Source organism: Tiliqua scincoides, chromosome 8 (genome assembly GCF_035046505.1).
Source record: "Tiliqua scincoides isolate rTilSci1 chromosome 8, rTilSci1.hap2, whole genome shotgun sequence".
NCBI classification, from domain to species: Eukaryota; Metazoa; Chordata; class Lepidosauria; order Squamata; family Scincidae; genus Tiliqua; species Tiliqua scincoides.
Window position 1 is genome coordinate 33,425,759 of NC_089828.1, and position 109,663 is coordinate 33,535,421.

At 45.2% G+C, this 109,663-nt stretch overlaps 3 protein-coding genes across 7 annotated transcripts in view; 1 reads left to right on the forward strand and 2 right to left on the reverse strand.

Moving 5' to 3' along the window:
* Positions 1 to 7,515, forward strand: part of BTBD2 (BTB domain containing 2) — a 21,516-nt gene extending 14,001 nt beyond the window's left edge. Inside the window, exons 6-9 of the mRNA XM_066636537.1 lie at positions 1,049 to 1,241; positions 2,785 to 2,872; positions 3,582 to 3,728; positions 4,222 to 7,515. Coding sequence (XP_066492634.1) covers positions 1,049 to 1,241; positions 2,785 to 2,872; positions 3,582 to 3,728; positions 4,222 to 4,383 — 590 coding nt within the window. The 3' untranslated portion in view covers positions 4,384 to 7,515. The remainder of the gene's footprint in view (positions 1 to 1,048; positions 1,242 to 2,784; positions 2,873 to 3,581; positions 3,729 to 4,221) is intronic.
* A 2,936-nt stretch (positions 7,516 to 10,451) lies between these two features.
* CSNK1G2 (casein kinase 1 gamma 2) lies at positions 10,452 to 71,684 on the reverse strand. Of its 5 annotated transcripts, none has more exons than XM_066636623.1 (13): positions 71,459 to 71,684; positions 34,970 to 35,517; positions 29,447 to 29,487; positions 28,567 to 28,636; positions 26,413 to 26,558; positions 24,660 to 24,894; positions 23,235 to 23,320; positions 22,652 to 22,736; positions 21,516 to 21,664; positions 20,851 to 20,934; positions 19,494 to 19,601; positions 15,220 to 15,326; positions 10,452 to 13,389 (listed from the first exon to the last, which is right to left on the reverse strand). In XM_066636623.1, exons 2-13 carry the CDS (start codon positions 35,154 to 35,156, stop codon positions 13,335 to 13,337), a joined length of 1,353 nt encoding a protein of 450 aa, XP_066492720.1. In that variant the 5' UTR covers positions 35,157 to 35,517; positions 71,459 to 71,684; the 3' UTR covers positions 10,452 to 13,334. The 5 variants fall into 5 exon arrangements, with proteins under 5 accessions (XP_066492720.1, XP_066492718.1, XP_066492719.1 ...); XM_066636621.1 differs by having other exon boundaries at positions 26,413 to 26,561; XM_066636622.1 differs by lacking the exon at positions 71,459 to 71,684 and adding an exon at positions 42,494 to 42,563 and having other exon boundaries at positions 26,413 to 26,561.
* An 11,618-nt stretch (positions 71,685 to 83,302) lies between these two features.
* On the reverse strand, positions 83,303 to 105,123 carry SCAMP4 (secretory carrier membrane protein 4). Its single transcript, XM_066636287.1, has 8 exons — positions 105,042 to 105,123; positions 101,742 to 101,811; positions 96,259 to 96,313; positions 95,030 to 95,158; positions 93,927 to 94,083; positions 91,755 to 91,856; positions 88,119 to 88,236; positions 83,303 to 87,079 (listed from the first exon to the last, which is right to left on the reverse strand). The coding sequence occupies exons 3-8, from the start codon at positions 96,263 to 96,265 to the stop codon at positions 86,921 to 86,923; spliced, it is 672 nt and encodes a 223-aa protein (XP_066492384.1). The 5' UTR covers positions 96,266 to 96,313; positions 101,742 to 101,811; positions 105,042 to 105,123; the 3' UTR covers positions 83,303 to 86,920.
* Between the last annotated feature and the right edge of the window lie 4,540 nt (positions 105,124 to 109,663).

The window sequence follows — 109,663 nt, forward strand, 5'->3', positions numbered from 1 at the left end:
TTTTGTAAGCACTTTCTCCAAGCAGAATAATCTATGTTGCAAATTCAAACTAGTTTGAACTGTTGTGGCTTGTCTCAAAGATGCCTAGGCACTGTTATACTCTGAGCTCTTCTGGGGACAAGGAGTGTCCATGAAGGAGTTTTCAACACACTTGGAAAGTAACAATTCAAAAATTTCCTGGATGGAGAGGGTTCAGGATGTTGAACTAACATCCTCATCCACCCCCCACCCCCGATGTAGCCACACCAAAAAGACTTGTGCTGCATCCTGTGGGGGAGGAGCAGTCCCGGAGGTCTCTTTTGGGTAAGGGAATATTCATTCCCTTACCTGGGGGAATTAAGGAATATTCATTCCCTTACCTTGAGATAAGCCTACTCAGATCCATGCCATTGAAACTGCTGGTGCAAGTCCACTTGGACCCATATCAGAGGATTGGGTCTGGGAAGGGGGTTTGGATTTGATGGATGTTGCTGCCTCCAAACCACCCACTTTGCAGACCTGAACAACCCCCATCCACCCCCTTAATTGCTTACCTCGGTCATTGGGGCTGCTGCACGTGGGGCTTAATGTGGAAGTGGTAAACAAACACTCACTCCACAAGCAGTTTAGCACAGTAGGATTGGGCTGTAAGTCTCTTCCATATGAGCAGTCAGGCCAACTTTGGAAACTGCAAAAGAGTTTGTTTCTGGCTGTTGATGTAGCTGGGTGACATGTTAAGGTTTTCAGGGATTAATTGCAAAACTGATTAAGGAAGTGTGAAAGTGGTCCACGTATTTCTGGTGTTGTACTCCTTTTCCTGTCTGTTAGAAATTGGAGCATAACACAGTGTGGAATTAGAGCAAGGGAGACCACCTGGATTCAAATCCTTTCTCAGCCAGGAGCTCTGTGGGTGATTCTGGGGCATTCATTCTAACCTATCTCACAGGATTGTTTTGAGATTAAAATGGGATGCAGGAGGAAACAACTATGTATGATGTCCTGAGTTAAATTCATAAATAAATGGAAAATAATGCTGAGAACTGCCACTGTCTTCTGCTGACTTCTCTAGGACCAGCTCAGTCAGGCATCCTCACTGACCGTGAAGTGGTCAGTCTGTTCCTTCACTTCACTGTCAACCCCAAGCCACGGGTGGAGTTCATTGACCGACCCCGCTGCTGCTTGCGAGGGAAGGAGTGCAGCATCAACCGCTTCCAACAAGTGGAGAGCCGCTGGGGGTACAGTGGGACCAGTGACCGGATCAGGTTGGCTTTCCAGTGTTGCTTCATCAACCTGTAGCTTTGAACTGGTTGAGAGGTGGCTGTGTTCTTGAACAGACAGTGGTCCACAATTTTGACTTGGTTTTTACTGCTCCCTGCCCTGCACAAAGAAACTTTGTGCTCTCTATTCAGAAAATTGTCTGTGATCATCCCCACCAAAATTAGTGATTACCAATTAATTAAATTAATAATCAACTCAAGCTTGAGTTGACTGATCTACTCATTAAACTCTTGCAGAACCATTTAACTAATCCCTTCCCCCCAAATGTTTGACTTCTTCATGAGGATGAGCATGTTTGGTCATATGTTGTTTGATTTTATTTTGAAATGGTGGCATGCAGCTTAGGATTTAACTGTGGAATGTAGTCATGAGCACTAGGTGTTCCGAGATTTGGGGCAGGTGCAGAAAGAGTGGTAAATTGGTTTAGAAAAAAGATGACTAAAAGAAGGGCATGGTAAACGTCTATAAGATGATGCTTGGTGCGAAGGAAGTGGATAGGGAGAGTTTTTCTCCATATTGTAATACTCCATGTTCTGGGTTACGCAGTGAAACAGACTGGCAAGAAATTCTGGACAAATAAAAGCAAGTCCTTGCCACAATGCATTATTAATTTATGGAAGTCGCTACTGTATGGTTGTGGCTGTGGGCTTAAATGGCTGTTAAAATGGATTACGCAAAAGAAAGGGTTCATCAACAACTGTTAATCATGATAATTAGGTGGAACCTTTTTGTTCAGTGGCTGTATGCCCTTCATCCCACTTGCTGGGACATAATCTTGGGAGATGACTGTTGCCTTCATATCCCGTACTGGCCAGGAAGCACCATTTCCTGGTTGGAAATGCAATGCTGAACTAGTTTCACTCTTTGGTCTGGTCCAGCAGTGCTGCTCTTCCATTTTTAGTTTCAGAGTCTGGATAGGACCAGTGGCAATCCTGGCCCAGGTAGCGCCCGGAGCCAAGACTGCAGGTTGCTGCCCCCTGCACCAGCAGGCTGCCACCCCCTGCCTCTTTTTCGGAGGCCTAGTGAGGCAGCGCACTGCCTCCTTGACCCTCTGGTAGTTTTCTAAATGCCTTGGAGCGTTAAAAAAAAAAACCCACTTCTGGTTTCACAGGAAACTGAAAGTAACGTTTTTAGGCCCTCTGAAGGCCAGGGAGGCTTCTCCAGCCCTCGGAATGCCTTCTAAGCCCATTTAAAGGTAACTTCTGGTTGCCTCCGTGAAATTGGAAGTGGGTTTTGAGGCTTTCCGAGGCCGTTAGAAGGCCTCTGGAGGGTCAGGGTGGCAGTGCACTGCCTCCCAGCCCTCAGAACACCTCTGGGCTTTTGCCCTGAGTGGTGTGAGGGAGGTGGGGCGGAAGTGTGGATGGCGGCACAGTGACACGGCGCCCAGGGCATTTGTTCCCGTGCCCCCTCAGGTGCACCACTGTCAATGAGGGAGGTTCTAGCCGATACAACTAGTGTGCTGTTTCTGCTGATGTTACCAGCTTGCCTTTCTGTTGAGTCTTTCTCTTAATGTGTCTCCTTTCCCAGGTTTTCTGTCAACAAGAGGATATTTATAGTTGGCTTTGGGTTGTATGGATCGATACATGGCCCAACGGATTATCAAGTAAATATCCAGGTAGAAAATTTTTGCAGACTTTCATTTATGAGCATGTGGGTAAGAATGACAAGAGGCATCAAGTGTAAAATATTCAAATACTTTCACTAAATCTAATTAACACAAAGAAACATGCCCATTTCTGTAAGTGTTTGGATAACATGTGTTATCCAACTGGATGACAATAGAAAACAACTGGAAGTGATTAAAAAGTAAGCAAAATCATGAGTGGTGTATGTGAATGGAAAAATGAACTCATCAGCTGAAGTCAATCATCAGCTGAATTCAGTTCATCAGCAGCTGAATCAGCTGCTGTATAGTCAGAAAACATACAAGAAAACGTAGCTGAAGGTGGAGCCAAGTGGCTGGCACTTGCTCAGCCCTTGACAGAGGCAAGTTGTCCCTTCTAGTCTTGCTTAGCCTAAAGATTAGGGTAGGGACATAGCTCAGTAGTAGAGCACTTGCTATGCATACACAAGGTCCCAGATTCAGTCCCCAGCATCTACAGTTACAATGATTTCAGTGCTCACAGGGCTCAGGAAGGTTCCTGTCTACCTGAGCCCTGGGAGACATGCCATTAGTCAGAGAAGGCTGTAGTGAACTAGATGGGCCGATGGTCGATGTGAGGCGGCTTCATGTGTTCATGTACAGGGGAGAGAAGAGCTGTACTTGCATTGATTCATGTTCTAAGCTTCTAGTTTGTGTTTTTTGAATTGGTTCCCCCTTTCAGATTATTCACACAGACAGCAATACAGTCTTGGGCCAGAATGACACTGGATTCAGCTGTGATGGATCCTCCAACACTTTCCGTGTTATGTTTAAGGAGCCTGTGGAGATCCTCCCCACTGTCAGCTACACAGCCTGTGCAACATTGAAGGTACTTGGGGGGGGGGATGTGCGTGTGCCTGTCTGCCTGTTCTCTTTGAATGCAACAGAGGAGTTAACCCTGAGGAAAGCAACTTTGCTTAAACCAATTTTTAGAGTACTGCTGGTGTACTTTGCATGGAGGGGGCAGCAGCAGGATGCTACTGAAATGAAGAAAGTTTGGGAGAAAACCTGGTGTGGACCTTAGTATGAAGGGATTATGAACTCAATTCTGGTACTTGCAACAAATTCTTGGGATGATTGTGTGATTGGTTCCATAAGTGTATTCTTGCAGATGCTGAGCCACTGTTTTGCACATGATTCCAGTTATTGGATTTTTGGGATTCTGGCAAAAAACCAAAATAAATCCAGCAAGCCTGAAGTCTGCCCAAAATGCACATGATGCCCTCTTGTGGTTTAGCTCAGACCTGAAAGGAGTCACAACCCTTTGTAATTTATTGGCTTGCAAAAATATATCCCTTTTCTTTGTTTGATTGCACATACAGGGCCCAGATTCCCACTATGGAACCAAAGGGCTGCGTAAAGTGATCCACGAGTCACCAACAACAGGTGCCAAGACCAGTTTCACTTTCTGCTATGCGGCTGGCAACAACAATGGTACCTCTGTGGAGGATGGACAGATCCCGGAGATCATCTTCTACACATAGGAATCATTGAAATCTGCCAGTGGATTGGCATGCGGCTTCTCCCTACCCCTCATGCGCCCTTCCAAGCTTAAGATCACTGGCTCCTGTCCCACCATGCCAAATGGGAGGTGTGCTAACCAGAGAGATTCATTTGGGTGGATGCTACAGTTTGCGCATACTATGTGTGGATGATACAGGAGGCCCACAGATGGAATGTTGACTGGCCTCACTTTGGCTGGGGCTAGCAATGCCTTTCATTTTGTCTTGGTAATCCAACTTGACGATTCCTTTATTGCAATGAATGTAGCTGCTTTTACATCTAGCCATTCTGGTGGCAGTGGTGAAATCGTTTGGCCAGGAGACAATCCCCACTGAAGAAATTCCCTCCTCACCTCTGCATGCTGTCAGGTTGGGGGGGGGGGAGAGAAAGTTCAGGTGGTGGTTAGGCAAGTATTGCCAGAGTGGCAAAGCTTTCTCACAGTGTACTTGCCACTTTCTATGTGACCAGGAAAGAATCTGGCCAAGACAAGTGGCTTTCTTTTGGAGTTGTTCTGTACACTACCTTGTGTTGAGCACAAATTTCTTGGATGACACAAGCAGCGTTTCAAGACAATCCTTGATGTTGAACTGATGTTGCAAACCATCTTGCATTTCTAGTCCGACTATGGGTGGAGTTAAGGGGGAAGCCAGTAGATCAACTTTTCAAGAGCCAAGAAATCAGTCCTTAAGGGTGCGCTTTTGCTGCCTTGCTTGTTTCATGTGGGTTGACTTGCTCAGAGAATACTGTACTCTGAAGGGATGAAGGCCAATCAATCAGCCTTCAAGAGCTAGTAAATCAGCCCTTAAGGTCTGTTTTTGCTACCTTGCTTGTCCCCTGTGGATATGTGGTAGATTTTTCTAAATGCTCTAAAGGGTGACTGTTTCCCCTGAAGAAGCCTTTACTAAGAGGCAAGTTACAGCCTTTTGAACTTGCGATAAGAGAAGCTTCCAAAGTCCCTGGACTCTGATCCTCAGTGTGTTTTCTGCTGCTGCTAATCTAGTGCAACTTAACAATGCATTTTACCCTCCAACTGTGTTTCCTCTCTCTGTGCATAACTTTAACAAGCTAGTGCTGTGTCTATGTGTGCAAATGGGAGTGGGGTGGACCTAATCTGGCTTTGCAGAACTCCCAACTCTTGCATGGAGGTTATGATATAATTTTGAAAACTTCTGTTTTTGTTTGTCCCTTTATAAATGGTCCCCTTTTGTTTGGAACTTCTCAAACTATAAATATGTATCTGTTTGTATAGACAGAAACGTATGCTGCCTTCAAGCTGCTATAGCAAGTGCCCAAGATGTTCTAACACACACTGGTGGTGCCATTTTTGGCACTGGGCAGATTCTCCCCTCTTCAAAGCCGGTTGCTTTTTCACCTTCACTAGTTATGCTTTGGCTCAGCATTAGTCTCAGTGCCTCATGGAACACAGCAGTGCATGCCAGAAGTTTTAGCTGCAGGGTGCCCCTCTTAAAGGGACGTAATTCCCAACTGTTGTTTGCCAAGTATAGCTTCTGTTCAAGAGAACCTTCTTATTCTTCTGCCCCTTCTCAGAGCAAGCTGCGAAACTTGCTGTTGGTTAATTCTATTTTTTCATGTTTGTCTTCCTTCAGCATTCACTGAGAATCATTAAACCTGGGAAGGACTGGAGGGTTTTGTTGAATGCCATTAATGCGGCAGTGTGCTATTTTGTTTATAATAAATAGAAAATTGTGGGTGGACCCACTTGGGTTGCTGCTGCCCGTTTAGAAGCAGAACTCACCCTGATTTTCCCATTCACACAACCACACTCTTATTATGCTGTGTGGTTGAAGTTCCCGTGCAGTGGTCTTGTGAACAGATTCCATACATGACCACTCCACCTCCATTGACACATGGCCTCTGCTCAAGATTGAGTACTAATGAGTATTCTGAAGATTGGATTCTATGCAGAAGAATTGAGGGCTTTTTCAAGAACAGTTCCCAGTCCCGATAACTGTGGAAATCATGTTTGCAGAAAAACAAACCTCTGTGTTTGGGCATGTTTGCAAGCTACCTACATGGGAAGGTCTCCCTGTGCTGCAATAGAAATGTTAAAAATATTCCCAAGTAGCTTTTTGCCACTCTGAGGCCATGTCTGTGTTCCAGCCAGTTTTGTACCTGTTTTAACTAGCACAGTGCCTGGCCCAGGAAATTTTCTGAAGGGATGGGAATTCTTTAACCATCTTCTCCCACAGTCCTGCTGGGGTAGAGGAAAAACAGTGCCCTATTTTCAGATTGGTTTAAATTTGTTGTGTGAATGAGCCCTCTAGGAAATGATTGCTTCAACCTAGTACTAATTGCTAATCACCCTCCAGTGGTCCTCCACCTTTGGAGCAAATGCCAGTGCTTTTGGATAATGCACCTCCATGTGAACATTGTGTGCCAGCCTGAGCCCAGGTACAAGTGTTGTTTGTGCACATGCTTGTGCGCAGTGCTATGGCCAGTAAAAATAGTAGGTCCATTTTTGTCTTATTGTGACCTCTTTTTCCTCCCCTTCCAAATCTGTACATGAAAACCTTTTATTCTTTGATACAAGGAGGTGCAGCACCCGTGCCCTTCCCTTGGAACAAGTGTTGCTTAACTTGTGTTCCATACAAAGGGCAACTCACCCTGCTCTCTGCTTTCTCCCTGCCAGGTATGTTTCCTAATCTGTGTACATAGTCCCTGTCTTCTGTATATAGGTTGAAAGATAATCACTGTATGGGTTCCAAACACATCTACAGGCTGTGTAGTAGCAGCAACAGGCTATTAAAAATCTCTGCTCCTGAAAAAGTATGGCCAAAACTCCTTATACAAGCCTCCTTTTGAAATCCAACCCCTTACTTAGACTTTGGGTGTATGTGTGACCACTAGAAGGGACATTTTCTGAATAATTCATGATCTTGGACCCTGGTGCAAATGCCAGTGCTCTTAACCTGCTGTTGACTGGGCCTGGCCTCAAATGTAGAATGTCACCCTTCTCTCCCAGCAAGTTTTCAGGAGCTAGTTTGTTCTCTGACAGATATAGTGAATGTATTCAATGCTGTTACACACACTCTTCTCTTTCTGCTTTTTGTTTTGTAAATAGGAAATCAATAAAGGCAGCTGGAGTGTCTTTATGCAATGAGTTTCTTGCTGTTTTGAGGGTCAGATAGATGTGACTGCAGTAGCACATGGCTTCAAACCGTGATGAAAATTGCTTTACATTCCATACAAGCAGGAGCTGGAAGGACTGGTTTCAGAGAATGAACAAGCTGGGGTCTGGGGAGAGTTCAGTCATTGATGATCACACAGGCCAACACCCATTTTGCTTCCTTAAATGTTACACCAATTCCTGGGTATATTTGGGGTGCCGATTCCAAAAATGGCATGTTTTGCCCTATCACATCTAGTTTTGGACACAGCATAGCCTCTTTAGTGAATGGTTCAAGCAGCTTCCTCATGAGGAAGCCTACACCATGACTTCCTCATGAGGAAGCTGCTTGACCCATTCAGTAATGAGGCTATACTGTATCTCCAAAACTAAACATAATAGGGCAAAATGGATGCCAATTTTGGAATTGGCACTCCAAATTCATATCAAACCACCATAAAGTTTGGGAAAAGCTTTTCTGACCCTCAATTTTGTAGGCCTGTGTAATTGCACAGGGGATAGGTGAAGAGGGGGAAATCTGGGCAGCCTTATAAGAAGTATTTGAATTGTGCTCTGAAAATTAGCTTCTGCAGTTCTTGCAGGATGCTGGAATTCTGCTGCAAGGAACAGCAGCTGTAGCAAGGCATGTGCCACCTCTGCACTGTGTACTTTGCCAGGAAGGGGATGTAATCCAGCTACCTGAAAGCTACGTAGGGCTGGGAAAAACCATCTGAAACTAAAAAGCTTAGCTGAATGGACCAAGGGGCCTGATTTACAGAGGACAGCTTATATGCCCAAGTGATGATACTAGCAATCTTTGAAATCCGACTGCTGTGCTCATGAGTTAGAATATCTGTATGTAATTTGGCACTTGCTTAGCCCATGCTAAGCTAGCCATTTTCAACCACTGTGTCATGACACATTCGTGTGCTCTGAATGGGCCACAGGAGTCTGGGGGAAGGTCATTTATTAGTAGGGCCAGCTGGGGATGTGAGCCCCCCCACTGGCAGTGAGCCCCACCCAAGGACATCATTGCTAGTTGCTTCTGTGGTGGGAGGCAACAAACACCACTAAGAGGCTCTGGGTGGATGGGAGGGCTTTTTCAAGAGTGGGAAAGCATGTTTAGAGTCTCTTACCACTGTTTGTTGTGTCACATTTCTGGTCTCACTGCTGGGTGACAGGTGTCCTGCAAGTACCACCAGACATCACCTCAAGTACCACTCACTGGTAGTACCTATACCCCTAGTTGAGAAACACTGTACTCGATCAGTGATTGTGAACCTTTTAAGCATGGCATGATCAAAAATCTGGAAAATGCCTAACTTGACTCTGCTGCTGTGTCATTGCCCCCACAATCACACAAGAGAAAATTCTTTACATTTTTTTTAATGTCTAATCAGGTGTAGACTACCTATGCCTAGGGAAGGAAAAGAGATGCAACCCAACCCCATTTTCCCTCTACTTACTTAAGCTCCCTACATAGCCTCTCTTCTTCCATCATGCCACTTCTCTGAAATGAACAGCAGGCACTGAGAAGCATGTGCTGCTCCTGTTCATTTCAAACAGAAACCCCAGGGAAGAGAGGCTATGCCTGGAGCTCTCCTAAGTAGATAGGCAAGCACCCCTCCCGCCTGTGAAGGGGGAAGGGGAACAGAGGCATCCCCACATCCCTTTCACTTTACTTAGTAGCACATCATATACAGCTTGTCCCCATCCTCTATGCCACTTCTTTATTCAGCAGGACAGGGAAGAGAAGAGGTGGGAAGTCCCTGGCAGATTGACGGCAGTAGCATTTTTTGGTCAGATCTACAAGTGTGCACATAGGCAAGAGTGAAGGTGAAAAACCAGGGAGATAGTCATGTCTGTTCATGCTAGACTTTTAAGAGTTTCCAAGGGTAGGAAAACATGCTCGAAGTGTCAGAGCAGCTCTTTGGTTGCCACCTTTTACATATATGTCATAGGTTCACCATCACTGTCCTAGATAGTAGTGTGATTTAGCAGGACTGAATGTGTCTTTCAGAACACCAAGTGCCAGGGGCTAAGGCTATTGCAAACAAAAGCTACAACCTGGATACCACTGCTCAGACCAAACACAATCATGCTTGGATCAGGTTTCAGGCAAGATCTAAAATGGAACCTCCATCTACAGTGGCAGTGTACCTCTCAAAATCAGAAGGTGATGACATATGCATCTTCAGGCTCTATTTGCGGGTTTCCCAGAGGGATCTGACCAGACAATGTTAGGGGTTGCTGGAGCTCCAGTCTGAACCAGCAAGAATGCTTTTCTTCCATTTTCCAAACAAGAGGTTACCTCTTGAAACTTGCTTCTAGTACTAAGTTGATCTTTTATCCTCTTATTGTCTGGCAACCCAGCTTCGCTGTTATCTTTTTCCCCCCTTACCCAAAGAAACATCCTTGCACCATTATTTTTAAAGTTTTTTTTTAATTTTTGGTTTTTCAGGGTTTTTTCTCCTTTTTGATTTTTTTTTAAAAAAGCCCCTAAATTCTATGGCTTCAAGGAAGCTTCAGAGAAACTTATACGCCATTACCTGTGTACACTGTTTTTGAAAGCAATAACTAAAACTCACAATGCAACACTCTCTCTTCTGCTTTGGAGCTACACCAGCACAAGTTTCATTTCTATTCAGACTCAGTTAACCTGGTTTTTTTTTGTTACACACAAATTTTTTTTTAAAAAAACAATTAAGTCTGCAAGACTCATTTTGATGCAAGCCAGACAATGTGGGCCAAAGCTTACATCTCATAAAGACCAGGGAACAAGGTGCGTGTTTCTTGTGTTTATCAAGGTTTCACCCACTGATGTACTTGGTTTCTTACTTAATTGTTCCTTAAAACTTTCCAAGTCATTAAAATAAAAATAGAACAACCCACATCGCAAGCGGTAGTCCAAGCACACTCATGCACCCTTACATAAACATTTTAATTTTTAAAAAAATTTTTGTTTTACACCTTCCTGGGACTGGAACATTTTTCCAGCACGACATTTAAGGCTGTTTAATCCCCCCCCCCATTTGCATCATTTGGGAAAACAAGCTCAAACATTGCAAATACCTAAGCAATCCTATTTTTGTGGAAGTCACTGGGATCAAGGCCATTCCCAGAAGGTTTCCGCCTTCCCCCTCCCAATCTTAGTTCTTTTTAGCAGGGCAGAGGCACCATTTTGAAGTTTGAAACTAAGACCAGTAACAGTAGATGCTACTCTGATAAGACACCCTCCCCACCTCGATAGAACATTCAGTCAGAGAACGGGGCGAGGGTTACAACCATATAAGAAGTTGCTCTTGTCCATCTTTAAAGCATAACATTCAACAAGTGCCAGCTACTTCAATATTGGGGGGGAGGGAGAGAAAGAAGAGAGAAATACCTTACATACAATACAAGCTTCATTCAATGCAACATCTGCAGGTGGGAAGGTGCCGCCCACAATCTTGAGAGGATGGGATTGTAAACCCACAGCAGCAGAGGTCTAGGTTCAAATTTAGCTCTATAAAGTGATCAAGATGATGGCAAGCATGAGTCTGGAGACTCATGGGAGCAGGGAAGAAGAGAGAAACTATCCCATGTGAATGTGAGGGACGCAGGAAGCCAAGCAGAAACAGTTTAGCACTGGTGGGGTGAGGTGCATTCCCAAAAAACAGGTACACACTTGTAGTCCAGTGCAGCTCCATTTCTCCACACACTCCCACAACACAGTGCTCTTTACTTCAGCTGAGACCAGAGTGCTCCCCTGAACACCCCATGCCCAGCACAGCTCTCTCCTAAACACAAGCTGGTCATTCCCAACATTACAAGTGCCATGATTACAACACAGGAAAAAAAAAAACCAAAGAACATGCTACTACTATGGAACTGAGCAGGTGGAGGCACCCTTCTCTCCCCCTCCCTTGTATAAAAATATATCTTTAAAGCAGCAACATGCTCCTTCCCATTTCTGCAGTTTAAATGCAAGCAACATCTGTAGCTTGCAGCCATCAGAGGGAAAACTGACCCAGGGGTTTGAATGGTGCTCAAACCCCAGCCAATGAATGGAGAAGGCCCAGGGAATTGAAGGAGCACAGTTGTACAAACTATGCATGTGCCAGATAGCTTATGCAGAACTGAGCCATAGCCTGTGGTGCCAAACACTGTACACCCTCTTGCACTGTTAACACTGAATGATTTCACCGACCTTCAAAGTTATTCTTGTAGCTCAGTACTTTTGGACTCAACATGAACGGCACAAAAATCTGACCTACCAGACATCAGAACATTTTTTGCAAATCTATGTTTCTCCCCCCACAGCAAAAGGATCCTATTCTCTTTTTCTTCCCCAAGCAAAAAAAACACATCTTATGTACATTTTGGTTTTTAACAAGATCTGCTGTCACAGGGAGCGAAACCTTCTGCTGGTTTCTATTGTATGTAATGCACAGAGGGCAGCTGCAATGTTCCCTTTGTGAGTTTAGAGCCCCACGATCTTAAACAGAGAAGAGGGTTTTTAAAAAAAATATGTCAAGAAGGGAATGGATTGTCTTCACATGAATGCACTCGGCCTTGGAGTTCATATAGAGTATTAACCACAATCTGTCGATTAATTTCAGTGACATTTACCTGGAGAAGAAGGTAACCATCATATTCGCCCAGGAGCCACCATCAGATCCCCAACACAAATAGTCTGCCTCTCTCAGCACCAGCTGTAAAATGAACTTATGTATTCCCAAGATCCACTTAGATCTTGCTTTGGTCATGGCAATTCATTCTCCCCGGCCAAAATTGTCTACTAATGGAAGGTGGGCAAGGGATCAGCTTTGGGGTCCTGCTTGACCACCAGCCATTCCTGAGATCCAAGACTTTCCCCTCATCCTCCCTTACCCAGGGGGGAGGGACTTAATTAAAAAAAGATTTCTAAAAACAGATAAACTTCAAGATGCAGATGCTGCTTGTATTGCTACGAAAAAGTGCATTGAGAAATGAAAAAGAAAACGTGTAAACAAGCCCCCCTCCCAATGTGCACGCACATCCCACTGTGTTCGCCTGCCATGCTCAAGGAGGCTAAACCTCCAAACAAGACACTGATGGGGGGGAGAGGAAGAGAGAAGAGTGGCGGAATTTAAGGGACACTGAAGCAGCAAGGAAATCAAGATCAGGAGATCCTTAAAAACAGCGGAAAAAAACCAAACAACTTGATGCACCGCTACAAAAAAAAGAGAGAGAATTTTCCCCCACAGCTCAGGCACCAAGACCGAGATGCATTTTTTTTAAATTAAGAGACAGACGCACACACAAGAGTGACAGGAAGGAAGGAAAAAAAAAACCAAAACCCAACAATATCCTTTGTGGCTGCTGTTCTCACAATCGTTGCTTCTAAGGTTATGTGTAGGATTGATCCCTGTTTTCTTCCAAAAAAACTATTCAATGAAACCAAAGGGGGAGGGAGGAGAAGAGAAAAAAAATCTACAAGTGTGGACTGCTGCATAAATAGTTAATGCTTTTCTGTGGACTGGACAACACAGACGACGCGGACACTTCAGCAGAAGGCCAGTGTGCTGTTCTTTTCTTTTAAACGTAAACGGCCCCTGTTTCGAGTCTCTCAGGAAGAAGAAAATGCAGGCCACCAGGGATGTCCTCCTGGGCACACCTCTGAGCCAAGTCACAAGTGGCTCATGCCCACCCACCCCTGAGCAAAACTGGAGTGGGGGTGAAGCCCGTTCCCTGTCTGAATCAAGATCCATTAATCCATGGCCAGGAAGTGAAAGGAAAAACACAGTCCAAACAATGGATCCTGGTATTTTCCCCATGGGTGCCTCACTTGTGGCGCTGAATGGTTTTCCTCTTCCTTCTCTTGAAGAAACAGCAGCACCTGCAAAGAGCAAGCATCCAAATGTGAATTTGAAGAAGGGAGGTTCCTTTAATTTTCAACAGAAAAAAACTATACACACACACACACCACATGTAATGAAACTGCAGGACTTGCAGAAGGGAAAACTCTGGTAAAGATTTGGTGATTCTTTTGCCCAAGGCATTAAAGCCATAGAAATAAGACTTGAGCTGCACTCAGACTGAGCTTCTGAACTCATGGTGAAAACTACTACTGACCACAAATCTCAGTGCAGTGTAGCGTCACTCCAGACCTTGCTTGTTCTATAGTGAAAGCCGGGGGATTTGAAATTAGAATGGCGAACTGGCTTGAGTACCAAAAGTCCACAAGGAAGCTGTGCCCCTGCTCTGTAGATGCAACACTGTAGGTGTAACATATAGCAAGTCCTCACTTTAAAGTCATTTTGTTTCAAAGTTGAGAAAAAAAATCAATTCCTGGCTGAGGCCACAGTCTGTGCGGAATTTGCACATTCTCCCTATGTCTATGTGAGTTTGCTCTGGCCTGGAAAGCTCACATTTATTTCAATGGTTAATAGGAGAAGTGTTTTAGGTCTTCATTTAGAAGTATGGTGATGTTTTTATGACCAGAAATATACTGTAGGAACTCTTGTTTACATACATCAAAATAGCCTATGGTAAAATTGGTTTTGTTATAAGTTGTTTTTCTTAAAGTTGCCGTTTCCAAGAACCTATCAACAACTTTAAGTGAGGACATACTGTACTGGCCAAAAGTGTGAGCTACAAGCAGACATATTTTGTACTTGAATTGTGCCTCTGTTGTAAATACACAGGGCAGACTTAGGTGACCCTCTCCTCAGCCGCAGATGTCACCATCATCCCATCAATATGGAAACAGTGATACTGCCCTACTTTGAATGTTGCACTGCATAAATGCTCAGAATTCCTAATACACAATGACATTTCTTCCCAGGAAAGAGAATCAGACTCCGCTACAACTCTCAGCTTTACTTCTAGAGGAGGGGTGCCCAAACTCTGCCCATGGGCCATCTGCAGGCCTCAGGGACTCCCCAATCTGGCCTACAGGGAACTCCCAGTCTCCAATGAGCCTCTGGTCTGCTGGACACTTGCTGGAGCCCACACTGGCCTGAAGCAACTGCTCTCAGTACAAGGGCCAATTGTTTGATGTCTCTCATGAGCTACGGGCCAAGGGCTCCCTCCACTGCCTGCTGTTTCATGTCTGTGAAGTGGCAGTGAAGAAAAGGCCGGCCCTGCTTTGCGCAAGGCCTTTTATAGGCCTTGAGCTAATGTGAGATCTTCAGTCATTCATACAAGTTCCATCTCTAATATATTCATTTATGTAAATTTTAAGTGTTAATTTTTTTTCCTAGCCCCTGACACAGTGTCAGAGAGATGACGTGGTCCTCCTGCCATTAAGTTTGGACACCGCTGTTCTAGAGGAAGGGCAGCTACAGTTGTTGTTCTTAACCCTCCTCCACAAGGAAGCTACAGCCAGAGGCTATTGGTGAAGGTGATGCCAGGGGGCACAACCTGCTTGGATTCTCTCTAGGAAACATTCAAAAAAAAAAAGAAAAAAAAAAGAATAGAGTCTTGTGGAACCTTAGTTTCATGAGGCTCTCCACTGCTCTAGCTGCTACAGATAAATATGACCACTCCTCTGGAAATTAATCAAAATGTCCTTACTTTTATTGGGATTGCTATACAACCACATCGTCTCTGGAGTGGGTTTTAGCCAGCATCTAGCTCCTAACTCCCTTAAAAACCTCCTTGGCAAGGCCATGGTACTACAGGCCAACATGTAACTAGCCAACACCTTGGGTAAGGGGCTACTCACTTTGTGTCATCTGCCACCTCGACCTCAGCAGGAGCAGTGATGGGGGCATTGGAGTGGCCGGCGGTTGGGTCATCTGTGTTCAACTCCCCATTGGTTGAGCTCATCACCTAAGATGGAACAAAAGCCAGGCAGGTGAGTGACCAAGTAAAATAGAAGATACCTGTGGGGGAGGGGGGGTCAAGAGAGTGCTCTGTCCATGCCTACCCAACATAGGGAGGAAGAGGGATGCTGGCTCAAGAGAAATGAAAGTTGCCTCATCTCTGCTAGAAAGGCTCAAAAGCACAGCATTCCCACCCCATACCAGCTCCAACCCTCAACAGTGGTTTGGAAGAAGGATGCAGAAAGAGACACCTGAGCCTCACAATGCAGGCATCTTCAGTTGATTTCATACCACAGAGAGGGAGTGACTACCACAGTCACTATCAGGCCACAGTAAAAAAAGGTATCCCCTTTGCAACGCTGCCCGTGCTTCTGGGTTTAATGCAAAACACACCAACATGACACAAAGGAAGATATGGCAGAGCTGCTTCTTATAAGGTGCTGGAAAAGGTGACAGGGCATTAGACTGGCTTTTCAAGTAGCAATACACATTTTGATGGGCATGGCTGTATAGAGCAATGCCCAAGTTCTAACAAACACATTCTGGGAGCAGGGGCCCAAGAGGCTGCCTGCTTCCACATTAACCTCCCCAGGTGCTATGATCATCATCATCACATATGCCACCCCTGTGGAAAGAGAGGGGTGAGACTACCCAGGGACAGGGCCTTTTTGGTAACGGCAGCACCTCAGTGATGCCTGGCACCAAATCTGACTCCTTTAGGACACTAGGCTACAATGTTATCTTCCCAGACTGTTCAGCCTCGGGATCAACTTGAAAGAGAGTGATTGCTCTCAGAAAATGTGTTTTATGTTATTCACTTTTTGCTTTAACTGTATGTTGAAAGCAGCCTGAAAACATTCAGTTCAGAGCTGGGGCATAAGTGCTTTGAAAGCACTTTGGGGTGCCATCCGCAGGCTGCAAAAGTGGGGTTGAGGGATTTTTTGTCAAGTAGATTTAATTTTCAGGGTTGCAAAGCCAAAACTCTGTGGCCTTTCTCCCTTCCCTTTTTGAATAGTGGCTGCCACTCTCCCACTGAACACTCCTCTATGTTATGATGTAGCATAGTTCTAGTACACTGAAATAAAAAAAATGGCTGACAGCTGAGACGGCCAAGTTTTGCCAGTACCCTAAACCAAATAGAGCAAAAGGAACAGTTGCTCACTTGCATTTGCCCCTTCGAAATCAAAAAGGGTGGAATGATTTTTACTTTTCCTTCTCTGAAGAAATCCACATTCTGAAAACCCTGCAGTATGCAATGCTGACTCCTTTTACCATCAGGAGCCAGTGAACTGCATTCTCTTCCAACCATGGTTTGCAAACCAACTCTTTGGTTTAGGAAGAAACATTAGGTGTGCATAAGGCGGTGCACATGCATCACTTGAAAAGTGGCATGCATTACAGCCTGGCCATGGTATGTATTATTTACAGATTATATTCCTCCTACCCCAATTCATGCATCAGGGTGAGAGTTCTACCAGAAACATGTTTATTCTTGAGATTTAGGCATCTGGCACTGTTGTAACATGCTGTAGAAGAGTATTTATGGAGACTTCCTGATTAAATGAATTGCTAGAAAGATCTGGATCTAAAAAAACCAGTTTCCAGGCTTCAAGGTGGAAACAAAGCCCTAAAAACAAGCTTCTAAATCACGATGAGACTGAGAAATACTTTCAGGATGTGAAAGGACTCCAGTACCCAACATATTGCCCATAGTTTGAGCGTGAGCCTCAAATCTTGTTTTGCCAGTCTGACATACACCATAGATACTCTCCTTTAAGGCAAAAATTTCTACTAATAAATCAAGCATAGATCAGCTCATCGTCTCATCTGCGGGTCACTCAGAAGTCAGGGCTGTTCAGGCATGTTGCAGCAACCAGGAGGAGCTTTAATAGTGCCTGCAGGGGGTCTGTGAAGTGTCTCAGGAACATTTTGAGGATTACAGACAGCTTACAAAAATGCAGCTTTGTTTACATTTATTGGAGGCTCCCTTTATAGTTTTCTGAGCACACTTGTTAACGCCAAGCCCAGAAGTGCCTCTTAAAGCGACAGTGAAAAGTTGTCTAGCAGCAATGGAAGCAGGGGTTGTGCTGAGGTCAGCTGTCTATGTTGTTTTGTATTGGTGCTACATTTGTTTTGGAAGGTTTTTAAAGTGCAAATGCTTTTCAAACCTGGATTTTTTAAATCATTTCAATGCAATGTTCAATTATGTTGCTTTAAGGAGTGAATGGCACACAATACTACATAAGCAACTTATTAATGTCTTCAAAAACAGTGGCATAACTCAAATTTTCACCCCTTTCAATCAGGCTCCCGGGCAAGCTGCAGTTCCTTCTCCTCCTCATAAACACCATTCCCTCAGTTTTACCCCTGACTTATCCAAGAGTCATGGAACATTCCATTATTTTGGCTGAAAACCTGCCCTCAACTTATCTGTGAGATCTTACAGGCGAGTATCTGCGGTAATCAAAATTAAAGCCACATTTTGTTGCCACAGCTATTTAAAAACAAACACAATGAAGAAAACCCCAAACTTTGCAAAAAGCAAAGCTTGTACAGTAAGCCTACAACCGAGATTCAAGGTGCCTCAGATTTTGTTAGCAAAACTTAAAATATCCAGGCCACAGAATTCCAGAGGCACCTGACTTTACACTCGTTTCTGAGCATGTGTCACGATCCTGTACAAGCACAGAAAACAAACATCATGACGCTTGCGAGGAAAACAACATTGCTTCTGCAAGAATTGTGATTTGCATTAAAGTAAAGATTTCTGGGTGGGAAGCTTTGGTCACTGGCATCGCTCTTTGTTCCCCATGAGTTGCAAAGTCAAAATGAAGCAAACAGAAAGAAGAACTGCTCATTTACCGATCCAGGTTGCTGAATCCAGAAGACCTGGATTACCCTTTTACAGAATTAAAATTCCTTTTCTGACACAGTCCAGCCTTAAGTAAATGGGCCACAGTAATGCCAGAAGGTGTGGGCAGGCATGCAAGAATGGACACCAGCCTTAACAGGAAGAGTTAGGATTGCCAGTTAGGATTGCAGTGACCACTCTCTGCAACCTCCCTGGAAGAGTAAGAGCTTGCAACTCTCCTGCACAGAAGCTAAGCGGCAACCACATCACAGAAGCTCACATAAACACGCACACACAGCAGAGGCAGTGGAGAGTATCTATGTTCAAGACACAGCTCAGTTCCTTCCAGAGGAAGGGCTCATCACTATCCCCCCTTTTCTGTATGCCACAGGGCAGAGGCTGGGATGGAGAGGAAAGAAAGCAGCTGGGGGGAGCTTGTGCCTTCTCCAAGAGTATGATGCTTGCAGAAGATACAACTTCCCTTGAGTTGAGTGACGAGAGGTAGTGTATGAAGAATAAAGCTCCACTCCCTTCTCCCTAAGTCAAGGATGCATTTGGGCTTCCAAGAGAAATCTGACTGATTAAATGTACACATTTTAGCTGATTAATCCACTGTTTACATTTCCATACAAGTTTAAAAAAACCCATTAGCTCTGAAGCAAGAACTAATGGCGATGCCTGCCTGCAATGTAGCAAGTGCCATTTTGGAAGAGGCATTCCTCCTCCTACTCTCTCTCTCTCTCTCTCTCTCTCTCACATGAGGGAATGCCTCATCCAAAGTGGTGCCTGCTACCATCTGTACAAGCACTCCCTCCTGTGTAGAGGAGATAAGAATATACCTCCTAAAATAGCACTATTCACCTACAGCTTTTCCAAGTACTTATCCTGACAATAAATAACATTTACAATAAATGACAAATGACAAGAAATAAAATTTTAAAATTGGGGTGCCTTTTGATTTGGTTAAACAGATTTTAACCAATGAAAAGGCCCTACTTAAAAAATATGGCAGTGGAATGAATTTTAAGTAGTCTGGTCTGAAACAGAGAGTGCTACTAAGGTAGGATTGTTGCTATTTTGACACCTCCTTCTGGAACAAGCAGGGAATGCAGGCTGCACTTACAATTGTGAGAAAGAAGGCTCCAAAAATATACAGTGTCCAAATGCCCAGGTGCTACCTCATGTGCCTGACCCAAACAAGATAAAAACAGGAATAAAAAGCAAGCCAAAGAAAGCGTGGCTAGAGACCACGGGAAAACTTAGAGGTTTGAACAGCAGCTCTGCAGTCCCTCCACCACCCCCAACCCTGTCCCCCTGATGTACCTGCACGGAACCCCCCAGCCTGCTGGTTGCCAGATGAGTTCCTAGAGGCTCCTCAGCAGGCTGCCGGCCAGCCTGGGGATCCCATAATTCCGTCCCCTCAGGTGACTGCTAATGACGGAGGCAGAAAACAAAGAAGAAGGAAAAAAGAAGAAAAGAAAAAAGAGAAGGAGGAGACAGAAAGGGATGGGGGTTGCAAGGGCAGAGGAAACCACAGGTCAAAGGGAAGAACAAGAGACATGCAAAAGCAAAAAGAATTTAAGACAGGCCTGACTGCAAATCTGCATGGCACCCCTGGAGTCAAACTGGCAGCACTGTGGAGGGAAAATGGATGACACTACACTGGGATACTGCTGGCATTCCCACCTGGATTCAGGATTCCTGCTGAACACATGCACAGAACTTCTTAACATGGGTCGCATTTGGATGCATTTCCTGTTCAAAACAAGCTGGGTGGAATTTCTCAAAGCCAAAGTGAGCTTTCCCACAGACACATTCTGAACCTGATTCGGGAAGGGCCGAAGCTCATTGACAGTGCAAGTGGTTTGCACGTGGAAGGTCCCAGCTTCAATTCCTGGTGACATCTCCCCAGGTAGGCTGGGAAAGATCCCAGCCTGAAACACTGAAGAGTTGCTAGCGGTCAGGGCAGGCAGTATCAGGCCAGATGGATCTACAGTCTGACTCAGCGCAAGGCTGCCATAAACAAGCTGCTTTGAATGCCCACGTGGGAGATAAAGCAGGATATAAATTTGTAAATAAATGTGTTTTCAAGTAAGATTCCTCAAGGGCAAGAGACTTAAAGGATGTTCATGTAATTGAAATGGGTGACAGTCTACCATTCTACCCCATAACAAAACAAAACAAAAAAAAGAAGCCAGTGTGGCAGAAATTCAAATGATGGATATTTGGGAATGAGCCAGAATTCAGCAATATGAGCACAGCCTTTGTGGAAAGAAAGTTCCATCTTCAAAGTCCTCCAGCATTCCCACTGAGAAAAGATCTTGGATAGCGGGGCTGGGAAAGACCTGTGCCCAAGAGCTCAGAGTGCTAATGTAGATGGTGCTCAGCTACTGGATCAATGCCTTGATGCCAGTGTAAGGCAACTTTACATCCAGCCCACACACTCTTCATGCACTCTCCCTGCTCAATAGTGCTTACTGGCTGCTGATCCCCATCTAAGACACCAAGTGGCTCCATTCACTCCACCTTCAACCCAAGGACCCTCTTCACTTCTCCACCCCTTTCTCCAAAACTTTGGTTGCCACATCCCCTGGGGTTTTCTTTTATAAGTTTGGCTACCTGGTGCTGACCCAGCTATACAACCCCACAGGAGCATCGTCTTCCCCCCCCCCCAACTTACTGGCTGTTTGATGTACGGCTGTGCTTTCTCCTTGCTTTGAGGCTGGACTTGTACGTCACTCTGGATTGTGCCGATGGGGGTTGGCTGCACAGACAGAAGAGAAGGGGGTGTGACTCTATTGACAGAGGCAGGTTTGCCTTGCTTGTGTCGGGATATCACTGGAATATTATCTGCCTATTTGGTCGAGGTATGGGGACCTTAAGATATATCACTGCTACAGCTTAAGTCACTCTAAAATCCTTTCTGATCCCAAGTGTGGCCCAATAAGATTTCTTGACAACTCCACATGATCCGGTCTTGATGGTCACTATTGCCCACCTTTGGTTTTGAACTGTTGGATGAGGTCATTTAAAGGAGCTGGAGATCTGTGAGGCCCTGGAAGAGGCCTAAGAGGCCGCAAGAAAGAAAGGAAAGTCTCTAGAAGGAGGTTGTCAGATGGTGGAGAGTGTACTGATGATTAAAAAAAACTTTAATGCACAGTTGATAATTATGTTTTGCTAATATCTCCCTGCCCAAAATAGAAGCTGAGGTTAGGTGGGGTATTCAGGTCACACTGGAAGACAGGTGACTGCAAAGTAAATATGGCACACCAATGGCAGAGAAGATGCAGCAGAAACAGGTAGTGGGTGTTATGATTGTGTCTGAAGTGTCAGAACATTACTTACTAAGGGTTTCCCGGCCCAGTCGTATTCATAGTCGAAGACATATCCATTCCGGTCAAACAAGTCGGTGAAGAGTTTCCGCAAGTAGTCGTAGTCTGGCTTCTCAAAGAAGTCCAGGCGCCGGACATAGCGGAGGTATGTGGCCATCTCCTCTGCAAAAGAGAAAGGAGTTACACTCAGGTCAACAGGCAGCCCTGCCAGCAAACAGACTGGGAGCAGCCAGGGCGAGGGGAGGGTGTCTTTTAAAGAAACAGAACGTAAAGACAGAGCAAAGGTTTTGGTATGTTGTGGATAGTTCTGGTCACTCCCATTTCAAAAAGGAAGTTATGGAAATGGCAGTCAACAAGGATGGGGAGGGAGTTAGATCACCTTTCCTACAATGAAAATCTAAAGTGTTTCGGACTTTGAGTTAAGACTATTAAAAGGGGAGGCTTGAAGGAGGTATATACAACGATGTGGAGAGAGAGAGAAACTCATACGGAACACTAGAACTCAATAAAAATTGTGTGACAGTCAATTCGGGACAGAAAAGAGAAGCCCTCCTTTGCATAATCAGAACTAATTTATGAAATTTATTACCACAGAATAGGATGATCAGATTGTCACAGGCTGTGGGGTCTGAACAGCTCCTCAGCCCCCCATGACTAAATTATGCAGAAAATTATGCAAAAACAGTTAACATTATGCAACGTTACAGGTTCTTTTTTCCGCACAGATTTGCTTACTTTATACAAGTTGCAGAATCCAGGTTTTCTTCTCACAGAAATATCCTGCATTTGTTTCTTTGCCTTCCTCTGAGGTAATTTCTAAACGGCAAACTGTTTGGGGCAGGGACCTGCCCTCTCATTCTTTGAAAAGTCCCTTTCACACGGATGGCACACAACATAGTTTCTCAGATACATCCCTATTCCCCCCCCTTTTTGCCTCAATTTGTCCTTGTGCTACTCTCAGTCAGACAATATCCTTAGAGGCTTGCTTAAAGTGTCTAGGAAAGAAAGGAGATTTGAATACAGGTCTCGGCACCTTTACAGATGAAGTGACAGCCAAGCCAACAGAACAGGAAAAGTTCATTCTGGATCAGGTTCTTTTTAGGCCATAGAAGCCAAACCCACAACAAACTCCCTGGGATAAATTCTTACCAGGGAAATTTTCACACAGCACTTCAACCGGCGTGGCTCTTTTGGTGTCACCAATCTTCTGATACCGCTCCTTCAGTGTATCTGCCTAGAAAACAGAAGAGAGAGATGTGGATCAACCTGAGGGACCCTGCGATGTTTGAGCTGTGGAATGTGTCAAGTGGAAAATAGCTAAAGGGAAGACAATCTGCTAGCCCCAACTGACATTTTTCTGAATTAACTTCTGGCAGTAAGGCCCTTTGTCAGCCACTGGCTAAACTACTGTGACATCACAGAAGGTTTGCCAATGTTCTACTTGCTGAGGGGTAATGGGCAGTCACAGAAGGTCTTTGCTCTGCAGTTACCTTGATGAGACACAACTTGCTAGCTGGTGTCACAATCAAATCAGGATCAGGTAGCCTGCAAGCAGCCAACAAACCTTCTGGAGCAATTGATGGTACTAAGCAGGTACAAGGAGGGCACAAGGAGGGCAACTTAAGCTAAAACCCTATGACAAGCAGATTGTGCGTGTGCGCACTTGCTTGCTTAAATTTGCATTCCATAGAATTCAGCATCTTGGCACTGATTTCACAGAGACAACACTCACCTTGAGGCCTTGCCAGGGCAGGCTTCCTCGCAGGAAGTACATGAACATGTGACCTAGAGCTTCCAGGTCATCTCTGCGGCTTTGTTCTGCAGACAGAAATAGGAAGCTCAAGTCTAGAAACTTTAAATGAGATGATGCAATTTGATCTTAAAAAGATTCTTAAAATTAACGTTACTCCTTTGACTTCAACAATGACCACACTGCATTTGTTGCTAAAATAATCTCTCATGTCATGTCTGAGTTCAAGCAAATCCAAGATGGTTTCACAAAATGGTAATTTTCGTTTTTTACAAGATCTTTGCTTTTTTGCGATATGAGGTAGAGATTCTAGTTTTTCAGATTTCTATTTTTATTTTTGGTTTGTTTGAAGAAAAACACAAGTTTCTCTTAACCACACAGTCTCCTCAGACAGTATATCTGATCTAACAATTAAGACAGTTAAACTCAAAAGAAATCACCACCCTGGTGAAAATGGTTGAGGGTTGGAAAAAAAACAATAAGTAATTTCCCAACAATTTGACATATATTTATTCAAGTGAGAAGACCATGATTGTGTCAAAGAATTCATGTTGTTAAAAAAGGTCAACGTTTCGTTCTATTTTTTCAGAACTTCATCAGAGAAAACGCACCTAGACAGGGTACATTGCTAGACAGCAAGCCAGAAATAAGTAATTTTGTCTGGAAGGGGAAGAAAGTCAGAATCACCTTTGATACCTTTCAAAGTCCAACTTAAAAAGAAAACGTCTTCATGCTCTAGACCAGGGGTCTCCAAACCCCGGACTAGGGACCAGATGCAGCTCGTGACAAGCCTCTATCCGGCCCACAGCAAACCTCTGGACCCCTGCAAGCCTCTGGCCCGTTCAACTGAATGTAAATAGAGCTGTGCTTCAATTGTGTCTGGGGGGTGTTCTGAGGGCTGGAGAGACCATGCACCTCCCCTCAGAATGCCTTCTAAAGGCCAAAAAAATCACTTCCTGGTTTTTCTGAAAAACCAGAAGTGATGTTTTTGAGCCGTCTGAAGGCCTTAGGCTTTATAATGTATTTATTTAAATTTTAAATATAAAATTTATTTATTTTTCTGGTCCTCGACACCATGCCAGATATTTGATGTGGGCCTCTGGCCTAAAAGTTTAGATACCCCTGCTCTAGACCCCACCCTATGCTACAATGATGTATAGTTGTGGCCCTCATCTGTCAACACACTTATCTGTGAAATCTTGAGCAATAAAATTATAGGCTTGTCTACTCAGAAGTAAGCCCTACTGAGCTCCATGAGACTTCCTCCCAAGTATATGTGCACAGGAATTCTGCTCAAGGGGTCAAAATCAGATCTTGTGTGAATCCTCCCATTATTCAATCCCCTTTCCCCATCTTCTCCTTACAATCCAAGAGACAACCCCCGCCCCCCGAATACCCCTTACCAACCTTTCCCTAGATGTGTGTTGATGCTCATGTACCGTGCCGTTCCTGTCAGGCTCTTGTGCTCTCGGTATGGGATGTGTTTTTTGGTCTCAGGGTCGATGTACTCTTTGGCCAGGCCGAAGTCAATGATGTGGATGGTGTGTTGACGCTTGCTGCCAGGCCGCCCCACCAGGAAGTTCTCCGGCTTGACATCTCTGTAGATCAGGCTTTTGGTGTGAACATACTCCATCCGTGTGATCTATGGCAGGAGATGAGGGGATAATAGATGGGGGGGGCATGATTATAAGGGCTATGCATGATCTTCTTAAAATGGCACCAAGAAAAGCCACATGTTGCAGTGGTACAATTTAGGTAAATGCATACTGCAAATTCTGTTTAAGGTGTACTGTGCTTTTGCTCACTGGTGGGGAGGGGCAAAGATACATGGAGGGCTTCTGCCCCGAACAGCGGAAGCCATATTCTGCCACTCCTCTGGATAGGCATTTCCCATAGGTTTTCAAGTAGCTTTTTCAACCATGGCAACTAGAAATATGATTTTAAAAAAGGAAAGCTGAAACTTCAGAGGACTGAAATGATGGTTGCAGAATTCGACATTTCTATCCCACCTCCTTGCTAAAACCTCAAACAAGATAAGAACAGAAACACAAAAAGACTATAAATGGTAGCAGATTAAAAAAAAACCAATCCTGGCTTAAGAACTTTAAAATAGGAAACAAACATTAAAACCAGAAAAAGAAGAGAAGATTAATCTAACACAAACGTTATCAAAATCAAGGGAGATGCTGTAGCCCAGTGACAGCACTTGCTTTGCAGGCAGAAAAGCTTTGGGTTCAATCCCTGGCAGCATCTCTGGCGGGGGGGGGGGTACATAAAGATGCTAGTGAGACTCTGGAGAGTTGCTGCCAGCCAGTGTGGACAACACAAATACAAAAAATGGACTCATAATCCGACTGTATTAGGCAGCTACATTAAAAGTCTGCAAAAGCGAGGCAGGTCTTATCCAGCGTCTCAAAGACACCAGTGAAAGTGCTCGAAAGACATGCTTAGGGATAGAGTTCCACAGTTTGGGAAACTTCACCACCAAGAAGGGCCTCCATATGAAGCTGCCGGAGTTACCACCAACCAAGCTCTAGAAGGCACTAAGAAGAACACAGTAATCTACTTCCTCATAACCATTAGTCATTTCAGTGGCGTAGCTGGAGGGGGGTGAAGCAGCCAGTCTGGTGGGCAGGCTCAGCATGGCGGGCAAGCGACCCCTCCCTTCGGAGCCATTCCCGGAAGGGGGAGCAAAACAGAGCTGTATCCATTTGGAAGGGCTCTGAAGGGAGGGGCCGCTTGCCAGCCACGCTGAGCCTCCCCGCCAGACTGGCTGCTCCGCCCCCCTCCGGCTACGCCACCGAGTCATTTGATTTTCTCTGTAAACCACTTTATGAACTTTTCATTGAAAAGCAGTGCATAAATACTGTTAAGAACAACTGCTCCAGACAAGTTAACAAATCAATCTTTAAAAACTCTATGCTGTTCAATTCTACGCATCATCTAGCACTGCTGCTATTCTCCATTTACTAGGGAATTTCGCAATTGCAGCTTTGTCATTTGCTGTCCACAGGTCTGCTAGTTTCTTGAAAGGGAGCCGAGAAAGCTTTCAATTAAATCAAATGTGAGGAACGAAGACACCCATCCAAGAAGGGCTCACCCAGCTTCTCTAAAATAAAGACAGTGGCCAAGTGCATGAATCCTTGAAAGAGCCACTCACCAGCTGGATGGCAATCATGAGGACAGTCTTGAGAGTGAATGTCCGGTCACACAAGTCAAAGAGGTCTTCCAGGCTGGGCCCCAACAGTTCCAAAACCATGGCATTATACTTTCCACAAGGGCCAAAGTAGTAGACCTGAGGGATTCCTTCTGGAACGGTTCAAGAAGAAGCAATCGGCAGTAAGACGGAAGCCTGGCTTCAGGTTGAAGGATGCTAAGAAAAGCCTTCCTAAATATAGATCCAAATGCCACCTTCACTCACATTCAACTTCAGATGGCACCCATATGATAGTGATGGGATGTCCAAATCAATTGAACAAGCCCCAGATCTAGCCCTAGATCCATGTAGCTCCAGATCTACTAGCCAGCTACCTCCAGAAAGCCCATAAGCCAGCAATGGCCCTTTCCCGTTTTTGTGGCTCCAGCATCTTTTATTTAGAGGCACACTGATTCTGAATATGCACAATTTAAAGTACCACACATAACAGCCATTGATAAAAATCTCCTTCTCCTCTTCCCATGATCTTATTTAATCCCAATTTAAAGTCAGAAAATACAGACTATCCCAGTGAAATGGAAAGGACACCGTGTAAGAACTGCCTTCCTGGACTGAACTTCAGCAGGCATCAACCTACCCATTCACCAGTGGAGGGTGCCCCTAGACCAGGGGTGTCAAACCTGAGGCCCGGGGGCCGGATGTGGCCTGTGAGAGCTTTTTATTACTGCTGTACGGGCAGCCCACATGAAAACTGGGCTCTCCCATATCTTGAATATGATCAAGATTTGAGTATTTTTTCTTCTGTCATTTGCAGCTAATGCGTTCCTAAGTGAGAAACAAGTGCTTATTTTTGGTTATGACCTGTTCAATGACATCACCCTGCCTAATGACATCATTTTTGGCCCTCAGCAGGCATCATGAATGCTGTTTGGCCCTCAGTATGAAACAAGTTTGACACCCCTGCCCTACACTGCTGCCGTGTAGGACACACAACACTATACAGATCCCCTTTGCAGAGGTCTCATTACCCCTGCTTTTTTTGAGAAGTGAACAAACAGGAGGCCCTTCTGAGCAGCCAGAGAGAGGCGCTCTGTCTCTCTCACTGGCCATATCTCCATGTAGATTAGGGCTCTTCAAACCCCAGCCTGTAGACCAGGCCCGGGGTTTGGAAAAAGCCCCTCCTCCTGTGAGCAGCACTTACCATTCTGCATCCCTGTGCCCAGAAACACGGAAATGAGGCAGAATGGTAAGCACCACTTGGGACAGGGAGGGCTTTTTCACAGCGGTTTCCAGTTTGGAGATGGCTGATGTAGATGAAAGAAGATTCAACCTCTCTCCCAAGCCCCTATGCATGCCGGAAGACTCTAGGGAAAAGAAGGAGCTGGTGGTGGCCATGAATAATTTCTGGCTTGTAAGCCAAGTCCACATTTGTGGGGCCGTCATCCCATTTCCCACAGTGGCTAGCCATGCGTTTCCAGGGAGTTCTCAAGTCGGGCACAGAGGGAACAGTTCTTTTCTTCCTAGTTTGCTGACTTTGTACATGGAGGTTCCATATAGCTGTAACCAAGAACCTAAAAAAAGCCTTCCTGGGTCAGACTTGAGCCTTTTATAGTCCAGCAGCAGCAGATTGGTGCCACATTTAGGGCATGAAGGCAGTTACCCTCTTCTGCTGTAACTTCCCTTCTCCCCTCTACCCCAGACCCTTGCTAAGCTACTGGACGTAGACCAAGTAGAAAGGTTGGGGCAGCAGAAGAGCTGGTAACAGTAATTCCAAATAGGATTAACAAAACATGCAAAAAACATTTCAGACATTGTTACTTATATTGCACCATCTGTGTGCCTGATGCTGTAGTCCTTACCAACTACCCTATAAAGGTAGAATACAGTATTGTCTATGTTGCAGATACTGGGGTGGGAACTGAGGCAGAGAGAAAGTGGCTTAAAAGTAATGCACAAGGGCCTTCCCAGACCATAGCTATCTCTCTTAATCATTTTGCTACACTAGTTGATTAGCAAGAGGGTACCCCTTCAAGCCAGGGGGTAAAAATCTCAGCTGCCATCTCCAAGCCATTTCTCAGAGACCATGAGAACCAGATTGTGACTAGCCTGGTCACAAACCCACTGGATGCATCCAGTCAGCCTGTTGTTCCCACTAACCTGCATTGCCAAGTTGTTTGTAAAACCGGTACTCCAAATGCAGCTGGGGGGCTCTCGATTTGATGGGCTCCTGGAGACAGAGATGGGGAAAAAAAATTACAGGATTCAGCTGTTGTTATTGCTAACTTATCACAAGAGTTTAAGTAAAGATGGGTTTATATTTAGGGGAGAGGCCTATAGCTCAGTGGTAGACCCTGGGTCAGCATGCAGAAAGTCCCAAGTTCAGCCCCTGGCATCTCCTGGTAGGCCTAGGGAAGACCTTGTCCAAAAGCATGGAGAGCCACTGACATTCAGAGCAGGCAATTTTGAGCCAATGCACAAGATTAATGCTTAAGCAAGAAAATTCTGCATGCAGGTAATCTAAATTTGGTGTCAAGAAAAACCCAAAGTGAGATCCGAAGGAAGAAGGGAGTTCCCCGCGTGAGCAGCAAGGGAGAAACACGTTTCTGGGATAACAGTACTCGGTGAGGTATGGTGGGGAGAGCGTCAAGGTTAGGACTGGAAACCTATGGGCTTCCTGGTGGTATCTAGTTGCCCACTGTTGTAAACTAGATTCTGGGCAAGGTTCATCCAGCAGGGCTCTTCTTATATCCATTAAGTCATGGTTCCCCTACATAGGCTACCTCACAGGATAACTGCAAGGATTTGCACAATGATTCATGAAAAGATATAAATGAGAGATACATTAAGAAAAGAGGAAGTGCTCTGCACACCAATGCCTTTGCGTTATTTCATTAGTTTATAAGACAAAAAGTGAACATGCACCAAACCCTTATAACTTAAATATGCAGGGTGTCATTTCTTTTTTGAAACTTGTAGCCAACTAGGTGATGGGAATGGAAGGATAGTTGGAGGAAAGGGGTGTTAGAACCAGGCTTACCAACTTGATCGCTACGTATTCGTTCGTGTAGAGATTCTTTCCTGGAAAAAAGGAAGAGGAGTGAACCAAAAATCACATATGTTTCCCCATTTTCCTATCATCCCCCCAGCTGCTTGTGTCAATATTCAGATTTTAACTCTCTATTATGCACACCCCTTCACACATTCCAAGAATTATAATTAAAATTATAATTAAAACAAAGGTACACACAGACACACACAAAACTATGTGTGTGGATTCACTTGCCTATTAAAAGATGCCACCATCTTCTCCAAGAACTTTTCTAACCCTCCTGAGTAGTCACAATCAGATCTTGTGGCAGGCTACCGTGTCCACCACTGTAGAGAAACTGCCCTATGTGTTTCTGTGCCAGTCAGAGCTCTGAGTTACTCAAGAGATGGCAAGGCCAGAGCAGCAACTCATACAGAGACAAATGGGCAACACTTCCTAGGTGTGGGCAATCCTGCAGAAATTTTGCGTCGGTGGATGCTGAACGGACAAACCCGATTCAAAAGCAGAGATGTGGCAGAATTATGTAGCCCTGAGCAAAAGGCGACTGAAAGGAAGCAAGCCCAGAGTAGAGACTCTCAGAGAGATCCAGCGCACTGACTGCTTTGGGTTCATAGCAGCCTGTTGCTGTTTTATTGCTTCAATTCTTGCAACACACCAACCATTCTTGTGTGGCTTGAGAACCACTGCCTGAACTGAACAGGAATGCATGAGGTCACTGTCCAAAAGCCCCCAATCTTCCCCCTCCACTGTCCCCTCCTGTTTAACCCTTCAATAATTTGTCCTTGCAAGCTCGGTACATGCAATGCTCCCCCCAGCACCTGCTTTCTCACATCAAACTGGCGTTCCCCATGACCTTTTATCTGAAAAGACTCTCAAGTATTTAATAAAAAAAAGAAGAAGGAAGAGAAGCAATTGGAGTATGGAAACTGAACTGGACTAAAGAGATTCTGTTCCCAGCTGATTGACACAAAACTTGGGTGTCCTTGAGTCACTGTTATGGTCACGGATTGCAGCACATGCAGTCCTCCAGAAGAAGACTCTGCACAGGGCTTCTAAACTCTCCCTGCTTCAGGAAAACCTTTCCACATGTGCTCAACAGCCAAGAAGCCCCACCACAGAACCCCTTTGTGTTGCAAAGGATTCCAGGAGCACGAAAAGACAGAAGTGCCCAACATGCCAAAAAGAGTCGGATTGCAGAGATCTATACTTACATAAAGTGTTCCTGTGTGTGAGGAACAACAGAACACACAGTGGTTAGAACTAGGGTGCTCTAGGTTCTCATCGCCATTCAGCTGTGAAGTCAGCGTGAGTCACTGTGTCTAGCCTAACCTACCTCACAGGGGCGTTTACTGATGAAATGGCATTGTGGATTGAAGAAAACCACAAACACCACCCTGACCACCTTAATAGAAAAGAAGAAAAGTCCTGAATAAGTAACATTTTTACAAATATTCTCAGTTTGCAAATTTGTTTAGCTTCCGCTAGTGATGGAGAGGTAACCCAACCCCACACCGCTCCCTAAAGATCTGGCTCGATTTTGGCATTTCAAAGGATTTCATTCCGCACTGTGTATAAGTAGATTCTCTGTTGAACCACATCCAGTACTGAATTTCTCACTTTTTCTGCATCTGTTTTAAGTTGCCTGCCTCAACTACATGGGAACCGGAGACTCTCCAAGCAAATTCCACCATGTGAGCCTGAAAGAGATATTGGGTGGGAGGTGCAGCAGGTGGCTGGGAGAAAAGAAATAATCCCTGGCATTTGTGAGGATCTAGGAGAAAGTGTAGTCTTAACAGGGTGTGATTGAGAAAGGCCGCTTCTCAGTTGGCATCAGCTGTGGCATCACCAGGCCCACGCTTGCCTCCCAGGAAACAGCCAGATGCTACCAGCAGCTGGAAACTACATGGCATATGCTCAGAGACTCTGGAACAGAGGCTCATCTCCCACAGGCGTCCGATAGTTTAAATGCTGAGAGCAACGTCAGCAATCCAGAGTGTGGGTTTCCAAAACATCCTATTACCAGGGAACTCTGTTGGGCAAAGAACTCCCTACCATCTGCCATGGAACCCCTGCCTATCTGCAAAAGAATTCTGGGGAAGATTCTTAAGTGACAGTTCTCTACAGAGTCAAGGGCTACATCTAATCATATACTGAAACAAGAGGCCCTGCTTCATTTTTTTAAACTGTAGGCACCTCCATCCTTTGAGGATAAAGAATATCAAGGATTTTCCTTTAAAAAGGAAAAGTTGAAGCCGTTTGGGACTTTTTAATTTAGGTGGGGGGGGGGGGAAAGTGGATATGGGGGAGAAACATTACAGAGGATTATAAAATGATGCTACGTTTTCTCTCTCTCAAAAATGGGGCCACTCAGTGAACTGATTGAAGGCTCCTGTTTTAGGACAGACATTGTATTTAGCTATTTCTGAATACAATGCATAATTAACATGCAGAAGTCACTGCCACAAAGTAGCAGCCACAAACTTAGAGGGTCTTATAGGGGGATTAACCCCATTCATGGAGGAAGAGGTTCATTAATGATTATTAGTCACAATACTTAAAAACAGAACCACCATGTTTAGAGGCAATCTACCTTGGAATATGAGAAACTAGCGACATACAGAGAAAGGTTATTGCCTTCAAGTCACTGCTGAGTTATTGCTTCAGCCTTCAAGTTATTGCTGAGCTTGGGAGCACCTGGTTGACCACCCTGGGAACCAGGGTGCAGGACTAGATGGACCTTTGGTCTGATTCAGCTCAGCAGAGCTCTTCTTGTATCCCATTTCTTTGCTGCTGCCGTGCCCTCTCCCCCGTGTCCGCACTTTAAGCTTTCACACCTCATACATCATCTAGCAAAGCTGTTGGGTGTTCATAGGTGTACTCTCCTCACACGTGGCACCAGGTTGGCAAACCTGGGGCACAGCACAGTCCCCAAGTGCATGTCAATGGCATCCTAGGATGCACCCAACACTCCCCTCTGACCATGGTGAAGATCAGTAGTTGCAGAGAGGCTGCCTTTCAGAGAAATTTATCTACTGTTAATGGATTATCTTTCTGGGGAACAGGGGTGAAAAGCCACTAGTCTTCAGCATCTGCATGAGCCTGGTGCATACCCTGCAGTGAGGAATTTGGGGTGCAGGTCATGGCTTAGATCAAGGAAGGTCAACAGGTTGACCCTGGGCAATGCTATCAGATTTTAAATCATCATAAAACAAGGTTAAATGTTTGGGCATTGTTGTCTAACATACAGCAAGAGAGTGTGATCAAAGAACACCAAACCTGCAGGGGTGGCATAATGAAGGTTAAGGTACAGAACGAGCTGAAGCTTTCAAGGAATGCAAAAAAGTGGGGTTGGCTATGCTCAAAACTACAGGAAGGTCAAGGAAGCAATAGGTCTGTTGCTCAGAGAAGATGCTGAAATGGTAATGTACAAACGGCAAAAAGGTAAAGCTGCTCCATTCCCTTCTCCCACAAAGGAAAGGCAGCCCAGCCTAACAGTTGTTAAAGGGGGGGCAGCATCATGGTTCAAGATAGATAGAGATGCAAGGGAACACCTAGTGACTTAAATTCACTTAAAAGTCTCCAGAGTGAGATGAACTACACCTCATGGTACTAAAGGAGGTGGTGGATGTGATCTCAGAATCCCCGACTGCAACCTCTGAACTCCAGGGGAATAGGAGAGTTGTCAGAAGACAGGAGATGAGCAAAGCTCCTTTTAAAAAAGGGAGGGGAGGAATCCAGGAAACTACAGACCAGCAGTGCCACACTGAGCTAGCAGTCAGAGTAGTGATTCTCAACCTTTTTCATCTTGCGGCACACTAGCAAGGCACTAAAATGGTCAAGGCACACCATCAGCTTTTTGACAATTGACAAGGTACACTGTGCTGTCAATGGGGGCTCACATCCCCTAGTGGTCCTATTGATAAATGACCCTCTCCCAAATTCATGCAGCACACCTGGGAACCATTTGCGGCATACCAGTGTGCCATGGTACAGTGGTTGAAAACGGCTGAGTTAGAGACCGCTGCAGGAAAAAAAAAAGCAAATGCAATGCTGGGCTACATGAATAGAAGCATATAGTCCAGATCACTAGAAGTAACTTCCACTGTATTCTGCACAAGTAAGAGCCTATTTGGAATACTGCCTCCATCTCTGGACATCATATTTTAAAGTTGTACATTTGATGGAATGGGTTCTGGGGAGGCAACAAAGATAGTAAGGGGTCTGGAAACCAAGTTCTATGAAGAATAGTTAAAATTGGCATGTTTAGACTGGAGACAAAAACAACTACTAAGGTAGCAGTTCCCAAACTGTGGGTCTGGGATCCACCAGCTGGTTCTGCCCCAATTTTTGATGGTTTGCAAAACTGACATAGCAAATTAGGCTGTGTGCATCAAGGGTTAAACAAGCTGCTACTTGGGGAGGGCGCACTGCTGCCCAGTCATCATCATAGCCGCACCGCTTGTCATTTATAAATCAGACAGCAACCTCTCAGGCCTCTAAAAAGCTGGGGGACCTCTGGATGAAGGAGAGAGAAGCAGAGAGGATATCCATCTTCAAGTAACTGTCATGCAGAAAGAGGGGAAGATTTGCTCTCTCTGGCTCCTGGGGGCAGCAGAACCTATAAGGAAGGAGATTTAGGCTAAACATGAGGAAGAATTTCCTAACTGCAGGGGCTGTCCAGCACCAAATACAGGCTTCCTTGTGAGGTTGTGGGCTTGCCCTCATTGGAGGTTTTCAAGTATAGGCTGGACAGCCACCTCTCAGGGGTGCCATAGCAGCTGCTTGCACCAACCATGGGGTTGAACTAGATGATCTCCAAGGACCCTTCCAACTCTAACATTCTAAGATTTCATGCTCCCAACGTTAGCAAATGCACAAATTCCAGGATGGGAGCTTATCAATTCAACAGGCTCCCAGATTAGAACAGTCTGCATTTAAACTGATAATACATAGGGGAAAAAAGAAGCTGTTTTATACCAAGTCAGAATTCTCGCACACGATTCAGTATTGTGAGAGCTGAATGGCAGCAGGCTCTCCAGGGTTTCAGACAGTCCTACTTGGAGATACTGCAAGAAACTGAACCTGGGATCTTCTGCATGTAACAGCAAGGACTCTGCCACTGAGTTACTGCCTCATCCCCTTCTCATTACAAGACACAATTTTAAACTGGTTTCTGCAGACAGACACAAAGGGTGGGAGCTCTCAGGCAACTGTGGAGTCCATGGGGGAAGTTAAAATGGATTATCCAAGCCTTACAGCAAAATGCTGGTTGCACAGCCTGGAATGTGCCCATTTTGTATGCCATCCTGAAGCTGCACTGAGAAGACAAGGCAGCCTCCAGAAATAACACCACAGGCCTGCTTTTGCTTCCTTTGAAATCAACTGGTGTTCCAGACAGACAAACGTGTTTAGCAACAGGTAAGGGGAGTGTACGCACCTGTGCTCAATACTGTCACGACACTGTACCCGCAAGATGGAAAATAAGAATGTCACACAGTGATGTTGACTCACCTAGCCGGAGTTCCCCAAAGTTACCGCAGCCAATCTTCTTCCCGACTCGGAAGTTCGGGCCCACCATTAAGACTCCAGAGTTGGTCCCTGCTGTTCGGCTCCCGTGAGTATTCCGGCTGCTGCCCGTTTTAGACATCCTTTTGCCTTCCTCGTTTTCCCCCTTCCCTCCTCTCTTATCAAAATCCATAAGTTTGTGATACCCTGGCCTCTCCACGGTTACGCCGCTGCCATACAAATCCCAACACGGCCGAAACGTAAGGGGGGGAGCTGGGGGGAACAGGGGGAGGGAGGAGGGGTGAAGGGGGAAGGGGAAAAAAGAAGGAAGAGGAGATCTCAAGTAGGATTCTTCTTGGTTAATAAACCATCACGGGTTGAGGAGGGGAGGGTGCGGGGGGTTGGTTGCCACCCGCATGCGCTGGGCTAGTGGAACGTTAGTCCTCTTGCCAGACTCGCAGGGACTCCAACCGGCGCCTCCGACTGGTCGCTCTTTGGAGAAGCCGACATTGTGGAAGATGGGGGATGTCCAGCGGTGATCCTTGGCTTCCGGGCTAGAGAACAGAAACAGTTCAGGTTACAACACAAAACAACAGGGTGGTGTAGAGGTTTGGGAGGTGACTTAGACCTGGAAGATCCAGGTTCAAATCCTCCCCCCCCCCCAGCAATGAAGCTTCCTGGATGACCTTGGGCCAGTCACTTTCTCTCAGCCTCACCTACCTCACAGGGTTGTTATGAGGAAAGAATGAGGGGAGCAGCTGTGTACACCACCCTTCCTTGGAGGAATGGTGGTATAAAAACGTGAAAAACAAACATATGGAAAATATGGGGGGGGGAACTCAAGCAAATGGGACTATATAAACATGAGCAGCAGCAAGACAAAACCTCACTTACATCCATGAGTAGGTCTAGTTAAAGACAGAATACATAGTTATTCAACTGAAAACCTTTTGATCCGTTTTAACATGTTTTTAGTGTTTCCCCGTTTTATTGCTTGAAAGCCATTCCGGGGATCTTTACTTGCATAAGGCAGCATAAAACATTTTAAAATACAGAATCCATAATTACATTGGCCTAACCTAACCTAGGGTTACAATCCTATGCACACTTTCCTGGGAATAACTCCTATGGTACTCATAGGGAGTAACATTATGGTACTCACTTCCAAGTAGACATGTATAGGATTGGGCTGTAAGGTTGCAAACTTCACCATAGAAGAAATTCTACTGAACACTATGGCACTTCTGCATAAACACATGCAGGCTTGTACCATGAAAAAACTATTTTGATAGACGGTAGGGTAGTCCCTCCACCAATTAGGCAGCAAAGTTATTTTTTCATTCGATAGCTTATAAGGGCAGATGGCAAATACCTTCTCAGAGGCAGCATTCCCTCCTGTATGAGACGAAGGGGAATGCCCCTTCTAAGGGAAAGGCCTCTAAGATGATCCCAACAGCAAGGTATGTACTTTATCAAGAAAAAAGGAATGCCAAAATTTTCATTAGAACTATTGGGTTTTCCTCATATGCAAATATAAATTTTCTGTGAGTTTTAGTTAACACTTTAAACAAGTGACAGCCCTAATTTTTTTTCATACGATGTGCACAGAATCAGCACTACTATTGGGCACCAGTTCAGAATAGGCATCCCCTTATCCCCCAGGCTGGAGGAAATGCCTCTTTTAAGATGGTGTCTGCTGAAACACATATATGCACCACTGAAGAGGCATTCTTCTCCCTTACTGAAAGGAATGCCTCTTCTAAGATGACACTTGCCCCCTGCATTTCACCCCCCCTCCCCCAATGCACACAGGATACCAAACTCACACCCCTGGTGATCTGAGCATTAAGAAATCAACCCTGTATCTACTTGCACCACTTCATCAGCACAGCTTGCATTGCTTGGTCGCATGGGAGTATGTCAGCACCTTAATCTCTGTCAAGAGACAGAGAAAGGGTACCAGAAAATTTGTCAAGGTTTGCTGTCCAAGAAAGCACAGCTGCTATACAGCACTGAGATTTCATCTTCTTAAATCCTTCCTCCCTCACAAAACTACCCCCCCCACCATGTTACAGCCTTTAATCCAAGTTTGAGTGTCTGCCCTCAAGCTTTTGAAATGAAGAAGAAAATCCCAGAAGAAAAAAACACTAAAATTCCTCTTTTAAAAAGGCACACTTCTGTTAATCTGGATTAGACAAGGCTTCCCTTGAAGAGCTAGAAGGAAAAGGCAGTCAATTCCCAGAGGATTACCACAAGGCGTGGGAGGAACAGCCTGCTCATCCTTCCGAATTAGAGAGAGAGAGAGAGAGAACGCAAAAGAACAAACAGTGTCTATGTGATTGAGGAGGAAGCAAGAGAAGAGATTAAGGGTTGAGATTTGGGGGGGGGGAGTGGTACAGCCTCCTCCTGAGACAATAAAGGTAGAGAACGCAAGGTGAGTGCATATGAGAGAAAGAGAAAAGTGTGACTTTAAATATAATATTAAAGCTTCCCTGCCAGTGAAAAGCTAGAATGCCACGGATAAGGGTGTTAATGGCAAAGTATTTTTCACCAGTTTGCTCATATTCTACTTGCAGAAAGTTCTGCTACTGGGGAGGTATATAATTCTTTCCACCTCACATCCCCTGCAGAAACTGCACCTGTGAGCCTTTTTGGATTGTATGTTGCACCGCATCCCAACTGACACCAATTCACAGATACAAGCCTGGGCATGTCCAGAGTTCACCCACCTTTTGATTACAAGATACCAGAAATTGCAGCCTTCAGAGAGCAGAGATTAAGGACCAATGCATCCTGAGAAAAACTCCCCGCTCCAAGTCCCAGCCTCAATCCAGGCCCACAACATACACATGATGCCAGATAAATGTAGTCAGCTATTAGCCACATCTTGGTTGTTGGGGTTGAAAGCACATTCCTAACAAGGAAAAGACTCAAGTGTTCTGAGGTTTTATCATTGAGGAAAATGAAGTGACTGAACAGAGGCTGGGAGCCTACACTGATGTTCACAGGCACTGCAGAGAAGCACTTCTCTCTCATACAATAGTATAACTTTGCTTCATCCAATTGAAGAGGCATGGTAGGTGGTTCAGGACAGACAAAAAACAAAATTACTATCTCACAATTAAGCTATGGAACTCACTGCCACAAGATGGAGTGACAACTGACTTAAGTGGTTTTCCTCCCTTTCCTCTCTGGCCTTATCCATTCTATTTTCCAGAGTTTACATTCCAACTCAGATAAGTAGAAAGCCATGTACAGGTATAACCTAATTATCCACGGATTTTTCATCCATGGTTATATCTCAATGCTATGATCTCCTCTATGGAGAACTCGTGCAAGGAAAGCGCCCTACAGGTAGACCACAGCTGCGATACAAGGACATCTGCAAGAGGGATCTGAAGGCCTTAGGGATGGACCTCAACAAGTGGGAAACCCTGGCCTCTGAGCGGCCCGCTTGGAGGCAGGCTGTGCAGCATGGCCTTTCCCAGTTTGAAGAGACACTTTGCCAACAGTCTGAGGCTAAGAGGCAAAGAAGGAAGGCCCATAGCCAGGGAGACAGACCAGGGACAGACTGCACTTGCTCCCGGTGTGGAAGGGATTGTCACTCCCGGATTGGCCTTTTCAGCCACACTAGACGCTGTGCCAGAACCATCTTTCAGAGCGCGATACCATAGTCTTTCGAGACTGAAGGTTGCCAATATATATATAAATATATGAGAAGGGCCCTTTAAATTTAAAAAGTCATTTAACAATAGCCTTGTTAATGAAGAGAGGGCAGCAGGCTGACAAGCCATCAAGCATTCTCTTTCCAGGCACTTAGAAGAGCTTCACTCCAAGGCAAGGGACCCTCCCTTCCCCCTGAGCATCTGAAAGAAAAATCATCACTTTGCATTCTTTCCCAGCAATGTGCTCTGGGTGAAGGGAGAGGTCGCTGACTCAGAGTGAAGTCCTGGAGAGACTGATTATGAATTGTCCGCCTGCCTAATGACTCAGTCTTACATCACAAAGGTCAGCATGTTTTTAAATCGCCTAGCAAAGGGACATTGTTTTTTAAAGGGATTTGCTTTAATGCACTTTTTGCTGCCCAAACAAGTTCGAGTTCGCGAATAATGAGACTCAACCTGCATGTGAAATAAATTGGATTTCTTTCTTTAAAAAAGATGAGTTGTGAAGATTACTAAACCATTTTAAGTTCGTATAGCACCTTTTCCAGGTGATTAACTACTGAATCTTATGTGTGACTACAGTACTCAGAAGTAACTTCTACTGAGATCAATGGGACTTTCTCTCAGGTTATAGTGCACAGGATTGCAACATAATATTATTTTTTAATCCCCTAAACACAAAGTGCTGTATAACTAACAGTGACAAGCCTCCGCCTTCAGGCTTATTACTGTACTATTGATGACGATTAGTGACAACAGCTGAATGACATCTCCATTTGCAGAAGAGGTATTTACCTCCAAATACCAGGTGCTGTGGGACAAAAAAATAGGGAAGGGCCATCACATTCCTCTCCTATTTATGGGCAGTGAAGCCTACTTCCTGGAGGTTTCTAGCTGGTCCCCTATGGAAATCAGGATGCTAGACAAGATGAATGCTTAGTCTGACCCAGGAAGGCAATTTCTATCTCTTTCTTTCAAACACAGGGCAAGTATATCAGCTAAAAGGACCTTCCAGATTCAAGGGCAGCATCTCTCTAAAGGTCAGTTAAAGGGGACAAACAAGAGGGAAGACTATCGCCTTCATGCCCTGCTTGTAAGCATCTCAAAAGCATCTGGTGGTCCACTGTTGGAAAGAGGTCGTTGGGCCTTTAGTGCATTCCAAATAATGAAAAACAAAGAGTATTAACAATTACAAGAAATTACGAAATGGAAGATAAAACAAATATACAACGTTAGAAGTAGGTCGGGGAGTACCATTGGATTAGATTTCTCATTTCACAGACGTGTCATGTACCTACCAGCCTCAGGCACACAACTAGATATTATACAGACAGTAAAAAGTTTCAAGTTTTAATAAGAACAGAACACAGTTTTAAGGACTGTAAGAGAATATGGGATCTTTTAAAAGAATCAAGAAGGCCGCTAGTATCCAAAACTTAGGCAAGGGGGGAAATCTGTTCTCAATCCACCATCTTCCTTTTTACTCCCCATCACTGCAGAATCTCCTGTTACATCTTGTTCCAGACTTTCACCAGACCCACAAGATTGTCTTGAAAATCATGTGTTTAGAAAATCTCTCTCACACACACTTTACAAACAGCCTCCAGGAAAATGTACATAATTTACATATACACAGGAAAAGAAAGGGAAAAAAAAATCAGACCCCTTCCCCCATAAGCCCCTTGTAAACCCCAAGGCCCGTTCTACTGGAGGCCAAATTTTAAAAATTCTGCCAAGATTGGGAGGTGAAGACAGAAGAAATTAAGGGCAGTCCTAATCTTATTGTGAGTTCCAGCTGTACATCTCCATAGACTCTCAAAACAGATCACATATACAGGATACTGTATGTATATTACAATGAATGGTTGGGGTGGAATGGGGGGGAAGGTGGCCACTGCATTCCTAAACATCACCAGAGGAACGTGGAAGCGGAGTGAGATGGAAGAAAATCTGTTCCTTTGCCCCTTTGCGTAGGCCCTGCAACAAGATTTGTGGACTTTGCTACAGAAGGAAACTGAGGGGTTGGTGATGGAAACAAGACTGCACTCCATAGCCAACACCACAAAAGTCACACCAAAGACAGAAAATTCAGTACCCCATGGCTGCCAGAGTTAGACACGTACATGACAGTCATCTGTGTCAAACCAGATTCTATGGCAGAGGCACCATTTTGGAAATTGTCTAGGCAATTACTGCCACATGTTTCTCCTCCAATCTTTCCTCTGAAGCAGCTCTCCAGTCAACTGGCAAAACACACTCAAAGCAACAACCTCCAAATTTATACAAGAATAAATCTAGCCCACTAACCTTTCCCTATAATCAGATTTAAATCCATCTTGTCCCTTTCAGGCTACCAGTCAGTCTACCAGTTATCAGCCAACACTGAAGTGTCTTGATGAAGTGTCCAGCCAAGGAACAAACTCCTTTCAAAAATGAATGAACCATCACAGCTTCTCCCCAGGAACAGTGATTCCAGTTCCATGTCAACAAAAAGAATTCCCTCAACTCAGTTCCCAAGAACACACCTGATTGTTTTTTTCCCCTTTTGAAATGCTGACATTTCCAAGTTCCTGCCAAGTCAAAGCCTCTGGTAAAGGGAAGGATAGGATTTTTAAAATTCAAATAAAAATGGTTTATACATCACAAGTTTGACACCAAATAGGTATACAAACAGTAATTAAAAATGTTTAGAAACAAGGTAATATTTGGGGGGGGTGGGGGTGGAAGCTGTATGTAATGGATTTAAGGCATCTTAAAAACCTCTTGATCCATCGTGATCTTTTCAGCTTATTAAAACGGAGGTGATGAGGAAGGGGAGAAGGAACTTGAAAGGGAGTAGTTGTTAGCTGGTCAGTCATACCCGATTCTAGACCTGTAGCACCCAGAACTCTTGAACTCAGCATCTCCAAGGTCAGTGGCTAGAGCTAAAGATAATGGACAAAAACTTTTTAAAATATACTGAAATTAAGAAACACTGTGAACTAGATACATCCACAAAGGAAATGGAATCTCCTTGTTTGAAGGCAGTTCACCTCTAAATCTCCGTCCTCTGTGCTAACAGAGATGGCACTTTTGCCTTCCTGCTCTCTTTGTAGATTTCCCGGGCCTTACTCCAGCAGATGCAATTTTTATTTACGCTTATTTTAAAATATTCACACCCCACTTTTTTGAGCTAAACCAGGGGTGTCCAAACATTTTGGCAGGAGGGCCACATCATCTCTCTGACACTGTGTCGGGGGCTGGGGAAAAAAAAGAATTAATTTACATTTAAAATTTGAATAAATTTATATAAATGATATATTAGAGATGGAACTTATATGAATGAATGAAGGTCTTGCAGTAGCTCAAGGCCTATAGAAGGCCTTGCACAAAGCAAGGCCAGCCTTTCCTTCACTGCCACTGCTGCATCACAGACATGAAACAGCAAGTAGTGGAGGGAGCCCTTGTTCCACAGCTCAGGTGAGAGGTCAAACAGTCGTCCTCCTGCTAAGAGCAGTTGTGTCAGGCCAGCATGGGCTCCAGCAAGTCTCCAGAGGGCCAAAGGCCCTGGAAAAAAATGGGCAGCCAATGAAGTCGCCAAAGCAGTTCGCAGAATCAAACCACCTAGCTCCAGTAACCACCCTGGCCACCGCATTCCGCACTAGATGCAGCTTCCAAACTGTCTTCAAGGGTAACCCCAGAGCACATTACAGCAATCCACTCTTGAAGCCACTAGGGCATGGGCCGCTGTAGTCATGACCGATCAACTCAAGTACAACCACAGCTGGCGCACCAGCTGGAGTTGAGCAAATGCATCCCTGGCCACTGCTGTCACCTGGCTCTCCAGGGAAAGTTGTGAATCCGGGAGCACACCCAAACTGCGCACCTGTTCCTGCAGACACTTGCTGCTCTCCAGAAGCTAGTCGTGTCCACCCATGACAGCTAAATTGAACCTGCATGGACAGAAACAATCATCATTCATCATTCTTTATTTACGGTCACAGACCCAACATCAGAAACGGTCTATCTCTGGATGTTGGGGAGTAACAGAAGGGCTATTACCTTCAAATTCCGAATGTGAGCTTCCCTGAGGCATCCGGCTGATCACTGCTAGACACAGGATACTGGGCTCAGTGGACCTTTGGTCTGATGCTACAGAGCAATTCCTGTCTTCTTATACTTTGAAAGTCAGGACAAGTCAAAACGCTCCAAAGTTTTTACACAGCATCTAACTTAATAATCTTTACTTGTTTCTTACCCTCCTTGTCTTTCGTTGAGAAAAGCAATAAGGTGCTAAGATAACTTTTACAAAAAGCCAAGCAGACTGGATTTTGGAAAAGCATGCTTTCAAGCAGACCCAAGTCGACTGGACTGAGCGTTACCTGCTGACATCTGCAATATAGCCAGGAGGCAGTTTCTCTCCCTCCCCCATCTCTCTTATTTCCTTGTTTGTCTGCCAGAGACAGCCCGGCAGGAAGCTCCCTTAAGTACTCTGACAGAAACCAAGGCTGCCAACGACACACCATCGCCCGAGCCTACGTCAGGTTGAAACCAGCGCTGCTTGAATGAGGAGGAGGAGGAGGGCTGGCTGCCGAGGAACCAAATGAAGCCAGATCATAAAAATAAAGCGTCTCACGGTGCCAGCACAATCCTGGGAAGGCGTTTCTCAAAATATGTCCCTCATCAAGGGGGAAGGAGGAGCTAGCAAAGGTGGGACCAGGGAAAAAGTTCTACTGCCACACATAGATCATGGCAGGCAGGTGAATGAGCTCGATGCTCCACAAAATCAGCATACAGACATTTTAAAAAATTCCTTTCTTACATCCCAATAAGTCTCAAGTCACTTGGTCTCTAGTATAATAATTCTGAGATAAGTACACTGCTGGGATTTTTTCGGAGGAGACCACAACTTTGGGGCAAAAAATGCAGAAGATTCCACCATAATTCCTGGTAGGGAGAAGACCCCTATCTGCAACCCTGAACAAAGGAAGCTGCCTTACACTATTGGTCCATCTAGCCCAATATTGTATTTGCTGGTTAGGAGCAACTGTGTGGTCTCTCTTTAGCTCTCCTGGCTCACTACCCAAGATTCCTTCTGATTGAAAAACACTAAGAACCGAACCAGAACCTTCTATATGCAAGGCATCTCCTTGACCACCCAGCAATGTTCCCCATAACCTAAACCACAACGAAAGGATGCTGCTGATGAGACCTAGCACCTACCACAATAAAAAGGACTTTAGTATATTTGCAGTGATGGTTATATAGAACTTCTACATTCAGAGGCAGCATGTGTATTGTATTGTATTGTATTGGCAACCTTCAGTCTTGAAAGACTATGGTATCACGCTCTGAAAGGTGGTTCTGGCACAGCATCTAGTGTGGCTGAAAAGGCCAATCCGGGAGTGACAATCCCTTCCACACCGGGAGCAAGTGCAGTCTGTCCCTGGTCTGTCTCCCTGGCTATGGGCCTTCCTTCTTTGCCTCTTTGCCTCAGACTGCTGGCAAAGTGTCTCTTCAAACTGGGAAAGGCCATGCTACACAGCCTGCCCCCAAGCGGGCCGCTCAGAGGCCAAGGTTTCCCACTTGTTGAGGTCCATCCCTAAGGCCTTCAGATCCCTCTTGCAGATGTCCTTGTATTGCAGCTGTGGTCTACCTGTAGGGCGCTTTCCTTGCACGAGTTCTCCATGGAGGCAGCATACTACTGAATATTAGCTGTTGGGAACAATAGTGGAAAAAGGTTGCTACCTTCATGACCTACATTTGGGCTTCTTGCCTACATCTGGTTGGCTGCTGAGGGACTGTCGATGTTTGGCCTGCTCCAGCAAGGTTCTTCTGTTTTTTGTTTTTTTTTTTAAAGAGGACGAGTCTATCAACAGGCATTAGTGAGGTTCCTAAAATAAAACCTCCATGTACAGGGGCAGCCTACCTCTTATTAACAAATGCCAGAAGCAAGCAACAGAGGAGGTTCATTACCTTCTTGCCTGCAGCTGGGTTTTCCAGGGGCAGCTGGCTAGCCAAAAAGGGAAGTTGGACAAGAATGACCTTTGGTGAAATCCAGCAGGGCTCTTCTTAATCTTATGCTATCCATACTCCGTGTCAACAGCTACACTTCCTGGCTACTGCTAATCTACCCACTCAAACAGTTGGCTTTTTCAGATGGAACTCCCATCAAGACTTCTTTGTGGCCAGTTCCTCTTCCATCTCTGGTGTCCCTGATGAACACGATGGCCATGTTCTGGTTATTTTCTGCACTTCTCATCTTCAGTTCCTACCTATCCTATATACTAACTTTCTCAGTACAAAATGTAAGAGCACTGACACATACTGAAGGAAGTTGTGGGAGTTCTGGGGAACTTTAAAGTTCCTCCAGAAGATCAGTAATGACAGACAAGCATCAACTAAACTGACTGAACTCTCTGCTATCCTAGATCTGGGTTGTAGCCACTTAGAACCTGTGGAGGGGTTAGCACCTCCTTTGGAATCCCTCCCCCACAGATTAAAATAAAATTTATTTAAACCTATCAAACTTCTGTTTCTGTAATTTCACATAAGAAATATCAACAGATCCCCCAGTGTAGATCCTTTCACCTAAAAACATTCTTGGCTACGAGCCCATCTCCCCACAATCCACAGATGCACTGAAGTTTATGCGAGAGTGCTTCCCACACATGCATAAACTGAGCATGCTTGAAAACGTGCTCTTGAAATTTCCAAAGGGAAGAATTTGCTTTCCAAAACAAAATGGGACCTCTGCAGCTGATGTTCAAGGGTTACTCAGCAAACGTATCAATGTGAGGGACACATCTCTGAAGACAGAAAATGAGGAAGCCACTCACAATGTTGCCAACCTCTAGATCAGTGATTTTCAGATCAGCATGCTGCGGTAGGTCTGCAGGTGTTTTGCAGGAGTCTAGAGCAGTGTTTCTCAAACTGTGGGTCAAGACCCACTAGGTGGATCGCGAGCTAATTTCAGGTGGGTCCCCATTCATTTCAATATTTTATTTTTAATATATTTGACTTGATGCTACCATGGGATGTGACTACATTTAGGGACCTGTACTTTTAACAAGCTACTACGTATAAATATTCTTTTAACAATGATAGTCAATGGGACTTACTCCTGGGCAAGCATGGGTAGAATTACAGCCTAGGATTGTTAAAAAGTTTCCTGCTGGATGATGTCACTTCTGGTCATGACGTCACTTCCAGTGGGTCCTGACAGATTCTCATTCTAAAAAGTGGGTCCCAGTGCTAAATGTGCGAGAACCACTGGTCTAGAGCCCAAACTCCAGCCCTGGGGCCACTTGCGGCCCTTGAGGCCTCTCAATGCGGCCCTCAGGGAGCTCCCAGTCTCCAATGAGCCTCTGGCCCTCCAGTGATTTGTTGGAGCCCACACTGGCCCAATGCAACTGCTCTCAGTGTGAGGGCAACTGTTTGACCTCTTGGTGAGCTGTGGGATGAGGGCTCCCTCCACTGCTTGCTGTTTCACGCCTGTGGTGCACTAATGACAGAAAAGGAAAGGCCAGCCTTGCTTTTGTGCAAGGCCTTTATTCATTCATATAAGTTCATCTTTAATATATTCACGTATGTAAATTTATTCAAACCTGAAATGTAAATTGATTCTTCCCCCCCCCCCCGGCCTCCGACACAGTGTCAGAGAGACAATGTGGCCCTCCTGCCAAAAACTTTGTGGACACCCCTGGTCTAGAGCACAGCAGTTGAAAACTGCTGAAAAACTCTTACAAGTTTTGTGGCTCCGCTTCTAAGAAACTCTCTCTTCTTCCACTGGCAGAGCCAGCGGAAGAAGAGGAGCAGACCATTACTACAGACAGTTGCCCTAAAAACAGAACCGCAGAACAGTCTCCTGGAAGTGACATCATAAGAGGTCAAGACCATAGAGGGCAATGTGCCATGAGAAGAAAAATGAACACAATCACTACTCTAGATCAGGGCTCTCCAAAACTACAACCCCGAGGGCACAAGATTTTATCTGGCCTGCAGCAAATGGTTTTCTGGTCAGAGCATTTGCTAATGTTGACATTTTTACTCATTATATATCTTTTTTCAGTGTAACCATGGCATTTTTTTCTTTGTAATTGTCACATTTCTATTTTGTTCTGAATCATACCATGCCGATTACAAAAAAGGTACAACTAAAAACATATTCATTCATTCAAATTTCATTTAATCACTTACAAAACCAATTTTTTTCGGCCCGTGAAAATGTGTAAAATACAGAATGTGGTCCACATACTGAAAAGATTGGAGATCTCTGATCTAGATGAATGCTGTAACCGGAAGCCCTTGCTATCTGTTACTCTTCACTCTTTATTGATCCCAAGCTTGAACATACAAAGCTGCTTTCTACAATGCCAAATTACTGGGCCACCCAATTCAGTTCTGTCTATACTGCTTGGCAACGGGTTCCAGAAGATGCCCAACAGGAGCTGCAGAAAATGGAAACTGGGACTTTCAACATATATAGCAGATGCTCTACCACAGACAGCCCCTGACCACAGGAAATAAGCTCTACAGCTCTCTGTTGCAACACTGATTTCAAGGAAGCCTTTTTTGTTTCCCCTCTCAAATCTGTCTAATGATTCCCATCCAGGTTCTACATTACAAGAGAAGAAAAATGTCTAACTCCATACATGTTTTTCCCCACTTTTCCATTCTAAAAACTTACACACCCCAAATAGTTTTCCTCGTTAGGGGAAGGTAGCTTCTCACTTCTTGGATCTTTTTGATGGCCAAGCACAGATCTGAAACCACATCTCCCTAGTCCCAGCACACCACACAGTCCAGGCACTCACTGAGAACTGATAGCATGCATTAAACACAAACCAATGCAGCATAGAAGACTATGACTAGAGAGACCATGATTTCAATCCTGGTTCAGACAAGGAAAAAGAGGAGCAAGTCCCCAACCAAGTACAAAAAGGAAACGTTTAACAAGATGTTTTGATCAGCCCAACACGCTTCAGTATCTGTTATTACCACTTGTGGAATGTCTGTCCATGATCATTTGTCTTGAGAGAGGAGTCTCATGCCAAAATGTGTTGAGCTGATTAAAACCCCTTGCTCATAGATCTTTTCCTTATTGTACCTGATAAAAAGTTTCTTCCCCTTTTTCCTATGCCTGGTAGGGGCTGTACCCCTATTTTTTAATATGATCTTGGATTGGTTGCTCTTTCTCAGCCAAACTCAATTTACAGGAGTGTTGGGAAGATAAAAGCAGTAGGACAGGGGAAACCATATATTCCACCCTGAGCTCCTTAGAGCAGTGGTTCTCACACTTTTAGCACCAGCACCCACTTTTTAGAATGAGAATCTGTCAGCACCCACCAGAAGTGATGTCATGACAGGAAGTGACATCATTAAGCAGGAAAATTTTTAACAATCCTAGGCTGCAATCCTACCGACATGTACTCAGGAGTAAGCCTCATTAACTGTAATTGTTAAAAGCATGTAGAGAGTAGCCTGTTAAAAGTACAGATGTGTAACATTTCCCCAAATGCAGTAACATACCATGATAGCGTCAAGTCTAACATATTAAAAATATTGAAATGAATGGGGACCCACTTGAAATTGGTTTGCAACCCACCTAGTGGGTCCCAACCCACAGTTTGAGAAACACTGCCTTAGAGGCTATCAAGAATAGCCTTCCTTAGAGGAAGGCTGGGACAGAGACATTAGGCATAAACAGGGAAAGTTGCCAAGGGGTTATTTATAAGGAGCGCTCTTGAACATGCGTGGAGTAGACCCAGCCTCAGCAATATAGCAAAATAACCCTGAAATTGTTGTTCTCTCTCACAAAATAGCCAGGGTTGTCTTTAGCATAGTTGATCCTTGTCCAGTTCTAGTTCAAATGCCTACATGTTTACTCAGCTCATTTCCTGCCTGGCATGTTCCCCCCTACATATAAGTGTACTTTACCAAAAACTAGAATTTTGGCAGCAGATTAGGGCTTAAAAACTCACTCTCCGGCCTCAAACAGAAGCATCTAATCCAACAAGAGGAAGCAAGTTTGTGTCTTCTGACGATGGAACCAGGACAATTTAAGCAGCAGCCTTTTATTAATATTAGTAAGGTAGGCTAGGCGGTTTACAAATGTTAGGAAGAGCACAGGCCCAGCTCCCAATACCAAGTGGGTTAATGAGCTGCAGTGGTTGGAATGTCACACTAAAAACCAAGAGACCAACAATTAAAGACTCACCAGAGTGTTATGTTCACTGGACACTGGACACAGTTACTCTGTTGCTCTTCTTCTGACCCACCCTCACAGGGTTATCACAAGGCAAAAGAAGGGGGCAGAACACTGTACTCTCTTCAGCTCTTTGGAGGACTGATGGAATTTGAAGATAATCAGCAAAGATTTGGCATGATTGTCCCTTGCCGCCCCATGGAACTACGCAGCATCAAGTCTTTTACTTCCTTCAAATCCCTTCTCTCAACTCACCTTTTCTGCAAAGCTTTGGCACAAACCCTCAGTCATTGCACTCTACCCTATCAAAAGCCCAAGCAAGTGAAATAATGATATTTTTTTCCCCTATCTACCCCCAGCCTTCATATTTCTTCACCTCCTTTGGGTCTATTTTTCTAAATTGTACACTCTTTGGGGCAGGGACTGATCCCTTCATTCTTGATAGTTCTCTTAAAGATCCCCCTTCTTAAGGGAAGGAGAATCAAAAATCAAGGGGAAGAAAAGAGAGGAGAAGCTGTTCAGGCCAGCTAACAGAAGGATCTTTCTCTTCTTGTGCTGTTTTTTTTTTTCTTCATTTTGTCTCTCCTCTACTACACACACTCCTGGAAGAACTGAAGAACACACAGCCACCTTCGCAGGGCAAAATCTAAAAAAAGTCTCTTGGAGCAAAGCAGCCACATCGAAGCTTCGTGAAAGCTCTCTCTGTTTTCCCCAACGCTGAAATGAGGGCAGAAGCTACCTCCCACCTTCCATAATTCCTGGGTTTCCCCTTTCAAGACTAGCTGTACCTGGGTGGAAAAAAAATCACACACACCAAGCCATGCAATACCAAAGGGACCAGAGACGGCACAATGGAAAAAATGTTTCAAGAGGGCGGCACAGTGACTGAAAAGCAGGGAAGTACTAAAAATACTTCTTTAAACACACACACAAAAACAGGCAAATGTCTAAATAAGATATGTACTTGTATTAAAAAGAGGGATTTCAAAAACAAAGGCAGTATGAGGTCAGGAATTCTTCCTCAGCAAGCCTGTTCCTGGCCAAACTTTATAGAAGGGTCTCCACTTTCCTTCCCAAGGGGAACAGACTTTAAAACAAGGGTTTGTATATTTTCATTTGCTCAATCTCCTGGGGTGAGTTAAGTTCTCCTCCAGGTACCCAAGGGGAAAAAATGAATTGTGCTCCTTCTATGCCCAACATACTTTAGGGGAGGGATTTGCATGCAGAAGGTCTCAAGTTTAATCCTTAACATCTCCAGATAGGGTTAGAACCCCTGGAGAGGCACTGCCAGAGCAGACAATGTAAGCTAGATGGACTAACAGGACAGCTTCCTAAGTAGGCATTTACCTATATATGGACGGGAAGCATTTTTTGATGGAATTATTTGCAAGGTTGCAGCCAATCTGACCTCTGCAAGGATGGTGACCTTCCTGGGATTTTCCAGTGAAACCTTTTTAACACAGGTGCATCTAGCCCAGTACCATTTGCCTTCTGAGGTCTCAGGTAGAGAAAACAAATGAGATAGGGCCATTTTAACCCTACTATCCAAGAACTCCAATCACTGGAGATGCCAAAGACTGAAACTGCTACCATCTGCAAGCAAAACCTGCATTCTACCACCAAGTTAAAAGCCTCCTTCCTGAATCAACAGAATCTCTAGATCTTTGTGCTGACCCTCCCAGATATAAAGTGAGGAATGTGGTAGGATTGTGCAGAAGATGAGAAATGCAGCTTGAGCTCTTGCCAGATTGCGCCCAGTAAATTGATTCCCCCCCACACACACACCAGAGAAATAAGTTTGTCAGCTTTGTTCCTTTTATTTTTTTGCAGATAACTTCACATCACCAACAGACTAGTTATGGTCTGCCAGCCAGCAGTGCCACTGTCTCTTGTTACAGCCCCTTGCATCCCAGCTGTTTCCTCTGGGTAGGCACCCCAGGAGGAATGCAACACTTAAAATTTGACAGGGGGTGGAGAGAGAGAAGAAAAAACTTTGGTCAATAAAGTGTTTCATACAGGGCAATGTGGGACTTATAGGCAGCTCTGTGTGTAAAACTCTGTGTTTACACACAGAACCCTGGGCCAAGAATAGCTGAATTCTGCAACCAAAATGAATGAGACAAAATTTAATATATAAAACTATTTTCTACCAAGTCAGACCCTTGGTTCATTTAGCCCAGAACTGTGTCTGACTGGCAGGGGCTCTCCAGGGTCCTCCCTCAGTCCTACCAGGAAATGCCACAACCTGAATATGGGATCCATTCACATGCCAAATGCTTTACTACTGAACTACGGACAATCTTGATAAATATATGGAACTGCCTTCTACCAAATAAGGCCATCAGTCCACCTGGATAGAGGTCTTCAACAAGAGGGCTGTCGAAAGTCCAGTGCCACCATTTCGTTGAGAGGCTCAGGTCTCCATATTTTGAACAGTAGCCAAAATACTACTGTTCTACAAGTACTACAAGTACTACAAAAGTAACTACTGTCTTAGAGGAGAGAGTTCACACTGGAGATTTAGGCTGTGGAATGACCACTTTGCCTATACCCTCCAATTTACAGGGACGGCCCTCGGTCTCCCACCCATTCGCCTACTCTCTTCCTCCCCTTACTTCTGTTCTCCATGTGAATGCACTTTATCATGTTACTCTTTGCCTATCCTCTCCTCTTCTCCCAATTGACCTGGAAAGGGGCAGACTGAAACAGTTGCAGTATATGCCAATTCATTGCCACCAAGGCACTCCCTCCACCCTGCTTGCCTGCTCTAATCTTACAGATGAACCCTCATGAAAAGGTTGGGATTTGAATTGAATCCCAGCTCCTGACAATCTGAAAACCAGATTCTGATCAATATGGTCTAACTGACTGGCAGTAGCTCTTTAGGGGTCCTTCCCAGCCCTGATACCCAACATCCTTTTACATAAGAACTTCGGCTTGCTCTGAATGGGGTTGCACTCCCTCTGAAGGAGCAGGTCCGCAGCTTGGGGGTCCACCTGGATTCGCAGCTGCTCCTGGATTCCCAGGTGGCGGTTGTGGCTAGGGGGGCCGTCGCTCAGCTTCGGCTGGTGCGCCAGCTGCGGCCATACTTGGATCATGCAGACCTGGCCACGGTGATCCATGCCACAGTGACACCGAGGTTAGATTATTGTAACGCGCTTTGTGTGGGGCTGCCCCTGAAGACGGTTCGGAAACCGCAATTAGTGCAGAATGCAGCGGCCCGTGTGGTCACTGGAGGTAGGTGGTTTGACTCTGTCAGCCTGCTTCTCCGGGGGCTGCATTGGCTGCCCATTCATTTCCGGGTCCAATTCAAGGTGCTGGTTTTGACCTTTAAAGCCCTATACTGCTCTGGGCCAGAGTATCTTAGAGATCGCCTACTTCCGTACAATCCGGCTCGTCCTCTTAGGTCATCAGAGAAGGCCTTTTTACAAGTGCCACCGCCTAAGGAGGTACGTGGGGCGGCGGCAAGAAATAGGGCCTTCTCAGTAGTGGCACCAACGTTATGGAACTCCCTTCCCCTTGACTTGAGAATGGCTCCCTCTCTTGAGACTTTTCGGCGAGGCCTGAAGACCCTTTTGTTTAAACAAGCCTTCTGAGTTCATGGCCTTTTTAACATATTTTCTATATCTTTTAGTATTTTTACAGGCCTGACTCCTCTACGATTTGCTGCGTTTTGCTCTTTTTATCTGACTACTGTTTTTATGGTATCTGTTAATGTGTTTTAATACGTTTTTATTTGCTGTTAAATTATGTTTTTAATCTGTTTTTAACATGTTGTAAGCCGCCCTGGGTCCCTTTGGGGAGAAGGGTGGGATATAAATAAAGTTTATTATTATTATTATTATTATAAGAGCCCTGCTGGATCAGGCCAAGGGCCCATCTAGTCCAGCTTCCTGTACCTCACAGTGGCCCACCAGATGCTTCTAGGAGCCAGACAAGATACCTGTATCCTGTTTCTCTCTTAAATAGAGGCACACCCATTCTGCCATTAGCACCTTGCCAAAGGATTATGGGAAGAGAACTTTGAAAGCTGACATTTATTTATAGGGCAGAGTAGTGGCGCTATACTTAGTTTTGGACGAGAGAGAGGAAAATGAGGCAGAAGCATCAACAAGGGCTGCAATAGTGCATGAAGACTCTCAAGTCTCTCCCCCCCAATAAGGAATTCTTGCTTTTATATCATATATAAATATGAAACATTGTTGAAAAGTTGACTTTCCAGGCTCAATCTGATATTTCACGTTCGTTCTGTTCTCTTGCGATATCCCAACACAGCCCTGTTTATCAGCAGCCAAGTCCTGCAGTAACTCTGGGTGTCACAGCTGTAAATCTGGATTAAATATGCAGTAAAGCAAGGCCAGGCCTCTCACTAAATAGAGCTAACCGTCTGTGAGCTCTTGAGATTAACCTCTCAAAGAAGATATCATAGGAGCAGAAAAAAGGACAGCCAAAAATTATAAGGGGCTGCTGCACAGTCCATACCAGGAGCAGCTAAAGCATTTAGGCGCCCCAGAGTTTAGAAAAGAGGCAACGGGGGAGAAAGCATATGATGGACGTTTATAAAACAATTTGCAGCATACACTTGCAAACAGATGCTTTTTTTCCCCACCACTCTAAAACAGAACTTGGAGATACCTAATGAAAACAGATGTACAAACATTTTTAAGCCTAAAAAATGTGTGGAACTCACTGCTACAAGATTTAGGGACGGTCAGTAGCTTAGATGGCTTCAAAGGAGAAATTAGACAAAATAATGGAGGAAGGCAGATTCATCAATAGCTATTAACCCTAATAACCAAAATAGAATGTCCATGTGCAGGGGCTTCATACCCCTGAAGAGCAGTTGCTGGGGACAAAGAGCAAGGGAGGGCTGCTGCCTTCATGCCCTGCCTGCAGGCGTCTCACAGGCTGGTGACTGTGGGAAATGGGATGCTGAATTGGCTGGAACTTTTGGCAGATCCAGCAGGGCTCTCATGTTCTTGTTACCAAAAATTTATCTAGAAATCAAAATACAGAACGGAGACAGGAGTGAAAACATATGTATGACAAATGGATTAAATATTAAAGAGTCAAGCAGTACCCAAGCAGGTTATAAAACACCTGCCAGCTCCAGAAAGGCTTTTTCCACACACCAGGACACATGCACACACTTACCCAAAGAGAACACACACCATGCCTAAAATTCTGCAAGCAGAAGATTAGCAAATCTCTGCTCTCAGGAACATTTTATAGATTAGAGAAAATGTGTTGCAAAAACATACTTACAGCCCTATCCCAAGCATGTCTACTCAGAAATCTGAGTACAAATGTACAAGTCCTTGTTGACATCCTTCAGTCTCGGAAGACTATGGTATCGCGCTCTGAATGGTAGTTCTGGAACAGAGTGTCCTCTCCAGTGCGCGAAGCCTGGGTAAAGTAGGTAAGGAGGATAGGCTGTTACCCATGCAGCAAATCCCCCCTCTCCACGTCGCTGAAATGGTCCAATGGAAAGGCAGAAGCCAATACGGTTGGTTCCAGCGGCGTCGCAGGAGTTGCCAGAACATGACTGTGTTCAGCCATGAACTGCCTCAGGGACTCCGGCTCCGGATTTTGCCTCGAGGTTGACTCCTAAAACCTTTTCCATAACTGGATGTAGCCACAAGGCAGTGGAGGTTTGGGATCAGAGTTTTCCTTCTCTCAGATGAGCTGCCTTCCCAGGCTGACGAGTCCCATCTACCCAGTGGCTGTTTAGTCGCCTCTTACGACAAGTACAGCCAAACTGAGGGCCTATTCTTATCCCCCAGCCCCCAGGGAGAAGTACAAATGTACTTGTACAAATCTATGGTAAGGCCACACCTGGAGTATTGTGTCCAGTTCTGGTCGCCGCATCTCAAAAAAGACATAGTGGAAATGGAAAAGGTGCAAAAGAGAGTGACTAAGATGATTACGGGGCTGGGCCACCTTCCTTATGAGGAAAGGCTACAGCATTTGGGCCTCTTCAGCCTAGAAAAGAGATGCCTGAGGGGGCACATGATTGAGACATACAAAATTATGCAGGGGATGGACAGAGTGGATAGGGAGATGCTCTTTACACTCTCACATAATACCAGAACCAGGGGACATCCACTAAAATTGAGTGTTGGGAGAGTTAGAACAGACAAAAGAAAATATTTACTCAGCGTGTGGCTGGTCTGTGGAACTCTTTGCCACAGGATGTGGTGATGGCGACTGGCTTGGACGCCTTTAAAAGGGGATTGGACAAGTTTCTGGAGGAAAAATCCATTACGGGGTACAAGCCATGATGTGTATGTGCAACCTCCTGATTTTAGAAATGGGTTATGTCAGAATGCCAGATGCAAGGGAGGGCACCAGGATGAGGTCTCTTGTTATCTGGTGTGCTCCCTGGGGCATTTGGTGGGCCGCTGTGAGATACAGGAAGCTGGACTAGATGGGCCTATGGCCTGATCCAGTGGGGCTGTTCTTATGTTATGTTCTTAAGAAGTAAGTCCCATTAGAGTCAATGGGGCTTACTCCCAGGAAAGTGTGGAAAGGAATGGGCTGCCAGTTGCAAACTTGATACTTTGAGACAATTGCACATAACCTGCAATTCATTTCTCCCAGTTGCTGTCTTAATAAGCTGGGATCCCAACAACCCTAGAATGAGCCTTTTGCTTTGGCCTTGATGACAACTGAAGGCGAACAAAGTGCAAGTTGTCCTCCAACCCTGTGTTCTCTTACCAAATGCAGGTGGTGCTTATGTTTCTAGCTTACCTGGAAGCATGGATGGCACAGTGTTAAAACCCTAGGGGAAAAGAAAACAGCCAGGAGGTATGGCAGAAGACCAGAAGGAAAAGGTGGGACTAGAACAAGAAATAAGGGAGAAATGTGGCACAGTGATGTGAAGTGCAGAGAAAATGTTGTTACTATAGACCCAATTTTAATGGAAGATACTACTGCCTGCTTTTGGGTATCAAGGGGAAGAGCAGAAGCCCTTCTGCAAAAGACTCAAGTTTTCAGACAGAACAAAACAGTACTAAAAGTACCATTTCTAAAAGGCTCAGGAAAATCAAAAGGCGCCATGCCATGCAAGCCTCCCTGAAGAGAGAATTCCATAAGTGGGGTGATTTTCATCCTTTATCTCACGGCACACTGACAAGGTGCTAAAATGGTCAAGCACACCACCAGTTTTTTGACAACTGACAAGGCACACCATGCTACAGGCAGGGGACTCACATCTCCCAGTGGTTCTGAGAGGAAGTGACCCTCCCCCAAACTCCCATTGCGCATGTGTGGACCATTCGTGACACACCAATGAACCACAGCACCATGGTTGAAAAAAATCTAATTACCAATTAGCTAATTACCAGTTGCATCTTACACAACCAAAGTTTATAAAGTAATGCATGGCATAGAGAATAAGAGGGAAATTCTCTCAACACTAGAACTTAGGGTCTCCAGATGAACTTGATGAGCAATGAATTCATGGTTGAAAAAAACAAGCACACTCCTTTATATAACATAGTTCTGACCCTGCAATTCTCCGGTCTTCCAAAAAAAGAAAATCACAGCATAAGTTACAGTACCTGCCCAAGATCTCCCAGTCAACTGAGGCAGTGTGCCACATGTTCTTCACTGCCACACTTCCTCCACCACTGTGTTTCCCTCTTCCTTTTCAAATTGACGGAGCAGGTAGTGGAGGAAGATGGAAGAGAGCTCCACCACCAATCCATTGCCTGAGGTGTCTATCTCAGTTGGCCAGCCCTGGCAAATCTATAAAGGTTACAGATAAGAACACAGAAAGCCCAAGTAGACTTACAAGTGTGGCCATGTTGTAGTGCTCCTGGCATTCCAGGGCTTGAATTGGAAAACAAGGCCTGAGGCCAAGGGTTAACCTGGCCCTAATTCTCCCAAATCCATCTCTGGTTGTACCACTTCACACTTCAGCCGAATGTTCTATTCAAGGGGGGGGAGGAGAAATCCCTATGTAGAAAACTAGCATGTCAAGGAGACAGCTGGAATTCTAACATGTGAGTTTTCTGCATACAAGGTCTTATTCTAATAAGAGGAGCTTTAGTAACACAAGCCTCACACATGTCGACTGAAATAGAATAGCCCTGAGACAGGTTTGGAGAAGAAGGCCTAGCACACTACCCAGGATGGTGTGTGTTCAACTCTTTGAGCCATCACCAGACACAGGAGGAAACGGCAGGATGCAACCCTGGCCAGTGTGATTGAAAGCAGGAAGTTGTACCATTTAAAATGCAAGTTCAGTTCCACTTCAGCTTCATTACTTTTTTTTTTTTTTTTAAACTCTTCACTTCTGATTCAGGCACCAACTTTAAAATGTTGTCCAGAACCTGGTTCAGAGACACTTCATGCAGGGTTGTGTCAAAACTCTCTTGCTTGCAATCTAACTCTATAAAACAAATACACTCACTTTAAGGTGAAGAAAAATGTGTTTATGTATTCTCAAATAAAGAAAAATAAATCATATCGACAACGTTCACTGCCAAATTACTGAGCAGCTTGTTTGAACTTTTACTACCTGCTGCCTTCTTCAGTTAGTCAGAGTTAGAGGAAATTAAGAGTTCAATTCCAGTTCACCCAAAAATCCTTCTCAGCAGGTTTTTGGGTTTGGGTTCAGGTTCTGCTCAAGCCAAGCCTTCCACCTTTGCCTAGTAAACCGAGCTGTGTTGTCTGTATGCTGTACTTTAGGCTCAAATAACAGACTTTGGGGGTCCTGGGGGCTGCTGCACACAAGTACCAGTACAACCCAATGGCTGTACTGACCCAATTTCGGTCCAACAAATCTACCTGTACCTACAATCATAAGAACATAAGAACAGCCCCACTGGATCAGGCCATAGGCCCATGTAGTCCAGCTTCTTGTATCTCACAGCGGCCCACCAAATGCCCCAGGGAGCACACCAGATAACAAGAGACCTCATCCTGGTGCCCTCCCTTGCATCTGGCATTCTGACATAACCCATTTCTAAAATCAGGAGGTTGCGCATACACATCATGGCTTGTACCCCATAATGGATTTTTCCTCCAGAAACTTGTCCAATCCCCTTTTAAAGGCATCTAGGCTAGACGCCAGCACCACATCATGTGGCAAGGAGTTCCACAGACTGACCACACGCTGAGTAAAGAAATATTTTCTTTTGTCTGTCCTAACTCTCCCAACACTCAATTTTAGTGGATGTCCCCTGGTTCTGGTATTATGTGAGAGTGTAAAGAGCATCTCCCTATCCACTCTGTCCATCCCCTGCATAATTTTGTATGTCTCAATCATGTCCCCCCTCAGGCATCTCTTTTCTAGGCTGAAGAGGCCCAAACGCCGTAGCCTTTCCTCATAAGGAAGGTGCCCCAGCCCAGTAATCATCTTAGTCGCTCTCTTTTGCACCTTTTCCATTTCCACTATGTCTTTTTTGAGATGCAGCGACCAGAACTGGACACAATACTCCAGGTGTGGCCTTACCATAGATTTGTACAACGGCATTATAATACTAGCCGTTTTGTTCTCAATACCCTTCCTAATGATCCCAAGCATAGAATTGGCCTTCTTCACTGCCGCCGCACATTGGGTCGACACTTTCATCGACCTGTCCACCACCACCCCAAGATCTCTCTCCTGATCTGTCACAGACAGCTCAGAACCCATCAGCCTATATCTAAAGTTTTGATTTTTTCCCCCAATGTGCATGACTTTACACTTACTGACATTGAAGCGCATCTGCCATTTTGCTGCCCATTCTGCCAGTCTGGAGAGATCCTCCTGGAGCTCCTCACAATCACTTCTGGTCTTCACCACTCGGAAAAGTTTGGTGTTGTCTGCAAACTTAGCCACTTCACTGCTCAACCCTGTCTCCAGGTCATTTATGAAGAGGTTGAAAAGCACCGGTCCCAGGACAGATCCTGGCATGACTCAGTGGGTCACATCATCTCCTTTCTCTCAGCAGCTGGCCACTGTTACCAGCAGGTGTGAGCCTAGCACCTGATCTCTTCCAGTTTTTGATTTTCTTAAACACAAATGAAAATTTTGTTTTCAATTCCAAAATTCCATCTGTTCCATTTTAACAATAGTAATAAAAAGGACTGTGGAGACCAACAGAGATTCAGTAGAAGACAGATTAAAACAGACAGGTCTCAGTTGAAAGAGCACTTAAAAGAAGAGAGGGGAAGGAGGAGAACAAAAGGTCAAATGATTTCGGGTCATGTCTACACAGGAGATTGTCACACTCCCAACTCTGCAACAGAATATACCTCCAGAGTACAGAAAGGGTTTTGTTAGGAGCTGGGGATAAGCTGCAACCTTTTGTTGCAGGTTCCCCACTTGGATATATTTGTTCACAAAATGTATTACCTGCCTTTCCAACTATAAGAGCCTTTGAAGTAACTTATGAATTTAGCATTACCATTGTCCAATTTAAATGGGAAAGAACCCTAAAAAACAAGAGTAAGTCATACATATAGCTCTATAATACAGACTCTGATAAAAGCTAGTTATTAGTTACTATTAAAAGCCCACATGAACAGGACAGACTTAGTCTAGAATCTGAACTACAGTCAGAGCGGCAGCAAGTGAGCATATGAAGCTACTATACAGAGTTCATATAACTCAACATTGTCAACACTGACTGGCAGCAGGTCTCCAGGGTTTTGGTCAAAGGATGATTTTTCCCAGTCTACTTGGCGATTGAACTAGAGACCTTCTGCATGCAAAGCAGAGTGCTTTGCCACTGTACTACAGATCTTTACCCCTGGGGATTGCCCTAGAGAGGGGATTACAAAGCTTGGACACCATTACACAAAGCCCCTACGCCTGGCTGACCTCCAAAGGCAGGAGCCCCTGGTGATGATCTCTATTGCTCAGCAGCTTCATACAGGAGAAGATAATCCTTCAGATGACCTGGGATCCAGGCCATTTATAGATCAAAACCAGCACTTTGAATTACGCCTGGAAAGAAAACTGGAAGCCAATCATAAAGCATTGGAGAAATCCATTTACCATGGCAAGTCCTAGTGAACAAACCATTAGCTTAGTTTCCCAGGTATCAATGAGCACTGGAAATCAAGCTTTTAAGAAAACACACACTTATTTGTGTCAATAGACTGCCAATCCCCCCTCCACGCTCACACAAACTCAGACATTTTGCCACATCAAGAGCCTGAGAACACCAGCCTTCTCCCAACTTACTGATTGCCCAGAGGTCCTTCCTAGAAGCTGCAAGGCAAATAGCTATTTATAAACTAGCTAAACACAACTTTTCTGGGAAAGCAAAAATTTTAGGATTTTATCTCAGACCTACAAGTACAGCAACAAGAAACTGATACAACATCATAGCTAGAAGCCCCAAATTGGGTCAGGGAGATCCAAGTTCAACCCTTCACAACATCTCTTGTGAGGCAGTGGAGATGTCACACTCTTTATCCCCCACTGAAGCTGCACTTCAAAGACACAACTGCGTCACTCAACTGGCAGTCTTCCCCATGGCTGGTTTTCACTGCCAAGAACAAAAAGTGGCAGGGAGGGGAGAAGCTGCCACTACACAGATTCAATCAGTCACACAAGAACGTAGAGGAGTCCAGAGCAAGAGACCATCTAGTCCAGTATCCTGTCTCCAGTGGTAGCCAACCAGATGACTCTGAGGAGGCCACTAGCAGAACTTAAAAGGCAAAGACCTCCCTACTGCCATCATCCCCCACCCCACACCACTACTATTCAGGAGGTTGACTGTCTCTAAAGATGGAGCTGCAAGGATGCATAGCTGCTAGACCCATTCTCTGCGTAGCTACTGGCCATCACATCTTGTGGCAGCAGGTTCCACAAGTTCATTCGGCATTGTACTTTCTTTGGTCAGTCCTGAAATTCTTGCCAACCACATTCATTGGTTGCAACTCTGTGTTCCAACACAGTGAGAGATGGAGAAATCCCTTTCTCTACCCTCTTCCTCCACACCATGGATAAACACTGGCCATGCCTCCCCATTAAGTTACCTGTTTGGCTAAATTAAAGAGCCAGAAAAGCTTTATTATTATTATTATTATTATTATTATTATTTATTAACAGCATTTATATACCGCTTTTCAACTAAAGTTCACAAAGCGGCTTACAGAGAAAAATCAAATAACTAAATGGCTCCCTGTCCCAAAAGGGCTCACAATACAAATGAATACCAGCAGAGTATTCCTTTTGAATATTAGGCCCAGAGTATTTACCCTTTTGTCAGAGGAATGGTGCTCCAAAACCTTGACCATTTTGGTCACTCTTTCCAGCACTTTAAGGGCAGTAGTTCAGTGAATGGCTGTTTGGCTGCAGAAGGTTCCAGGATCAATTCTTGCCAGCATCTCCTCACAGGGTTGGAAAAGACCCTACCTGAAATTCTGAGGAGCTGCTGCCAGCCAGTGCAGGCACCACTGAGGTAAGGACTAGCAGCCTAACTCAGCAGAATACGCCTTTTTACAGCTCTGCGACAGCAGCAACCAGCTCCTATTGGGCAAGTTATGAGTGACTGCCACTCCAGCACAATCTGCAGATTAGGATAGGTGGGACGTGCAGCAGTTCCTTCTGGGCCTGGGAAGGAGGACAGGGTCGCCCCTAGCCCATTGATTTTGGATGCAGGTGATCACAGCACTAAAAGGCGAGTAGGAGTATACTCAGGCCTCAGTCTAAGCAAGAAGCACACCCACACAGCCTCATGTTTCTCCCTCGGCATGTCACAAACCCGACTGCCTGTAGCAGAGATGGGATCACGCTGTATGAGACTCCCTACTCAGAGGCATACAGAGCATTGGAGTAGCAGCATCCAACATTTTTCTAAGGCACACATACCCCACCCCCTCCAATTTCACACAGCTCAAGAAACACTGAGATGCAAGAAATAATTTAAAGCAGCAAGATGCAATGGCTGCTAGCACAGACAGCTTTCTTTTCCTTTTAATGGATTAGGCTAGGTGGGACTTGTCATGTGACCAGGTGGTCTAACCCACTTGGCTTAATTCCACTGGAAGAAGTGAAGGCTGGGGTAGGATATACTAGTTGACAAGATGCGGTTTGGGGAAGGAGAGTGCAGAACAAAGCCCCAAAATGGGGGGGGGAGCAGTCCTGTGTTCAGCTGCTACCTCTGGTGGAACTTGTAGAAGTGAACCTATAAAAGGTTGTAGTGAGCGGAGGGAGAAGGCTGAAAAGGCCTGGGGTACACAGACTGATGAAGGAGACGAATAGCACTGAACAGCTCAGGAACTTCCACGCATAGAGTCAGTAAACCTGTGAACCAGTGATGGGGCAAACACCATGGAAGGTCTTCTCAATTTTATGCCCCAGTTATGGGCTTCCCAGAGACATACTGCCAGCTACTGTCAGAAACAGAACCAAATTTCAAGTCTAGCAGGGCTTTAATATTCTTATTAAAAGGTGATTAAACCAGTGGTTCCCAAACTGATGCCCCACCAGCCAGGTAAGCACTTGTCCCTGCCCCTTTAAGGGGTGGGAGAGGGGAAGGAAGCAACACAATTCCCAGGATCACACTGCTGCCTGGGATGGGAAGGGTTGTTTTTTTTACTTAGTAGTCAGCACTGGAGTCCTGGGGGATCTGGGGAGCCCTCCACAAAGCTCCCTGTGCCTCCTAACATCTAAAAATAACAAAAAAATGGCACTTCATGTTTTCATCGCAAAACCGCAAGTGCTCATTTTTTTCTTTTTACATGTTTCAATGCATGGGGAGCCCTGCAGAGTGCTCTCAGGAACCCCCAGGACTCCAGTACTGGCTGCAAGTAAGTAAAAAACCCATCCCATCATTGGCAGCAGCCCAATCCTGGGGATTGCATTGCTGCCATAGTCCCTCTTGCACACACTTACAGAGCTCTCAACACCCTTGTAGGAGTTTGAGAAGCACTGGATTTCACCAGTTCACAGCATGATAACTAAATGGGAACTTCCACCTACAAAGACAGTTTCTCGCTGCATACTAGATGCTGGGGACAAACAAGAGAAGGTTGTTGCCTTCATACCCACTTGGAAGTTTCCTCAACTCATCTAGCTACAGTTAAAATGCAGGATTAGGCAAAAATTTTGCTCTGCTGGACCAAACTTATTTTTCTTAAAGGGGCCCATTGCCATCTATTACTCTGGATGGTTAGATGGAACCTCCATGCCCAGAGGCAGTCTACCTCCAAATGCAGGTGCTAAGGACAAGTCAAAAGAAGAGGGTAGAGTTTTGCAGAATGACCTGGTCAGCGACCTTTTGGAAACTTTTCAGTCTAATCCAGTGAAGCTCTTCCTCCATTCTTACAAAACTACTGCAGAACTGCCTTCTTTATTTAGCCTGTCAAGGAGCAAGAGCTAAAAAGCAACTGTCCATAAAAATGCAAAACTGCTTTTCATCGATCCACTGAGTCACTCATGTGTATTAAGTCCGGTGACAATACTTGCAAGACTCAAGTTGTGTGGGAGCTAAGAGCCAGCTCAAAGAAGAGTGGAAAGTGTGCACTGTACTGTGTGATGACAAAAGGAACAGAAAAATATGATTTTTGCAGGGGAAAAAGCTGAAGTCTGTTCACTAGCCCTAAACTTCTCTAGATTTTAGGTTTTCTTTTTTTTTCTTTTTTTTAAAGGTGGATGAGTAACAACTAGCTACTGCAGCTGGCAAGCAACGGCCATAGGCCAGACACAGCCTCCAGGTGAAATTTATCCATTCTTTGTTAATAGAAAAACAAAGCATTTAAAACCTAGGGATGTGCTGCCAAATTTTCAAGGAACCTTTCTGCTCCATGACAGAAGTGCTGAAACACCTACACATTGCAAAGGGTTCTGGGACATATCTGAATGTGTCTGGTCAGTGGATGCAGGGTGTTGGCCCTCAGGTCTAACCCACACAAAAGGTTCAAGTGTTTGGAGTTTCATTTAGGAAAAAAAAGACACAACCATTTATTTTTCACATTTTTCACACCACCCTTCCTCCAAGGAGCGCAGGATGGTGTACACACTTTATCCCCTCCTTTTGTCCTCACAACAACCCTGTGAAGTAGGTAAGGCTGAGAGATAGGGAATGGCCCAAGGTCATCCAGGAACATTCATGGCTGAGTTGGGACTTGAACATGGATCTTCCAGGTTTAAGTTCAACTCCTGAACCACTACACCAGTGGTTCCCAAACTGTGGTTCCCTGTAGAAACCAGCCAAGTGAGCCAAGGAATTCCCATGAAAAGCCCACTGCCCTTTACAATGTATAGGATTGAGGTCGGCAATCTGCCATTCTGGAGCCGCAAGCAGCTCTTTCAGCCTTCTCCTGCGGCTCCCTGCGGGGCCAAGCCGTGGGGGGAGGGGCACGCCCCTCCCGTGAAGCTGCCGCTGCTCACCAGCCCGAGCGCACAGGCGCAGCTCCCTCACCTCCTGCGGCTGCGCCCCACAGGAGAGGGCATGAACACCTGGCGGAGCAGCTCCTGCCCAAACAGCCCGCGCCGCCGCCGCACGTTCCCTGCCGCCCGAGCCGCAGCGCCAGCCGCCTGCCCGTGTAGGGGAGGGTGCATAAACGAACCTGACCCCACGGAGCCAAGGCAAAAGCAAGCAATTGAGTGCAGCTGCTCTGTCCTCCTTCCAAGCTCAGGGCACAAGCCTGTGTGTGTCTCCTCAGAAGTAAGTCCCATTGAACACCCTGAGCACACGGGCTGCAGCTGCGCCCCACTGGAGAGGGCGGAGCAGCTCCTCTGCAGAGAGCTAGCCCCCGCCCGTTCCCTCCTGCCGGAGCAGCAGCCCGAGCCTGTGCCTGTCTCCTCAGAAGTAAGTCCCATTGAACACCCTGATGACCCCCCTTCCCACAAGCAGCCCTGACCCCACGGAGCCAAGGCTAAAGCAAGCAATTGAGTGCAGCTGCTCTGTCCTCCTCCCAAGCTTAGAGCACAATCCTGTGCATGTCTCCTCAGAAGTAAGTCCCATTGTGCTTGCTCCCAGGAAAGTGTGCACAGGATTACAGCCTTCAAGCTCCCCACTCAGCATCCTCCGGTCACTCACTCACACTCTCACTGCCCCATTTCCTTCACTTGGAAACTTGAAAGGGGTTTGGAGACCCCTGCACCAGATGGTATTCTGTATATGTTTGTATACTGTATGTGTAACATACTGTATATGTAGCACCAAAGCATATTTCATGGTTGGGAAGTAATCACTGTTAGTATGCCTTTTATTTTATGCAGTTTTGAACTCTTAGCTTGTTTGTTCAGGAGCACCTTTGTGAACAGTGTTAAATAGTACTAAGTGGTCTTGTTCAGAGGTAGTATTGTGTGGAAAGGCATTTACAGAAGTACAGAAGTAAATGACAGTAAAGAATGACAGTATCCTTCACAAGCAGTTCACCTGTGCACAATTTAAAACAGTTGTTCTCCAACTGTGGGTCTGGACCTGATTTTTAGTGGGACCTAGAAGAGGGAAGTGTATTATATAACTGTGACCTACAAGAGGGGAGTGCAAACTATATATGCAGTGTATATATACTCCCCTGGGAGTGAGCCCCGTTGACTCTACTGGGGCTGACTTCTGAGTAGACAGGGAGATGAGCCACTCGCAGGCTGCACTCCTGTCCGTGCATCCCTGGGATGAAGCCCCGTTGACTCTACTGGGGCTGACTTACCTTTCCCCCTGTTTTTGCACTGGTATGTATGGAGATCTGCCCCCCCCCCCAACATCCATGTGTTGGTTCTGTGTGCAAGGGGTTTTGCAATGGTCTTGCTGTGATATCTATATAGAGATCTTCCCTTTCCCCCCCCCCCACCTTCTCCCTGTTTTTGCACTGGTCTGTATAGAGATCTGCTCCCCCCCCCACTTGTATTGGAATCTAGGAAGATCTGGTGAGTAGGTAGATGTGGTGTCAGCAGTGGCCCCTTTGAGGGTAAGGCCTGGGCATCCAGCAGAGTGTGCTGCACAGCTGCAGCCACTTGAAGGCAATAGGGCCCTCAGGGATATAAGAGCACCTGAGGCAGGAAGGGTTTGTGGGTTGTAGAAGGAGTGCAGGGTGACTTTGGAATCTGACCTGGCTTATTGACTTTGACTTGGATACTCTGACTGATTTGACAGACTTTGGAATCTGACCTTGGATTGTGACTTGGCTTATTGACTTTGGACTCTGCCCTGGATACTCTGACTGACTTTGTGACTAAGGGACTGCTAGAGACACTGGAGTTTGAAGTGCGGCTGCTGTGCCCAAGACCTGCTGACGATCCAGGGTCTGCTGTAGTGGTGGGAGGCTGCTGGCAGGAGAGAGGACCTCTGCAGGTTGAACAGGGGAGCTACCCTGGAGGTGGGGTCCAGCAGGACTGCAGGGCAGAACCAGGGTCATTTGTTGGGGGAAAGAAGGGGAGCTAATTTCCTTAAAGTGGGCCTAATTCTCCAGGCAGAGAATGGCCTTGGAATCAGACAAAACACCATAGAGGACCAGGTGCCTGAAAACACAGGACAAGAATGTATGACAAAACTAACTAAAAGCTACAAGAGGGGGCTACTTTATAAAAATGGGACCTATAAGAGCATAAAGGTTAAAAAAAACACTATATATGCAATGTTATCTTCATTTTAGGTGTCAAAAGGGTTTTGTGGCTCCCGAGGTTTTTTTTCCTCTGGAAAATGGGTCCAAATGGCTCTTTGAGTGTTTAAGGTTGCCGACCGCTGGTATAGGATTATACCCCTAATGGGGAGCTGCGGCCAATGGCCCAGTAGGTCAAGGGAGCTGCCAGCTGAAAAAGTTTGGGAACCACTGCACTACACCATCCTGGCACTCCTAACTAAAGAGACAGGATTTATAAATTAACCATGGTGTGGAGAAATTGGGCAGTGATTTTTCCTTCAAGCCCCTCATAATATTATATCATCCCATGGGGGGAAAAATCCATCAATGATAGATTCAGAACAGACAAAAGAAATTCCTTCTTCACACAGCATAATTAGTTTATGACACTCACTATCACAATGTGTGGTGAGGGCCACTGTCTCAGATCAGAAGGGAATCAGACAAACTCAAGGAGGTGAAGACAGTGATCAACCGTGGCTAGGTAGAACCTCCATGTTCAGAGACAGTCAACCACTGAATACCAGTTGCTGGGAAGCAACAGCAGCAGGAGAGGATTATTGCCTTCATGCCTGGCTTGTGGGCTTCCTGGAAACACAGTATCTTGTTGGCTTCAGTTGGAGGGAAGCTGCTGGACTACATGGACCTACTTTAGTCTGATCCAGCAGGGTTAATCTTAGATTCTTATATGAACTGAATGTACACCACATCACTCTTCCTCAAACCTGCCCATTCTAAGGGAAGATTACTCATCATGACCAAGCTGGAAGCTGAACCACCTTGACTGGTGGTCTTGTTGAAGAACTTCTCATGTTTCTTTTGAGGAACCCCAATGTCCCCCCGGAACACAACCTCGAAACAAGTAGCCAAGGTAATTATCTGACAACACACCCAGAACACAGTCGGCAGAAAACAAAAAGCTAATTTGAGGTTGCTCTTCACTATCTTTTCAGCCAGCTCAAGGAGATAGGCGAACCAAGCAAAACCAAAAGCCATCACCTACATATTTCCTGCCACCTCCCTCCCATGGTGATAGAAAAACAAGGATTTCTGTCTCGGTCAACTACTAGCACAAGCAAACAGATGGGCCATCAACTCAACCAGAGAGATAAGGTCTTGGCCTAGGGTACTTTGGTTTGCACCTCTCACACATGTAGGAAAGCCAGCCTCTGACCCACATCATGCAGTAGCATGGCCCATATGCTCTACCACATCAGTTTCTGAACTTGTTATCTTCCACAGCAACCTGTCTGCCAAGGAACCCCTAAGCTCACCAGCAAATCCTCAGCACATAGCTGGTGATTGTGGGTAGATACCTTTGGTTCATGTGAGCACATGCTCTTTGCTCTTCTGGGTTTACACATAGCAAGGAATGACTGGTAGGAATGTCTGGCCTGCCCTTCCAGGAAATTCACCTACCATTACTAGACTTCTTATTGAGAGTGAACACAGCAAGCGTTCAACCTATCCAACTTTCCTCTGGTCCTACCTGGAAATGAGAGCAACTGAACCAGGGACCTTCTGCATGTAAGGCTCAACCAATGACTTATACCCTTCCCCACATCTCTGAGAAACCCCCAGAACACATCTCAAAAACCACTGCTTTACCACCTCATTGCTACATTAATCCCATCGCCAAGAAAATAAGATCTACAAAAGAGGCACATTTACTGGGCTGATGTATTTCCAGGTTCTCCCTATGTCGTGTGCACACAGAGAAGCTTACTTCACAGAAGACATGCAAACTCAAAGTAGAGGGGGGGAAAATCACTCTGGGTCTCACTCTTCAGAAGTAAATGCAGAATTCCCCGTCACAGTCCAGTAGCTCCAACATTGGTCTCAGACCCAAGTCTGAACTGTAGTTTAGCCATAAATGCACAGCACAGTGCAATGCAAGGAAGTTATTCTTTCCCACACCCACAGCAGTGCAATGAATTGTACTGGATTGGGAATAAGATGATCCAGGTTCAAATCCCTTCCCAACCACAAGCCATGGGCAGTCCCCACTTTGTAGCCCTACAATCATACAACGTGAGAGCTGAAGAGAGTCCTGGAGCTCATATAATCTAACCCTACCCAGTGCAGGCCCCTGACTGGTGGCTGTCCAGTCTTTGCTTGAAAACCTGAGGGAGAGCGCACTACTGAATGGGGCAGAGTGCTCTGGTGCTAGATAGCTTGTACAGTTACAAAATTCTTCCGAATTCTTCCCTTCTAAAGGGAATTCTTCCCTTTAGTTTCAACCACTTAGTCCTAGTCCTGCCCTCAGGAGTTAGAAAGCAAGTCCTCCCCCTTAAGGTTCTTGGGATGATAAATGAATAAGCCAATGGTAGTTCTCTGCCATGAAGACCTTACAATCTACATTTTGACAGGACAGGAGACAAGGAAAACTTTGAAGAAAGATGCCAGGTACAAGGGAGTGGTAACAAGATGCAGGTATCTTGTTGTCTTGTGTGCTCTCGGAGGCATCTGGTGAATCACTGCAAGAAACAGGAAAGTGGACTAGATGGGCCTTTGTCCTGATCCAGAGGGGCTCTTCTTGTGTTCTTATATCAAGAAACAGGAAGGTGGCACCATGTATAAACACACCTTAAACCAGCCATTTTCACCCTCTGTGCCATGGCACTCTGGTGTGCCGTGGATGGTCTGCAAGTGTGCCACGGGAGTTTGGGGGAAGATCATTTGTTAATAGGGCCACTGGGGGATGTGAGCCCCTGTCGTCAGTGTGGTGTGCCTTGTCAATTATCAAAAAACTGATGGTGTGCTTGACAATTTTAGTGCCTTGTCAGTGTGCTATGAGAAGATCACTGCTTAAGCAATAATTTCTGCCTAAATGCAAACTTTTTCAAGACTTGGCATGAGGTTTTCAGCCTTCTCAGCCAAAATACTCCTCCTGTGACTGTGCCCCTATGCCATCACTCCCCAATTTCTGGACTCTTCCTCATCCATTTTATTTTTCTGAGATCTGACTGACAACCAGAAAATTGGGGGGGGGGGGAACACACACACACACACACACACACACACACACACACACACACTTTATATACTTCCTGGTCAACCATTCTGCTGGCAGAAGGATTTACACTACTGGCTTCAGAAACACCATACCACTTGTTTCCCTGGGGGGAGGTGGGGTTGGGAAAGAAGAGAAAAAACAAACCAGCTTTGCAAATACAAGAAAATACATGAAAAAATTACCTTTCACTGTATATCAAGGGTTTGCATCCAACCAGCCTACCAACCACTTCATAGTCAGTCAAGAACTAATTTCATTGCAACCCAGCACATGTAACAAGTTAATTATTGAAAACTAAAAATATGGCATCATATAGAGAAGTACACGCAAATGGATCTGGTGGGTGCTGCAGAACAGACGACAGGCCTTCATCCGATTCCCTGCCCCCTACAAAAGATGGTTTCTGACAGAAATCCTCTCACCAAGGATTTTTAACAACAGAATGTGAAAATTAGGCTCCCTTTTAGGACATTCCTTGCCAGAAATTAAAAAAAATAAAAATAGAAGACTAACATGCAAAGGATACTACTTGCTCCAAACTCACCACTATTAGTGTTTCTCAAAAGTGTTTCCCAGTTTGCAATGTAGGCTGAATAAAACTATGGTTCGGGAAGTGAATGAGAACAAGAGGCAGTTGGTCTGCTAGCCTTATGGATATTCCCCCCCCCCTTTGAAAACACACAAAGACACTACCAAAAAAACGCACATCGCAATAAGAAAGAGCCTTGGGGGAGGAAAAAAAAAGAAGACTTTAAAAGCAGTACTGCAACAGTTGGTTAGCAGATTTTTGGGGGGGGGGGAAGGTGAGGAGGTAACAAGAGTTGAACAAAATATATGTCGTTTTGTCGTTGAACAAAATGACATATATTTTGCACCAAGAGCAGAGAAAGAATAAAAGGCAGGCCTGATTCAACTGCATCAACTGTATCTACCCGACACAATAAAGCTGAGGGAGACAAACTGAACAGGCCTAGATCTCCAGGCTGTTCTTTCTTTACAGCCGGATGTTAAACTGCATCCACCTACGACTGCACAGATTCTCTCTCTTCCTGGCCTCGAATGCCTGCTGCAATCTTTTTCTGTTTGAAACTTTATTTTTAAAATCAATTTTTGCTTGCTCTCTTCCGTCCCTCTCTCTTCCCAACCCCCCCCCCCATTTCTTCTCTTTCTATAAACACACCCATGTTATGGAGGTTGCTAACCTTTTGCATGGTGGGAATGGTGGGGAAAAACAGTTGCAATTGGAAAATTAAATTAAATTTTACACACACACATATAAACAAGACTAGACTCATTTGCAGCAAGTCACTTTTTTCATTTTATGAATAATCACCACCACCACCAAGCCCCCATTTGGTTTTCCCTGCTTTACTTAAAAGATACTGTATATATCTATTATACTGTACATACCCATTGCTCAGTTGCTTTCCTTCTTTAGCAAGTACAAATAAATAGCATATATGCATACAAACCATACCTTTCAAGCCACCACCCATACACACACTACAAACTCACTTTTTAAAAAAGGGTATTTTAAGTTTTGGACACTGTTTTGAGAAAGTGTTACCTAACCTTACACGCGTGGTGGTTTTTTTGGGGTTTTTTTAAATAAACACTACCAGAAATGCAAAATCAAGGGTGGGGGGGCTGAGAAGCTTCCTACAGGTATTAAAATCAGAAGAGGGGGGAAATAGGAATAATATGGGCACCTCCCTCTTCACACTCAATCCCCCTTTCCCCAGTTACAAAATTATGGGGCTAGAACTATATAGAGGGGGAGCAACAGGCCAACAGGTCTCCCCCCCCCAAAAAAAAAGCCTCTACCAAGTTTAAAGCCCCTCACCCCATTCCTTTCCCCTCACACTTCAAGTGCTGGCCTGGTGACTCCTCCCCACAAAAGAGGGGCAGGGAGAAGGGGGGGCCTGCAGTAAAGGAAGACCCCTTCAAAACAATGAGGCCTCCCCTGCCCCTAAATTCTTGTATTAGGAAACCCCCCAAAAAATAAGGGGAGAGAGTAGAAAATAGGAGGAACCCCCAAGCAAAATCAAGCCCTTCCCCAATGAAGTTTCCTCCTCCTTCCTCCCCCAGCTCACCTGGCTTCCTTCCCCCCGGTCCTTCAGAGGTGGGGGCCCACAGGCCTGCCCCCCACCAGCCCCTCCATCTGCTGCTGTGGTCTCTTTAAACCTCTTTCTCTCTGCTCCCAACCCAGGCAGGCAGAAATGGGCAAAGAGCAACGCTTTTGCGCCAAAGGCGTAGAGCCCAGTGGCGCCCTATGAGGATGACGTCACGCCGCCAGCGCATCCTGCGATAGTGAATAACGAACTCCTCCGGCCGCCTGCTCCAACAGCTTAGGCGGCGCTCTCTCTATGTCTGGCCCTCTACGGGGCCCCTCCCGTAAGGGTTTTGCGCGCATGCGCACGGAAGTACGGGCGGCGTGGGTAAAGGGAACAAGGGCGCGATGGTTTCCCAAGCAGAATTCCGGCTTCGTATTGGTGGCGTTGATCAAATTGGCCCTGGACCAAATGCACTTAAGAAGGGATGCTGCCATCCTATGCACGTTACCTGAGAGTAAGGCCCACTGTGCACAGAAAGACTTACTTCTGAGTAAACATGAGTGGGCTCAGGCATGGTTACTGGCTGTCTTGTTTTGAAGGTGGTTCTACCCCAAAAGCAAGCCACAGGGGGTTTTAAAGCATAATTCTGGGAGGAGGAGCCCTTGTGTCACAGTTAGTCTGTGGAACTCCTTGCCACAGGGTGAGGTGATGGCCCCTGGCCTGGATGCCGTTTAAAGGGGATTAGGCAAATTTCTGGAGGAAAAGTCCATCACGGGTTACAAGTCATGATAGGTATGTACAAGCTCCTGATTTTAGAAGTAGTCTGTGGAACTCCTTGCCACAGGATGTGGCGATGGCATCTGGCCAGGATGCCTTTTAAAGGAAATTGGACAAATTTCTGGAAAAAGTCCATCATGAGTTACAATAGGTATGTACAAGCTCCTGATTTAAGAAGTGGGTTATGTCAGAACGCCAGATGCAGGGGGTGGCACGGGGATGCAGGTCTCTTGTGTGCTTCCTGTGGCATTTGGTGGGCCAAATGCGAGATACAGGAAGCTGGACTAGATGGACCTGTGGCCTGATCCAGCGGGGCTGCTCTTATGTTCTTGTTTAGGACTGACAGGCAGAAATTCAATAGGTATAGCCTCCCCCCATCAGAGATAGAGATAGCTTCCATTGGTATTGGCAGGGGGCAGTGGATTCAATGATTTTATGGGTCTTTCCCAACCCTATGATTCTTTGGAAGCCTTACCTGTTGAACTTCTGCCTATTCTGTCACCTTTGGAATGTATCGCACTTCCTAGTTCTTCTCAGTGTGGTGAGCATCTGGACCAGCGATAGTCAACCTTTTTCATCTCACAGCACACTGACAAGGTAGTAAAATTGTCAAGGCACACCACCTGTTTTTGGACAATTGGCAAGGCGCACCGCACTGACAGCAGGGCCTCACATCCCCCAGTGGCTCTGCTAACGAAAGACAATCCCCCCAAACTCCTGTGGCACAGCTGCAGACCACCAGTGTGCTATGGTACAGTGTTTGAAAATGACTGATCTGGACTGTACCACTTCTGACTGACAACATGACAAAATGCTCCTCCATACAACAAAAGAAAACCTTTCACATAGAAAACTAATACCTCAGGGTTGTAGGTTAACCTTTTCTCTGACATGCTATTTTTCCAGTGGTGGAGGAAAAACTGATTTTGAAGCAGGGACATATGATGGGTGGGGAGGCAGGTGAGGCAGGGCCTCCCCACTGGAGTCCTTTGAAAAGTGCCGCCGCTGTGTGAAGCACCCAAGCACCCACTACCCACGCAAGTGGGTTGTGGGTGCTAGGGTACCTCACGTGGTGGTGGCGCTTTCCGAAGGACTCTGGTGGGGGGCCCCTGCCTCACCTGCCTCCCCACCCCCACGCATCCGTGTTTTAAAGAGTATTAAAATTCCCTTCACCCAGACGACCAGCATGATCAGTCAGAAGTCATACAGCACTGCAGTTTGAGGTGGTTTAGCCCAGGCACAAATTAGCTACTTCAGTGAGAATGAGGCTGATTTTCCTCAACTGGAGCCCACCATCATATCTACAGCACAGGAGCTGTGTCACCTGCTAATCTCTCAGCCAAAGCTTCATAGTGATTTGTCGATTTACTTCCACGCTGATGGGGAGCCTTTATTAAACCTACCACACAGTTAGTGTGTTGGGAGGAAGTTCCACTAAACTAAGCTGGATTTCCAAGTAAGCAAGTGTTTGTTTCTTCCAGATCAGTTCCCCTTTTCAGGGCTGGCTAAGATCTCCTGACACCTGAAGTGGCATGCCAAATGCTGCCCCCATACCTGATGATGTGCCAGCCTCTGCTCCTCTGGCTCTCCAATGCTCTAGCTCAGCACTGCCCTCCTCTTCCTCTTTGTCCCCCTATTCCTTTTCCAATTCAGGGAGTGGAAGGCAAAGGAAGAGCAGTGGAAGCAAGTAGGTGGAGATGGGTGCCCCCCACCAATATGCTGCCTGAGGCAACTGGTTTAGTTGGCCTCATGGAAGGACCAGCTGTGCTCCTTTCCATTTTTGGGACAGTGGAATCTCATTTACAACTATCCAGTTGTAATTTCTCTTTTGTTTATTGATATAAATAGTTATTCATTATATGTGCATTTGTTACATTTATATTAATTAGTTTGTGATCATTGGGGTCTGATCTGTTTTATTGTTTTAGATTTTAATGTTTTAATATTGTTTTATTTTTTATTATATTGTGATGTTTCTTTTTATTGTAAGCTGCTTTGGGTGCCCCATTGGGTGATAGAAAGGTGGAGTAAAAATTCATTTAACAACAACAACAACAACAACAACAGGCATTAAGAACAAATGCAATAAAAGCAAAAGTAGAAAAAATAACAACAAACAGCAAGTGCCCTCTTTGTAAAGAAACAGATGAAACAGTGGACCACCTAAATGGTTGTTGTAAAAAGATCTCACAAACAGACTATAAACAAAGGCATGACAAGGTAGCAACAATGATACATTGGAACATCTGTAAAAAAATACAAGCTACCTGCAGCCAAAAACTGGTGGGACCACAAAATTGCAAAATTTGTTGAAAATGAAGATGCTAAAATATGGGATTTCCAACTATAGACAGCCAAACAGCTATCACACAATACACCAGACAAAACAGTAGTTGAGAAGAAAGAAAAACAAGTCAAAATCATCGATATAGCAATACCACGGAGTAGCAGAGTGGACGAAAAAGAACTGGAAAAAACAGCAAAATACAAAGATTTACAAGTAGATATTGAAAGGCTGTGGCAGAAGACCAAAGTGATCCCAGTAGTGATTGGCACCCTCAGTGCTATTCCAAAACACCTTGAAGAGCACCTGAACAGCATAGGGGCCACGGAAATAACCATCAATTAACTGCAAAAAGCAGCATTTCTGGAAACAGCTGACATTTTGTGAGGGTATTTATAGGACAGCCATTTTCAACCACTGTGCCATGGCACATTGGTGTGCTGCAAAAAGTCCCCAGGTGTGCGGTGGAAATTTGGGAAAGGGTCATTTATTAGTAGGCCAATTGGGGGGTGTGAGCCCCCCATTGGCAGCACAGTGTGCCTTGTCAATTGTCAAAAACTGATGGCGTGCCTTGACCACTCTAGTGCCTTGAAATGTGCCATGAGATGAAAAAGACTGAAAATATCTGACTCGGGGTGCAGATTTTGGTTGCACTTGGTGGATTAGGCATGAAGCTGATGGAAATGAGGCAGAACCTGGGAGCTCAAGGGAGAAGCTTCATGGGTCAGGAGATAAGCCTAGGGAGATGGGGAGGAAGCTATAGAATCAAGGGGCAGGGCTTGTTTGTGCCAGGTGGTTCATTGGTGGAGCCTGGTGGCAGTGGGCTAAAATTAATTGCAAAAGTTTTATGCTTAATAAAGGTTTTAGAAATTGAAAATTGCAAAAGTTGTCTAGCCAATCAGAAAATAGCTGGTCCCCAATACAGAGGTTTTTAATCTTTCTGGAGCCTTGGAAGAGGCCATAAAAGCTGCCATCTTTTACTCCTCTTTAGGAGTACCTCGGTGAGGTTTACCTTTAAGTAAACAACCCATGATTAAAATGTCTGCAACAGACTTGTTCTTTAATATCACTTTTTCCCATAAAGTGAATTAAGATTCCATTTTGTCTTATTTTTAATTAATTCTTTTTATAAGAATTAAGATTCTTTCAATGAGTGTCAACTTTTCTCTGCAGCTCTCTCTCTCTCTATGCTTAACAACTACCCAAATAATGATTGGTTTATTTGAGTGAGCAATTTCCTTATGGTCTTGTTTCTGTGTTTCTTTATATGTGGTTTTATATTTGTGACTGTGTATTTATTATGTATGATGCCATTAAAGGTTGTTGAATTGAATTGAACTACCCAAATAGGATTAAAATATACAATAAAACACAGCTGCCCAGAGTTATCCCAACAGCCAGTGAGTAAGATAATCTTATTGGCCAGAGATGATGATGATCATGATTTCTCATGATACATTTGCGGGTTCTTTACCTGGACTTGGTGTTAATTACTAGTCAGGCGCCACCCAGGGGCTTAGGACATTGTAATATATTTGTGAATGTGTGCCGAAACAAGCAGGGTGGTTTTTTGAATTTGATAGTAATTTTGATAGTAATTTTGTCAGTGTTCAGATGCTTTACATATGACTGAAGTGTTTTTGGGACTGCACCTAATGTGCCGATGACCACTGCTGGTTTGCATCATAATCTTTGGATTTCAGTTTATAGATCCTTAAGCTGCATTTAAAACATCTGAAAGTTGACAAAATAAAATCACTATCTGTCATATTAAAAAAGCAACCTGGCTTGGTTTAGCACACATTATTCGTAAATGCATTAGGATGTCCTTGGCCCCTGGGTGGGGCCTGACTTGTAATTAACGCCAAGTCCAACTGAAGAACCAACTGAAGGCAGGTGTGATATGCAAGAGGATCATCATAATGACATTGTATTTCGATTAACTTGATCTGATTTGCTAAATTGATGTTCTTGGGTTTGCTTTTTAAATTGTCTGCGTATTTTATTTTCTGTGTCTCTTGTTGGCATCCTTTAGTCTCCGAAGACTATGGTATCCCGCTCTGAATTGTGTTCTGGAACAGAGTGTCCTCTCCAGTGCGTGAAGCCTGGGTAAAGTAGAAATGGAGGATAGACTGTTACCCATGCAGCAAATCCTCCCTCTCCACGTCGCTGAAATGGTCCAATGGAAAGGCAGAAGCCAAGTTGGTTCCAGAGGCGTTGCAGGAGTTGCCAGAACGTGACTGTGTTCAGCCATGAACTGCCTCAGGGACTCCGGCTCTGGATTTTGCCTCGAGGTGGACTCCTGAAGCCTTTTCCATAACTGGATGTAGCCACAAGGCAGTGGAGGTTTGGGATAGGAGTTTTCCTTCTCTCAGATGAGCTGCCTTCCCAAGCTAAGGAGTCCCATCTACCAGGTGGCTGTTTAGTCGCCTCTTATGACAAGTACAGCCATACTGAGGGCCTATTCTTATCCCCAGACCCCAGGGGAATTTCTGTGTCTATCTGTTTGTAAAGCATCATACATGCTGAATAAACACACAATAGAATCATCATTGTAATCTCTGTAAGCCACCTGGAGAACAGTGGGATATTAACTTAGAAAAACATTAAGTATGGTTACAAGCCCAACCAGGTCTACTCAGAAGTAAGTCCTATTTTGATTAATGGGACTTACTCTCAGAAAAGTGTGGTTAGGATTGCAGCCTAAAACATTTTCAACTCTGCAAGGAAAGTCTCTCTCTCTCCCCCTCTATGTTTTATTCCACCTTTCCCATGCATTCCTCTGGTCCCTCAAGGGCCCGCATGGGAACCGGAAGTGAAGGCTCTTTGCAGAACTTGCTGCTTTTTCTATCTCTTTGGCATGATGCGTTGTGATCATCCGGCAGCCCAGAGTGGGAGGAGCGAGGCGGAAAAGCGGGCTTTACGACGGCGGGGAGGGAGGAGGAGGGAGGGTTTTTTGCGACGGCATCGTTCTTCACTTACGGCAGGTCGTTGATTCCTTTTTAAATGATTCCCTCCCCACCACCCCAATGAAGCTAGCAGGATTCAGGGCCCACCTCGCTTGCCCAGCAGCCTTCAAGCAGACGCCCCAGAGAGCTCACCAGCAGCTGCCCCCTTCCTTGTCCAAAGTGTTCAAAGGTAGACTGCCATGGGCAGCGGAGGCTCCGCCTTCAGGTAAAAGGTAGACTGCCATGGGCAGTGGAGGCTCCGCCTTCAGGTGGTATAGTGTTCAACCTAGACTGCCACGGGAAGTGCAGGCTCCACCTTAAGCCATTTCTGCCCAATGCTGCATATAAGCAACAGGAACCAAATGTGTATACACCTGTGGGCTGGGCAGAAAAGGGTTTAACTATGCTGGCTGATAACCGTTAACCCATTTTTGCATGGCCCATAGGTCCTTGGGTCCTTAAGAAATGACAGACCCCATTTTTGCCTGACCAACTACTTTTCACACTCCCTGGCAATCAAGCACATTGACTAACACACTAAGAGCCCAATCCTATGCCTATCTACTCAGAAGTAAATCCCATTATAATCAATGAGACTCCCAGGTAAGGATACATTCACACATATTGTGTTCACACTTCACAAGTGCTCCTTCTGCAATTTGCAATATGCTGCCTGTTCAGCTCTATTCTGTGCAGTTCTTCTGCCCCCTCCCTCCAGGGTCACAGTGCAGCCAGCTTGCTCAGCTGGTAGTAGCACCTCATAAGACACTGTGTTAGGTAGGTGTGCAACAAATACATGCCAGCTTGCTGCATCATGCTGAGCCTGTGCAAAATTCAAACAGAAGTCCTGCTTGCTTAGTGCTGACTTGAACCACATAATGCATCATGTCATGGCCAGGAACCTGAAAAATCCCTGCTGGCTTCCTTGCAGGGTTGAGCTGAGCATGCAAAAAAATGCAAACAAAAAAGCCTGTTGGATTCCTCTGCTGGGTGAGTATCAGGGCTATGGCAACCAGGCAAAGTTAAAAATGTCATGGCCCCCCAAATGTGCAGATTTTGGAACTGCCCATATAAGGGGAAATCAACCTGTAGTCATCTGGTTCCTGGAGGGTTAGTAACCTTACCCCCACAAATCTCTTGCAGAATGCACAAAGCAACTTCCTTGTTCTTCCAGACTGGGCACTGATTTAAGGTTCACATTATCCAGAGGGCCTGCTTGGCCATGTAATTATTAAAAACATCTATATATTGCTTTTCAATAAAAAGTAGTTCACAAAGCAGTTATATAGGCAACTATTTGACTTATTTGCTATCTCCAGAGGGCTCACAGTCTAAAAGAGATGCAAGCAAGGTAACAGCCATTGGAAAAGATGCCATGGTAGGTTGAAAAGGGACATCACTCTGCCCCTGCTAAGTATAAGAACACCACTTTAAAAGGTGCCTCTTTGCCCAGCTAGCAAGAGTTGACTCCTGAACCTTCACTACTAGGGGCAGTGCCTAATATGCCCTTAGAACAGGGGTGCCCAAACCCCGGCCCTGGGGCCACATGCAGCCCTCGAGGTCTCAATGCGGCCCTCAGGTAGCCCCCAGTCTCCAATGAGCCTCTGGCCCCCTAGAGATTTGTTGGAGCCCGCACTGGCCTGACACAACTGCTGTCAGTGTGAGGGCGACTGTTTGACCTCTCACATGAGCTGTGGGATGAGGGCTTCCTCCACAGCTTACTGTTTCACATCTGTGATACAGTAGCAGCAGCAAAGGAAAGGTCAGCCTTACTTTGTGCAAGGCCTTTTATAGGCCTTGAGCGATTGCAAGACCTTCATTCATTCATATAAGTTCATCTTTAATATATTCATTTATATAAACTTATGTAAATGTATTCAAATTTTAAATGTAAATTAAGTCTTTTTTTCCCTGGCCCCCGACACAGTGTCAGAGAGATGATGTGGCCCTCCTGCCAAAAACTTCGGACACCCCTGCCTTAGAAGGTTGTTGGGGGGGGGCGTGTCTGGCACAGGGGTTTACTCCATAGCCTACTTCATCTGGCACTGCTCACAATCAAATTCAGGGGTAGGGATAGTAGATCCTAGACAAGAAGCTGATATTCCCATCTCCAACACATCTCAGAAGGGCCAGGATCTGACATCACTTTCCTGGCAGTAACCCAAGGGCAGCAACAGCTGCAGGTAAACAAAATGGAAAAAGCAGGATCACACTACCAGTTCCTGATTCCTCCACCCCTGCTATTCCCAGATCCGGGCAGGCAGCTGTCCAGCATACTGCCGTGGCAGAATCTGTAACAGTTCTAGCTTTTGCACGTAGAGAGTAGAATACTTTCATTGAGAGCAGCTGTATTAGTTTCAAGGATTGGTTGCAAAAGGCTGGGTTGCAGAAGCTGCATGCTGAGAAACTGAAGTACTACAGTGAATCCTTGATTTGATGGATCTTAGTTTTAAGGAACTTTTAAGAACAGTCATTTTCTACTTTAATGAACTAGTCATATGCTTTGACTTCACTGCATTCAGATTTAACACACTTTTGGCATGATATCTATTCTCACCCCCATTGGTCCATTAAATCACAGGCTGACTATACCTGCCACTGTTGCATTTTTGAAGCTCAAAGTACTTGGGAACTGTTTCTGGGCTGATCTCATGCAAAGGACCTCTCCAGTATCATCAACTCTATGGCCTTGGAGGCTGTTTTGCTGCTGATCCACAAGACCACTTCTAGGGGCCAACAGTGCCACACTTTCAGGTTCTATAGAGGGTAATTTTCCAAAGTCTGCCCCCCCAACCTGAAATTACCCTGGACACTGTTCCTTATCAGTATCAGGCTCCTAGAGACCTCTGCTGTTTCACGTATGTACTCTGTACTAAAAGTGTGTATGGCATTTTAGCATCACTAATACACCAAAAGATACTCTATTTTTAACTCCAATTGTACACTCCATTGCATCCAGTGTATCAGTGCTAGAACTTTGACTCACTCTGAAATTGATTAGCATCAGGTTCAAGAAAGGCAAAAGGTACTTCACACAACAATTTGCTTATCAAATTCACTGCCACAAGATGCAAGGGTACGCACTGGCTTTAGACAGGATTTGACACATTAATGGAGAAGGAGGAAATGCTTGTGTTTGGGATGATAACCAAACTGAACCTGAATGTTCAGGGATAACTAGTTGGTACTAGGGACAAGCTACAGGGAAGGGCTGTTGCCTTCAGCCACTGATTGTGGGCTTCCCCAGGGCACCAGGCTGAAAATGGGATACTGGATGTTTGATCCAAGCCCAAGGGCTTTTGTGTTAGTATAACTCAGACTCCAAAGGCATCTGTGGTGCGCTTGCAAAATGACCTCGGGAGCAGCAGTGGAAAAGCTTTACTGTTCTGCACCGAAGCCTCCTATCTTTGCTCCAATCTTTGCAGAAGATGGTGCCAGGCAGCTGCTTCCATTGCGTGTTGCCCCAGAAGGCTCTACACTCCAATTTGCAGGGGGAAGTGGCTACAGCCTGACTCTCTGCACAGATTGGAGCACAGATAGATAGGAGGCTGTGGTGTAGAACACCACATGCCCGAGGTCATTTTGCAGGTGCACTGGATGCGGCCTGTGGAATAGCTAAAGGCATCTACTTCTAAATACGAGGGAGTTTTGCAGCACCAAAATGGGAGAGCTTGTTTCATGAAGTTCCTGGAGACATCTGGTTGTTCACAATTGAAAACTAGATAGTGGGCTGAATGGGCTTTTGGTATGATCCAGAGCTGCTCCTATGTTACTGCTGACAGCATAACACAATACTCCCAAGTCCAGAAGAGCTGTACTGCTGCACCCAGAGTTGCTTACTAGGGGAAGTGGTGGAATAGAAGTGGAAACAAGCAGGGTGTCTGTACATGCAAACATGGAGATTTCCACCCTCTGCATATAGCAAGTTGTAACTCCCTGGTCTTGCCACCAATATTATTGTCAAATATTAAGGGGAAGTTAGATGAAGATACTTGCAGGAGCAGGGTTTGGAAACACAACACTTACATAATATGGTGTCACTGCACTGGTGATGCACATGGGGATGACACCACTACTGGCCAGTTTTTAAGATCTTGATATTTTAACTTCTTGATATTTTTGAATACCACCATGTTATATATCAATCAATGCATAATTTCATGCAGTATGCAGTGAAACAAACTGCAGTGAAATCTCTACTCTCAAAAGTTATAGCCAAAAAAACCAGCAGGGGTGGGGCAATAGTTCATCACCACGCCCACCACCTGGGGTGTTGCCCGACCCACTGCATGGGAGGAGGTCCATCATAGGGGTGACACGCTGGCCGCCAGGTGACAAACCCTAGTGACACCACTGTAAGAGCAACAGTTTGTTTCAGAAAAAGCACACAGAACAATCCTATCCATGTTTACTCAATTACTTTAAAAAAAATTTTAAAAATCAATTTGTATACTACGAGTTCTTCCATTACACTGGAGCACATCCCCACACCCAGTTTGGAAACTACATTAAGGAAGCCCAAGATGCAAATCTGTGCCCGTTCACCTTAGAAGTCCCATTTTTGTTCAAAGAAGTGGTAAGGCACTCATTTTCTTCATCTTGTATTTGTGTTAAATTATAAAGATTGCGTTGCAACATAGTTGCTTTGTTAGTTTCAGTTCAGCTCTAGACCAGGGGGTCTCCAAACTTTTCGGCCAGAGGGCTGCATCAACTATCTGGCATGGTGGTGAAGGCTGAAAAAATTTTTAAATATAAAGTTGAAATACATTAGAGATAGAACTCAAATTGGCTCAAATTTCCAGGATTTTTCCAAGCACCAAAACATACCACAGAAATAAAGCACACACTCAAATAGACCCCCATTCCCCCACCTCTCAAGCAGCTTACTTAAATATACAGGAGTAAATACCTCAACCAGCACATCACAAGAAAACTCTAGAGAGTGTACTGTGGGCTGGGGAGGCCTCCCCAACCATCAGAAAGACTTCTAAGGCCTTTAGAGGGCACAAAACATTATTTCTGGTTTTTTGGGAAAACCAGGAAGTGATGTTTTTAGGCCGTTACAAGGCATTCTGAGTGCCGGGGAGGCTGCTCCGGTTGTGTTTGGTCAAGTGGACCAGAGGCTCTCATAGAGTTGGATAGAGGCTGGCAATGGGCCGCCTCTGACCCCCAGACTGGGGCTTGGAGACCCATATTCTAGACCAGGGGTCTCCAAGCCCTGGCTTGGGGGCCAGATGTGGCCCGCAGCAAGCCTCTTTCTGGCCCGCAGCCAACCTCTTGTCCCCTGAAAGCCTCTGGCACACTCAACTGAACATGACCAGAACTGTGCTCTGATTGTGCCTGGAGGGTGTTCTGAGGGCCAGAGAGGCTGAATGAATGAGCCCATGCATTCATTTATTCACTCATCTAAGCTCCATCTCTAATTTATTTATTTAAATTTTATATTTAAATTTTTTTTCCGGCCCTCAACGCCATGCTAGGTATCTGATGCAGCCCTCTGGCCAAAAAGTTTGGAGACCCCTGCTCTAGACAGAAAGGATAAATAGGTCATCCAGAAAACTGGAGCCAAGAATATTGGTTGGAAAAATGAGCCAGAGACTTTGGGGAAATAGTAAGCTAAAACAACCATTTTGGAAAAATGAAACTCCTCCCCAGTCTGTACCCAACTGTAAAATGGGAATACTACAGAATGAAGAGACCAATTACCCAAAGACAAACCTAGCAAGCTCAGGTGAAGACAAGATGCTAACTGGGCCTTGCTCCACTGCAAATCAGACACATGGGCTGTTTTAAGGATTGCAGTAACACATACAATTAAGCATGGCATAAAATCACCACATTAAATACACATAAGAAACCATGTCTAGTAGGCAAACCTCATTTATTTTCTTTAAAGGGGAAAAAACCCTGCATAAAAAGGAACGCAATCGGCAATGCAAAATGTAATCCAATCCACAACATGACGCAGAATAAGAAGTCAAATAAGTAAGAATTAGTGTCCCACATATCAGTTCCTTTGGAATCTAGTGTAAACATGACATTACATTTTTTTGTTAGCGTATTATTAAGACAATGCTCAAGTCAGAGTACACAGTTCTTGAGAGGAGGGCTGCAAAGCAATGCCTCATGCTGAAAGCAGGGCATGATGAGGGGGTGGTGATGCTAAGGCCTGGAACAGTCTTCCCAGCAAAGGCTACAATTCTCAGGGGCCCTTGAAGCACAGCAAGCCTAACAGAGACATTAGCTTAAGGTCAGTCACCCAGATTGCTGTCAGGCTCTTCAGACAGTGCTTTCCACTATACTGGCGAGCCCATTTTGTACTTGTATGCCAGAGATGCTCCCTGTAGGACCCCTGCCCTACAGAAAAAGAAGACTTTTGTCAAATCTTTCAGCATACAGTACTCCAGTTATTTAGCCTACCCTTTAAGTCAGCCCAAGAGGCGTAGAAAGACTTGTCAGCCTTTGTGGGTTAATGTCCCCCAAAATATGAGAGGCAATCTTGAAAGTTGGCCTTCACTAGAAGTCAGAAACTAGCACTCTAACAGCTAAATCCAACCACCCCAGAAGATGGTAACTGACCCCGCAGTTACCACCCAATGATCTCCCTTCCTGCCTTCCCTTCACCAGAAATAAAATGATTAAAGCAGCAGCCCATGATGGGAACTGGAGAGATGAAGATACATTAAGAGCGGTGTACAAAGCAATTGCAAATGTATTCAGGAGGGTTTATAAATGGCTTAGCAGGGGCCACTACAAGGAACTTGCTGCTGCCCCCCAACATGCCCACCACAAAAATGTTCTGGGTCATAATTTCTGCCCAACTTTGTTGCTGATGAGGAAACAGCAAGACATGACAGATACCCTGATCAGTGGTGTGCTGCTTCCATATTCCCAGGGAAATCAGACAGCCCCCTCCACTCCCAAAAGCTTACTACTGGCTCTTGTAGTAACAAAAAGCAGAGAAGCTACAGTTAAGGCAAACAGTGACGTCAAAGCACATTGGCAACACACCAACATGGCATCTAGGAGCAGGCTTCAAAAAGTGGCAGGATTCTGGAAACTTAGGTGAGGGGGAGAAGAGAGAGAAAAGCACAGATCTTAACTCCTAAAACCAGTCACTATAGTTTGGAATGTCTTGAGAGGTCTCAGGAGGCCTGTAAACAAATTGACTTGTGGGCATTGGGGAGAGAAGTGGGCCCATTCCAAAAGCAAGAGTTTGACGGGACATTTGGCCTTGAGCATTAGCATTTGGTTTTCCCTTTGGCTCGTCTGTTAACATAGCATAAAAATATTTTCTTGAGAGAGAGATGGATGTGTGCCGAGTTTCAATTCATATTTACAAGATACAGTACTGGTCTTCAGAACAGGGAGCTCCTTGTGCATGATTGGGGGATGGGCAGGAAATCACTTTTTCATATATAAATGCGGTATGGCAGGAGAGATTAAGGCACATTTCATGAAGCCTATTGGTTCTGCACATAGTCTTCCTCCCCTACTGCTGCCATTAGCCAAGCAGCTATAGGGGCAGCTCCACTGCGATACAGAAACTAGTTTCCACACTACTGTTTTCTCTCGAGTCACTCCCAGAGACTGTGAAGCCTGCTGAACATTTCCTGCAAGAAGCATGTTCGACTGGCTCTGGGCTGCAACTGCAAATTGAAACTGTGTTCTTGGGACACAGATTGCCAGGGCATTACAGTATGTCATACACTGGGGAGAAGTGGAGCTATCTGGAAATTATAGGCCCCACTTATTCTAGCACAGAGTTGATCATCCAGGGTGGTCCATTTCACAGTGAACACAAAACTTGAGTTTCTTCTCTGGAATGAGCATTTGCTCTTCCCCCGTTCCCCAACTGTAGTTTCAGGTCTAGAACTTTGTGTTAATGCACCAACTACACTGGAGCAAAGATTTCCACGTGCACTGCTCTGGGGATTAAAACAGATGCAAATCTGCCCTGGGATATTAAACTGGGAGCAAAGCCACCAAGTCTGGTCTCACCCTCACAGATGCCACCCCAAGCTGTGGATATCAAGGAACAAATCACCATTAAAGGTTTGTGGATAAGTTCAGCTAGCTTTGCTCAAGCTGTGGGGTGGATGAACCTGCCCCATGGCAGGCTGCCTTAGGGACTGGTAACAAGAGCACTCGTGTTCCAGTTATTGCTTGCATTCTCTAGAGGAACAGTAGCATCTAGGAGGTCAACAGCCATCACAAGCACTGGAGAAAGGCACAGGACAATAATGGCAGACACTTGTAGGCCCAGACTGGTTAGTGGGCCCCACAGTAGGATGAAGGGGGCCCCTGCATTTGTAAAAATTCATTCCTCCCCCTCTGCCACCAGGGGCAAGATGTGTTAGAACATGCACAAAGGCCTACATGAGGCTGGCACCTTTTTGACGCTCCATGGTACAACACTGGTGCAACTTCCAAAAGCATGGTTATGTCCTCAGAACTTCTATTTCAACAAGACAAATTAGCTGGCAAGCACAATTTAACACACAACTCATTCACCCTCCACCTATCATCCAACAATACAATTTCAAAGGCTTCAACAAAATAAAAAAAAGACTTACAGGAAAAAGCTGCCAGTATTTTGCTAAAGCAGAACACATTCAACAGCGGTAATGCATGCAAGCTACATGAAGTCAGAGAATAAAGACCAGACACACACCCCCCAACAGCAAATCCTGTGGTAATGCAACTATTCCTGGATTGTGACACTCCAGACTATTGGGGTGTCTGAATCATACATACAAATGTCCTCCCATGAAACAGACATTCTTGCACATGGAAACTAGCACCTCAGGAAGGCATGAACTAGAACCCTGAGGTGCTAGCTTTCTACTGGCAGTGGCTATTTTCAAAATGGGAGAAGTACTAAACCATATGATTCCCAATTACCCCACTCCTGAAGTGGCACAATCCATTTGACCATACAGCCTGCCATTTTCCAAGATGAATTACTTGCTGACCAATGATTTCTCATAACTGCCAAAGCTGCATGCAAGATTTTAAAAGGAATAGGGATAAGTGCAAACACAAAGCTGTTGGTGGGAGAAGACAATTTAATTCTTCTGCCCGAATCCATGGAGGAACATGGCAGTGTACAACTGTTCTACACAAACTGGCAGGTGAGGCACCCCCCCATATGCACATTCATTGGCAAAACCAAGAAAGGGTGGAGGAGGCCACTGCTAGATAGCAAAAATGTGGATCCCATCCCCAATACACAGCTAGTCAAGTTCCAATTGCCACGTTGTGGCCAATTCCTGAAGATACCAGAGGTCAGTCCTCTGCTATCATTGAAAGGAGGAAAACATTTGAGATGGGGCAGGGAATGGGGGGAGGGTAAATGTAGAAGTCTACGTATAGGAGAGTGAGAACGCAGGTTCTTCTCTCTCCTCCTTCCTCAAAAAACCAACACAAACCTCAAACGAGAGACATTTTGGTACAACCCAAAATAACCCAGTCAGGTAGTCCAGTAGCCATTCAGGGATAGCTAGGGATTGTAGGGTACTGAGGGAGGCTGTTGCCGGAAAAGTTGTTATACTGAGCCTCTCGACTTGGAGGATCCTTCCAGAGGCCACTGTGCCACTCGTCCTGGGCTTTCTGAAAACTGCCCCCACCTCCACGGTACAGCCGGTGGACCTGATTGAGAAAATGGAAAGAGGGAGAAAGTCAACTTATTTTTCTTTCCACCCTTGATCTAGTGAACATAGCAAGCTGCCTTGTACAGAGTCAGACCTTTGATCCACCTTGCTCTGCCTGCTGCCTACTGACTGGCAGAGGTTCTTCAGGGTTCCAGACAACCATTCTTTGCATACGCTGCTACCTGTCAGAGCAAACTGGACCTCTTGAACCAATGGGCTGACACTGACTGGCAGCTTCATATAGTCATTGGTTCCCAAGGTGCAGCACCTCCTTCCCACATAGATGGTCAAGGTTCAGTAGAATACTGAGCTTCTGACATTTGGCAGGTGGCTACTCTGGGATCTCCAGGTAGGGATGGAAAAACCTCACCCTGAAGAAACACTGCCAATCAGCTTGGTAATATGGTCAGTAGGAGGCAGCTTTTTATGTTGAGGAATGGAACACAAAAAACTGACAGTAGCATAAATGCTTTTATTGTGTACAGTATATGGGGGCCTCACCCCTGACCTGCTGCTAACTGGGTAAGAGGCACTTTTGAAGTGGGTGCTCCTATTTTATTTAGCAGGGGGAGAGAAACTGGACCTCCTCACACCAGCAGTGTCTTCAACTCACTTGGAAAAGTACAGACAGACAATTTTGACCCCTCTTTCCAAAAATATGACTGTAGAATTGGAGATGCAGAGAAGGGCAAAATAATCATGGGGCTGTGCACTTCTGTTATTTATATAGCCACCATCTAGTCACACAGGACAAAGATTGGTGCCAGACCCAAGGGGCGGTCTAGATACCGACACAAGGGAGACAGGAGAACGGAAGAGGGATGGGGGCAAGGGGTAAGCAAGGAAAGTATGAGGAGTAGTTTCAGTTGGTGTCTGTGTGGGAAGGCTATAGTATTTGGGGATTTTTCAGATGAGGGGAAATGAAGTCTATTAAGATCAGGCAGTTCGTGGAACAAGTGGCTACAGAGGGAACCACTATCGGTCAGTCATGATGCCAAGGCAGTCGACCCACTAGGCTCCAAACACCCCCCACTTACTCTGAGAAGACAGACGAACATCCCTAGAGCTGACAGCGTGAACATTATTGCTGGGAAGAGCATGATCACAGCAGCCCCAACACTGGTTCCGAAATGCGTCACAGCAGCTATCCATCCACTGAAAGAGCAAGAGGGGAAAGAAAAGAACATTTGGGTTTTAGCTCTACAAAACCAATGAATGATTTCTTTTTTTAAAAGAAGTATGAAATTGAGTCAATCCATTGAATTTGCATGCAGATAAACACAATATTTCCAAAAAGATTTTTAATTTTAGGCAATGCATGTGATTTGTCACAGCAAGCAGAGTCTAAGGAAAGGGTGGTGCCTCTTTAAGACAGTGCATACCTTTTGCAGGTTATTACACTTGTATTAACATTTTAAAAAAATATTGGCTGTCCCATTAAATGGAGTCCCTTTTCAGTCAATTCAAAGCCTGTGTTTTTAAAACGATTAAAAAATGTATTCTGCAATTTTATTTACCATTCTGTATAATCTACTCTGGTTTTGCTCATTGTACATCTAGTTAGGGCCCTGATAAGTTCACATATTTGACCACCTCTCTGGCCAATAAGATTCCAAGCGGTATTGTCTACACACTTCCAACCAAAACAACCTGGAATGTAGCCTTTTAGAGATTCACATGAAGCAGAGCTTTATGCCCAGACACATTCCATGGTTATTTGAGCTTTCTAAGTTATGTATGCGCTGCTTTTATTCCACAGATAAAATAAAAAGTGGAAATATGCAAAACAATGTTTCATTAAATGTGTTAGCAATAAACAACATTATACTTCGCTTCAAGTGAGAGATGAAGGAGCTGCTTGTCAGCCATTGTGGGAGGCAACTGGGGGCCAGAAGTGATACCAGACCGTGAAAGATCCATCTGAAATGTTTTGCGGTTCTTGAAAGGTAGAACCTTTCTGTTATTGTAAAAATCCCCTTGAGAGTTTAGAGATTGCCTGCCTAGGTGAACCACCTTGAATAAAGTCAGAGGAGTAATCCAATGACCAGAGAGGCGGTATATAAATACTATTATTATTGTTATTGTTACGGAAGGCCAAGGAGGAAGCCACACTAACTTCCAGACTAGTAAAGGAATTTTGTGAGATGTGTTATCAAAGAGGCTTGTGGAATCATGATGTGCTGCTCTGATAGAATTCACACACAGGACCAAAGAAGACTTACTTAAAAAAGAAAAGATAAAAACAAACACAAAGCAGCAAGATCTAATCAATAAATTGATAAGAAAAAACCAACATTTAATTGACTGTGGGCGCAATACTGAGGCGCCCATGGGCTGGTGCAAGTCCTTTGCACCAGCCCAGGAGGGTTGCAGATGTGCCATAAGGCACGTTTGCGCCTTCTCAGGAGGAAGCTGAGCTGGTGCTCTCTGCTTGGCTAGTGTTGGCCCAGCTGGGCCGATGCAAGGCTCTGGGTGGGTGGGTGGGAGGGAGGCGTTCCTGGGAAGGGAGAGGGTGGGGGGGAGGGAAGGCAGTGGGCGACTCCAGGGGGGGCAAGTGGGAAGCAGGCAGCAAGGCTGGGATCCAGCAGTTATGCCGGATCCCAACCCCCATTCCCAGGGAGACTGGAGTGGCTTCAAGCCGCTCCACCCTCCTCAGACTTGGCCACCTCAGGAGGTGGCACAAGCCTGTGGAGAACCATAGGGGCCAGCTTGCTTTACCCAGCGGTAAGGGGAAAAGTTTTCCCCTGTCTCTGGTTGAGCCACCTTGGGCCCCTATTCTGCACTGGATACAGCACAAGCCTCTTGGCTTGCCTGTTCCAGTGCAGGGTAGGTTTGCGTCCGAAGGGTGAATCCTAACTTGTATGGGATACAGTACAGGCCTCCTGGCCTGCCTGTTCCAGCGCAAGTTTGGGGCTGGCAGAGGCAAGGGGAAAAAATTCCCCTTACCCCAGGGAGAGACACGGAGTCCCCAATAAGTCTACTCGGTCTGTGCCACCTGGTAAGATGGCACAGATTCAAGTAGAATGGAGCAGCCAGGTGCTGCTCCAAGCCACCTGGGAACAGGGCTAGACTCCAGCTGCTGCTCATCACCCACCCAAGCCCACTGCCTGCCCTCCCTCTGCCCTGAAATGTATTTTCCCTGCCTCCTCCCCACATACCCCTTGCTGGTCGAGCTTGGCCAGCAAGAACCTATCGCATCCCATTGGTGCGATGGCTGGATGTGGCCTCCCTGGGCTGGTGCACATCCCTGCACCAGCCCAGCTGACGTGCATGGAGGTGCAAGTGTGCTTTACAGCATGTTGGTGACCCTGCGCAAGAGACTTGTGCTGGCCCAAGGCACAGTTAGGATTGTGCCCCAAAACACTCCCATTTGATAGGGCAGATATTCAATATCCTTTAAAAAACTATTTAAATAAAAAATGCTTCCTGAAACTGCCATCTTAGAAGAGGCATACCCTTCTGCGCAGTGGCAAGAGGGAAAGAATGCCTCTTCCAAAAGGTTTATTGTGACACAGCTGCATCATCATAAAACAAAGTCAACTTTTATTCTGAACTATCGCTTTCCCTGCATGTGCAAATTAATGCATAGTTCCAATGCATGGGGATCACCCCAAAATATATACTTGCATATAATTCCGAAAGAAAAAAAATTTGTTAAAAAAAGGAGTAACAAGTTGCCTTATAACAAGTCTCCCGATCGCCCCCCTTTAAGGAGGTGGTCGGAGTTTGTTTTGTCTGACCAGGACACGAGAGTCCCTCCCCCCAGGGGGGAGGTCTAGGGGGCAGGGTCGGGCAGCTACGGTGGTCCTTTAAAAGGGGACGAGACCCTGCCCTCTTCCTCCTTGTGCACATGGGCACCGTGGGAATACCCACCCGCCCACCCTAGAGACAGTCTGAGTTTAACTGGTCGCCGTTTGGGGCCGGGTAGGAATTTTTTGCTGCCTGCCAAGATTGGCCAAAGGGCAGGCAGTTTTTTCGCCTACCCCAGACTGTTATGGGCTAAGGGGTTTACACCCCCCGGTTTGCAAGCTGCCATCGGTCACTTTAAGAGGGCAGGTGGTGCGGGTTAGGAGGCGTGAATGGGACTCTGGCATGCACCTTCAGGCGGCATAGGCAGGGCAGAACCCTATTTCAGTCCTCAGGGGCTTGGCGGCACGAGGACTTAGACGGGGCCCTGGCCGGGATCACAAGGCACACCTCAGAGGCTCAGCGGCTCGAGGTGGCGCATTCTGCTGTCCGGCTGCCTTCCCCTTAAGGGATAGACATGGATGAGACGTGCCGTCCCTGCGGCGGGGCGCGACTCGGAGTCGGGTGCATGCCCGCCTGGGGGCAGAGGTTTCTGGTACCGCCCAGAGGTCCCTCCCCGCACCACAGGGGCTTTCGCTGCCTCGGATACTGCAGGTCTCAGCCTCTGCTCCTCTTGTTAATGTGCAATAAAGTGGCCCTTTCTTCCATATCTGTTGTCTCAAGTGTTCATTGGACAGTGCGTAAACAAAGAACCTTGATCTCTTCTGCCCAGTACTATCGCTGATCAGTAGGACTCAAAGTTTCGGGCAGATAGAAATCCTGTACCCCAAACCCTTTAAACGGATAATACTGGGAAATGAATCTGGGACCTTCAACGTGCAAAGCAGGTAGTCCCCCATCCCACAGATCAAAGACCCTTCCCTTACCAGGCTCCCCAACCAGTGAAGCCGATTGCTTGGATGACCGTCAATATGAATTGAGCTCCAAAGACGAAGAAAAATACCATGAAGTTAAAAGAGCTGTCTGATCTAGGGAGAGAGAGAAATGATTCCCATACAAAATGCATCTACCGCCATCATTTAAGCATCTTCTGGGGAACCCCTGGGATTCAATGGAAGCTTCAAGAGTTTCAGTCCAAGAAAAGTCAGAAATTGTGACCAAGTTTCCATGGAAACCAGAGTGTCCATTGCTGCCTGTGATGCCACAGGACAGCATTGGGGGTGCCCTAGGGCCTACTCTCAGTTCTTGAAGGGCTACTGTGAAGTCAGGACTTTGAGGGTGAATGCTCCATTTCGGCAATCACTCCCAATGCAGAGTTACCCTGCCATCAGAGAAGACTTTCCCCCTTGCATCTCTAGAAATCAAGGCCCTGGGCTCACCTCCTTCCAAAGCAATGTACTACCCACCTACAGAGGAAGCTTCATGTTGCTCTCCTTCCAGTTACTGTTCTGAGTTCTTTCCCTTACAGTCCACCTTCAGAGCAAGCAGATTTCTCTGCCATGTCCAGGGCAAGCCTAAGACAATCAACACCCAAAGCAATGCACCAAGTGCTGCTCTCTCTTACCTGGTGATATGCCAGCTTCTGCTCCTCCCATTACCTAGCTTGGAAAAGGAAGAAGTGGGGGCAGAAAGAAAGAAGTCTGAAGGATAGGAGAGTCATGAACTTTTTGAAGCAGGCTCTTCGTTCCCCTCCTCCTTTTCCAACACAGGGAGTGGGAGAAGAAGGGCCACTAGAGACAAGTGGGCAGACAGAGGTGGGTGCCCCCTGCCAATCTGCTGCCCAAGGCAGCCACTTCAGTTGGTCTTGTGGATGGGCTACTCTTGGTCATGTCTCTGCCAGAGGCATGATTGGACCAATTACTATCTATGCATAAGGAGCTACCCCTCCACAGACGATCTGTCCCAATCTGGCACAGAGACCTAAATGAGAAACTCACACAAGAACACTCATGTGTGTGTGCGGGGGTGCTACTCCAGGAGTACACCATTCTTACACCAAGATATACTGACTTTCTGCAAGGGCAAAGATATTTCCAACTTTAAACTTAGAAGAAGGAGTGCTTTAAACTCAATCAGAAGATTGAGATTATCAGGCCTCTTCACAGCACTATCCCCCAATCACAACCAGGCCAAATTGGCCAGGCATACACAGTGCCATTTTCCTGGGGATGGAGACCTTTGCCGGGAACAGGGCGGTTCTTCAGCTTTCCTCCCTGGCCCCTAGTTGCTGGCTTTCTGGCGTCAGCCCACACGCTCTTTGGCTAAAGGGATGAGCCTGCAATAATCCGGCTCTGGGAGGAGGATTAGCATGGAAAATAGCTCCCTGAAGCCGCGTCAGCAGGGCTTTGAGGCCTACTCAGATATACTCGTATTGAGCAGGACCATGCTACATGGAAGGAGGCAGCAAGACTGGCAAGGAGAATCCTGATCATGTTTCTGTGGTGTTTGGACACAACGACAGACAGACAAAAGTAAAATGCAAGTCTATGGATATACGGGTAGAGGGTAGGTTTGACACTTCCACAGGGTTCAGTTTCTGATTGGAATTTGAAAAGAATCCTGATGGATTTGACAGGAAGTCCCCCTGATCCAACATCCCATTTCTAGCAGTGGTCAAAAGCATCTGATTCACACACATCCCCAGTTTGTCTCCAACATCTGATATTCAAAGGTAGACTACGTCTCAAGATGGAAGTTCCATTTATCAATCTGCCACAAAAAGCCTCGGGTACAGGTCTATTAAAATTACATATCTCCGACCCCTCAATCTCAGTTTTGTTGAATGCCTCCCATTCCACCCCAAGTTCTAAAAGGAAGAGAGAAGTGCCTCTTCAGCTTCTCCACTCCATGCACCATTCTATAAGCTTCCACAATGCCCCAAACACAAAAAGACAGAATGGAGTATTGGATGTAGACCCAGAGGACCTCAACTTTTCCTATCCTACCTGCAACCTGATGTGGTAGAGCCACTGTACTGCATCAGGATTCTACCACCCCTCCCCAACATGTGCAGATCAGGCTTCTGATGTGTAGAATTTCAGAGGACAAAAACATTACCACCACCACCACCACCACGCCAAAATCTTATGCCAGCTTACCGAAAGGCTTTGTAGACTGGTCGGAACCAGCAGATGTAGCTGCACGGGCTGAAAAGTATCAACCAGAGAATAGCCAAGCCAAAATTCACACCATATCCCTTACCGATCCACCAGGCCAGGCAAGCAATGAGATTAACACCCAAAGTGATGCAGTAAACTGTAAGCAAAGAGAAGGAGGTTAAGGCAATGAATATGGTCTAGCTTGACAATTCACAGACAAGAGGTCTATCTGTGGTTATAATCCACAATGATAAATGAAACCTCTGAACCAAACTGCAGAGAAAGGTCCACCTTCAGGAGTCCACTGCTGGATGTGGGGCTCTCTCAAGGATGGAGTGTGTGGTTTCTATGTGGATGGTATCACGTTTGATTTCTGCCTCTCTGATCAGAGTAGACATATCACCTCCTTGGATCAATCGCAAGGTCCACCTAGCCCACTATCCTGTTTCCAACAGTGGTTGGCCAGGTGCTGCTGGGAAGCTCATAAGCAATGTATGAGGGCAATAGCTTTCCACTCTTGGTTGTCCCCAACAACTGATGCTGAGAGGTAGATTGCATTTTGCACATGGAGGTTAAACTGAGGTATCACAACCAATAGCTGTTAAGGCACCTAACCTATATGAATTTTTTTCTAAAAATTAAAACACTTAAGACCCACCAAGCTAGACCAGACTAGGGGTCCAACTAGTCCAGCATTCTGTTTCCAACAGAGGCCAGCCAGATGCTTCTTGGAGTTCACAAAGCAGAATATGAAGGCACCAATCCTTCCCATTTGTTCCCTAACAACTTGCATGCACTCAGACTGCCTCTACAGACTACTTCTATACACAGAAGCTTTGTTTTTGCTATCACAACTAAGATCTTCTAAATTATTAGCCCATTAAGAACCACCCTGCTGGGCAAGATCAAGAGAAGTCCGACTGCACCAACACTTCAATGGTTTTATGATTTTGGTCCTTAGTTGAAATTTTGGAGAGCTATTCCAAAAACTTTTAGAGGCAACATAGAAATAAGTACATGCATTTCATTTCCACTCTCTCTCTTTCTCCCCCACCCAACCATCACCCCACTGCCAGCTTAGCTTCTGTGCTTAGAGAACTTACACATCCACAAGCGATAGATCCTTTTCACCAGTGCCTGGTGCTCAATGGGAATTTCATCGGAGAAGTTCTGGTAGAAGCATGGCTTCAAAGGGATGAATTTGGGGAGTGGGGGAAAGTTGTTCACTTTCTCTGTAAAGAGAGGAATAATTGGATCACAGAAACACGCAGCGGCTCCTGCTTCCTCCTTGTTACAGACTCGACAAGCAAAGTGAGGAGGGGCCTTTTCAACAGTGGCCCAGAAGCTATGGAATGCCCACTCAGGGAAAGTACCTCTTCATCTGTCTTTTTTATATACTTTGAAAACTCGACTCCAAGTGTTTCCCACTTAAATAATCTACTGATTCTAAGATAAGCCCAGTTTCATACTGCCATTTTAATCATTTTAGTTGTCGATTTTCTAATTGTGCGGTTTGGGATGTTTAAAATGTGCTAATAGGTTGTTAGATACTTTATTGTAAGTTACTCACAGTACTAGTTTTTTACATTAAAAAGCAGGATTCAAATTGAAAATACCACTACTAAGTAGTAAATAGCAGTACTAATAATATCAATTCCTACTTCTAGTATCAACACTAGCAATTCTACTACTTAGTACCACTAGTCATTCCTACGAGTAGTACTACTAACACCAATTCCTATCTTCAGTCCCACTACTGCTCTGCATTCCTACTACTAGGCATAAGTCATACTGCAAACAGGCATTCCTTCTACTGCAAATTGCAACTCTACACAGTCACATTCATAACAGGCAGAGCACAATAGGTGCAATAACCAGCCCTCAATGGATGGCATGTATATGCACATAACAGAGTAAGCCTGTGGTTTTCAAATTCCCAGGGAGTTTGAAAGCCACAGTAAGTCCTTGCAGGGGCAGTAAGCAACTTGTGAAGCTTCAAAAGTGAAAGTGGAGTGATCACATTCCACTTCCAGTTTAGTGGAAACAGAGCACAATTGCTCCACTTTCACTTGTGACGCTTCAAGGAGCCCTGCGGACAGCCGCACAGGGTTCCCCAGACTCCGGGAAGGCTGCAGGAGGCTCTGGTAAGTACACCCAAGTCCCTGCAGCCTCCCTGAGAGGCGCGATCCTGGGGATCATGCCATTGCCTCCTCCCTGCCTCCTGGCTACCCCACCCCTTAAGGGGAAACAGGTCATGCTGGGGTATCTGAAAAGCCCTGGAATAAGCCAATTTTAGCTCAGCAGGCCAAAAGCATCAAACTGATTTGTTTACCTGCCATTCTTTCTGAAGGCGTCGCTTAAGGGGTGCTTATGTCACAAAGATGGACCTATAAGAGATTAAAAGAAACATTATAACCTTTCCAGTGAGCTTTCAACCATGACTGAAACCATACAATGCAATCTAGAGGAAATGACCTTGTTCTTTCTTTAAACTAAAATCCAGATATTCCTAGATGGAACAGCAAAGTCTTTTCAATTTCAGACAGCATAATGATCTCTCTCTCTCCTCCAAAACTGTTTGCCCTCCACCTCACAAGCCATCAACAGGCTTGGCTTAGTTCAGGGGTATTCAAACTTTGGCCCATGGGCCGGATTCAGCCCACCACCCAAAATCATCTGGATCATAGTCCCAAAAAGATATACCTACTTGGCCTTTCATTCTAAAAAAGAATTCAAGTTTGTAATTCTGTCTCTGTAAGGCTTACAGTGGAAGCTTCTGCTCTTGATCTGCTTCCTTTGAGCGTCATTCTCTGTTTGGGCATGTGTCTCTCTCTGCCATGCCCATCTCTTTTTTCCTTAGCTCTTTGGCCTGATCAGGAGGGTTGCACATTCATTCTTACCATTGTCGAACCTGAAGTCCAGCCCTTATGTGGAAGAAGGTTGCTGACTCACTGCTTATATGGTGGGCAATGAGGCCTGCTTGTTCTAGTTGAATTTGTTAGGGGGAAGGCCAGGAATACTGGCAGGGTAGGGTGCTGAATCTCCATCCCCACAAACAGCTGGAAATCTCAATTACCTCCACAAACGAAGAAGAAGGCCTCTTTGGTTGGCCTGCTTGGCCTACCATTTGGCCTTTTTGTTCTTGAGGGGCCCCAGTCCCCCAGTATTATATCTTATTCATCACCATGAGAAATAGATTAGGATGAGAGATGGGGCCTGGCCAAAAGCCATTCAACAAGCTTCACAAATGAGTGGAGAAGTTAAGCTGCCATCTTGTCAAGGGATGTTAGGACATAAGCTCTGTTTCTGGCATCTATTTTACATGAAGTGGGGAGAAATACGCACAAAGACAGGAAAAGGGCATTACAAAAAAAATACAGGTTGAGTCTCGTTATTCGCGAGGCTTCCTTTCCCAGAACTCGCGTTGATGGCAAAAATTGCATAAAGTCAATCCATTTAAAAAACAAAGTTCCTTTGCTAAGTGATTTAAAAACAGCCTTGCTGACTTCTGTGATATGACGGAGTCATTAGGCAGATAATCCATAGATCACCCTCCAAGCACTTAGAAAGGCTTCACTGAGAGGCAGCAATCCCTCTCTTCACCAGGTAATCTCTCTATTCACCAGGCTCTATAGCATGAAGGAAAGAATGGAGGAGGTGATAATCACTGCCATTTAGCATTCTTTTACATGATCAAGGGTAAGGGAGGGTTTGCTTGCCTTGGAGTGAAGCTGTTCTAAGTACCTGGAGAGAGAATGATTGATGTTAGCCGGCTGCCCTCTCTTGCATTAATGAGGTCATTGTTAAGCACCTTTTTTCCTTTAATTTAAAGGGCCCTTGAGACAAAACCCTGGGTGAAAAATCCGTGAATAATTAGGTTATACCTGTATTATCTCTCTTGGACAGACTGGCTTTAATGATCAAGGGAAGGAGAACATAAGCAACTAGGACTCCATTCAACATCCAACCACCATTATAGCCCATTTTTAAGTTTTATTTCTTACACTTTAATTCTGCTATTCCTCTAAAGAGCTCAGATTCTTCTACGCATCCACTTGATCCTCACAACAACCCTACAAGGTAGGTTAAGCCAAAAGCACATGGCTGATCACCCAGAAATTGAAATCAGGATTTCCACACTCATAGCCCCACGCTAAGTGCTACATTGTGCCAGGCCTCAGTTTGCACAAGTGAAAGTAACTGAGCTGCATGACAAAAAGGGAGGGTATTAGTATTGGGGGCTGCACTGGACTCTGGCCTGAGGACTCTGACCACCAGTTGCCCATCCCTAAGTTTATACAGCCCTTCTTCCCCAGTCAGTTCAGGCAGTCTTATTTTATCCAGGCTTCCCGAAAGCAGTACGACCTCCCCTTTCAGCAAACAGACAAAAGCCCTCTTTGTACAGATTCAAGGAAATTATTATTTTTTTAACTCTAGTAAGAACACAGAGAGGGAAGTGTCTGCTCTTAGTAATGGTCAAGTTTGACAAGAAACAGGAAGACATAATAGATGGTGATTAAACCAGAGATACTTTCTAGAAGTGACACAGCCTTGCACTCTTAGCAGATGTCAGAATGGTGCTTATGCTGCAGAAGTGTGCGATACTGGCCTTCAGGGCACCGAGTTCTGTTTTCCCAGAATCTCAGCTGCTATTTGTACATTATAAACCATCACCACCATTGACTTTCTAGTCCTTATGACCCCTAACCCTTATAACTAGATAAAATGAGCATACAAATACTGTAATGTTTTAATACATCTAAAAGACGCTTCTGATCAACTGGAAAGGTGCCCCAATTAACAGAGCAGTAAATGTTGTTGAATGTACTTGTATATTACAGCAAATGCTTTTAAAGAGCTACAGATGGCAAGCATCCTCTTAGAAGAGGCATTACCTCTCGCCCTTCACAAGATGATGCCTGCTATGACACAGACATGCATCATCTAAAACAAACCCAAAAAGTTATAGGTTCTCTTTACTTGGTTAGAAGGTTGATCCATTATCATTCAATTAGTCAACTAATCTTTCCTTAACTGAATGATAGGCCTAACAAAAATACAGCACTACTCATGTCCATTGCACTAAGAAGCTTACAGCCCTTATACAGCAGTAGAGAGGGAGGATGAGTTGTGAGGGCAAGTGCAGTTATACCCATGTCTGCTCTGTTGGAGTTGAGATAAAACAAGAGGTTTAGAGAGATATTTGTAGGAAGAAGGAAAGTATAGGTTGGGCATCCCTTATTTAGAATCCCTAAATATGGAGTATTCCGAAATACAGAAATTGAGTGCCAACATGACTTTTTTTTACATTTTTGCCTAAAGAAATAAAATCACAAAATATGTTTCATTGCAAAACCTTGTTTCATGCACAAAATTATTAAAAATATGGTATAAAATTACCTTCAGGCTATGCATATAAGGGATATGAAACCCCAACATCTCTCATTATGTATATCAAAGAATTCAAAAATATGGAAAAATCCTTTATCCAAAATGTTTCTGGTCCCAAGCACTTCTGATAAGGAAAGCCCAACCTGTACCACCATGTACAGCAGGGGTGCTCACACTTTCTTGGCTCGAGAGCTACTTTGAAACCCAGCAAGGCCCGGAGATCTACCAGAGTTTTTTTACAATGTTCTCGCCATCATAACATATAACATTTATGTGTACAATGTATGTTGGTGTACCTTGCATAACCGAATGAGCCAATATTGCACAACACAACATAATTAACTATAAACATTTTTTGTAATTACTTGAGTTTACTTTGATGACTTGCACTGAAGTGAATCAGCCAAGGATGCACAGTCCGGACAGTAGCTGCTGACAGCCAGCCTCAAGCACACTTCCAAATGTTCATCAGGCATGGTGGAACTGTACTTGGACTTAATGATCTTCATGTAGGAAAAGGCTGACTCACATAAATAAGTGGAGCCCTTCCTGCCTCAGGTGCTCTTATATCCCTGAGGGCCCTATTGCCTTCAAGTGGCTGCAGCTGTGCAGCACACTCTGCTGGATGCCCAGGCCTTACCTTTAAAGGGGCCACTGCTGACACCACATCTACCTACTCACCAGATCTTCCTCGATTCCAATACAAGTGGGGGGGGGGAGCAGATCTCTATACAGACCAGTGCAAAAACAGGGGAAAGGTGTGGGGAAGATCTCTATATAGACATCACAGCAAGACCAGTGCAAAACCCCTTGCACACAGAACCAACAGATGGAAGTTGGGGGGGGGCAGAACTCCATACATACCAGTGCAAAAACAGGGGAAAGGTAAGCCAGCCCCAGTAGAGTCAACGGGGCTCACTCCCAGGGATGCGTGGACAGGAGAGAAGCCTGCAATCGACTCATTTTGCCTCGCGATCGACCGGTAGATCGCGATCCACGTACTGAGCACCCCTGATGTACAGGATAAGGGCTCCAGGCAAAGGGGGCAGGAAGGGAGAAACATGCAGGAAACAATACATTGTGTCTTACATGGATTCCAGCTCCTCTTGGAATCTAATTTAATTAAACTGAATTTGTTATTGGCTACTAGATTTCTATTATGCTAATAATAAAAAGTCAGAAGTCCCAAGTGTATGTTAGATGCAATGAGATGCTGGTTTCAATATTTTAAAAATTCTAAACAGGCCTACTGCAGTACAGGGGAAGAAAAGAAAACTGTTAGCACAGTTCTGCACTATTTGAGAGCTGCCCTCTCTGCCTTCCTTAAACGGGAGGAGAGGAGGTTGGCCCTCAGATCAGCTGGGAACTGTGCCTAGAGTGGCTGCACTCCTGTAGCCACTCAAGGCATGGTTCCCAACCATTTCTGAGGGCCAACCTCCTCTCCTTCCTTTTAAAGAAAGGAGGGGAGGGTGGCTTAGCCGGGGAGCTGCCCTGGCCAGAAGCAGCATGCATCTCCTCTGATTACAGAGGAGAACGTAAGAGCAGCCCCACTGGATCAGGCCAAAGGCCCATCTAGTTCAGCTTCCTATACCACACAGTGGCTCACCAAATGCTTCAGGGAGCACACTAGACAACAGACACAACCTATGTCCTGGTGCTCTCCTCTGCATCTGGTAATCAGAGGCAATCACTGCCTCTACCTTGCACATACCTACCATGACTTGTAAACAGGCATGCGCTGCTTCAAGCTCCAAAGGAGCACTCCACTTCAACTGCAAAGTATTGCTCGCCTCCTGGGCGCCTTCCAGTGACACAAAAAAGCTCCATTAGAGCCTTCCACACCTCTAGAAGCAGTGTGAATGGCTCCTTCAGAACCTGGGCTGGTTCCTCCCTCCCCTCATTTTTCAAAGGAGGAAAAATGTTATGGGCTATTCAGAAATTAACCTCCAGTAGGCTGATAAAAAACAAGAATGAAGGTAAATAATTATGCACAAAAGTTACTTACTATTCAACACCACTTCTTAATGTAATCACCAGCCAAATTAAGGCACTTCTTGTAGCAAGGTACAAGCTTTTGAATGCCCTCTAAGAACATCACGCACCCCATTCGCTGCTCTTTGAATGTCCGAAAGGTTTTTGAGCACCCACCTTGCACAAGACTTGTGATAGCCCAGCTTCTTAGTCACAGTTTCGTGTATGCTCCCTACAGCATACTTGGTGTTCTCCTGCAACTGTGGTGACAAATGATCTTGTTGAACGAGTTGACAAAGTGATTTGCAAGCACTGCTGGTTCACGATTTCTGAACTTTCCACTGTTCGTGACATTTGAGGGAAGTTGATGGAAAGCTCAGGTATACTAGTATAAGGAACTTACATGATGATTCTGTATGAAACTGTGTTTGGGAGATCATTGGTATGACTTACCTCTATGAAGAAAAGGTCTTTCTGTGCTCCTGTCCAAGATGGTTTGCTAGGATTGTAAACACCAGAGGATCTGAGACAAACCATGAGAGAGAGAGAGAGAGAGAGAGAGAGAGTCTTGAACACAAAATTCAAAAAGTTATCATATTGTTTTATTTAACTAGCAAGACATGAAGAACTATTCCTAACACACTGTAATGCATTTAATAGTTAATATAATGTTTTCCTTTCTATATGTCAGTCATTAAAAACTAGATACAAGTTTTTGAATCATGGATGCAACACTCATCATACCAGCATTTGGGCTCGTTTCTTTGTTCACATGCTTGGATATCATCTCAGGTAAGAAACTTCCTTCTGCATTAACCAGGTAATCCCCCCCCCCATCTTTTAATCAGGTTTTGAGGTTGGCACAGAATACTGTATTGGCATATACCCACACTTGCAGAGGGAAGGGAAATGTAATATAATCTTTTTTGTCTCCAATAGATACAAGTGTGTTTCCAGTGAGTAAGCCTCTTACTGAACACAGTGACCTTACTTCTGAATAAAATAAACAACACTGTTTTCAAATATCTCTACCAATAGAGTTTTTTTCATAGAGTTGGGATACAGAGAAAAAATTCTTGAAGCGTATGTTGTGCATTCTATGTAATGTCATACAGGTGTGTGCCGCTTAACTACCTTCTGCTTAATGATGGACTGCATATACAACAGTGGTCAAGAAAATAAAGAGGCTCTTAATGATGCAGTCAGGTCTCCCATAGCCTGCAGCAGTGTTTGTTTACACAACAAAGATGCTCGTAATGCAAAGAAGAGGCAATCTATCTCCAGTAGTCGGAGCAGCCAGCTAGTGTCTGTTTACACAAAGGCAATAGATTGGGCTGAAGTTCGCTTGACTTCACTTAACAACAGGGATATTGTATGTTATGCTGCTGTCATGAGTCCTAGATTCCCTATTTTATGTGGTATTATAATAGACTATTGCTGCTTTTATCATTGTATAAAGTTTACTTTATGCAAACAGTGGCCAAGTTTACTATGGATTGTGCTGTATTTTGGTTTTATGGATGGTTTGCTTTTAAATTTTTTGCTTGTTAGCTGCCTTGATTTTTATTTAGGAAGGAGAAGCATGTATTTTAAAAATAAATGATTTTGAAAAAAGATGTCACAGGGCCCAGATGAAGAAATAGCAGCACTGGGATGGCTAGAAAATGGGGTTAATTTGGGAGGCACAGGAGATCTCAGCCAAATGCTAAAATTGTGAGAACTTCTCAGAGAAACACATTAAGCATGGAAACATAGAGCTAAGGAACAGATGCATTAACACAACCCCTCACAGCTGCACAGATCATCACAGCAAAACCGTGCCTGGCAACGACACAACAAGGGCACAAGTGTTTACTTGTGCCAAACACAGATTTAGTTACTTTTTAAGAGAAAGCTCCATAATATGTCATCCATTCAGTCAAGTTTCATTGGGTAGAAAGGATGCATTTCACAAGGTGAATGTGGGCAGAGTCAAGACCTGCAGGTGCAGGGCAGAGAGCTTCTTGCATTTTTAGGAGCATGTAAATAATTTCTTCAAAGACAGTTTCTTTTCTCATAGAGCTTCAGTAGCAAGAAAAGCCACAGCTGGTGGGCTTTTCCCAGTTCTGTCTTCCTCTTAAAGGTCCAGAAGGCCTCTCAAGACCTTGCAGGACAGGAGGGAAAACAAATATCTTTGGGCAGGGTATTTATGGACCTGACTACTCCAAGATGTGGCAATGCTTTCCAATTAGGTGGCTTTAACAGGAGATTCAACAAATTCAAAGAGGAGGTATAGCAACGGCTATTAGTTAAGATAACTAAAGGGAGTTTCCATGCTTAAAGGCAGGATACCTCAATGGGGCTTGTTCTTTGGAGAAGCATACACAAGATTTCAATTTCCTCACAGGGATTGTCACACAAGAGGTCCCAAAGCAATGCTTGAGAACAGGAAACATGAGAACATGATTTTACACCCCCTAAAAAGTTTTGGGGTACCCTCCAAATCACACAGGAGGGTATCTCCTGCACTGGGCAGATACAGTATCTCAAAAGGAGCCATCTCCTGGAGAGTACCCATGAGATTTGGGGTCATCTAACAACCCAGCCCAGATTTTTTTCTGGGGGAAAATCCCCATTTCCACATTCAAGGTGCTGTCCAGGGCCACAAACACATTAAAGCACTGGTTCCCAAACTATGGGTCAGGGCCCACTGGTGGGTCATGAATTGATTTTTGATGGATCTCCAAAGTGTGATGGTAAGATCAGATAACTAACTTCCTCAAGCCCTGAAACTTTTCAAAAATCAATTACAGCAGCTGCTAAGTACCTTGCAAAGAACTCAGCTCCTGCAGTTTGCAAGAAGTACAAGTATAGGGAAATAAATGTTTGAGGGTCTTTTGCCTAGTTATTATTACTTCTAAAAAAATCTAGAAAGAGATTTTATTTTTAAGTCTCATAAACCTAGGTGGCTCCCAACAGAGCAGTGAGTGTCAACCTTTTTCATCTCAGGACACACTGACAAGGTATTAAAATTGTCAGGACACACCATCAGTTTTTTGACAACTGAGAAGGCACACCATGTTGCTGGCACAAGGATCACATCCCCTAATGGCCCTATTAATACATGACATTCCCCTAAACTCCAGCAGCACACTTGTGAACCATTCGCTTGAAAATCACTGTGATAGAGTGTCCTTTAAAAGAGTGGGTGCGAGTTTGGGAACCACAGTATCAAAGTGTTTTGACCCCCCAACCCCTTGGGCAGAAGTGAACACTTGCACATGTCAAGGAGGGCAGTCTTCCAACCACAGGGCTGCCTGATATGGGGCCCAAAGCTTATTGGGGGTGGCAGGAAAGGGCCTATCAGCCTTAATTTCCTTATTCGGTTACTCATGCATGCCTGTGTCAAACAAGTAACAAGACTCAGCCTCACTGAGTACCAAGCCCCCCCCCCTCACCAGCCTCAGAAGTGCCCTCCTGTCTGCACAGCCCCTTCTACACATGCACTGAGCATGCAAAGCCTCCCTTTGCACAGACTGCTCCTGCAAGCCTCATACAAGCCTGTGTCAAATAAGTAGCAAGACACTAACTCCAGCCTCACTGAGGACCAAACCCACTCCCACTCTCTCCGCAGCCCCGCGGGCACTGAGCATGCAAAGCCTCCTTGTGCAAGCCTTTCCCTCGGTTGCCAGCCAATCAGCGGCGCGCCCCAGCTGGAGCCCAGGTGGGGGAGACTTTGCCCCGTGCTCCCCGCCACTCCCCCTCCCCATTTACCTCGCCCGCGGCCGCCACCGCCACTCCCGACATCTGTTGCGACCGCCGCAGCTGATAGCTACCCTTTGCTCTCCCTTCGAAGCCCGTAGCCTCAGTGCGCTGTGGGAATCGTAGTTCGCCGCGTGGCTCTCCCCGCGGGCTACAACGGAACTTGGGACAACATCTCCCAGCGTGCCCCACAGTCGGGCGGACCTAGAAGCAACTTGCAGTCATGTGATGACGGGGCTGTTGTCCAACGGACGTATGAAAGAGCTAGACTCTCATACCGGATGCTCGCGCCAACCCAGGCTTCCGGGTTTGCTTTCATAAATTGTTAACCCATCAGTGGAATGGGAATCTGTGGTTCCCAAACTCTCTGCACCAGGACCCACTTTTTTAAAATGACACTCTCTGGGGACCCACCTGGCTTTAAGAGACTTTATACAAAGGAGATCTGGAAAGAAATTAGCCATATATATATATATATATATATATATATATATATATATATATATATATATATATATATATATATATGGCTATTTTAAAAAAATAAATTTATTTATTTATTTAAAATAGCCACACACAAAAAGACCCACAAACATTTATCTTCCTATAGTGACACATCTTTGCAAACTACAGGAGCTGAGCTATTTGCAATTAGCAGCTACAGTACCTGATTTTTGAATAGCCTCAGGACCTGCAGCAATTAGTTATCTGATCTTCCCATTGCCCTTTGGGGACCCACCAAAAATCTTTCCATCACCCTTTGGGGACCCACCAATTAGTTATCTGATTTTCCCACCACCCTTGTAGAACCACAGTTTGGGAACCACTGCTTTAATGTGTTTGTGGCCCTGGACAGCACCATGAATGTGGAAATGGGGTTTTTACCCCAGAAAAAAAGCTGGGCTGGGTTGTTGGGCAACCCCAAATCTCATGGATACTCTCCAGGAGATGGCTCCTTTTGAGATACATTATCTGTCCAACGTGGGGGACAGTCTTTGGGGACCGTCCAGGGTGACGAGATCCATTGAACGACAGAGTGCCTATGCCTTTAACCATTGAATAGTAGGAGGAATTTTGGCAGGTGCAGTTCAACATGGAAGGGTTTAAAAAGCTACACCTGCCAGAATTCCCTCTGCTATACAATGGTTAAAGGCATAGGCACTCTGTCCACCATTGTACCTGGTCACCTTGGTCCTGACCCACAGTTTGAGAACCACTGTTAAATTATCTTCTTTTCTAAAATGTGGGAAGAGGAATTTTCCTGTGCAGTGGGTATGCAATTAATGCATTTTGGACTGTGAGAGTCCTTCTGCAACCATTTAGTTTTTTAAGGTGTTCTATTCACTTTTGATTTGTGAATTTTGTGTATTGAAAAGCATCAATATTCTTAACAACAACAATAATAATGGCAATAATATACAGGTCCAGCCTTGCTATACAAGGATTTTTTATACATGGATTTGACTCAACATGAATGACCCCTGCAAATGAGAAGGAACATGGAGATCCCTGGAGAAGGGGAAAAATGCACCCCTTTAAAATCACAGTTTAAAAAACTGCTTTTTACTGTTGCAGAGAGACAGTCATACAAGTGATTACAGGTATAACCTAAGTATCCACAGATTTCTGTATCTCAAAGCTGATGAGAAGGCCCTTTAAATGAAAGGAAAACAGTCATTTAATAATGCCAGAGAGGGCAGCCAGCTGGCAATCCATCAATCATTCTCTCTGCAGGCTTCACTCCTCCCTTCCCCCTGAGCACCTGAACTAAGGCTAAATGGCAGCGATTATCACCACCTCCATTCTTTCCCCCTTGCTGGGCCTCCTAGTAAAGCCCAAGTGCCTGGAGAGAGACTGATGGCCTCTGTGTGCATTTCAAAAGGTCAGCAAGGCTGTTTTTTAAATTGATTTGCCATCATGCATTTTTTTTGCCATCCATGTGAGTTCTTGGAACCGAACCCTTGCAAATAATGAGTCCCAACCTGTAATATGAAATCAGCTGTGAAGCATGCACTCTCTTGAACCTGCAGCAATTTTTCTTGGTCGCTTAAACCCAGCTCGTCAATTAGAGAAAAATAGACCAAAAATTCAGAGCTGGCAGGATGCTTCCCAGCACCTTACATCACCTGCCCAATTAGTAGAGGTTAATTTTCCACAAACTGTTGCGCTCAAAGCAGCTTTATAATGTGCAAAATATACTGCATTGCACGCCCAGGTAAGCCTTAGAGCAGGGGTGTCAAACTCGATTCATACAGAGGGCCAAACATTATTCATCATACCTGCTGAGGGCCAGAGGTGATGTTATTAAACTGGTCATAACCAAAAATAAGCACTTTTTCACTTAAGAACTCTTTAGCTGCAAATGAGAAAATACACAAGAAGAGGAAATATATAAATCTTGATCATATTTCAAGATACGGGAGAGCTGGGTTTTCATGCGGGCTGCCCTTTCAGCAGTAACACCTCATAAGAATCTCAGCACTGCTCAGCAGCTGAGAGCCTGAGGGCTGATAAAAAGCTTCCACAGGCCAAACCAGCCCCTGGGGCCTTATGTTTGACACTCCTGCTTTAGAGCATGATGAGTTTTCATCATGTTTTCACTCCTGCTTTAGAGCATGATGAGTGACACACCCACACCATCAGGAGTCCCTCCCCAGTGTGAGAGCCTTCAGCCTTGTATGATGATCATATGAAGCTGTTCCTAGTAGAAACAGTTTCATTTGGTCTCCATACAAGGATAAAACTTTCTGGGAGACTGGTGGCCTGTCTACTTTAGAACAATCAGTACTGAGTGGTTGTGGCTTTCCTGGGTATAAGAGAGGTGTGTTTTGCAGACCTAGTAGAGATGCCACTGAACGGGGGGGGGGGGGGGAGGGACCTTCAGCATACAAAACAAGTGCTCTACTACTGAGCCACAGGTCTCAACAATGCCTGCAAATGAATGCTTTTGTTAGAGCTGTTTCATGGGACAATGACAGTTGCTGCAAAGGAAACTGACCATTGCATTGATGGTCATGTCACATAGGTTAGAGATGGAGGAAAAGTTTCCACCCAATGCAAAACGCAGAGATAAGCTGGCCACTTAATGTATTTTCATAGCAATGCCACCAGACCTAGGATGTTCAGCAAGATATGTTGTCCTGCTCTGCACTGATGCATTTCCCTTTCCATGATTCATTGTTTTCTTGGGTAGTCATGTGAGTGAAATGGGTTTGTGCATTTTCAGCGGTATTGCATGTGTCTGTTTCCTATGTATTTCCTGCATACAAGATCACAACTTTGACTGATGTGCTGGTACAGCCACATGGAATGTCAACCAGTGTAAGAATGTAAGATGCACTCTGGCTATCAGACCAAAAAGGTTTCTCTAGTCAAGCATGCTGTTTCCTATACGGTTCAACCAGATGCCTAGGAGGCCCATAAGCAGGGCATGAAGTGCATGAAGGGCTCTCTTGCTGTTGGTACTCAGGGGCAAATCTGGAGGTAACATACAGCCATTATGACCAGTAGCTACCCTCCATGAATTTGTTTTATCCTCTTTAAAGCTACATTAGGACCAAACTACTTTATATGAAATGCATGGTATGGCCCAGTCAGGTTTTTTATTTGTTTCTTTTATAAATTGCCCAGGGATGGGATGAGCCACACTGATTTATTTATAGATTTATATCCTGCCTTTTGATCATAGTGATCCCAAAGGAACATACAATTACAATGTAAAACAGTCCTGGAGCCCTTAGTTCTGTGACCAATGCTTCTCCTGTCCTCAGGCAACTGGTAGTTGCAGAGAACTCTTTTCAGGCATGGAGGGGAAACCTCTGTGAATGATGGAAAGGGCAGGCTGATCTTCCCCTTCACTCAGTCAGGGAGTGCAAATTCCCAAGGTTCAGAGTTCTCTCCTTCCTGAATTACATTTCCCAGGGTTCTCTGGGGCAAGAGAATGATTTGATCATTGGTTGGACTCTTCCATGCATTACTGGGAGTGCATGTAAGAATTTTCATTAATTTATACCATTTCATGCACATTGTACGAGAAATGGGTGGATTGTCCTGTTGTGTTTCAGCCTTTATGCCCACCCCAATGCCACTGAGTTTGGCAGTGTTTGTTTCTAAATTTAATTTCATTCAGTACTTAAGAGGGCACTAGCATCAGCTAAGACCCCATTATACCAAACTAGGAAAAATTAAACATCATGCTTCAAAAGTATCATCAGAGTCTAAATGACCCCAGGCTAGTGAACACTCTGGCAATGGCTAGGTTTAAGCATAATGCAAAACCACTATTCTGAACCCAAACCGACCACAAACTAGGTGGCAGGTTCTCATTCATGTTTATTATTTTTCTATTTGATTGTTGTTGCACACAGCCTGAGCTCTTGAAATAGAGTGGGAGATATTTCTCACATAAATAAATTTACTAAGAGAGTGGGGAGAAAACAAAAGAAACCAAATTCAGGTCTTCTTTCATCCTGTAAAACAGTTTATTTTGCTTATCCCATAAGATCTTGTGCAATTAATATACATCTATCTCTCTATAGAATACATCTTATTGAAAGGGTTGTTGTTGTTGTTTTAAATACAGTATATTGCTTTAAACTTTATGAAAAATTCCTGCCTTCCCCTCCTCCCCCCTT

Coding starts and splice junctions, on each gene's coding strand:
- SCAMP4 (XM_066636287.1), bottom strand. Junction 94,084..95,029: donor GATCTATCGCTTGTGGATGT/GTAAGTTCTCTA, acceptor CTTTGCTTACAG/TTTACTGCATCACTTTGGGT. Junction 91,857..93,926: donor CCAGTCTACAAAGCCTTTCG/GTAAGCTGGCAT, acceptor CTCTCTCCCTAG/ATCAGACAGCTCTTTTAACT.
- CSNK1G2 (XM_066636621.1), bottom strand. CDS start 35,156: ATGGATTTTGATAAGAGAGGAGGGAAGGGGGAAAACGAGGAAGGCAAA. Junction 26,562..28,566: donor CAAACAACTTGGCAATGCAG/GTTAGTGGGAAC, acceptor GAACCGTTCCAG/AAGGAATCCCTCAGGTCTAC. Junction 22,737..23,234: donor TGCCCTGGCAAGGCCTCAAG/GTGAGTGTTGTC, acceptor TCTGTTTTCTAG/GCAGATACACTGAAGGAGCG.